The 144,179-nt window shown below is 33.3% G+C and overlaps 12 protein-coding genes across 23 annotated transcripts; 5 read left to right on the top strand and 7 right to left on the bottom strand.

Annotated features, from left to right (window-relative positions):
• Positions 1-816: 816 nt before the first annotated feature.
• Ude (Uracil-DNA degrading factor) lies at positions 817-7,044 on the top strand. Its single transcript, XM_076412567.1, has 2 exons — positions 817-1,065; positions 6,155-7,044. Exons 1-2 carry the CDS (start codon positions 912-914, stop codon positions 6,769-6,771), a joined length of 771 nt encoding a protein of 256 aa, XP_076268682.1. The 5' UTR covers positions 817-911; the 3' UTR covers positions 6,772-7,044.
• Positions 7,045-11,334: 4,290 nt separating this feature from the next.
• alka (glycine receptor subunit alpha alkaliphile) lies at positions 11,335-22,555 on the bottom strand. The gene is made up of 10 exons (XM_076398777.1): positions 22,267-22,555; positions 19,805-19,902; positions 19,639-19,738; positions 18,390-18,544; positions 18,160-18,315; positions 14,291-14,431; positions 14,012-14,241; positions 13,827-13,952; positions 11,538-11,648; positions 11,335-11,485 (listed from the first exon to the last, which is right to left on the bottom strand). Exons 1-10 carry the CDS (start codon positions 22,386-22,388, stop codon positions 11,348-11,350), a joined length of 1,377 nt encoding a protein of 458 aa, XP_076254892.1. The 5' UTR covers positions 22,389-22,555; the 3' UTR covers positions 11,335-11,347.
• A 4,635-nt stretch (positions 22,556-27,190) lies between these two features.
• Positions 27,191-30,339, top strand: LOC143194367 (eclosion hormone). Its single transcript, XM_076401087.1, has 2 exons — positions 27,191-27,280; positions 30,133-30,339. The coding sequence occupies exons 1-2, from the start codon at positions 27,252-27,254 to the stop codon at positions 30,281-30,283; spliced, it is 180 nt and encodes a 59-aa protein (XP_076257202.1). The 5' UTR covers positions 27,191-27,251; the 3' UTR covers positions 30,284-30,339.
• LOC143194360 (uncharacterized) lies at positions 28,957-29,564 on the bottom strand. The gene is made up of 2 exons (XM_076401080.1): positions 29,325-29,564; positions 28,957-29,268 (listed from the first exon to the last, which is right to left on the bottom strand). The coding sequence occupies exons 1-2, from the start codon at positions 29,438-29,440 to the stop codon at positions 29,037-29,039; spliced, it is 348 nt and encodes a 115-aa protein (XP_076257195.1). The 5' UTR covers positions 29,441-29,564; the 3' UTR covers positions 28,957-29,036.
• A 46-nt stretch (positions 30,340-30,385) lies between the features above and the next one.
• Positions 30,386-39,753, bottom strand: LOC143194374 (eclosion hormone-like). Its single transcript, XM_076401099.1, has 3 exons — positions 39,622-39,753; positions 33,236-33,347; positions 30,386-30,633 (listed from the first exon to the last, which is right to left on the bottom strand). The coding sequence occupies exons 2-3, from the start codon at positions 33,315-33,317 to the stop codon at positions 30,470-30,472; spliced, it is 246 nt and encodes an 81-aa protein (XP_076257214.1). The 5' UTR covers positions 33,318-33,347; positions 39,622-39,753; the 3' UTR covers positions 30,386-30,469.
• An 857-nt stretch (positions 39,754-40,610) lies between these two features.
• Positions 40,611-53,688, top strand: Snx27 (Sorting nexin 27). 2 transcript variants are annotated; one of them, XM_076398791.1, is made up of 8 exons: positions 40,611-41,108; positions 47,793-47,895; positions 47,952-48,168; positions 48,812-49,005; positions 51,209-51,359; positions 51,917-52,267; positions 52,319-52,497; positions 52,557-53,688. In XM_076398791.1, exons 1-8 carry the CDS (start codon positions 40,861-40,863, stop codon positions 52,623-52,625), a joined length of 1,512 nt encoding a protein of 503 aa, XP_076254906.1. In that variant the 5' UTR covers positions 40,611-40,860; the 3' UTR covers positions 52,626-53,688. The 2 variants fall into 2 exon arrangements, with proteins under 2 accessions (XP_076254906.1, XP_076254914.1); XM_076398799.1 differs by lacking the exon at positions 40,611-41,108 and adding an exon at positions 44,136-44,276.
• Positions 53,689-55,136: 1,448 nt separating this feature from the next.
• On the bottom strand, positions 55,137-60,301 carry PpV (Protein phosphatase V). 2 transcript variants are annotated; one of them, XM_076398820.1, is made up of 6 exons: positions 60,241-60,301; positions 56,233-56,408; positions 55,893-56,180; positions 55,677-55,831; positions 55,512-55,624; positions 55,137-55,458 (listed from the first exon to the last, which is right to left on the bottom strand). In XM_076398820.1, exons 2-6 carry the CDS (start codon positions 56,398-56,400, stop codon positions 55,268-55,270), a joined length of 915 nt encoding a protein of 304 aa, XP_076254935.1. In that variant the 5' UTR covers positions 56,401-56,408; positions 60,241-60,301; the 3' UTR covers positions 55,137-55,267. The 2 variants fall into 2 exon arrangements, with proteins under 2 accessions (XP_076254935.1, XP_076254927.1); XM_076398812.1 differs by lacking the exon at positions 60,241-60,301 and adding an exon at positions 56,559-56,697.
• LOC143192958 (mitochondrial pyruvate carrier 2) lies at positions 56,606-57,598 on the top strand. Of its 2 annotated transcripts, XM_076398843.1 has the most exons (5): positions 56,606-56,679; positions 56,911-56,978; positions 57,076-57,116; positions 57,172-57,368; positions 57,456-57,598. In XM_076398843.1, exons 1-5 carry the CDS (start codon positions 56,675-56,677, stop codon positions 57,490-57,492), a joined length of 348 nt encoding a protein of 115 aa, XP_076254958.1. In that variant the 5' UTR covers positions 56,606-56,674; the 3' UTR covers positions 57,493-57,598. The 2 variants fall into 2 exon arrangements, with proteins under 2 accessions (XP_076254958.1, XP_076254950.1); XM_076398835.1 differs by lacking the exon at positions 56,606-56,679 and having other exon boundaries at positions 56,768-56,978.
• LOC143192969 (AMMECR1-like protein) lies at positions 57,743-61,788 on the top strand. Its single transcript, XM_076398855.1, has 4 exons — positions 57,743-58,116; positions 60,639-60,955; positions 61,112-61,332; positions 61,648-61,788. The coding sequence occupies exons 1-3, from the start codon at positions 57,896-57,898 to the stop codon at positions 61,276-61,278; spliced, it is 705 nt and encodes a 234-aa protein (XP_076254970.1). The 5' UTR covers positions 57,743-57,895; the 3' UTR covers positions 61,279-61,332; positions 61,648-61,788.
• Positions 61,789-65,420: 3,632 nt separating this feature from the next.
• On the bottom strand, positions 65,421-66,382 carry LOC143192999 (transmembrane protein 126). Of its 2 annotated transcripts, none has more exons than XM_076398923.1 (4): positions 66,161-66,382; positions 65,956-66,107; positions 65,752-65,880; positions 65,421-65,696 (listed from the first exon to the last, which is right to left on the bottom strand). In XM_076398923.1, exons 1-4 carry the CDS (start codon positions 66,277-66,279, stop codon positions 65,644-65,646), a joined length of 453 nt encoding a protein of 150 aa, XP_076255038.1. In that variant the 5' UTR covers positions 66,280-66,382; the 3' UTR covers positions 65,421-65,643. The 2 variants fall into 2 exon arrangements, with proteins under 2 accessions (XP_076255038.1, XP_076255031.1); XM_076398916.1 differs by having other exon boundaries at positions 65,936-66,107; positions 66,161-66,371.
• A 282-nt stretch (positions 66,383-66,664) lies between these two features.
• mal (molybdenum cofactor sulfurase) lies at positions 66,665-91,144 on the bottom strand. 7 transcript variants are annotated; one of them, XR_013004921.1, is made up of 11 exons: positions 90,859-91,144; positions 87,299-87,455; positions 86,950-87,242; positions 86,575-86,896; positions 79,412-79,688; positions 79,236-79,352; positions 76,681-76,878; positions 70,903-71,131; positions 70,625-70,844; positions 67,447-67,661; positions 66,665-67,397 (listed from the first exon to the last, which is right to left on the bottom strand). XR_013004921.1 is itself a non-coding variant. In XM_076398873.1 (11 exons), the coding sequence occupies exons 1-11, from the start codon at positions 90,941-90,943 to the stop codon at positions 67,209-67,211; spliced, it is 2,298 nt and encodes a 765-aa protein (XP_076254988.1). In that variant the 5' UTR covers positions 90,944-91,144; the 3' UTR covers positions 66,665-67,208. The 7 variants fall into 7 exon arrangements, 4 of the variants coding, with proteins under 4 accessions (XP_076254988.1, XP_076254981.1, XP_076254997.1 ...); XR_013004920.1 differs by having other exon boundaries at positions 70,625-70,856; XM_076398873.1 differs by having other exon boundaries at positions 70,629-70,844.
• A 14,232-nt stretch (positions 91,145-105,376) lies between these two features.
• LOC143201474 (uncharacterized) lies at positions 105,377-108,424 on the bottom strand. Of its 2 annotated transcripts, XM_076412589.1 has the most exons (3): positions 108,100-108,424; positions 107,321-107,815; positions 105,377-107,218 (listed from the first exon to the last, which is right to left on the bottom strand). In XM_076412589.1, exons 2-3 carry the CDS (start codon positions 107,337-107,339, stop codon positions 105,729-105,731), a joined length of 1,509 nt encoding a protein of 502 aa, XP_076268704.1. In that variant the 5' UTR covers positions 107,340-107,815; positions 108,100-108,424; the 3' UTR covers positions 105,377-105,728. The 2 variants fall into 2 exon arrangements, with proteins under 2 accessions (XP_076268704.1, XP_076268695.1); XM_076412580.1 differs by having other exon boundaries at positions 105,377-107,815.
• Positions 108,425-144,179: the final 35,755 nt, after the last annotated feature.

Below are 144,179 nucleotides of genomic sequence, written 5' to 3' on the forward strand. Positions count from 1 at the left end.
GAAGTGATTAAAAAATTGAAACTGAGGACTATTTTAAGGCAAAGGACAAATCGTACTATAAAAATGGTATCGAAAAGTTGGAGGGTCGCTATAATCAGTGTATCACCCTTGAAGGGAATTATGTTGAATAAAAAAACTAATTTTGTCAAAAAAATGTGTTTTACTATAGTAGGCCGGGGACTTTTCAATTGCCATTTAACAGAAATTTTCTAAAGTCTAATTTTTGATCAAGATTTGAACGTAATAAATCATAACTTATCTGTTTTACCTTATCAATTTATTTTAAGTTATTCCAAATTATCTAATTGTTTGCAAATTTTTGAACGATAGCGCATACAAAATTCAGTTTCCATAGTTGACAGATTGATTTGAACATTTTATTTATTGTTTAATTTTAATACTAGATTGTTTAGTATTTTTTTATTTAAAATCGCTTTTGAATAACCACTTTGTATGGTTTATACATTAATTTAGACAATAAAAAAAGTGTTCCAAGTTAGTATAACCCTTTATGCCCTGAAAATATTGTTATTAAATTTATTCAAGATTACAAAACAACCTAAAACCTTTACGTGACGAAATTAGTTATTTTCGATCGAATTCCCGGCATGTAGGTCACCGAAAGTGTTGGGACTCTTAAGACGTTCCCGAAAATGACATAATGTTCAACTTTAGATGTTTGGGTCATTCTTCGCATCACCGCGCGGACGGAGCGGCACGCGGAACGACCTCGATCGATCATTGGAAACGGCTCGGACCCGTTGTGCCGCTCGTGCGAAACCGGTGACGGACTACGCCGCCTAGAAAAGAGATTCCCATGGCTAGGTGCGATCCACTGTTGTTGTGACCGGCAACGGGCTAGTTACTTATAACTTAGTAAGGAAAAAAGTTGTTCTTGACGGTTAAGCGAGATGTCCGAATCCAAACCCGATACCGTTCCCGGCTTGGGATTCAAGGACAAGGATAAGGCGTTGGAGACGCTGAAGAATCTGGAAGGAAGGGATCCGGATTACCAAAAACTGGCCATTAAGGGTCTCATCGGTCGAGCTAAGCGCACAATCACCCGTAAGTACCAGTATATTCCCGTTGTTACTCGTTATGTACGTGTTTTTTTTATATTAAATCTATAATAATCCCGGATAAAAATAGCTCGGTTAGTGTGACAGCGCGCAGATCGGTCAGTTGCAATTTGTATTAGCAGAACAAATAAATACGCTATTTTTGGAAGGTCGCCCATATAGACCACCGATTTTATCGTGTGTTTGTTTACTGGTCCAGTGGCGGGGACATATTTTTTATAACCCGACAAATTTAACGATTATTGGAAAAGAACACACACACACTTTTACGCTTTTAGTGGCTAATTTTATTCGAACACGTAATGCTGAGATCATTATTAATTAGTTTTGTACATGTTGAAAGTCGTTCGGATGCTTCATTAAGCGTGTGAAAAAGTAACTCGCTTCTTTATGATTTTCGAAGGTTAATAAAGTATAATTTCCCTAATTTTTCTTACATGCTAGGTTGTTTTAATATTTTCAGCATAATTTCTTGCGACTTTAATACATTCACGTCAACAATCCCGCTATTTATGTGCCCCATCACTGTGGAAGTTTTCAGAAGAAAAGAGACTGCTCACTTGAGATTTCACCATGTTGCCAATTTTTGTAAGTTATAGGTATATTTCAAGAATATAGCTTAAATTCGATTTGGATTATCAGTAGACAATGTTGCCAAATGCCTGGTAAATTCTTTAAAACATTAATGACAGTACGTAGATATTACACTCACACTTCTACGCTGTTAGTGGCTAATTTTATTCGAACATGTAACGTTGAAATCATTATTAATTAGTTTTGTACATGTTGAAAGTCGTTCGAATGCTTCATTAATCGTGTGAAAAAGTAACTCGCTTTTTTATGATTTTCGAAGGTTAATAAAGTATCATTTCCCTAATTTTTCTTACATGCTAGGTTGTTTTAATATTTTCAGCATAATTTCTTGCGACTTTAATACATTCACGTCAACAATCCCGCTATTTATGTGCCCCATCACTGTGGAAGTTTTCAGAAGAAAAGAGACTACTCACTTGAGATTTCACCATGTTGCCAATTTTTGTAAGTTATAGGTATATTTCAAGAATATAGCTTAAATTCGATTTGGATTATCAGTAGACAATGTTGCCAAATGCCTGGTAAATTCTTTAAAACATTAATGACAGTACGTAGATATTACACTCACACTTCTACGCTGTTAGTGGCTAATTTTATTCGAACATGTAACGTTGAAATCATTATTAATTAGTTTCGTACATGTTGAAAGTCGTTCGGATGCTTCATTAAGCGTGTGAAAAAGTAACTCGCTTCTTTATGATTTTCGAAGGTTAATAAAGTATAATTTCCCTAATTTTTCTTACATGCTAGGTTGTTTTAATATTTTCAGCATAATTTCTTGCGACTTTAATACATTCACGTCAACAATCCCCCTATTTATGTGCCCCATCACTGTGGAAGTTTTCAGAAGAAAAGAGTCTACTCATAGGGACACCCGGCATGCGAACTGAAACTTGAGATTTCACCATGTTGCCAATTTTTGTAAATTATAGGTATATTTCAAGAATATAGCTTAAATTCGATTTGGATTATCAGTAGACAATGTTGCCAAATGCCTGGTAAATTCTTTAAAACATTAATGACAGTACGTAGATATTACACTCACACTTCTACGCTGTTAGTGGCTAATTTTATTCGAACATGTAACGTTGAAATCATTATTAATTAGTTTTGTACATGTTGAAAGTCGTTCGAATGCTTCATTAATCGTGTGAAAAAGTAACTCGCTTTTTTATGATTTTCGAAGGTTAATAAAGTATCATTTCCCTAATTTTTCTTACATGCTAGGTTGTTTTAATATTTTCAGCATAATTTCTTGCGACTTTAATACATTCACGTCAACAATCCCCCTATTTATATGTCCCATCACTGTGGAAGTTTTTAGAGAAAAGATTTCATCATGTTGCCAATTTTTGTAAATTATAGGTATATTTCAAGAATATAGCTTAAATTCGACTTGGATTATTAGTAGCCAATGTTGCCAAATGTCTGGTAAATTCTTTAAAACATTAATGACAGTATGTAAATATTACACTCACACTTCTACGCTGTTTGTGGCTAATTTTATTCGAACACGTAACGTTGAAATCATTATTAATTAGTTTCGTACATGTTGAAAGTCGTTTGGATGCTTCATGAAATGTGTGAAAAATTAGGTCGCTTCTTTATGAGTTTTGAATGTTAAAAAAGTATAATTTCCTTAATTTTTCTTATGTGCTAGGTTGATTTAATATTTTTCAGCACAATTTTCTACGACTTTAAACTTATATCAACAATCCCCCTATTTATGTGCCCCGTTACTGTAGGAGTTTCAGAAGATAAGAGTCTACTCACAGGGACGCCTGGCATGTGTACTAAAACTTAAGATTTCACCATGTTGGCAATTTTGTTAAATTATATGTATATTTCAAGAATATAATTTAAATACAATTTGGGTTGATACAATAGACAATGTTGCCAAATGTCTGTTAAATTCTTTAAAACATTAGTGACAGTAATTAGAGATTGACCAGCAAACAAACTCTAAATAGATTCGACAACATTGTGACGTACTAACGTCATAAATACACTGGCTATTTTATTGGAGGGGTTATAAAATATATTTTCTTGGATACTAAAATTAACTTAAAATATCTCTTTAAATTCAAGTTCACATTCTAATAAGTTTATCAATATAAACGTCTTCTAAATTATAAATATACTTTAACTCACTGATATTTAGGATGGATTTTTGATTATTGTGAGAACAAGCGCGTTATGTTGATGGAAAATGACTTTTTCTTCTGCAATCCGGGAATTTTTGCACCAAAGACTAACGGTAATAGTCGTAAGTTTATTATTTAGTAGTTTGAAGGTAATAGGAAAAGACAGTCATCTCTTTGTCACTCGTTTTGATTCGAAATCATGATCTAAGTATCCTTTAATCTTTTTCAAAATCGTATATTGCCAATGCGGGTTATTGTATGAATGTATTGGCTATATTAACTAGAAATTAATAAACAAGTGGATTGTTACATTTTGAATAAGTGGAAGTTTAAATATATTTAAATAGCAAATCTAATTTCATTTATATAGCAAAAAAGCACAATTTACGCAATTTTTGATAAAATTTTCCAAAAATTCCCAAAAATATGGCTTCTCATTAATCATTATTACTCCAGATATATTTATGTGAAATTCCAAAATGAATGGATGAATTTTTTCTCCCGTTATCAATTTACCAAGATTAACTACGTTGTATTTAGATAAGAAGAGACTGAAATATTTCTTTAAGAGGATTTTCCAAGAAAAATATTCTAGAAACATTATGCATATTATTACATAAAAATGTTTATTTTTAATTTATATAAAAATGGTTTGTCTTATCTTTAGCTTTTTTTCTTTTTTTTTTTTTGTCTATAGCTTTCGAATTATCCCTTGTCAAAACACGCAGACTGAAGAAAAGCTTGGTTGAATGTCTTATATACTAAACTGAACTGATCGTAGAAAATAACTTATAAAAATATCATTCAAAGACCGCGGAATTGTTTTTCACTGATATAATATATACTGATGTCATTTAGAGATGATAAAGGGAGATTGTGAGAACAAGCTATCAATGTTGACAATCACATGATGTAAAGTTCACACACACATACATTTTATTCAAAATTCAACAAAATCTTAAAAGTTGCTAAAGCAAACGCTCATTATTTCATATATCGTTTCATATCGCTCATATTTCGTTATATTTATTGCCTCGATGGGTCTATAATGGATAAACCAGAACTTATAATATATCTTGAGAGGAAGTTATTTCTCTTGTAGTTATAAAACACCACTCACTAAGAATGGAGCTCGACTGTCCATGAATGAATTACATTTTCCTCAGCTTGTCTAAGTCTGATCAGTTAAGACACTCAAAAACATCAATATCTAAAATAATGATTTGTTTGATGACCATGGATAGAAACCATTGTTTTGGTGATCATTCAGAATGTGATATATATTTATTTCATCTATCATCGTTTGTCTTTCGTATCTCATAGTTGTTTCTCTTACATTCTTTCTCTAAATTTATTTAGGAATAATCTTTTACCAGTGTTGCCTATTTTCTGACTTAACATATTCTCTATATGGTCATATTCAAAAATATTCTCTTCTATACAGAATATTCGTTTTTGGAATTCCTTTTTTTTAAATATTGTAAAATGTCTTATTAATTATTAACAGCACAATATCTTCTCTACAGTAATTATAACTCAAGAACATCAACTCAAAAATTCATTTAAAAAAATTATAAAGGAAATTAATTTTTAAATAAATTACGTTTGGAACTCCGCCATTTTCCACAATCGTCACGTCACGCACGCTTATAGCTTATTTGTAATAATTGACATCGGGATAAAGATGAGAACATCATTGCCAACCACACAAAAAACAAATGACTGGGTGAGCGAGCACTTTCGGCGGTTAAAACCAAAAATATGGAGGACTTAATTATCGTAATTTAGAATAAAATCTTTGGTACTCTGAATTCATAAAAAATAAATGGACTGTGTAACAAATTAGGACGAAACCACCAAATATCAAATTGAATTTTTAAACTCCTTGGGGGTATCTAATTCACCACCACATAATATACAACTGCTGAAGGTTGGCTCGGTAGTTATCATACTTCGAAATGTAAATCAAACAAAACTATACAATGAAACGCATTTGATGAAGAAAACTGATGACCAATTTGATTCACGCAACGAAACTTAACAGAAAATTCAACGGTGAGGTAAGAATTACCATTACAAGAATGAGCCCAATCCTTGAGTTTTTGTGGTGTTAATCTAGAAAATTCCTTACTCGTTGTTAATTGTACATGACATGTTCAAATGTCATCCGCTTCATTTGTTCTTGTTCTTGATATAAACACGAAAATGTGCTAAATCACAAGATGCTTAACCACTGAAGATAATTATTGAACTTAATACATTTTTGTATTAATTTATTATAATTAAAATATGGAAAAGTCTTAACCAACATTTAAAAGCTTTTTTTTATTTTTTTAGTGACCAAGGACAAAGACAAGCTCAATAACATCAACGAAGCGATGAAAATCTTCGAAGACTGGCTCAAGGACTTCGAGTTCAAGAACCTGTCCAAAGAGAACCGCGCCTACCTGCCCCTGGCCTCCGTGGAGGCCCTGCTACCTCTGAAAGAAAAGTATGGCTTCAAAGACGACCTGTCCGAACGCTTCCTGAAGGCTTACAAGGACAAGGCTAAAGGCGACTACAAGAACCTGAGGACCGTGTCCAGCGGCGAGGACAAACCGACCTGGGACATCGTGAGAAACCAGGAAATCAAGAAGATTTGGAAGGGATTCGAGGAATCCAAACCGGATCTGTGGAACGACGATGATCTTCCCACGGAGGATCACTTGAAACTGATCGTGTGGGCTTACAGTCCAGACGCGAGCAAAATCAAAAAGAACTTGTCCAGTTACGAGGAGAAGCTGGGAAGCTTGAAGCTATCGAGCGACAACGAGAAGGGAAGCGACGAGGAGGAGGAGGCCACGAAGAAGTCGGACGACAAGAAAGCCAGCAAACGAAAGTCGGAAGGTAGCAGCTCCAGCAGCGCGAGCGACAGCGATGAGGAATCTCCCAAGAAGAAAAGCAAGAAGGATTGAACCGCCGTTCCTTGAGTGCCTTTCGAACTGTTCAGTACCTTATCGTCGAGTGATCCGAAATGGCGTCGGCCAGTTAGGAAACGGATCGGATCTTACTTGTTGATCATAAGATTTGTTTTTACTAGTTTATTTTTGTAAATAAAATGTTTATGCAGGATCTTTTCGGTTGTTTTTCTATTACTCAAAATGTGTTTCTGTTTTATACATTGTGAAATAAGATTAATTTTTTATAAACCAAAAATGAACTATATCAATAAAATGGTTTCTATTTTGTATGATTTTTTTCTTTCAACTTGTCATATTACCACTTCAGATCATTAAAATTAGAAAAGAATCAACAAGCCCATCCTGTAAAAAATCTGAAAAACGACGCCTCTATTGAGGATATTCACAAAATAATAAATTATATCTAAATATATTTTTGCATGTTTTATATTTATTTCTGTGATAGATTTTATTATGATATTCTAAGTTAAAATATACTTTTTCGTACTTTATTTTAACGAATATTTAATTAAAAGATACTTTTGGCAGATGTAAGGTTTAAGCAGTGGCATTTTCTTAAATTAAATTGAACTATTGGATGAGTCATCTCATGGTTTCTTTCAAATAATGATATTGAAATTCATGAATATTCTGCAATAATTATTTCTGTATTGCATGGAGCATAGTTTTTGATTATCTATGCACAACAATTAATGTTAAAGGGCCAACGAATTTAGCCCTACATTTTCGTCTATTATCTTAGTTCAATTACCGACATTGTTCATCACCAAATAGTCTGAAATACACCAATTGTTTGCAGAGTGTTGTCATTATATAATGGAGCTATATTATTACACATTAGAAATATATGGAGCAATGAACATTTGCATGTATCCCAACGAAAATCATTAAGATTTATAGAGGAATAAAAATACTAAGAAAAATGGCTGAAAAAAATAAACGGTGAAATAGAGAGTAGAATCAAATAGATATAAAAAGAAACTTAAAATAACAGAAAGTAAAATAGTTGAGGCATGTGAAGCCATTAGAAGAGACTATACTCTGAATAACGACATCTTTATTGAAGATTTTCACAAGACAATTCAACAGAGTAATTCATTAAGATCTACAGCGAGATTGATGATTGTTTATAAGAGATCAATCGAAAAGTCCCCGTCCTACCATATAAAAACACATTTTTTTGGCAAAATTAGTTTTATTTATTCAACATAATTCCCTTCAAGGATGATACACTGATTATAGCGACCCTCGAACTTTTCGATACAATTTTTGTAGAACGACTTGTCCTTTGCTTCAAAATAGGCCTTAGTCTCGGCGACGACTTCTTCATTAGGCGAAAATTTCTTCCCAGCGAGGATTAGTCGCTGGGGGCCAGATGTGGAGAATACGGGGGATGAGGAAACAATTCGAAGCACAATTCATAGATTTTTTCCATCGTTTTCACCGACTTGTGACACGGTGCATTGTCTTGGTGAAGCAGCACTTTCTTTTTCTATAAATGCGGCCGCTTTTCGGTGATTTCATCCTTCAAACGGCCCAATAACGTTATGTTATAGTCGCTGTTGATGGTCCTTCATTTTTCAATGCAGTCAATGAAAATTATTCCATGCGCATCCCAAACTACTGACACCATGACCTTTCCAGCTGACTGTTGCGTTGTCCCACGCTTTGGAGCGGGTTCATCGTGTGCAGTCCACTCGGATGACTGTCGATTGGATTTGTGAGTGAAATAATGGAACCATCATCAAGGTGTGATCCATTGTCATATATCAACTCGAGTTTATTACGCTTGATCATCTTCAAGCACTGCTCCGAATCATCAACTCGTCGTTGTTTTTGGTCAAAAGTGAGTTCGCGCGGCACCCACTTTGCACAGAGTTTTCTCATACCCAAATATTCGTGAATGATATGATGGACACGTTCAGTTGATATCTTTAGAGTGTCTGCTATTTCATTCAATTTCAATTTACAATCGCTCAAAATCAATCTGTGGATTTTTTAATATTTTCGTCGGTAACAGCCTCTTTTGGGCGTCCATTGCGTTCACCGTCTTCGGTGCTCATTTCACCACCTCTAAATTTAGCATACCAATCCTTGATGGGATTTTCCTGGGACAGTGTGGAAGCCAAGTTTTTGCTTCAACTGTATTCTTTCCCTTCAAAAAGCAATATTTTATCAACACGCGAAATTCCTTTTTATCCTTTTTTTTTCACAATAACAAAAGTTGCTTCACTCGAAATACTATAATTCACAAGCTCATGATCCGACAGCTGTCAAACTTATACACGCATCTTTTGAGGGTTAGCGCTAACTAGAAAACATTTAGATTTAATTCTAGTAGCGCCCTCTATGTGTCAGACCGGAGACTTTTTAATTGACCTGTTAACCAGGGCCGTTATTTGATGTATACCAATCAACCTATTTAATACGCGAAAACTAACACTCATTGCGTTTTTATTGATGTATTATATAGTATTTCCTTAACCATTTTCTTTATATTAAAGCGAAAAAATAAATCTAACCAGCAAGTAGTATTTTGTTGTCCCTTCATGGCAGCGAAATACAGTGCATCTTGCAACAATTTATTTTTGATAAGTTTGTTTGCGCCCGATGCGTTACATATGCGTGTAAATCCCTTAAAATTAATTCACAATATCATAAAATAATGGTTAAATAGTCAAATAATAAAATTAGTTTCCAAATAATCGAACTTATTAATCACTTTTAATATTCGAAGCCATAAACATATTTACATATATTAGATTAATTTCTTTATGAACGATATAGTAGATAGATCCTAATAAAAAACGATCAAGCAGTTAAATCAAAAATTCAGTCAAACCGACATCATTTTTCATCATCATCATTTTTTTATTAATTACATCTTACATTAGATATAATTAATAACATCTTAACTTACGAATGAATTCATTACTATTGTTTTATTCTACTGGCATCAATACACTAATAAAACGAGTACTGGAAATACATCAGTATGATTTTTTCTAAATTAAAATAAGATTAAGCTATACGTCTGGTTTGGTTTGCTTCAATCTTCTGATTTCCTGCGCGTTGTCCAGTAGCTGTATTGTTAGCATGTTAATGTATTTTAATAACCTTATTTCATGCTTTAACACGAAATTTTGGATAACTTCATAAATCTATTTCATTCAGTTCTTCATTAGTTACGTAGCGATAAATATTGTTAATTAATCATAGAACTTTGTTTCGACAGCGTTGAATTACTAGTTAGTTTGATGTTCCAGTGCAACCCAATATTTGCACCCCATAAATCCAAATTGACTGATAAACCAATCTGTTTAATTTTAGGCAAAGTTGAGAGTACAAAACCAAGATCATGCACAACAGAAATACCCAATTTCAGATATTTTTAAAGACTTTTAAAGGTATTTCCAAACATACAATTCAAATATTCAATAAATAAAGCATAACGAATATATTCCAGTATAGAAACAACATAATTTATTCTCATTCGGAATAAATAAATACTCAAATTATGTACAATGTTTTTGTTCTTGAATTTAAACTTCGTTAACCTTGCAAACAGCTGTTTGATTCATCAATGTTAAAACTAATGCTAGTAGCACAGGCTACAGTTAGTAAGTCACTGTCGTGTGAAACAAAAAGTTCTGTTCACTTATAATTAATCACTTCTACGTCTACCTTGATGGCACATTTCTCTTTTTGATAATGAAATTCTAATGTCCATACTAACCAGTATGATTTGATATTTTATGAGATTTATTGTTGATAAGTATTACTCAGTACATGACCGATTGAGGAAGGGTCATTGCAACCTGACCCAAAATGTGCTTCTAAAGAACTTATTCTGGTATTTTGAGCAACATTTTAAGCTTACTATGAGAGACATACTGGTTGAATGCAAATTTTTTTGGCTCAAATGTTATAAAATTATATCAATATTTTTGTAGGTTTCCTTCGTATTACTGAATAAACAACAGTAAATGAATGAAATATGTCCATTATGTAATTAAATGTAGCTTCTTTTTAGTATAACTCTGGGTTTTATCAATATCTATAAAATTCTTTTATCACCACAATCTTTGGCCTTGTAATAAAATAAAAAATACTTTTGAAGGTGACCTGTCAACCATCAACGCAGAATTTGCATGTTTATACAATTGGAAGAAAGTGAATCATAAATGTATAACCAGTTTTTTAGAGAAAACCTGAAAAAATACATTTATATACAATTATTCATTGATGCTCTTTGTCGTGGAATAATAGATTATTAATACTCCATAACTATATATACATAGTTACGAAAAGTCGGAAGAATAATTTTTCTATAATGAGATTTGTTTTCACTAGATTATTTTTTATAAATAATATAAATATTTATTGAATGATATATATGCCTACGAGAATATGTAAATAGAATAACAACTAATTAGTTTTCAAGGAATGTCGATGAGATCATCGCCGAAAACATTAACCCAGAAACAGCTCATAACGTTTCGTAACTCAGTAAACATCTTCAGGAGGTCTTATTTGAATTGATTTAAACACAGTATATTTTCGTTTTAAATTAATATTTATTCATGTTTCTGCTGCCTATTATCAAGACAGACCAGTACAAAGCAGCAAATATGAAGAACAAGGCCGGGAAAACTACTCTTGATATCCTGTCGATTTCCATCCACATGATTTTGATCTTTCCTTTATCCTGCAATGAGATAATCTTTATTCCTGTGATGCTGGAGTTTGGTGGTCCTTACCGTTCGCCAGTAGACGGTGATGCAACCCTTCTTCCCCTCTCTGGAGTAAATATTATGACGGCTACGTTTCCTGAGGTTGAAATCATTGGTCCATGGTGTTATAGCAGTTTCCTGGAATGGTTATTTAAAATTTTACATAAGTTCTGACGATGTTATTCCTATCTCATAGTATGAGACATTAGGTGTGTAAAAACGTCTTATGTTATAATTTAAATAGAAAACATCACAAGAATCTTCAAAATCATTTATATTCGGCAAATTAACCTACACTGGAAAGAATTATTGATTTACAAAAAGCAATAATACCGACTTGGTGACGCAATGGTAAAGGCGATGGGACGGTCCTCCTACTGTTGCGATAGCCGAGGGTTCGAATCCTGCTGGGACATGGTCGTAAGTTTATGTTTGTGATTGTTTAAAATTTGTGAATGTTCTAGGCAAGAGTGTAAAATCCGACAAGGAAAATGATCCCAGTCACGCCAGTAACCAGGCTGGTTAAGACCGGATATCTTCTGGGATGATTTCTAAAGTTGGTCACTCGCCAGTCGGTTGGTAGGCTCAATGCTGAGGAGCGTGGTTTGGAGCCCACGTGAAACTTTAGGCCCAGTCCAGATAAACCCATAGTTGGTAAAAGGAGACTTTAAAATATATATTTAAAAAAAGCAATAATAGCTAAATTATGGTAAAAGAAACCATTGGATGATGACAATCTTTCAAGAGCAACCTTTTTTTATTCCCTAGTAAAGAAAATCAAGTATTTCGTACTTAATAATTGTCTAGTGATAATTAGTGTTCTTTTTGGCACTACAAAAATATAATTTCCGTAAATTCAATCATTGTTAAAAGACATCTTGAGCCGAAATTATCTTTACCTTTGTTTGATACCAAAACACACAATCTTATATTAATTACGATTACGAAAAACTGCCGAGTCATCTAGTGAATATCATAGCAGGTATGAATCCAGACTGCAGAAAGCATGCCGAAAATATAGAAAACAGAAAAGTAAAAACTGTCATTTGATCTTTTTATTTTAACTGACTATTTTTTACTATTGACTATTTCAGTCGCTATTTTACTACTTTTCTCCAGTTACTGTTTCAGTCGACTGTTTGCAGTCGCTATTTTCGGTCCGACTGATCTTGTCACTATTTACTATCGACTGTTTCAGTCGTGTCCTTTAATTACTATTTTTGATTCTACTAGTTTCATTCGACTGATTTTTAACGTTCTGGTTCTGTCGTCCTAGCAGCGACCTTGACAAAAATATACCCAATTTATACTTATATATGTAATATATATAGTTTTATAATTTTTTTGGATAGTTTGTTTGTAAATAACAATATGTTGTATATTAATATAGCAGCATTTTGGAACGATATTTTTCAAGATTATTAGTGTAATTGGCAAAAAAAGATTAAAATTGTGAATGATGAATAGTAAAATACTTTTGACTGTTTTTATGGCAATAATAAGTAATATTTCGATAACTCTCTCGATTTTTGTTAAAAAATATTTCCGTTCAATAATAAATAAAGCATTTACTTTATTTAAAAAAGCTCTAGTAGTTATTGTGTAATCATTTTTAATTATGTCATGAATTAGATTTTTTTTTCAAATAATTAGGTATAAGTTTAATTTTTATTTAGTATTTATGGTTATTGTAAATCTTTAGTTTTTAGGTTTTGTTTAAGTTCTATTGTATTGTCTATATTTATTACAGTATATTATTTAAAAATAGCAATTAATTTTCCATTATTCCATTCCATAGAAAAATTCCATTCCTTTTTATAGATCAACAGAACATTCAAATATTAAATTAATTCTACTTCGTTTAAAATGAAATTATTAATTGCATGTTAATAGAATTCAGTAATTATTTTTTTCATTTTCTTATTTTAAGTTAATACGTGAAGGAATTTGTACATTTCCGCCCCACTTATTCTACTCTATTCTAGCCGTTAATTTTTTGACTATCGACTGTTTTGCGACTATCGACTGTTTCGACTGTTTTCAGTCGATAGTTCCTAATGCTAATTATTACACAAATATACATGGAAAATAAAGAATTCAGGGGGAATTACTGAGGAATAAAAATAGTTGAGGTATTTGAAGGCGTTAGAAAGGCCTTGGAAGCGAAATAACAGATTGAATGTTAGGTATGATTTGTTAGAAATAGAAATAGTCGGAAATGCCAGAGAGGAAGTTAATACGTAAAATAAAATCTGAGCTAAGACGACTTCTCGCTTCTTTAAAAGCAGCGATAGCTCACCACTAATTCATCCTTACCATAGCTCGTTCGCTTTCTTTCTGTTTCAGGGCGATGTATTTTCCTTGAAGCACCTTGACTATGACAAACTCTCCCAACGATGCGAAAACGGATATCATACAACCGGCCATCCAAAGATCCAACGCCTAATCAAGAAACAACGCTCTCCAGATAACCATACCACAGCTTCATCCATCCTACTTACCTTGACGTAGGCCACTGCAGGTATATCAGACCTCAAACCAGTGAACATAGTCACCAAAGTCAGTAAACACGTAACCAACAGCGTCACTCGTCCAGGTATGGCGTCCAGATCCAACCAGAAACTGAACCAAGACAGTACCACGACCAATGTGGACGGAGCAAAGGTCTGGATCAAATGATGACCGATTTGGCGTTCGAACATGAACATTACCACCAATCGAGAAAAATTACCTGAAAATGTCTGTTCAGTTCGAAATCAGGACAACGAAGTCGATCTTACCATTCTTCTCTACTGTTACTGAATGTGTCTGCTGAAGCTCCAAAGGTTGCAGTATGTTGTACTGTAACAGCTTCAGTTCCGGACTGATGGTCACCCCATTACCAATCCAACGGAGGATCATTTTTTTATTATCGTAGGAAACTAGATTAGCAATAGTGTGTAAATGGTAGGTGTATGACTTGATTTTGACAGATTTTTTAATATGAAATAAATTTACAGAAAAAATCAGGCCATACGCCTAATAATGAAATGATTAAACTGTCATGAACACAACGTCGATTTTTTAAATGTTTTTTAATGAAAAACTACACTAGAGTAACGTATAGTTTATAATATAGTCCTTCCAAAATAACACTAAAATCAGGTCTTCACAATTTCAAATGTGTTGCCAATTTTGTAAATTTGGTAAAATACGACTCATAATAAAAACAGGTTAATTGTAAAGTCCACGGCCTGACACCTTAATCCCCAAAAGATGCGGTATAGATTTGTCGGATCATTAGTTTGTGAATTATAGCATTTTGTGTGAAGTAACTTTTGTTATTGTGAAAAACTGGATAAAAAGGAATTTCACGTGTTGATAAAATATTGCCTTTTGAAGAGAAAAAATACAGTTGAAACAAAACCTTGGCTTGATGCCGAGTTTCCGGACACTGCCCCAGGAAAATCAACCATCAACGATTTGTTATGCTAAGTTTAAACGTGGTGAAATGAGCACCAAAGACGGTGAACGCAGTGGACGCCCAAAAGAGGTTGTTACCGACGAAAACATTTAAAAAATCGACAAAATGATTTTTAAAACACCAGACACCCGATACCATTAGAGCTAGATATCATTATCAACTGAACGTATACATCATATCATTCACGAATATTTGGGTATGAGAAAGCTCTGTGCAAAGTGGGTGCCGCGCGAGCTCACTTTTGACCAAAAACAACGACGAGTTGATGATTCGGAGCAGTGTTTGACGATGCTCAAGCGTAATAAACCCGAGTTTTTGCGTCGATATGTGACAATAGATGAAACATGGCTCCATCATTTCACTCCGAAGTCCAATCGATAGTCATCCGAGTGGACTGCACACGATGAACCCGCTCCAAAGCATGGGAAAACGCAACAGTCAGCTGGCAAGTTTATGGCGTCTGTATTTTGGGATGCGCATGGAATAATTTTCATTGACTACCTTGAAAAAGGAAGGACCATCAACAGCGACTATTACATAATGTTATTGGACCGTTTGAAGGACAATATCGCCGAAAAGATTGAAGAATTGATTTGAAGAAAAAGAAAGTGCTGCTTCTGGAACGTGCACGTCACAAGTCAATGAAAATGATGGCAAAAATCCATGAATTGGGATTCGAATTGCTTCTTCATCCACCGTATTCTCCGGATCTGGCCCCCAGCGACTATTTCCTGTTCTCAGATCTCAAAAGAATTTTCGCTGGGAGGAAATTTTCGTCGAATGAAGGTGATCGCCGAAACTGAGGCTTATTTTGAAGCAAAGGACAAATCTATACCGGGTCGCTATAATCAGTGTATCACACTTGAAAGGAATTATGTTCATTAAAAACACTAACTTTGCCAAAAAAATGGGTTTTTCTATGGTAGGCCGGGGCCTTTTCAATTGACCAGTTATTATTTTTAAAAAGACATACAATGTTGCCCGATGCCTCCGAAAATGTGTGCAAAATTCTTCAAAACATTAGTGATAATAACTAGAGGCTTTAAATTAGTAAACGTTTTCTTGGCGCTTTGCTTGTTTGAAATCGCTAATTATTATCTGATTGGACATGTCAATTGACTGTTTATTTAGTCCGAAATTGATTGCGTCTGTAATCACCTGCGAACAGAAATAAGATAAAGGGGGACCCCGTTCCATGTAAAATGCTTTATAGTTGCTATTAAATATTAAGGTACTGAGGATTTTTAGCATGTTGCAGCCACACTAAGTATTAGTAAGAGCACTGCGACTCTCAAAAGGTACAGACCAATATAATGTTAGATTCACCAAGAAGTATCCGTCCCCATGCAAAGCGGGCGATGAATCAAGATTATCTTGATGTTAACTTTATTCGGAATAACATATTTCAAAGTTATGCTCTCGATATAATAATAACTTAATATATTTATATCAAAGGAATCTGTTAATCATAAAATTATTCTCAGAAAACTCAGAAATATGCAGCTCTTTGTGTTATGATAATCCTTTCATAACGATTTCTTAAGATAATCCACGAAGAAGGCTGATGGAACTTTCACATATAATTACTTTAATATATAATGATTACTTAATAATTTCACATATAATTTTTACATATCATTAAAATAAGGAATATTCTTATATAATTTCGTAGTCCTAAATGAATCTTGTATATTCCAAAATGAAACATTGGGCTACTCATGGAAAGACGCTAATAAAAGTAGCATAAAGATTACAAAATGTGTTAGAGAGGGCTGAAAGTTACAATAATAGTTGATTAGGATTTGTTAGTTATAATAGTTTATAGTAATTCATTGAAGAAATATCTTTATATTGCTGATATCCTGACAACAAAAGAAGGGTACTTGAAAACATTTGCTGACGACACAGTTATGAAGGCAAAAGTTGTATATCTGTCTAAGGCTATAAAAAAGGTACAAGTAGAGGTCAATAAGATCTACAAATGCACTAAAGACTGAAAAATACAGTTTGGTAGCTGCAAATATGGCCATGTTTATTTTGCCTTGCGACCAATTGACAAAAACTGAATTATATCACTTGATGGATGTCCGATTCCTCAAGCAGAATCAGCTAAATACCCCGGAATATATCTCGATGGTAGGTTAAAGTGGGAATATTATGTGAAACAAAAAGCAGGGCAAATTAGATTCAAAATCAAGCAACTGTACTGGTTAGTCGGAAGATACTCTCAATTTGATCAAAGAGAAAATCAAAGAGATTGTTTTAGCAGACAATCATAAAACCTACTTGGACTTATGGGGTGTAAATATGGGGTTGCACTAAAACATCAAACCAACTAGTAATCTAACGCACCCAAAACAAAGTTCCACGATTAATTTCTAATTTTTAACGCTACGTAACCAACGTAGTATGGTGTAACCAAGAACTACACCATGACCTCAGAATCAAATGGATACACGAAGTGATCGAAGATTTCGCCCTAAAACATGAATCAAGGTTGCTAAATCACAGCAAAGTGGAAGCAATACAGCTACTGGAGAATACGCAGGAAATCAGAAGATTGGAGCGAACCAAACCACACGAACTAGTTTAGTGTATAAGTGTATTTTTAACTTTAGCTTAAGTAGATTAGTTTTATTCTAATTTTGTAAAAACATACTGATGTATTAATGATGTATTATGTTGAAGAAAGATATTTAAAATTGTCATACATGTATTTCAGTAACTTACTTTTTTAAAAACAGGCCTGAAAAAGTATATACTGTATTTAATGCTTTCGAATTGGTAGGACGGGTAGCGTAATTATTATGATGTACATATTGGTCGACGGATATACAGTAAAGAACTTCTGGACTTGTGGAAATAAGCATTGTCTGCAATTACACTTTCGGTTTGGATGGATTAGACCTCCACGGGATACCACTACATAAAAAATGTGTCTAGAATTTTACTTCATAGGTGATGTGGAAAAAGTGTTCAATGTAAATATAATAAAATAATCCTAGAATATAAACTTTTATGACTATGTAGTTAACTGTGGTTTGTGTCCTTGATAATACTAAGAGTTCACTGTTATTTTGGACGGATTATACATTATACAATCATCTAATATTTTTTTCCAGAACAGACTTTTAACCGTTAAACTTTACATCAATTTCAGAGCATCAGATACGTAATATAACTTACAGCTTTCTATGGCGATGGGACAACACTGGGTGTCCATTGGATAGTGATAAAACTCCATCTGACAGGCTACAATGGCATGCATACGTGCTGAATACTTGATGGTCTTATTCCGGAACAACGTTACGGATGAGAACTTATGGGTTAATGTTGCAATCTCTGAAAATCACGATCACAACGATTGGTGGAAGTTAAGTATCACAAAAACCATCTCAAAAATACGTTTTACTCACCAACTACCTTGGAGTTGAGGAAATATAAGTCCGGCTGCCATAGACTGTCGAAATGTTGTGAGGGTAATGTGATGTAGTCATCTCCATACTCGAACATCTCTTCCGGTATTCGAACTCTCGCATCAGTCCACTGGGTCTTCAAGAACATATCTATCCTAAAACAACAACACTACATCATTAAAAATACAAAATATAACATATAGAGGGATAAAGAGCACAAGAATTATAATGAGCAAAAGCTTATTGTTATCTGCTATCTTATAAATAAATTTAAAATATTTTATAAATTACTAAACAAAATTTCTTAACGAGCCAACATTCTTCTCAAAAAATTAACGACATAACAGTCGGGCAATTTAACACTTCCTGCTGAAGAAAACAATCCCTTGGTTGGACGTAGAGTCCAGTCTGTGGATGCTTTAACTTTTACTTTACACTCAGTGCTGAAGTGTTTCTACTCAAGTCTTTAGGATATTCAGGTTGGTATATGGAATAGTTTCCTAAGCTTCAGAACTTGGAGAAGAGCAACTTAATTCCATTTTCAATAATCTGACATCTTAAACTACCCAATTATATTCCACGAATATAAAATTCTAGGAATCAATAGACTGAGAAATATATTCAGTGTATTCATGTTTTGATATTAAAATTTTTCATAGCTAAAGATATTTCAAACAACTTCAGTTCACCTTCGATTTCATGAACTAGGTGAAGCAGCACTTTTTTTCTTGAAATGCGCCCGTTTTTCGGCTATTTCGTTCTTCAAATGGTCCTTTCTTTTTCAAGGTAGTAATAGAAGTAGTAAGTAGAAGTAGAAGTAGAAAATTATTCTATTCGCATTCCAAAATACAGACGCCATAACCTTGCCACCCAACTGTTGCGTTTTTCCACGCTTTGGGGCAATTTCATCGTGGTCAGTCCACTCGGATGATTGTCAATTGGACTTCAGAGTGAAATGATGGATTCATTGTCACATATGGATGCAAAAACTCGGGTTTATTACGCTTGATCATCTTCAAACACTGCTCCGAATCATCAACTCGTCGTTGTTTTCGGTGAAAAGTGAGTTCCCGCTTGGCTTTTGGCTCAATTTATTTTACCAGCTAGTCATTCTTTTTACAAAATACGTTTTTTTTTTTTAGTAAGAAACGCCGAAATCAGAGCTGGGCACTTATACAATCCCTTATAAGAAATTAATTTGTTTTTGAACATTCTTACGCAAGCTCCTGACAGATTCAACATATCTCACCTGAAGTCCATGTCCTCGACGTTGATGGAATTGATGTCCACCACCTTCATGCTAAAGTCCACGACTATCGGTTGGCCTTTCAGTGTAGGCGGTCGTACCTCTGCAACATGAATCCGTTTCATTTAAGGGCGAATAATGATGGTGAAGAGCGGAATGATGATCGAACCTTTGATGTAATCATGGGGGATGATGTTCTTGCTCAGATTGCGGCTATCGGGATTTCTTGGTTTCGGCACCGAACAGCCATATTTTAAATGTAGGTCACTGTAAAACAATATGGAATATAAAAGAATTAGCATCGGCAAAAAAAAACAAATTTTTCTTTTTTAGCTCTAATTTTCTCAGCTCACACTGTAAAATATCTTTGTGTTGTATCTCCTTAACATGGGTAAGCTGGGGTGATTTTACGGGTAATTTAGGAAAGAGGTCAGCTCAAGACATATTAGGTGAATATGGTGGTTTCTCAAAGGTGTTTATTGACATTTTGGTAAGAAAATTGTTTACAGAAGATTATTATTAGAATACGATACTAGCCTTTAAAAATAAAAAATAACAAAAATTTGCTTTCTTAAAACCTTTAAAACTTAAACTATAAAATTTCATCTTACATTAGATATGCTTAGTAAAGTCTTAATTTACAAATTAAACGTATTATTACTGTTCTTTTTTTTAATGTATTTTGAAGTCTCGTTTTACCAACTAAGAGTTTGTCTGGACTGAACTTTATCTAGGACTAGCGACCCGCCCGGCTTCGCACGGGTGCAATGCTGATACTAAATTAAATACACTACAGAAAAAATATGAACGTTGTATATAAAAACATAGCGGCCCGCTCCGACTTTGCACGGGCATAAAATATATATGCCTATGTGACTCAATGAAAACATGATTAAAATCGATCCAGTATTTTTGGTTCATTCATTACTGCCCTTGGCCTGCACGCATTAAATTTGGAGTAAAACAATTCCTCTTCCCCTATACTTACTATGAAGATTTCCTGCTATCTTTGGAATATCTAAATTCATACAATTTTTATTACATTACACATTTTTAAACGCAAATTTTAAATTTGTAATATCTCCGAAAATATTTGTTTAATTTACATGCTGTAAGGAACCATATTGATCTATATTAATTGCACACTGTATTTAAGGTACTTAATTCGATAAGGATTAATGCCGTATTGCTTAAAATAGCTTCGTAAATAAGCCATTTTCTCACGTAAAAAGTAAACAATAAAAATGGTTAATGTGGGTTATCCCTAAAAGATAAACATATACCATCGCGGACTTTTTTGTAGACCTTTTTATGGTGTACAATACTGTAGTACATTAATTTGATCAAACTCGTAGGGTTAGGCAACGTTTTTGCTAATTGCTAAATAAGCCTAAAAAAATAGGTTAATTTACGACATCACGTTAGAAACCTCTAAAACTAGCAATGTTGCCTTAGTATATTATGCATGTATTATACATATAAACCTTCCTCTTGAATCACTCTATCTATTGAAAAAAACCGCATCAAAATCCGTTGCGTAGTTTTAAAGATTTAAGCGCACATAGGGATATAGGGACAGAAAAGGCGACTTTGTTTTATACTATGTAGTGATTATTATTATTTGCCTCTATTCCTTTTTATCTACCTTTAAATTCATATCCAAATTTTCTCTCTGTATAATATTATAATTAAATTGCTTATAAATTGTTGAATAATTACCAATTATTATCGCTACGTAACTAGAGAAAAGCTGCACCATGACCTAGAAATCAAATGGATACACGAAGTGATCCAAGATCCAAGATCTCCAAGATCCACTCGTCTTTGTGTTTGGTTAAAAGTGAGCTCGCGCGGCACCCAGTTTGCACAGAGCTTTCTCATACTCAAATATTCGTGAATCATATGATGTACACGTTCAGTTAATATCTTTAGAATGTCTGCTGTTTCTTTCAATTTCATTTACAACCTCTTTTGGCCGTCCACTGCGTTCACCGTCTTCAGTGCTCATTTCACCACGTCTAAACTTAGCATAGCAATCCTTGATGGTTGATTTTTCTGGGGCAGTGTCCGGAAACTCGCCATCAAGCCAAGTTTTTGCTTCAACTGTATTTTTTCCCTTCAAAAAGCAATATTTTATCAACACGCGAAATTCCTTTTTATCCATTTTTTCACAATAACAAAAGCTGCTTCATTCAAAATGCTATAATTCACAAACTAATGATCCGACAGCTGTTAAATTTATACATGCATCTTTTGACGGTTAGGGCTAACTAAAAACATATGGATTTAATTCTAGTAGCGCCATCTATGTGTCAGGTCGGAAACTTTTCAATTGACCTGTTATTATAAAAAAGAAGATTTCTCGGGTTCAACATACCCAAAACCATAAGGATTAGGTCAAAACATTTAAAAAGCTCTTAGATTGTTTCTCAAGATCTCTTTAATAGTAAAGTACGAAGAGAACGTGAGAAATGGTGACAGAAAAGGAATGCTTTATTTACATCTAACTTCTTAGTGGTACACAAGATGTTTTTAATTGAAATTATTGAAAATTGGGTATAATAAGACTTTCTGTAGCAGTGACAAAATCTATCATATGATTTTATATATTGGAATATATGCAGTACTCACCTAAAAAACACTATAGCGATGGAAAGATAAATAAGAAACTTGCTGGGAATTGTCGCCTCGACAATCATGGTTTCAAAGAAAAACGGAGCGGAGAATATATTTATCCGCCAGTCTATTTGCATAAAACTTTATCGTAAACAATTAGCACCGATCCGGTAACGATATTCAACGATGCATTCGTCACTGTGTTGATATTTCGCGAGATATCAAGAAAAACCTGTCGAACGGACACGCGAAACACTCCCGAAAATAGACCGATACCGTTCTGGGGCTTTCTTCGCGAACTGACATGGGAAACCGCTAATTATATGGCTATTAGAATTAGGAGGATCAAAGTGGATACACCTATTTCGCTATTAGCTATTTGCCAATTTAACGGAATGAAGCGTTTCCGTTTCCAGCCGTTGACTAGGTTCAAACTTAATTTTCGTGTTCCTTACGTGATCTGTTCCGACTGGTCATTATAAACTTCGGCACAAAAAAAAACAAGAGGTGTTGCTTGACACTCTACTATTCTAATGATCGACAGTCATCAACGAAGATGAGTTTTTTCCAGATAAAAATTGGAAATGCAGAAGAGTATTTAGAATATAATTAATTCTGCTATTAGGTGGTTTAAAATATAGAAAAATGTATTGGTTAATTGGAAGAAAATCACAATTATCAGGACATAATAAATTCCTATTATATAAGAAAGTATTGAAACCTATATGGACATACGGAAATGAATCTCTTTGATTTTAGATCAAGTTGCGAGTTTTTTCCGACTAACCGGTATAGTTGTTTTATATTGGTTCTAAAGTGTTTTGTTTTTTGTCTAAAATGATGTTTCCAATTTTATCTACCGTCAAGCCAATGGATGCCAAGATATTTAGCAGATTCTGCTTGAGAAGCCGGGCATCCATTAAGTCATATAATTAAGTTTTTATAATTCGCCGCAATGCAAAATTGGAGCAAACAGATTTGGAGCTATTAAGTTGAATTTTAGAATATTTTGCTCATTTGTAGATTTTGTTAACTACCACTTGTACTTTTTCTACTGCCTTAGGCAAAGATATGTCGTTTACCATATTAATTGTGCCGTTAACAAAGATTCCAAGAAGTGTTTCTTTTATTGTTGGAATGTCGGCAGTGTAGAGCAGATACAGGAGATGTCCTAAGATGCTACCTTGTGGAACTCCAGCCGAAATAGTTTTAAATTTCTAGAACGCCATTTCGTGCGGACTCTAAATTTTCTTCCGAGAAGATATGACTCCAGAAATTGACAATAGTTACGCGGTAACAATTTGCTCATTTTATAGATTAATCCCAAATGCCAAACCCGATCAAAAGCTTGTGAGACATCCAGGAATATTGCAGGGCAGTATCCCTTTTTCTGAAACACTTTTTCAATAACCGCAGTTACCCTATGCATTTGATCGATTGCTGAATGGTGATTCCGAAATCCAAACTGAAAATCTGGTATTATTACAAAATTTTTAACACGTTTAAATATTAGTTTCTCAAATAGATTTGATATTGCAGGTATCATGTAAAATTCGACTTGTTCTGCAGGTTTGTCAAGTTTTTTTGAGCATAATTATTTGTGCCACCTTAAAGCATTCCCGAACATGCTTCAGTCTTAAACAGGCATTAAATATATATGTCAACATAAGTTAGTGTAAAAACAAATTGTAGGTTCGTAGGCAAAGACTAGTAACAAAGTAACAAATAAATTAAAAAAGTTAGGTGGTTGCACGAGCTCTGGAAATTTTTTTACATCAAAAAAACATTTAATGAGAAAAATAGATACACTATATTTTAATAAAAATCTCTTTTCCGTGTTTCTGGCAACATGGCGATACCGTGTCCAAAAAACGCCACATGCATGTCCACTTATACAGCATTTCCAAACTGTTGAGTTTGCTGAGTATGGTAGGAAACTTCAAGCTGTAACCGTGTATCCTTAATATTTAAAATATATTTTACATTTTCTAATGGACTAGAGATTGGAAAATACAGTTTTTGTATGTGTTGCGACGAAATGATTAAAATTAGCCTTGGGAACTGTCAACTGAAAGCGATTATCGACTCTTTAGTAATTGACTACTTTTTACTATCGACTGTTTCAGTCGTGTACTTTTAGTTACTATTTTTGGTTACACTAGTTTCATTCAACTGAGTTTTTACGTTCTAGCTCTATCGTCCTACCTGCGACCTTGACAAAAATGTACCCAATTTATGCTTACATAGATTTATACATAATATATATAGTGTTAGGATTTTTTTGGTAGTTTGCTTGCAAATAACAATATGTTGTATATTAATATAGCAGCGTTTTGGAACGATATTTTTCAGTATTATTAATGTAATAGGGTAAGAAGTTTAAAATAATATGTTAATAATAAATAGTAAAATATTTTGACTGTTGTTATGGCAATAATAGGCAATATTTCGATTACTCTTTCGATTTTTGTTAAAAAATATTTTTTTAATAATAAATAAAGCATTTACTTTATTTAAAAAAGCTCATCATCATCATTTTTAATTATGTTATGGATTAGTTTTTTTTCTATGATTAGGTATATGTTTATTTTTTATTTAGTATTTATGGTTATCGTGTATCTTTAGCTTTTATGTCTTGTTTAAGTTTAAGGTATTGTCTAAATTTATTATAGCATATTATTTAAAAATTGCAATTGGCATAATTAAATATGATAAAATATTTGGGGGATATTATTCCATTCCATAGAAACATTCCATTTCTTTTTACAGATCCTCAGAACGTTCAAATATAAAAGTAATTCTACTTCGTTTAAAATGAAATTATAAATTGCATGTTAATAGTATTCAGTAATTATTTTTTTCCTTTTCTTTTCTAAAGCTAGTACGTGAAGGAATATGTACATCTACATCTCGCTTATACTACCGTTGGAAAAAATAAGCACATATAAAATTAACTACTCCAAGCAACTATATCCGTCCTTTCCACTCTCACAATTTATACAGGAAAGGGTTCGTGCATCTTCGTCTGACATCACGAATTTAAATAAACAGTCGAACCGCGCATTTGACTGAAAATAGTAAACACTAGTTTTTTGACTATCGACTATTTCGACTGTTTTCAGTCGATAGTTTCCAACGCTAATAAGAACCAAATTATGCTAAAAAAAAAACTTAAAATATCTCGATGGTAAGTTAAATTGAAAACATGATGTTAGACAAAAAGGAGAGCAGATTAGGGAGAAGATACTTTGAAATTGACCCAAAATCAAAAAGACTAGTTTATCAGTCAATCATAAAGCCAATTAGGACCTATGTAGTAGGTCTAGTAGTAGTAGCTTAAGATTGTACTAAGGATATGTAATATAAAATGTAATTAATAAATAAAATATATTTGATGTTTTAGTGTAATACCATACTGGAAGAACCCCAGTTCTTTGCCGTTGAGTTTGATCTACTCGATACTATCTACATCGAGATGGATGCTGAGGTATTTCTATGATTCTGATTGAGTGATAATTGATATAATGAGTGATACAATCAGTTCGCCGCAATGCAAAATTAATATGGACCTATTTGGAGCTATTAAGTCGTATTTTTCTGTCTCTAATTAATTTTTGAATCTTTTTGACTACCACTTGTATTTTTTCTAGCGCTCTATGCGGAGATATGTTTATTAACATAATAACTGTGTCTCTTGTTCTTGAGATGTCATCAATGTGAAGTAGATACAGAAATATTCACAAGACTCATTCCAATCAAAGTCAGATTGCAAATTTCTAGTTGAGCTCTTGCTAGTGTTTGTCATATCATCAGCAAAGGTGGCAGCCGTGCTGCATAATGTTACTCGGAGATCACTGATGTAAAGAAGATATAAACACTGGTTCCAGCACATTTCTCTGTGGCACATCAGTCCTTATCTGTCTAGGATCAGAGTACATTCCTACATATTTAACAGGGAAGTATCGATTAATCAAATAAAAAAGCAAAATCTGTCAAAATCCTGCGAAAAATCGAGAAAAACAGCAAAGCACGCATTCTTATTTTCTATAGTTTTTCAGTTACATCTATAATTCGATGTACTTAATATATCGTTGTTTGGGTATTCCTGAAACCAAACTGGTGAGATGGTATCAACTTTCTTTGATCGAGAATAGGATTAAACCTTAATTTTTAAGCGTTGATATCAGCATAACTTCAATACTTTTCCATGCTTCTGACACATAATTTAACGGAACGTAAGCATTAAACAATTTGGTTGATTTAACCAAGTGTTTTCTTGGTAATCTTTTTAGTATCGCTCCCGTCACAAAATCATCATTTGGTGCTTTCTTTTCGTTGTTTTTTTATTATTTTCTACCTGATATCAGCAGCAAAGATATCGTCCCTAACTTCTTTTGAAATTTCTTGCAAATTTTGGTCTCTTATTTCAGTTATTTGTGAAATTCACAGATTACGTTTTCCAATAAGTACCTGTTTTTTTTTTCTGAAAAATAGTATAACCTTTAATTGCTGTTATCACTATTACTTCTATAACCTCATAATACATTTGTTTTGTATTTTTCTAGACTATTTGTTTTTACAACTTTATGAATATTGAGTTGATACTATTTGTTCAGATGCATAATAATAACCATAATACGATGAGAATTAAAGTGGTTCTAGTAAACAATCTAAAATAAAGTTGTTTTTAAGACAATTTCAACTCTTAACATAAACACGATACGATGGTTGGCAAATCGGAGGAGGCGGCGACTCGTTATTTCAGCTTAGAGATTTTTATCGTCCATTTTAATGGCAAAAAGGACAACTTCTCCTGATATATAAGAGAGAAACTGTTGTTTGTCCCTTATTATATACTAGAAATCGGAAATAATGGTAAGAAACATTCTTGGCAGAAATGTGGAGAATAAAAAATGGTTCTTGTTTATTTTCAGGTTAAATTTGCTGGAATATTAGTTTGTCTGTGTGTTTTCAGCTGGCAACAGTCGACTCGATCAGTAATGAGTTCAACTTTAGGAGTTTGTATAACGTGAGTATATGAACTGAATACGTAGGGTTTTCTTATTTTAAAAAAATTGTAACAAAATGTTGAAACTACATGTTATCTTCTTGAAAGAAACGAATTCTAAATCAGAAAAGCTTTTCGTCTTTTGATGTAGAGGTGCAGAAGGCAATTAGCATGGCTTAAGAGGATTTTCTAGTTTTCTAGTCATGAATTTTGTGTATTTTTTTAAGTCAAATAAAAAAATATACCTATATTTTTACTATCCAATTTTTTCTAGATATTTATTAATGTTTTAATTAATGTTTTCTATGAGATATTCTGCAAAAAGTAGACCTACTACAAGAATCAGAAACGCAAAAAGTATTCTTTAATGTATTTACCCTACTGTTTTGATGCCTTATTGAACAAGAGAAAGCCTTTCTTCTTACTTTATTCTAATATAGTTTTATTTGGACAAACAGGTATTAGGGAATATTGAATATGTTATTGTTTTCAGATATTTCAAAGGTTTGATGGTTCTGTCTGATAAATAGCCACACAGAACTTAGCACAAATATAATAAAATGGGGTAATTATTTACAGGAATTATCCTTTTTAACTTTTTAATTTTTTAATGATGAAGTTACAAATTAAAAGAGATCAAACTTGGAATAATACAATTTGAATACTCGCGATAACAACAGTTCAATAAACAGCAATATCAAGCCGTAACAATTTAACTCCTTATTAACATTCAAGATAAAGACCCATTTGATGAGTTTTCGCTTATTTGTAACATCACAAAAAATAACCACTAGCTGGAATGCTGAGAATGTTTTCTACTGACAATGGTTGGGTGAATTTATTCAAACATTACTGTGCAAATAACTTCAACTATACCAAATATAATATGATTGCAAAATAACATTACAATAATTTTATTATATTAATGTATTAAAATTACTAAAACATAGTTGGATATTGCAATTAAAAACTAAACTAAACTAAACCTTTTGAAATTAGTTGGCTTTGAAATCTAAAACAACTGCCCAAATATTAATTGTCATTGAGTATTTATGATGCAACCTTTTTATTTATAATAAAATATATTAATAAAACAATTTCATATAATCTAATAATACTTAAAAATATCTAATTACCAAAAATAATAATAAATCACTATTGTATGTATACTTAACCTTAGATATACTTACTTTTTTGATACAAAATTTGTATTATCATAGAATTTTGATGATTGTTACTAAAAAAATATTATGTCCACTGATGTTGATTTGCTTGATAAAATATTATTTTAATGGAAATTACGATTTCTATATTAACAATAAAAATATGGATTACTTATTCATTGCCCAATAGTAAACACAAACGGTTACATAACCTCAAACGTCAAACTTGAACAATATATTCTACCCTATATTAAGTTAAAAATTACTAAGACAAGATAACAAGAAATATATTGGAATGATACATATTTATACATTAACAAATTTATAATAACTGATCTACAACAATTTTAACGACAAAATACAAAATTGTTTTAATTACAGTACTTTCCTCTCTAATTTAACCCATTATAGATTCCTTTTTCAATATCACAAAACAAATATGATTACATAACCTCAAACGTCAAACTTGACACTTTTAACTCAAAAATTATTAAGACAAGGCATTAGAAAATATATTGGAATGAAAAATCAATATTTAATCATTAACTAATTTATTATATCTTATTTACAACAATTTTAAAAACAAGCAATAAAAAAAACAACAAAATTTTACTTTAAGTACAGCTTTCCTCTCTGTTTTTCTCCATCATAGATTCCTCTTTCAATTTCAACCGTTGAAACGACCTATTCATATTACGAAACTCTTTGCCGATATAATCATCAGCATCATCCCTGGCGGGTTCTTCTTTTCTTCCAAGTATTGGTCTAGGGAACGGCATTTTCGCGCCTAATATAGGTCGCGGACTAGTCGGACTTGTTTGTTGCCTAACCGATCGCCGGGAATATCTGAAAACGCCGTATACGATAGAACGCGTGGAAATAGTGTTTTTCGTTATATTTACCTGGAACATTGCGGTTCCTTCGGTGTGTTCGGCGTGGACGAAGCTGAGGTACCGCGTAATGAGTTTTTCAACGTATTCCTGGACGGAGGCGTAAAAATAGGCGCGTCTGGATCCATTTTTCGATTACACGAAACGAGCACCGCTTTGAACACGAACCAACTGTCACGCAAATTTTAATCTACTGTTTACATTGTTCCTTCAAAGATTGCTACGATTTAGAAACCACAAAAATTTCGTGTTTATTACTTGCCTATACATAACCTCAAGCCCTAGGTAGGTAATTATTAGAAAAAAGTCCTTCATTGTTTGAAATTCGGTGTAAATTATACTTAAAAATAAATATCAGATCAATTGTTGTGGTATAAAATATTTTCACTATATTAAACTTGACTTAAAACATCGATAAAATCACTTTTACGGTAATTATACGAAATGCACTAGTTAGAAACGTCAAACTGACAATTAGATGATATATCGGTAATGTTGACAATTATAGGTTAGAAATAGATTGAAAATTAATATTAGGTTAAAGGACAGTTTTTATTTGAAAATATTATCATTTTAAACGTGAAATGTTGTAAAATATATAAAAAATATTTGTTAATTTTCAAGATTTAAATTATGACTATAACAAAAATACAGTTAAGTGTAACAAACAAGATTCAAATGTATAATTGGTACGTAATATTTTAAGGCATATAAATAATGTAGTTTATTTCAATAGTATTTGATATTGTTTTAATTTTGATTTTGTCAAACGTTATTGGATATAACTATATGATTAAATAAAACTTATTTTTGGTTGTAGAAACTGTGTTCAGTGTAAGCAGATGTATGGACATTATTTTGAGGGGAAAACTTGTGGTGATACCTGCGTTGCAAGTAACGGGATGCTGGTTCCGGATTGTAATAATCCCGGTACTATAGGAAATTACTTAAAACGACTGTACAGGAAATAATAAACTATAAATAATAATAAACGAATAAAGGTTATGTAGTTTTAATAAATAAAAGATCAAGCACTAGTTTAAGTAGTTTTATTTTCGATTTATTAACCTAGTTTTGACATTAAACAATAAAAATATATCACAGAAAAAAAAACTGTCGTTAATATGCGAGATATCATGGAGCTCCAGTTACTGTCTTCAATACTGACTGAATTTACTCAGGAATGGTGCTATGGACGTCAGATCTTCACAGTCGGGGATCATTTTTCCTTTGAATTTGATACAGGCATCAGCGCAAAGTTGACCCTCGAAATAGGGTCCGAACATTTTTTTACACTGAGCACAGTTCCGTATACATACACCTAAAAATAAAACAATCGAAGAAAATGTTTCCAGAAATCTAGTGGGTGGGAAAAACTTTCTCTTGTTTATATAAAAAAAAACAATGTATAGTCTATCCAAACTTAGTTTCTACATACGTCATCAAGATGTTTAATGTATTGCCTGTGGCAATTTGTAAATTTGTTTTAGAATCAGACAATATTTTCCTTCTCATTTTATTCTAGTTAAAAAGAGCCCGCTGTCAAACGTATGTAAAATTCTACAAAACAATAGTGATAAGAGATTATAAACCGGAAAATGTTATTTTAATGCTTTGCTTGTTTTGATACATCTCAAATCGTTGCTTATTATTAGTCTGATTGAAAATTCCGAAGCCAGACAGAACCGATTGCGACTCTAATCAGTTAATGTGAACAAGAACGAGATAATGGAGGCTCTTACTAGTACAGTTCGTTAGAGAGGTAAGCAGTTTTACTGTTAAATATTAATTTGCTGCGATTTTTATTGAAAATATTTTAGCGTGTTACAGCTGCACTGAATATTAGTATGGACACGGCCACTGAAATATCTCAAAAAATAAAAAATATAATCAAAATCAGCTTGATGTTAGCTCTATCAAAGATTAAGTATATGATGTATTAAAACAGAGTACTTTTGCAATACAAATATAATTTAATACAATTATTTCAAAGGATATTGTTCGTCTGAAAAGTATCGAAGAGCTCTAACCGAACTTCCGGATATTGCTTTCAAAAGAACACAATCTTTAAAAGCATATAATAAAATAAATGAAGACTTATTATTTTGATATATGGATTTAGATGAGACATGGATATTTCAGAATGGGGCCAATATACCGAATAGTCTCTTATGGCAAGGTCGTAATAAAAATAGTGTTGTGACAACAAAAGTTGATGGAGAAAGGTAAATGTTGAAATAACAATTGATTAGGTTTATTTATCATAATATTTATTAATAATTCATTGAAGATATATTGTGCTTCATGTTGGAAACAGAAATGGTTAATAACACCTTCGGTTTGGATGAACTTAGACACGTTGAAGAATAAATTGATAAATGGTGAAATTGTGAAAAAACGTTAGATAGTTTGGAAATTAACAACTTACTTATTCACTTGAATGAAACTTTCTGAATAGGATATGATTTAATGCTGCCAACTTCTTGGGCAGGGTGATGAGAATGGAGAAGTAAAGTTGAGTATATAATTATTATATGATAACTGCAGGAAATGTTATTGTAGAGTGTAAAAGACTTATGTGCACAGATATGTGTGTTCATAATATACGCATTTGGTTAAAACTAGCAACTGCAATGCTGATACTAAATTAAATACATTACAGAAAAAATATGAACGTTGTATATAAAAACATAGCGGCCCGCTCCGACTTTGCACGGGCATAAAATATATATGCCTATGTCACTCAATGAAAACATGATTAAAATCGATCCAGTATTTTTGGTTCATTCATTACTGCCCTTGGCCTGCACGCATTAAATTTGGAGTAAAACAATTCCTCTTCCCCTATACTTACTATAAAGATTTTCTGCTATCTTTGGAATATCTAAATTCATACAATTTTTATTACATTACACATTTTTAAACGCAAATTTTAAATCTGTAATATCTCCGAAAATATTTGTTTAATTTAAATGCTGTAAGGAACCATATTGATCTATATTAATTGCACACTGTATTTAAGGTACTTAATTCGATAAGGATTAATGCCGTATTGCTTAAAATAGCTTCGTAAATAAGCCATTTTCTCACGTAAAAAGTAAACAATAAAAATGGTTAATGTGGGTTATCCCTAAAAGATAAACATATACCATCGCGGACTTTTTTGTAGACCTTTTTATGGTGTACAATACTGCAGTACATTAATTTGATCTAACTCGTAGGGTTAGGCAGCGTTTTTGCTAATTGCTAAATAAGCCTAAAAAATAGGTTAATTTACGACATCACGTTAGAAACCTCTAAAATTAGCAATGTTGCCTTAGTATATTATGCATGTATTATACATATAAACCTTCCTCTTGAATCACTCTATCTATTGAAAAAAACCGCATCAAAATCCGTTGCGTAGTTTTAAAGATTTAAGCGCACATAGGGATATAGGGACAGAAAAGGCGACTTTGTTTTATACTATGTAGTGATGTGTAAAAAGAAAGAAAGAACAGTAACTGTTTTGCAGATATAGCAAATGCATAAAGGAGAAAGCAGCGGTTAAATCTAGTTTTATCAAGAAAGGTGTATACAGATATTAACAAAACAAACGAAGGAGAAATACAGTGATATCAAAATGTAATTACAACAATTAAATATAATCAAAAACAGCCCTAACCACAAACTATTATAGCTGTGTACTTAATTGTATTTTTAAGACCTTCGATAATATATGCATTAGATTTACTACAATATTAAAATAAATTATATTAGAGAACAGCATATTTGTTAAATTATTTTATTTAGATTAGAATTTTGTTGTATGTCAAAGCCAAACTGAACTAAAACTCAGAGTTGATGTGACAACATTGCGAGCTTTTAACGTCACAAATTTAAATGACGTACGTACAAAATATCTTTGGATAGACTCTACTCACCAATAGTGTTGGCCTCAACAATCCAAAGATTCACCAATACGATAAATGCAACAGCAAACAAAACGGCGTTCATCTTGGACATCTTCGGTGTGCCGAACAATCAAGAGGGTAGCTGTAGACAAATAAACGAAACAATAAACAATCGCGCAAGGGTCGCGAGATGTTCGGGAAAGGTGGATAATAACTAAAACGGAACATAATCTAAATCAACTTTTTAAATACTATAGAAACAAAGAAATTTTTTTCGAACAGGTGCGTACTAGCCAAGGTGAGTCTGAGAGAAATGTACCAAGACTCCGTCCGATGGTAATTTCCCAATAATCTTTTGGGTTTGGTTGTTGATAATTTATCGATCTAAATATTATTGGCTCATTGTTGTTATGTACTATAACAAGAAGAAATATGAGCGGACTTTTACAAGCAGGCCGGTATTCGCTTAAATTTATTTACGTTAAGTTACTCGATATCTCTTAGAAATTGGCCCATTAATCATTATATACCAGTACGAGTATATTTAAAACAAAGTTTAATGAAAATTAAATTATCTGTTTTATTTTAATTAAAATTTAAAATATAACTTATGTATATATACGTAACAACAACAAAACGTCAATATTTTACATTGCCTCTTAACTTATTATGATTTACTGATGTTAATGATATAAAAGTCTAAACATTTTAATTGAAAGTACATTGTGACGTACTAAATCTTATCTATCTATATCCTAAAAACATAACTTTAATAGTTCAAAATATCTCTTCGATTCTGCTAATTTTACGATATATAGCAAACCACTATTCAAATATATTGTCTTTGGAGTAAATAGTTTACAAAGAATCACAGCAAACTAGATATTTTTTAAACTAGTCAATTATTCATCTGATTTTATGAAACGTTATTATTAGAGTCCGAATCGCGAGGTACGAAATGTTCTTTGATATGTCAGTTTAAATAATACCCCTATATATATAAAGGTAAATAAAAATATAACTTATGTATATATATATGTAACAACAACAAAATGTCAATATTTTTAGGTTAGGAATACCTTAAAAGTCACTAATGTATACATTGTCTCTTAATAAAATTAAAATTATTATGATTTACTGCTGTTAATGAAATAGAAGTCTAAATATTTTAATTGAAAGTACATTGTGGCGTACTAAATCTTATCTATCTATATCCTAAAAACATAACTTTAAGAGTTCAAAATATCTCTTCGATTCTGTTAATTTTACGATATATAGCAAACCACTATTCAAATATATTGTCTTTAGAGTAAATAGTTTACAAAGAATCACAGCAAACTAGATATTTTTTAAACTAGTCAATTATTCATCTGATTTTATGAAACGTTATTATTAGAGTCCGAATCGCGAGGTACGAAATGTTCTTTGATATGTCAGTTTAAATAATACCCCTATATATAAAGGTAAATAAAAATATAACTTATGTATATATATGTAACAACAACAAAATGTCAATATTTTTAGGTTAGGAATTCCTTAAAAGTCACTAATGTATACATTGTCTCTTAATAAAATTAAAATTATTATGATTTACTGCTGTTAATGAAATAAAAGTCTAAATATTTTAATTGAAAGTACATTGAGACGTACTAAATCTTATCAATCTATATCCTAAAATATCTAGTTCAAAATGTCTCTTCGATTCTGCTAATTTTACGATATATAGCAAACCACTTTTTAAATATGTTGTCTTTAGAGTGAATAGTTTACAAATAATCACAGCAAACTAGATAGTTTTTTAAACTAGTCAATTATTCATCTGGTTTTATGAAACGTTATTATTAGAGTCCGAATGGCGAGATACGAAATGTTCTTTGATATGTCAGTTTAAATAATACTCATATATATAAAGGTAAACAACTGCTATTTTAATTTTAACGTTACATGATTTTTTAATTTGAATTACATGGATGACTCGACTAAATATAACACTACTATTCTCATTTTCAAATACAAAAATGTTTGTTCAAAAATATTTGGAGGTATAGCTTATAACCCCCTCCCCTTTTCTACTAAGCATGTCGACCGCAGAGAAAATCGATATCTTTAACATATCGATATTTTTTTAAATATGTATTTCGATATATCGACTAAAAACGTCGAGGCTTATTTTTAACAATATCGAACTATTTCCACGCAAAATTCACTCGATGACTGGGAAATATCCCAGAAAAAAAATTCTGTACTCTCCTTCAAAGTTTCTAATATCGATATATTAATTTGAAGAACAACGGCCCAACACATCGATAACTAGGGATAGAAATTTCGGCGAAATATATCGATATTTTTTCTAAATTCGTTTTTCTAATTTCGATATCTTTTGGATGCTTAATATAAGTTAAAAATAGAATTTCTCGGTATAGGCGACCTTTGGGAAATGTTTTGTTTAGTTCAATCAACGGTAGCGCTGCGATCGCAAATTGTGACTGGCTAGTTTAAATTCCTGGTGCCGCCACTAACATGGAACGTGATTGGTCGATCAAATTGTGTGAAGTCAGCATTTTCTATGGGCGTCCATTTTTAAGTTTGTTGTTTGAAGGTTTTGGTTTTTGTTTAGCTCAAGAAATCTTCGTTTTACGTTGTGCATATTTTCAGTTTTACATTAATTATTATGGAGTAATAATATAAAAATTGATGACAATGCGTCGGTGTAGTAAAAGATGTAGTGTACCGGGGTAAAAATCTACTACGGAAATTAGACATCGTTTCCCAAAGAATGATCTCGCTCCTTTCCAAAAATGGATTGATCAAGTAAATAATAGTAAGTTACCTGAATAAACCACAATGCAAATATATCAACGTCATGGTGTCTGTCACGGACATTTAAGTGAAAAATTTAGAATTACCCTTCCTTCACGAACAGTTAGTTACCTGTGCATACATATCCAACATCGTTTTTGTCAGGTACATATAAAATTATCCATCTACGACATATCTGTTTATATATTGCTTGTTTACAGAAAATCAAAACCTACTTATGAAGATATTAGTAGTAATAAAATTCAATTAATCTATCAAGTTGTTCGTATGCTGTCAGTGTGATGTCTCTACATAAAGAAGTCTTACAAGAAAGTAATAATTAAGATAACTGGATAATTAGTAGTAATAAATACTACTTTTAATTGTAAAATATCCCTAAAATATTTGTAATACTTTAACTTTTTAGAACAATCAGTGTTCAATAATTTTATAGTAGAGCTATTGTATATTTAAATTTTATTGCCTTGTTAAGAAAATATTTATTACGGTGCCATCAATTAAAAATTTAATTGTTACTTTTAGGGGATTTATTACCTTAAAGAAATCTATTTCGTCTAAATTTGCAAATAACTACATTTGTTTAACAAATCTTACCCAAGATTGCTTAAAGAATTTTGTTGGATCTATTACAGGTCGTGGAGGTAGAAACAGCATCCTTTACCTAGTATGTTCGAGAAATCTTTAAAAGGGCCCTTCATCACTTCAATTTCTCCACATCATTGTCCCGGAGAAAATTGTGAAGAAGATGAACATGTTAGATAACTTACATTCTTTTTTAACGGGAGATCTAGTACCACTTGAGGTTGTTAAATCACCAGTTGAGTCTATATTTTCAGTTCCAGACAACTTTACTCTGAGAAAAACAAAAGTCTAATATTGTATTTTAGTCTCATTTCAGGCTATTTTACAAAACTTCTGGAAAACAGATTACATGCAATATTTGTCTACATTCTATATTAAGTAGTTCCACAGATTAAATACTCTAAAATCTAAATATCTTTAAAAAACATAAATTTTTAGTGTTTCAACCGTCCAATCCATAATGATTTTCAAGACTAAATTTTAAAAGTTATTATGAGGTGTGACTGTATTTTTGCTTTAATGAAATTAATGCAATATAAACAGGGAAGGATTTAAAGTTTACCTTCAATATATCAATATAAGTTAGAACTCTTAATAGATCCCATAAAATTGATGGCACTAAACAAATATGGGAAGGCGTTATAGAAGAATTATAGATATTTTAATTTTGCCTCGAATAGAGTTCATAATTCATATTATTTACACTAATGTATATTTGTATAAGATTTTATTTTAATAAATTAATTTTAAAAATTAAATTTGATTTTCATTTAAATACTATTGGCCAATAAATGTGACGTCACAAAGTAATTAGACGAAATAGCAGGCTAATCAAAGCAAACTACTTTCCTTACAGGCTTTCACATAACTATTTTAAACTAACGAATCAAATTCACGTTGTCAGCGCCGCCAATAACTGAACTAAGCAAAACTTTGTCCCACTACTTACCATTGGAGTTGTACACCCCTGGTTGCTAGGATTGACATAATGGAACAACTGAAGTTAAGAAATTATATAAAAAGAAGAAAAATCGTATTTAAATATGAATATAAATCTAACAATATTTATGCTGTCATAATGACAAAACGCTGTCTGATTTGTTCGAACACGTTAACGACTGAGCCTGTCAATGTCGTCCGGTTGTCAAACGTATGCAAAATTTTTGAAAGCAATAGTGATAAGAGATTATAACTCTAACCTATAAACTATTGTGGCTGTATAATTAATTGTAGTTTTTGGATTTACTATAATGTTAAAATAAATTATATTTCATAAAATTTTTGTTTCGTAATTATATTTAGATTAGAATTTTGTTATAGCTCCAAGACAAACCAAACCAAAACTCAGAGTTGATGTGGCAACATTGCAGCGTTACAGCATCATAAATATAACTGATGGTGTCTCTAATGTGTCCGCCATGTAACCAAATCGATTTGTGTTGGTACTGATCGACACCGTTGTCATATGTCAATGTAAATATAACAAAACAACTCTAACCTACAAACTATTGTGACTGTTTAACTAACTATAGTATATGTCCTTTAATAAATATGCATTAGATGTACTGCAATGTTAAAATAAATTATATTTTATAGCGTTATTTTTGTTTAATTAATTTATTTATATTAGAATTTTGTTGTCAGATTAAAAGTAAGCAAAATTTTAGGTTTGATTCGGCAACGTTGCATCATAAATTTTGATGACCTGCATTGGCTGTTTTATTGAAAGCACTATAAATATGAACATAAAACTAACAATAATTTTTCAAAAACAAAATAAAATCCAAATTAAATTATCGTTAATCCCATAGATTTATTACGTTGTTATTTATTATTTTTAATATCTTTTGATGCAATTTTCAGTATTTATTAATTGAAATAAAATAATGAAGATGAAAATAAGGCGACAGATGATTGATGTTAAATTTGACATAGTTAGATCTTACTTGGGTTGTCAGTTGTGGAAAAAACATCGATATTTCGATATATTGATATTTAAAAAAATTATATTTATACTTCGACATACTTATTTTTAACAGTATCAATATTTCTGTACTCCAACCCTGCTTTTCATAACAAAATTCACTTACTGACTGTGGGGCGAGATATATCAAAAGAAAAGTTCGATGCTCTTCTTCAAAAACCCTAGGTTTTCGTATCGAACTTTTTGTACAGCAATCCTACCTTTCAACACAAAAGGGATATGGAATCTCCCCTTTCCTCACTTGATAACAGGGATGGAGAAATCTCAAAACAAAAGTTCAATATTCTAATTCGAAAATCGTAGTCGATATTTTTATTTGCAACTAAAACTTCGATACTATTAAACTACTTTTCCGCAAAATATTTCGAAAAATTGGATTCATTGATATATCGGCAAAAAAACATATTGGCAAAGAGTTTTTTTTTCGAAAAATATTGATATAATAATATATCGATATTAATATTATATCGATATAATAATATATCGATATTCTTCCCCATCCCTAGTAAGCCTGAAGCCTATGCCTGAAGAATGTCGTGCAGAAAACATTTACAATAAATATTATACAAACAGAAAACAAATATAGAATATAGAGCTCATGAAATATGTGTTCGTTTTTTAAAAATGAATTCGAAATAAACCCTCGTATACAAGGAAACGATTTCCGTTCTGGTTTGGACGTTTAAGCGACTACACCTGAATGAAGACAATGTGAGGTAGGACTGGCTGAAAAAAACTGATTGATTTATGCGTACGGATCGCAGAAGACGGCAGAAAATTTCGCGTTTCGGCTGAACTTTATGAAAAAAAGTAATACGTTAGAGTGTTGTCGGCGGGACGAAGGCCAGAAGGAACAAGAAGCGGATGCTGATTCGTATTTTCTGATCGTATTTCCGCAATCTATTCTTATTCGATCCGTTTCCTTATATTGCGATGGCTGTTACGTAAAAAAACTGGAGGTACTACATTATGGTGTCGAAACAGGGCCGGATTCGAACACGACAAAGAACGATAACAACAACAAACTTACTTTCGATGAGAATGGGTGATGACAGACCAAGAAGCTGGAGGAACTGATGCTCCATATCCGACGCGTTCGTCTTTTTATCCATGATATCCATTAGGCATAAGCGGCAGGACATCTGCAATTGTATTAGCCGACATTTCTCTTCGCAGCTACAAAGAAACGATAATTAAATTTCATCGATAAGCGATCTTGTTCGGCTGGACCATTTAGTTTGAAAGAGAAACATGTCGAAATTGTTTATTAGGTAGCAACTATTGCAGTCATTTCGGTTTCATAACAGCCCGAAAAGGTACGTGAAAATTTCCGATCTAGAAACCCACATTACGTATTGTTACTTTCAGGCCCGTATTAACCATTAAATCTTGTAAACATGTCGCACTTTCATCTCCTGTTCCTGCTGTTTCATTTAAAAGAAACCTTTTTTATTAATATTTTCACTAAAAAAAAATATTAATACCAGGAATTACTAAGTTATTTCCATATATTATGGCGCCACCTATTCTTACTCCCATGTAATAAAATTCCTCTTATATATTACTATTTCTATTGACTAGTAGATGGCGCCTCCAGAGAGTGGAGTGGAGGAAAATACAGGTTCTAAATTTATATATAGAAATTAAATATAGAGAAACAATTTATTAATTAGCATTTAATAGACTGCAACATATCAAATTTCAACAGAATTAATTATATGCCAATATTTTAAATCTAAAACATTTTCGGTATGTCTGTGTTTATAATATTTTTTATTATGTTGTCATTTTAACTAGTAACATGATTCTATTCTATAACTATGCAGAATTAATTTATTTTTTATATAATTTGTAAAGCTATGCAACTATTTTTACCGTAAATTATAGTTTTCTATATATTTTTGAATTATATTTTGGGTTAAAAAAATATTGAAATCACCTCCATCTGGTGGTGACAGTGTAGACTATTCGTCTACCGGTTACAGATTTCCGTAAACGCGTTTTAGAACAAGCGAGTGACAGTTATCAGCTGTTCGGGTGCAAACAAGCCGAAGCCAAACGGGTTCATTGACGGTCAATCCGTTGCATTTACGAAAAGGCCGTACGGTTCGGCACAGCCTAAAAAACGCGCAAGGTCAGTAACGGCGGTGGCACCGATTGGACCGTCGCCTAGCAGGAAGGGACATTCCAGTCCTGAAATTGTGTGCATCGTCGGGAAATGTGAACGCGTAACGACGGCTTTTCGCTCGCCTCCTTCCGATATCGAAATATGGCCGACGGAGTCCGTGTCGTCCGAACGCCGAACAACATGAAATTGCCGGTCGGGCCCCGCGTAGTGACCATCAACAAGACAGAAACGGGGTTCGGGTTCAATGTGCGCGGTCAGGTCAGTGAAGGGGGCCAGTTGAGGAGCATCAACGGCGAACTGTACGCCCCCCTGCAGCACGTCAGCGCCGTGCTGGACCACGGTGCCGCCGAACAGGCCGGTATCCGAAAGGGGGACCGCATTCTCGAAGTGTAAGTTCTGGTATTGATTTTTTTATCAGCCGGCAAACACCCCGTGAAACTTCTTGAATCGGCCCGCTGTCGCAGTAAAGCCGTGTTGTCATATGGCTAACATAAATCGCGGTTTGTTTTATCTGTATATTAGATTCCAGTTCGCAAACACATTTATTGTCATGTGGCTGCGTTTACCATTGTTTCGACGTTTTCAGTTACATCGATCGAAACCAAGAGTCGCATCGTTTCTGCGAATGCGGTTCTTCGGTACCATGAAACATTTTTAAATAGGAGGTTCTAGATTTAAAGAATTTGTGACCGTGAACTTGATTATTATGACATATCTGTCCTTTCGTCTCGTAGTCGATAATCTCCAGTGTTTGAGTAACTGTTATTTATATTATCAGTCACAAGTCACACAAGTATGTGATTGGAATTGTACAAATAATGTAAATATTTTTTTGAATGTCAATACAAGGAACATTATATTTAACCTTTAGTATCCTGGATTGGATGCTTACCTACGAAACTCTAGGAAAAAGTTTTTTTTTAATTATTTATATTGTATATTATATATGTGTATTTTGTTTAAAACATCGACTGTTGCATATTTTCTATGATCACCGTATATTTCGTAGAACTAGAAACGTTCTATAGTAAGAACGTTCAAGTATTAATTGTGTCTTTTCTATTATATACACTTAACTACAGTACAGTACTACTACTCCAGTGTTGTCCAAGGGTTACAATATTTCGGTATCAGAGTAACGTATCTTCTAATGGCCTATTACGATTTTTCTTGATTTCCTGAATGATAGTAGTTACCTGATAATTTACGGCATTTCTCAAAGTCTTTGAGGATGAAAATGGAAATGGATGATTCTGGAAAACTGGCATTTTATTTATATTACTGTAGATTTTACAACTTATTTTTAATTGCGATTTCTTTCTGATTAAACAACATATTTTCCATTTCAATGTAGTGCTTTTTTATGTGATCATTCTTGGGATGAGTTTTAGATCAAAATTCACCCCAATATACTTGGTTTCTTCAGTTTGATTATATGTCTGAGTCTTCTCCGCAATTATGACTGTATAAACTGTCGCTATATTTTATGTTTACATGTGAGATGTAAGGGTTTAATAATTCATTACGTTGCTTTGTTAACAGTTTCTGAAGCTGGTGGATGAGTTTTTCATGCTAAACCTTTGCAAAAGTTTGAGCTACGTCTAAGAATGTCGTTATGCGGACTTTCTTCTCGGGATTCAAGGAATTCCGGATCACTATAATTTCAGCCATCTTCAGAACATCTGCGACATGTTTTAACGTTGATTTCTTCGATCCTTTCTTGAACACGCAAAGTAGATTTTTAATTTATTTTAAATATGACCCGTTTTAGTAGGACTCTTAAAAGGATTTTCTTCCTTTCATCTTCATGAATGATCTCGATCAAAAAAAAAACTGACGCCAAGATGTGCAGTCGAAATCAAGATGAATTATAGATGCAAGCATTCACAAATAACTTACGAGAAATGAAAATGATCGGTGTATTTCATCAAAACAAAGCACCTAATCCAAAACACTATCACCAAAAATCAGCAAATGAAAGTACGAATTGTTTCGGCATCCATCTTATTCGCCAGATTCAATTTCCTCCGACTTCTGGCTGTTCACACTTCAAAAAGTATCTTCGTTTATTTAAGATTTCTTAGCTGTCATAGAGGGATATTTTAAACATAAATGATATATATTAGAGGATTGTTTGAATAATTGAATTATAGTTCTGGCAATTATCGCAAAAAATAACGCTGATTTAAATATCTATTTTGACGAACAAATACGAAAAACATGTAGAGTTAAAAACTAGACGAGACAATTAAATGAGTAAATTCCTCGATGACATAATAATGAGCCAATATTTAAAAAATGCGAAATTATTTTGAAGAAACTCGTTATATTGTATGTCTTTAAAAACGTGGATTACTTTTTCATTCATATAATATTTAGCTATATTTATTGACTATAAAAACCGAATTATTATTAAATTCAATTTGCTACTAATTTTACGAATTCACGTTAAGTTACAGAAATAAAACAAGTAATATTTTTGTTACTGTTTATTTTACGGTACGTTTATTATTATGTTATTTGGACCAGAATGCTATGAGAATTTATTGATTTATGTTCGCTGCAGACTTATTTATACATTCCGGGTCCAACTAATGACTTTAAACAGCTCCTAATCGACAAAACAAGTATTTTTTGTTTCATTCTAAATAATACGTTCCCAAAAGTAAGCAAAGAAATAAATGTACTTTTTTTCGTGCTACAGTTTTATATTTTAATACTATTATGAAATGTTGAATTGTTGATCTTGTTTTTGCAATGTGATGACTTAATTACCGACATTACTATTGCTTGATTAAAATTCGACGAAATGTCCATGGGATTTTTGTTTTAGAAATAGTTCTTTGGAATTAGAATTGCCTAAACGTGTACGATTTGTCAAAGAAGTACTTAATAATTCCTAAAAGCAACGATTTTCAGTGTTAAAACATTGTTGCAAGTATTTCAAGAGAGACAATTGTCAAGTCATAATTTTTTGACATTTAGGTTAAAATACCTTAATTTGTATGTAATATTGTTGAAAAGTAATAAGTATATTAAATTTCTATATAGATTGTGTAAATAATTTTATATTTTTTCTTTTTATTTTGTATGTTTCACAAAATATTAACTATTTTTAAGTATTTTAATAAATTATGATACAAGGGAGGCAGCTAACTAGATGGAATCGAATAAAAAAATCTCTATCCAGTAAAGAAATTGTGTGTTATCAGCACGGTATCAAGTGCAAAATATGTCCTAAATCGAGAGCTTAATTGACCTTTTGATTGTTTTTCTTGCGATTTATCAAGGAAACTTGTTGTGTGAGGTTGTTATCTCACCAACGAGCCGGCCGATTACGGGGAGAAAGTTTTAATTAATACTTAATATTATACGAATTGCTGTTTTGTAATGAATTGGGCAGGATATCTTGTCAGTTGTCGCTGTGATTTCGTATAGAATGAACTGTGTTTGTTTTACCTATCGATAATTGTCATATACTACGTCGTTTTAAGATAGTATTGGTGTTACCAGGAAATGTTGAGTTGTCATTTGTACCCGGGAAGTAATGCTGCAGGGTAATATTCTTCATAAAGATATATGATATAAAATACAGGTTATTCGTTTAATTTTTTCCTTATGGATGAAAATTGGATATATTTTGAATCAAAACTGGTGTGAACTCAGTACTTGGGTCTAGCAATTGTTGTTTTTCTCCTAATTTGCTTCCTATATTACCTCTAAATTAGTAAAGGAGTAAATTAAAATTGCAGTAGGAAATAAAATTGAGCGTTTGTAGTAAAAACCAATATGACCACAAATGATTGTTAATAATTAATGTTTGTTATAACAAGTCAGTTGAAAAGCCCCCGGTCTAGCATAGTAAAACATATTTTTTGGCAAAATCAGTTATTTTTATTCAACATAATTCCCTTTAAGGGTGATACAGACACAAAATATACAAAATGTGATACAAAATACAGACGCCAGAGAACAGGAAATAGTCGCTGGGGGCCCGATCTGGAGAATACGATGGATGAGGAAGCAATTCGAAGCCCAATTCATGGATCTTTGACACGGTGCATTGTCTTGGTGAAGCAGCACTTTCTTTTTCTTCAAATGCGGCCGTTTTTCGTTCTTCAAACAATCCAATAACAGTATGTAATAGTCGTTGTTGATGGTCCTTCCTTTTTCAAGATAGTCAAATGAAAAATTTTAATGCGCATCCCAAAATACCGACGCCATAACCTTGCAAGCCGACTGTTACGTTTTGCCACGTTTTGGAGCGGGTTCATCGTGTGCAGTCCACTCTTCGAAGTGAAATGATAGCCATGTTTCATCCATTGTCACATATCGACGCAAAAACTCGGGTTTATTACGCTTGATCATCTTCAAGCACTGCTCCGAATCATTATCTCGTCGTTGTTTTTGGTCTAAAGTGAGCTCGCGCGGCATTCATTTTACACAGAGCTTTCTCATACCCAAATGTTCGTGAATGATATGATGTACACATTCAGTTGATATCTTTAGAGTGTCTGCTATTTCATTCAATTTCAATTTACGGTTATTCAAAATAATTTTGTGGATTTTTTTTATGTTTTCGTCGGTAACAACCCCTTTTGGGCGTCCACTGTGTTTACCGTCTTCGGTGCTCATTTCACCATGTCTAAACATAGTACACCAATCCTTGATGTATTTTTTCCCTTCAAAAAGCAATATTTTATCCATTTTTGCACAATAATAAAAATTGCTTCACTCAAAATGCTATAATTCACAAACTAATGATCCTACAGCTGTCATATTTATACACGCATCTTTTGGGGATTAGGGCTAACTAAAAAACATTTTATTCTAGTAGCGCCACCTATGTGTCAGGCTGGGGACTTTTCAATCAACCTATTACACTATAGATTAAAGTTTTGAAGAATAAATTACATTCTGAATTGTTAAAAGCACCTAGCAGGCGGTTAGATCTGGAAAGGATTAATTGATGGCTCATGACATGGCTGTTTTTTTGGGTTTTCTCCTAATGCTGATATTATTCCATTGTTGTAACTTTGATCCTAGCTATTAAGATCTCGAATGGGAGTGAATCGATTTCTAGTGGTTCAATCTATTGGCATAATATTCTTCAAAGCCATGGTCGTGCGAAGTTGATGTTTTCTACTTCATTCTTATACATTTGGGCTGCAGAAGGAAGGGTAAAGTGCCTGAAGTTGGAATATATAGGTCGAATATCATATGCAACATATGATTTTTTATCAACAATCCTTTCACAATACACTTTTATAGCCATCAAGCAAAATAGAAGTAATCTATTTTGATTTGTATATCCTCGCAAAATCATAGGTTCAGCAAGAGTCACTGGTAGCATTTTTTAGCCATAATGAACAAGTTTTTACCTTCATATTAATTTAAGACCAGTGGTCAGTCGTCACAAAAGGAAAATTTTATTTCCCAGACATGTCGTCGCAACAAATTTTATTCTTTAAAATAGGAATTCTATACCAATTGCAATAATAAAAGTGTAATGAAATTCACCGTTATAGCAATAGTATTATCATTTTACGCGACTCTACAGTTAACACTGTCAATGTCAAAAACAGAATTTCTCATAAACTGAAAATGTAGATAATAGAAGACATTTTCGATGTTTAGCGGTGTTATTATTTCCACCTTTTTGAGCACGTGGAACGCAAGGTTTATAAAAATGCATCCTTTCGCTCTACTAAAAGACCATAATGAATATTGTTGTAACCTCCATCATATCGACCAGATCTAACCTTTTTATTTCTATCAGATGTATAATCAGTGTTGGAGCTCTATATCTACATTCTTCCATTTTCACTTTAGTGAAGTTTACCAGTTTACTACAAGTTTAATTATTTATAATACATTTTTCTGTCCTCGTAAAACTTAATGAATAACCTAATAAATATGATGTTGATGATGTTATATTGTTTCGTAAATTGGTTACTTGATTGTGAAGTTCTTCTACCGAAATTTAAACTTCATTCATAACATTCATCCCGATTCAAAAAAGTATAATCTTTCTTTTGAGACAACTTGTATACACATTTTTGCGAAAATTATTTATATTTAGCTTGTACATTCTGGGTGAATGTAATTTATACTATACATTTTGTAAAAAAACAAATTAATATACAATTTATGATATTTTAATTATTATCATTATCAGCTTATATTGTTGATTTAATACATGTATAATACAAATGATATAATCAACAAAATACTTTAAAAGTGGATATTGATTTATATACGTATATAAGATTAGATTTAATAACTGTATGAATTCGTATCACATTTTGCACTTGACAATTAGGTTATTTACCGAATGAAATATTTTTTTAGATTATATCTCCTAGAACGTCAACAATCTGTCCGTGAGCAATAAGTATTATTATATGATTTCAGTTATATAATATAACTATCCTGACATGTAGTAGATCACTTCAGTAAGTGATCTACTATACAACTTATAATGTAAATCTTATTCTAGATACTATTCTAGCTTATTTTAAACTCTATCCAGCTCATTCTACAAACTATTTTAACTTATTCTAGAGATTATTAAATCTCACTCTATGTATCTGTCTATTAATCGGTTTATATGGCAATTTGCGTTTGAGCCTACTCACTTCACTATCATCGTGCACATTTAACTGTTTGGCGACTGCATTGGGATGCACTAATAGTCTTTCAGAGTACTTCACACTAACAGTTCAAATCACATTCATGTGTTCTATGGGGGATATCACGCTGACTCAGCTTGTTGGACACGTAATATGGGGATGACTCGCAACACTTCATTCTGGAACCTCTCGAGGATATCTATGTTACGCGACCATAAAATAGACATAATAGTAATAATAGCATATTTCTTTTTCTCTTTGTGTTGTTTGTGTCACTCTGGTTTTCGCGAAATGAATATAAGCAGTCCTAGTTCACAAGAAAATTGAAATGTCAAACCCTCCCACCACCCCGCTTAATGTGATCTTTTCCAGTGAAGACCTTGTATAATAATTTTAACGTTTTTATGTAAATATCGCCATTTAAAAGGATAATCTTTCTAGGAATGGCGTGAACGTCGAAGGATCAACCCATAAACAGGTAGTGGACCTCATCAAATCCGGGGGCGACGTCTTGAAGCTCACGGTGATTTCGGTCACCCAGCAGGTTGGTTTCGTCTGATCATTTAATTAAGGACACTTTTGGAAAATCGTTTCTTCCAGGAAGCGGAACGGCTAGAACCTTCAGAAGACAACCAGGTGTATTATGACTATAGCGAGAAGCGATCTCTACCCATCAGCATACCTGACTATCACTACAATGAACGGGGAGGCGAAAGATACGTGGCGTTCAACATTTACATGGCGGGAAGGCATCTCTGTTCCAGGAGGTACCGGGAGTTCGCCAAACTCCATAATGACCTTAAGAAAGAATTTATTGGTAAGAATAAAAGTGCCCTTTCGTTTTTATAGTTTTCAACCTTTCGATTTTCAAAGACTCACCAATACAAGAACTAATTTGCCAGGTTAAGAGTTAATTTTTTAATAGTGAGTCAGTTTCTAGCTTCAAACAAAAACTTTTGTTCAACTGAAGTTAGAAACGTCAAGTTTCAATGTAAATAAGTTTTAACATCACAAATGATAATATGATAGAAGGGAATTATGTTAAATAAAAATTAATTTTGCCAAAAAATGTGTTTTACTATGGTAGGCCGGGGACTTTTCAATTGATCGAACTATACGAAGCCGCTAACTTAGTGCAGTACCACGTTGCTTCACAAGGAGACTGGCAAATATTCTGTAGTATTTTAATTGAGTCACTTAATTTGCATTGTCTTGCGGTGTAGGATGTAAACAAGTAATGTTTATTGTACCACACGCCACTTATACACTCATAAATTTATACTTAACATGCAATATAAATTATTTTGATGCTTTGAGTCTTAATATTTATGGTTTATTTACATAGACGTGACGTCACATGGCACTGGCGAACATATTGGCGCGATTTTGAATAGAATGTTTTTCCGGAAACATGCATTCACTGCAGGAACAATATATTCTTATCATGTATTTTCTTTTAGGCTACAATTTCCCAAAATTGCCGGGCAAATGGCCGTTCACTCTGAGCGAACAGCAACTGGACACTAGAAGACGAGGATTAGAACAGTACCTGGAGAGGATATGCGCGGTACGGGTGATAGCTGAATCGGAAATCATGCAGGAGTTCCTTACGGATCATGACGACGAGAACAACAGCAGTCCTGTGGATCTCAAGGTAATCGTTTTCGGTCAGGGGTTAAAGCAGTTCAAGTGGATTAATTGATGCTGATTGGTTTTTGCATAATCGATTTTAGTATCAGCTCTGATCGCATAATGTATTTCTAATCTATCGGATTTTTTTTCTAGAGGATATGCTAGGATTTTCCAAAGCACACATTAACTTTTAACAGTTGAAAAATGTTTGCATAGCTTGTCAAAAGAATAAATAAATAAATTATCCACACATTTCCAAAAAAACTAACTATATAAATAATTGAACAAAAATATTATCGAAGGACTTAAAAGTACTATTAAGAACACAGGTACAATATTTTGAACAATTACAATCATATCTGTGCCCACAAATCTTTCACGCCTTACGATACCAGTTATATTCAATTAATTATGTGCATACCTTTAGTTGTTTCCACTCTCATCACTCTGTGTTAGGAATTTCCAGCATTGCACATCATTATCACATATCCTGAAAGTTTCCTTCAGACACTTTCACTTTACGACTCACTGTCCAAGTCAATCACTAAACTGTTAATTTCTAATCTGTCCAAAACATGTTTAAGATTCCACCATTTATCAATTACTTCCTTTGTATATCTTATTGAGTTCATCCAAACCGAAGGTTAACAATGCTTCCCTCCACATATCCAAACAGTTTTTGATGGAATATCCTTCTCGACCAGCAATAGATCTGCAATTAACTATTAATAAATATAATGACCAATAAAACCCAATTTAATGCTATTGAAACTTTTACCTTTTTCCCTCAATTTTTATTGTCTTTACACTTTTTTTGTTACTGTCTTGCCAAGAGTGCCACAATGAACCATTTTGAAATATTCAAGTTTCTTATATTATTTTATGCATTTAATTGAATTCTTTTTAAGGTAATGTCTGAAAGTTCCATTAAACCTCTCAGAGGGTTATCTTTACACTATTTAAACCCTATGCCCTGTAAGAGTGCATGAAAGAATGTCTTACATCCTTCAACAAGCTACATGTCCCTAATTCTTTTATGTATACTTTCCAAAGAGACAATTTTCTCTAAAATAATTTTATTAAATTATGTTTATATCCATAAAATAGTTTGTGTACTTACTGTTCTTATACATTTCATATATTTGGTCTCAAATAGAGCCAATATCAAGATGGTCAAGATTCGTTACCCACTTTGTAGGTAGACGGGTTTTCTTGGGTGAATCTAACGTATTAATCTTCATTTTGTAAGCGATGTTATTCATAGTACCCACAGTAATATTTAGCACGGCAGCGACCCCCTAAAAACATTATCAATAAAATTGTAGGGACTTACATTATTTAATATCATCAATAATTACCTCTCTAACGGAATTTACCGGCAAAAGGCTGAATATGTATTGTTTTCGGCATTTTCAAACAAAGTAATAAGATATATTACGGAGCCATTTAATATTTACCAAAATAAAAGGCTAAAATAATATTTGCCGGTTTATAACCTGTAATAATTATAACCATTATTTTTTCTATGATTATAACTAATTTTTTAAATAATTAACCTACATTTGACAACCGGACGGCGACCAGCTGTCAGACGTATGCAAAATTCTTGAAAGCAATAGTGATAAAAGGTTTCAACTCTTACCTATAAATTATTGTGGCTGTATAATTAACTGTAGTTTTTAGATATAATATAATGTTAAAATAAATTATATTTGGTAATATTTTTGTTCAAATATTTTATTTAGATTAGAATTTTTTGTATGTCAAAGTCAAACTGAATTAAAACTCAGAGTTAATGCGGCAACATTGTAATGTTTCCACGTCACAAATATCCACGGCGCATTACTAAAAAAACTTTAAATAACTAACTAACTTAATTTAACTTGTGGTATTTGTGAATATAAAACTTTTAAAGACTCTGGCAAATTACGAAGAAAAACTGAAATCCTGCGACTGTCTTGGTCATGCCTATTCTTAAATATATTTGGTATTTTACTAAATTTACTGAATAACATAATGCCATATAATATTAGAGTTTAAATGTGATGAGAAACACTTAATCTACGCCTAATATTCATGTTTTGATGTGGCAACTCCAAATCAACAATCACAAGAATCACACAAAACTAACTCGTTTTAGCAAAACAATCAAAGCTAATCCCAGGACATCTTTTTTTCTTTAATGCAATCTTGGCATGGGTGTTGATATAAATTGTTCATTTCAGGTTCTACTTCCTGATAGAGACGTTGTGACGGTAACTTTGAAGAGGAGCGCGAATGCGGACGATGTCTACGACGCGATAGTGAAGAAAATCGGGATGAGCAAAAAGATCTCCAAGTATTTTTATCTGTTTGAAATTGTAGAATATAATTTTGGTAAGTGCGGACAGAATTTAACTGATCTGTAGGTAATAAATTTACTAAAAAATATCTAAAAACATTTGAAACTAACCCTGTATCTTTTCATTAAATATAATACTTTTTAATATTCATTAGTGGCCGATGAAAAAATTGAAAGATAGGTGACATTTTCTCAAAAAAAAAATCATCTATATAGAAAATTTTCGTTATGCTCTCAGACCATTTAAACAACAAAAAGAAAAAGTCTAAATAAATCCAAAAAGTCAAGTAAGAAACAAAAGAATTTCCTTCAATAAATTATCTCTTCATTAAGAATTCGTGCGCAAAGACCCAATTTGCGGAAAAAAAACACTCTCCTGCTTAACGCTGCACAAAGAACCCATTGCTAAAGCAATAAATTAAAGTGCGAATTTTTTCAACGTCCACCTTCACTCGTCAGATTTAGGTCTTTGTGATTTATGTCTCTGAAAAATAGAGTTGTATGTTATCCTTCAAGTATATAGTGTTGTATTAACTTTTTAATTATCATTTCTACTTCTAGGTAAGTAAATGTTTTATTATTTTATTTACAGAAAGGAAACTACAACCTACCGAATATCCGCACAACTTGTATATCCAAAATTATAGTACCGCAACTAGCACGTGTCTCTCGGTGAGGAAATGGCTGTTTTCCATCCAGAAAGAGCTGACTCTGATGAACGACGCCCAGGCTACGTCCTACATCTTCTGGCAAGCGGTGGATGAAGTGAATCGGGGCTACATCAACGCGGGCGAACGCTTGTATCAACTGAAAGCGTTGCAGGACAACACCAGGGCGACGGAGTACCTCAAACTGGCCAGGGAACTACCCGGATACGGCGAGGTGGTGTTTCCACATTGTGCCTGTGACTCGCGAAAGGAAGGTCACGTCGTGCTGTCCATAGGTAAGAGTGTAACAAACCAAATCCATCTGTTTGTAAAAAGGATAATTCCAGGGAATGCTGGCATCAAATTACATGCGTGCCAGGAAGATGGGTCTTTGGAGAGTCAAGTTGTGATTCTGGAATGGGACACCATCAGACAATGGGAGGTGGATGAAGAAGGTATCGCGTTCTGCTTGAAGTACAACCGGCAGGACAAAACACCGCGTTGGTTGAAGATTTTCACCCCTTATGTAAGTACCATATTAAAAAGCTGGTATTGTCAATGTAGGGTAATTCATTTTTTCCTCAGTACTTTTATTTGATGGACTGCTTTGAACGAATCATAGAGGAGGGTAAATGGTTGGAAACAGGCGACTGATCACCTCCATCCCATCATTCCACTAGCTAAAGTTATCAACCACCACAAACAGGATACTATAAGAATTCCCGCTGTCACTTACGAAGGGGTCTTGTTTGTCAACACGGAAACTTGTCAAATAGGACCTCTGCATTTAAAGATTCATCTTAACAACAGGAGCTGACAGGAGGAAGAATAACATAGTCAATTCTGCACTATCGAGAGTGTCTTTGATATTATCGAAACCGTTCCGTTTCTTATTTGTTTTTCCGTTCATAGCCTAGATAGATGAATAATTGTTAGATGTACATTTTTCTCTTATAGTGAATCGATAGGGTACATAGTGAAACATTTTTGACAACTCTGATACGGAGACGTGTTGCCATTAGGAGGACTCTCTCTCTCTATTATTTCTTTTAATGGGCACCCCTCATATTTATCCATTTCCTATAACGTGTAATGTATATATCGTGATATCAATATTTATTTCTATTATGTTTTGTGTTCGTTGAATTGCACACAGATAAGTCTAAGTTTTAGTTGTGATATAGAGATTTCCGTGATATAGCATCATTGTATCACAGTCGCCGTACAAGATGACGCGTCATCTTGAACTCGTCCTCTACTCAGAAATATTGTTCCGGCCTAACCGAAGCTCCTGGGACTAACGGAGGCAATGAATCGGTCTGAAGTCGCGAATTATCCTGTTAAATAATCTAAACTCTTTTCTTGTTAAGTGTTTTTATATATTTTATATCCCTGTGTTGAACGAGTGAAGAAAAAGTTAAATCAAAATAAACCATCCGATCGGTGTGGTGAACTACTATTATTCGTCAGAGTATTAATTCTCCAATCATCATCAATCTGCGTAGGTTAGATCCGGCATACATTATCGTTTTTCATTCATAATGTAACTAGTATTAATTTTGTATTTACCAGATTCTCTATAGTTGTAATGTTTTCTTTTTATATACTTAAATTTTAGTACAGAAGAAGATATCTCTATAAGCAGTTAAATAGTGTATCACTTTAATGATAGTTCCAATGAAATATTTGGCAGTTAAATACAAAAATATCTAATTTATGTTGTTTTTTTCTTTAATATCACACACACCCTTAAGTCAATTCGATTAATATTTTATTAAGTTTGGGAATTCGGAAAGGCAATCCACGTTTTCTGCGATTAAATATTGTTGAATTAAAATATTTTTATATTGTTAGAACCGATTTGTTGAAGGTGTTTGGGCTATTAAAACACTGGATTCAACTGAGTCACTCTCTATTTATTTCGACAAACACCTCGGTCCCAACACAGAATGAATCAAGATGGCGGGATCTTCATCCTGACCGGATGGCATTAGTACGAGCATGCGCCGAAGCGTTCATTATAATTTACAGGAAACTACTTTAATATCGGCTATGCAACCATATATGCACGTGGCGTATACACCCAATTATTTAAATATCCAACAATATACAGAAATTAAATTGTTGGAAAATACAGGGTCTGTTTCAATAGTCTTTTTAATTTTGTAGCCAATGTTACACTTAAATTTCGTTCGCTAATTGTTAATGTTTAATAGAATGGAAATTGGATGCTCTGAAAATCTAATTTCTTCGAGATGGGGAATTTTTAAAATACCCTTTCGTCCCTTTCACTTGAGCGTCTTATCTGGATTACTTTAAGTTTACAGATATCATACTGTAAGAGTGCGTAAGTCACGGGATGATATAGAAACATTTTTGAAATAACTTAAAGAGTCTGATTTTAATTTTTATTGTAAAATTTGTCCTTTTCCTCACGCACCAGCTTGGAAAAATGAAAGGCCCAGCAGTTTATTGTAAATGTCTAGTATTACCTCCGATACTCATACTAAACAACAGCTTCTTCCAAATTGGGCAATAACTTTCCATCTATCCCTAATTTTAATTTTTGATACATAATTAATAAGTTTTGCTTGTTTTTAATCTTCCACCATCTGCATACAGGTTAAGCTGGTGGACATACTTTAGTTGTGCAAAAGCGAGGACCATATAGACATCATTTCTTATTAGAACACTTGTAGAATTAAGCTTAAACCATACCTATGCTCCACAAAGACCAATACATATCAATACTTTATTTTGTATCTATAAGTTATACCACCTGACAAATTCAGTACAAAATCAAGTAGGCCATCAACATCTATGCAAAATTGCTATATATGCCGATAATATATATATATATATATATATATATATATATATATATATATATTATATATATATTATTATGTTTAATCATTACAGCATCCAAATCTTAATGTATATGAACATTAGCTGAACTGGGCCATGCTTTATTGTGCCTAACTTTAATTATTATTTTCATCTAAATATTGCAGAAAACAATAAAATGATGGGTTCAAAGTCTCTTCTGGTTTTGTAAACATAAATGTATATAAAATGATGTTACATGTTACTAAATATAAAAGTTTGATCATATTTATGTTGGTTTAATAAGCTAGTTAGAAATGTTTAATAAGTTTTCAAATATTTTATTGGAAAAAAACTATATTGATATATTTTAAAGGCTATTACAATACAATAAAATATACAAGGCAATGTTATGGTTTGGTATGTCTTTAGCTATCGAATGATAACAATAAAATAATAAAAGATGACAGTTACAAAAAATATGGAGTAACATTCCTACTTGGTATCACCCTCTCTGAGTCTGGAACAGCACTAAATAGTTTTGGCTCAATTTTTTCTGTAGAGGAACATTCTAATATGCTGGCAATATTTCCACATCTATAACAGTAATTTGGGGCTGACCAAACAGTCACTAGTTTTTCGTCAAACATGTACTTATATCCTATATCAAAAGAATATTTTAATAAATATATTTACTTAAAATTAACTTCCCACCTTCATGAACTAGTTGATGTGCTCTACAAATTAATGTGAGTGCATTAATGTGAATAAAATCATGAGTTACTTTGGCACCAAAGAGATATCCAGCTCCTCTAGGACTTGTAGCCCTAAAATGTATATATTGGTATTTTTCATTACATCTACATAATAGGGTCTTACCATGTATCCACTTCATCAGGATCGGACCATACTAGATCACAAAAAGCACCTTTGTGTGGGATTTCTTGATTTCTTTCCAGTTTTCTAATTTGATCTAACGTTCTTATATCAGGGCTTAAACCCCCATGTACACAAAGGATTTTCTCATCTATTATCTAACAAAAATATATGAAGAATCTATAAAGCACCGCTTATATTCATAAATTAAACCCTTACAGCAGCAACTGTTAAAAGATCGAAGACACTGCAACAATATTTCCAAGCATTGACGTTTCCATATTTAGTCATGCATTCGTCATAGAAACCGTAAACCTGGGTAATTTGTCTGCTCTCGTGATTTCCTCTCAACAAGGTTATTCTATTGGGATACTTTGCTTTCAAAGTTAGTAACCTTGTGAAAGTTTCTAAACTGTAATAACCTCTATCAACAAAATCTCCTAGAAAGATGTAGTTTGTATCCGGAACTTGGCCGCCCTTTCTAAATAATTCTTCTAAATCATAAAACTAAAACATATCTGCATAAAATACGGAGAAAATATATACAACAAAAAGGCACCTGTCCATGTATATCCCCGCATACAGTTACGGGCGTAGAGACCGGTTGAACATTGGATTCTTCGATTAGAATACTGCTAACAATATCACATAGTTTTTTTAGGTCGCTTTCTGGTAGATATTTGCATTGTTGAGCAACTTCTATCCAATTATCTATTTCCATAGACATGTTTAATACTGAAACAAAAATTATTTACATGTCACACTGACGGATAAACGTCAAATTCGCCGTGACAATGTCAATTATATCATCGAGGTAAAAACAGGAATGGACGGATTAAAATATCTATTGAAATAAACAATGAGCCTTAATTCGTCAATATTTACATTTTTAATATTGATCTTTAATTGCAAATTATCAGGATCATGTTTTTATATCATGTCTGAAGATTTAAGTAAATTATGCCTGAAGCTGATAGGATAGGTTCATAACCTCACTTTCAATGATGTAAGAAATTACTACAATGTGGTGCTTTCTAAATTATGTTATTTAAGTAGCATGTGTTATCTACGCAGTTTTTGATTTTTTTCATCCCCACTTACTGCTGATTATTTTAATGTTTTCGAGGTCGCTTGTGTAACCTTTTTCTTTATAATTTTTTGTGTTTAGACACAGATAAGTTGTAATATAGTAGCAGTAGGTCCTCTTACTTTAGGTAAAAATGTCTTTAATTTATAGAAATGCTATTGCTGCTGCTGATAAACTAGTACCAGCGAAACTTCAACCTTTATGGCAACATCCAGCAGGTAATGAAGTCTTCAATTCATTTGTTTTGCTTCCTAATAATTTGTGTTAGCGAAATTATATCAAATAGCCTGGATTTTATTGACATTTAATTTTCAGGTCCCAAAACAATTTTTTTTTGGGCTCCGGCATTTAAGTGGGTAAGTTTCTTTCAGCAAAGAATATATAGAGTTTATTTAATGATACATATTGTAGGGGCTTGTTATTGCTGGTCTTGCAGACTTACAAAGACCAGTAGAAAAAATTAGTCCTTTCCAGACAGTTGCCTTAGCAGCAACAGGAGTTATTTGGTCCAGATATTCTTTAGTTATTATACCCAAAAATTATAGTTTATTTAGTGTTAATGTTTTTGTTGCTATTACTCAACTTTATCAACTATACAGGGCCGTAGAGTAAGTAATTTGCTACCTAAAAATAGCACGCTATTTTCATGTGATTTTGTTTATTAATAATTATATATTATCTTACTGTTTTTTTAGTTATCAGATGAAACAGAAGAAAGTCCAAGCTGTCTAAAACAAGTAAACGTGCCTGCTCATTTTGTAAACTCAATCAAAAATATATATTTTTATATAGTTATATTGTTACATGTTATATAAATAAATTATTTTTCTGAAGTATATATTATTGACTTAATTAAATCAATTGTAAACGAATGGATGCGCTATCTAGCGGGTGTCGTCCAAAATATTTTTCGACAAATATTACAGAAATCTACGTGGGAGCTCCAAAATGTTAACCTCTATCTGGTTTATGTTAGTCCACGTGCGAGACAAGGAAGTGTCGTGATCGTGCTCGAAGCAGGTTAATTCGTTTCTCCACAAAAACATATGTGCGATTTTTCCGTTCCCACGGATCCAGTGACAGGCCATCGCATCAGCTGTTTCGGTCGTGGTTTTGTTTTTGTAGGTTCGGTGAAATGGCTGCGGGATGTTGTGGTACCAAAAAGCAGAAACTGAACAATTCGTCGACGGTGCCGACTACTAATGGTACCACACCAACCCCAACCAATGGCCTGATTAGTAACGGCATCGGGATGGTGGCCTTGCCTGAAATGTGCTTCTTTTGTTTCGACGTCCTCTATTGCCATTTGTATAACTTGGCACCCCCCAAGACACCTTCATTCAGCAACGATGCATAGTAAGTACCCAAATGATTCCATTCATCTATTGATACATTGAAAAAATAACGATACCGAGATTTGACAGACGGTCATTCAACTGATTCTTTCATGTTTACTATAATCCGTTCTTTGTTAATGAAAACAAAAGAGAAACGCCAACGTTACAACAAGCGTCAATATTTTTCAGGTAGGATGTTTATTTTATGATAATATTTACATAAATAGCAGCTTGGGTGACCTACAAGCAACCAACACAACATTTTGTTTAAGACCTTATTTTTGATAATGTAATTGTTTGTCTGGTATTAAAATCTAATTTTGTATGCGTTAAAATGTTTCACGGACAAAATGTATAATTAGGAGATATATTAAAGTTATATTCAATGTCAACCATGATCTAGGCTATTACAATGTCTTACCATTTGAAAAAATGCCAGGCGAACATTTTTAGGTTATTAAACACATTCACATCTTTGGATATTAAAAATAAACAAGTGCTTGAATTTTGAGAGTTTTCATTGCCAACTTTGTCTTGAATGAAAGTAGTAAAATATGACAGTATATGACGGAGAGTCAGGTTTTAATTCCAATTAATTATACTTAATTGTTTATTAATGAAAAAAGGAATGTCACTGAACCAGGGTGACTTGGATTTATTTTTCAATTATGTTAATTGTGTTATAATTATATTCTAAGCGATTCAAAACATTTGTTTTATTGATTATCATATAATTTAATTGTTTATATAGTTATATTAAATGTCAATTATGAAGTAGACCATTACATTGTTTTTTAATTTTCTAAAAATATTCCAGTAATTTTAAGCTAATTTTCACAACATTTATGGACAAAAATGGAAAAAGATGACAGTATATGACGAAGATGTTGGCTTTTAATTTTATTGGACTCAATTTTTTAATAACAAATGTCATCAAACAAGGGTGATTTGGTTATTTTTTAAATTTTGTTATTAGATGTTATAATAGCCTAGATGACTAATAAAGAATTATAAAAATGTTGATTTTTAATAATATAGTCCAGAGAAATCATTAAAAATACACTTATTTTAAAATTAAAAGTGGGATTACAAAGATATTACCAGAAATAAAAATAGAAAATTTCAAAATTCACCATGTTAAGTCAAAAGGGTACGAAACACTGACGTCACACCGTTTCCTAACCATAATTCCCGCAGTCGAACATTTGAACCCTTTAGCTTGCTTCGATTTTATTTATTATTCATTTTATACTTCACAGTTAAAAACATTTTAAAAAAGGGAAAGAAAAGCTAAACGAATGACGTGAACTTATATATTCAAATAATTTAAATTTGCCCACAATCGATTCGTTTATAATGACTGTACTGTGTGACTGTAACTGAAATAATAATTTTAAAAAGAATAATAGAACTTTTACAGAATTGAAGTGAGTTAGTATTCCAGGCACACTAACCATGAAATGTGATAGAATATTGAAGAACATTATGTAAACATACAATCAGTGTAACACTTGGCAAGAAAATTAAGAAATGCTGTTAATAACTCTGAAAAGACAAGCCAAAATTTTTCAGTGGCAAACCTACTGAAAAATTTTATGACGATAATTTGAAGATCATTTACATGTTGTAATATTTGAATAAATAAATTGCACAAATTGTAATTTTGAAGTTCATTTTAATAATAGCCTAACAATCTTATAAGCATGTGCAACTATGATACTTCATCTAGTATTTTACAAAATCTGTGTTTAGACATGCTTTAACATATCAAGTTGTCCTATGAATTCTTTAATTAGGTATCTGCTTAGTTGCTTTTACTTTACTTGACATCAGTGACAACATTTAGTTCATACAGTGTCTGTATATAATTAATGTCAGAAATGTTGAACGGTGAATGTTCAATGAGTTCAGTTATTACCCTTATTTTGTCTTGTTCACATATGAATCTAGCAGATATCATGTATACTTGTACAACTCAACCAGTCACATTATATTATACACAATAAACAAAATTATTTATATATACAATAAACAAAACAAATGAAGCCTAACCTCAAATGTTATCAACAGTTTTATTTGCCTCGTTATTACGTTAATGATACTATAGACATAATTAAAGGTACTTAATATAGTAAATACTTACATTGGAATGATATTACTGCTGCGAATAAATTACAGTATAGTTTAAACTATACTGTTTCCCGCCTTGCAATATTTTTCTGCCTTTGAACGAAAATCACAACTTGTTTGGAATTTTTAACGATGCATGATTATATTAGGGGCCCTGACACCATCAATACTCAATAGAATCTCTAATTGTGACACAAAATTATTAATTAAGACCTGTACCCATACAAACCGTTCAATATGACTAAAATAACTACGTCACGCGCAGATTTGGTGCAATTTCTTTGAAAAATAGTCTAGCCTATCGTATTGTAAGTGGTTCAAAGTATTTATTTTTAATGACTATCAGATTAGTATGTTTTTTTCTCGAACAACAGCATTATTTGTTTTTGCTTATGGGTAATTCTGTTTCAGTCCGTTGTTTGTCACTTGGAAAATAGGCAAAGATAAGCGACTTCGGGGCTGTATAGGGACCTTCAATGCCATGAACCTTCAGTCCGGTTTGAGGGAGTACGCCATTACTAGCGCCTTCAAAGATTCTCGGTTCAGTCCGATTACCAGGGACGAATTTCCCAAACTGAGTGTATCGGTCTCCATTCTGCGACATTTCGAGGATGGCGACGACTACTTGGACTGGGAAGTAGGCGTGCATGGGATACGGATCGAGTTCACCAATGAGAAAGGCAATAAACGTACCGCCACGTACCTACCCGAGGTTGCTTCCGAGCAAGGTATCATCCAGGCATCTAAAACATTAAAGCTTACCTTAACTAATAGTAATGCAAATAAACTTTGTCTAATTTTATCGAAAGCGTCATTTTTAAATGTATTAATTATTTGATCATCGGACCTGTGATGCCGTTATTAATGTGTGACTTTTTACTTAGGCTGGGACCAGCTTCAAACGATCGACTCCCTGTTACGAAAGGGAGGCTACAAATCGACAATTTCCGGCGAGGTGAGGCGGGCGATCAAGCTCACCCGCTACCAGAGCGAGAAGATCACAGTTACTTACCAAGACTACATGAACCATTGGAACAGTCAGCGTTGCTAGCAGCTAGTGTGGGGGCGTCAAGCGCCCCCACCGATGTCCGCCGCCTATTCCCACGTAAGAGTTAATCGTCGAGCTTTTTATACTAATTTGTATCATGGCTATGTTAACACATAATGCTTCCAATAGAACACCCAGCGTACGTCATAGATGTACAGATTTGTAAACATTTGATTTGATAGGTGCCTGAATTTTTCGCTAAAGAAACTAAGGGCTTATTTATTTTCATGGTGATTTTTGTTGGAGAAAGTTGCACGACAACGTTGTGGCTATAAGATCCAACTGATAAGAATTCCTGTGCCAGACACAGGCACCTAATATTTTAATAAAGACCGCGGGCTTAACCAAAGGATGATGTTTTGTACATTTCAGCCTCCCGCGCCTTACGCCAGCTCAATGCCGCCTCCGCCGCCCACATTCGTCGTCGTCCAGCCGCCCATACAACCGTTCGGCGCCCCCACCATGTCGCAGTACGTCCTACCCGCCCCCATGACACTCTGGTGGCACGAACAGTACCCCCCGTCCGGAGCGCACTCCCGCCTCGACTACGAGCCCCCCGACAGGACCCCAACGGTCGAGTCTCCATACTGTGAGGGCGGGGGACCGCTCTTCCCCAAACACAAGTGACCCATGCGTTGCCTCATGCGGTTGTGCTATTGTTCCAAGTTATAGCGACACCTCAGACATTCGGCGTGCGGTAGTAGTGGTGGTGGTTGTTGTTATTGTCTTTGTCAATCCGCTTTGCCGTCACCGCCGTCTTGTTGGAACAGTAGGGACCGTCAGGATTCGCGCACGTGCCTCAATCCGCACGCCGCATCCACTGACTCGTTCGTTTAAATCGTGTCGTACTTCAGCGCCATCTGTGATATGGGTAAGAAGATCGCGATCGTCTTTACCAGACAAACAATTTGATGAATTTATTCAATAGACAATTATAATTTTTTTGTAATTGTTAATATTAATATGATACAAAACTATCCTTGTACTTGTCTTTTAATAAGTGCACCATATCTCACTTTATACGTTTAACTCGATATTTTTACATGATTCAGCCAATGAGGAAAGAGGTTCTGAAATACATTCATATTAGGCTTCTTTTTACCTCTAGGGGATAATTGAAATAATTCGAAAGTATGGACCTTATAGTCTTTGTAAGATATTTTTCATATTGATATAATTTATAACACAATAAATATAGTATTTTATAGAGAAAATTTACTGTTCTTTTTTATTTTTAAATCAGATTAGAAACTCGGTTTATTTGTTTTGTGTTATACAGGAAAATCTTGCGTAATTTTAATTTTTATTGTTTTTACTACAAAACAAAGCTTCAAATATATAAATTTCAATATAAAAATGCAAAATGGGATCTGAATTAGCTTGGAAGGTAAATCAATGGAGTATGTGCATCTCCCATTAAGTTCTTGCTAAAGGGAATTGCTTTGGCTCAAAAGGGCATACATAATTAACAGTATATTATAGTGACACCAGCACTACAAGCAAGAGACATCAGTAATAGAGATCTACAACTACATAAACAGTGTTTTATCAAAATAAAAATAGTTTTATAATTTTTACTAACACCAGTTAGTTTCATAGCTAAACTTTCAGAAGTTCTGTCTATAGAAAAGAGATAACAATTGAAAACGTGGTTGGGAAAAAATCGGTTTGTAAAATGTTATTTGTGATCATAATTAATTTTTGACAATAATATTGCTTTTTAAAAGAAAACTATATTTTCTATACAAAACATTACATTTATCATTTAAGTGTAAATTACTTTGAAATAATTACTATTCTAAAGTACTGTAAAGGGAATCTTCCAATATTATACGTACACATGAATATCTCCTAGAAGCTGAATATGGATAAATTTGAGAAAATCACTTGTCCTTGTTTATTTCACGTAAATTGCTCCATTTACTAAACTCGAATTTAGATTTAATTTAGGTATAGTACAAGGATGTGTTTGTATGATTTTAAAACTGGCGAATATTGATGCAATAAAGGCCTTTACATTCACTCCACGAACAATAGGCATTGTAAAAACCGCAACATGACCAACAAAACATAACAGAAATATCAAATATTAACGTGCTTGTCAGCGCGAAGACGTTTTCAATACTTAAAAAAAAGTCACTGCCACCAACGCCCTCTGTACCGAGCGGCGTTAGATAGGGTTTTTTGTATAGTGAAACAGTAGTCGTGATTACCGAGATCCTGGACGGTTTTTTTTATTTTGTTTGTTGATTGTTCTCGCGTCTTCAGGGTCTCCGTCGATCTCACATTGTGAATAATCAAGTTAGTGTGAATCAGTAGTTGCGTTCACTCATCACGATTTCCCCGATGTCCGCTTTGACTATTTGTACAAAGGTGTATATAAAATCGCGTCAATGATTCAATCATGTATCGTCCTTATACCAAACTTTTCCCAGATGACGGGAAGAATACGTCGCCAAGCCGCATGATTGACAAAACGTCAGTGTCAGATTAACATTTTAATTTATGTAATTTTTGCATGGAGTAACACATTTTATTTTATAAAAGAGTAGTCATTTTTAGTATATATAGTGTATTAGTACAATTATAATTAAAATGTTTTTGAATCCATACAATTAAAATTATATGGATTTATTGATATATGCTATTTCTCACTTGTAATTTGACTAATTTCAAACAGTTTATTATGTGTCTACTTATTTTATGTCATTGTCACATTTTAAGTTCTTTATTAAATTTTTGTTGATATTACCTGTGAGGTGGCTTGATTTTTCTTAATTGTTAGATTTTGCTGATTACAGATCATACGGTTAGACTGGCTTGTATTTCCCGTCTATTTTTTTTCTGGGTATAAGCACGATGCGTACGGGTGTCGGATTTATATTTCCCCGTTCATTTTAGCGGAAAACAGATACAACACAAAAATCTCAGGGATCTAAATCTGGAGAGTTTGGCGAACACAGACGTCCCATTGTTTCTAGTAGGAGTTTAGCGCCGAGGTTCGGAGCCTTCGGCGTCTTGTTCACTAGCCTTAGTGTCCACTTGTTTTTAATCGTAACGAATTGATTGTATTTCGACAGGGTAACCTCCCTATATAGTTTTATTTTGCCTCCAGATGGAGTTATACCGGTTTGGAACACCCTGCACGAAAATAAAGTGTTTTTTCTTCTAAGCAGAGAGCAAATGGTCATTTGCACTTATCGTTAAAATAAAAAAAAATGGACAAGGAATTTAGGATATAAGTACAATATAAATGTTTTGCATTACGTTTAATTTTTTAAGAGTACTAATACTTAGTTTATGTTCTTAATAAGATAGTTGTTTTTTTAGTGTTTATATATCTATATCAGATAATGTAAGAACTTAATTTTTGGGGTGCAAAAGTTTGTGTAAAAAAATCATGTATCAATTCTGTTTGTAATTCCCTTTTCGTTTTATTTTTGCTAATAAACAATAAATTCGTAAAATCAGGTTACCATTTTTATCTTTCTTACCATTATGATTACATTAATTCCTAAACATATGCAAAATTCTATTGTGTTTATGATTTCCTAAAAATGACCTAACGTCACTTCTACGTAAATAAATGGTAAGCATCAGGAATCCAAGCATCAAAATTGTCCACTTGGAATGTTAATTATGGATCCTAAAGGGCACTGAAAATTAACTGTACAGATTTTGACTTTCAACTTTTAAATTATGTTTTTTAAGTTTTCTAAGTAAAATTATAAAAAATATTATTTTACAAATATTCATATAATGTATTTATTTAATACTACTTTGTTTATTACCGGAAAATTTCAAGCTGATTATATATGGTAGGTTACATTCTTGAAACATAGATATAACTGACAAGAACCGGCAACATTGCAAATCTATATTTCAACGTTTTGAATTTTTGTTAAATCGCATTACATTCTTGTGAAATAATTAAATCATCAACATGAGGCGACAAATTTATACATTAGCTAATTGGCCAAGCAAAATATAACCGTATTCTGGGTTATGCTAAAGAAACATATCATTATTGAGCAGGAATGATCATATTAGGAAAAAAATGAATTGTTTGATTAAATGAGCTCTGGAATTTGACAAAAAAAAATGGTGAAGGCAAAATTGTACATCTATTATTAAAATACAACACGTTATAATAAATAAAATTTATTAACAACTACAAGACTAGTCATAACAGTTTATACATTCAACTCAGTTTCTTCAGATTGGCCAAATAATTCTTTGTCTATCAACATCACTGATCTCATTTCAAGATAAGTAACTGCACTACCACAAAATGCTTGAGCTAGGAACAAATACCACAATTTTGTGCGAAAGGGTTTGAACATCTTTCCAAATTCAGTAAATACCACCTTAGGCTCTTTGAGTATGTTTGGTATGTTGTAGGTGCCAAAATATTGGGACAACTACAAATTATATAGATATACAATTATATTTTATGATTACTATGGATATAGTTACCGAGGCACATCCCATTGGTGCCAATATTGCAGGAAATACAGTTCCTGTAAATGTCTGAAAAGCTGCAGATCGGAGCTCTAAACATGTTGGGCAAACATTTTTTCGTAATACCACATCTCTTAAAACGAACTAAAAAAAAAAACAATGGCTGTTAAGTATAATTATTAGAGGACACTACTTATACCTCAGAATGAAAAAATATACCGGTAGTAGCAGGTATAATTGTAATAGGAATGAGAGACATAAATTTGCCGTAGTTATAAAGCAAGAACTTCTTCCTGAAATGTCTGGTTATGATTATTCCCGATATCATTGTCGCCCCATATAAAAAATACATTCCATATCTAACAGCAAATCTACAATTACAATGTATAAAGTAACTCTTGATACTGAATGGAATAATGCATACGTATCAGACTTATTGGGCCATCGTTGAATTAAGTCGGTTTGAAATTGTAATGCCTCATTTTCACCTATTATCTTTGCGCCTTTTGGTATTTCATTATATTTCGCTCTATTTACAGCCATTTCAATTGTTTAATACATTTAAAAGACTTGTAACCTATATACACAGAAATATATAAAATCTGTGGTTACATTTTAGGTTATGATAAATATATTTTTATTGCTATGTTAGTTTTTTTCTGAATATTATTTAAGACAAACCAAAGACGACAAACATCCGTTTTTAGTCTAACAAAATCATTCTATATTAAAATTTATAAAAGAATTATTATAGATTTTGAATTCGTGATAGAAAACTGTAATACATAATTAATCATCCGGCGTTAGATGGCAGCACCAATACATATAAGAAATATATTTCTGTTATTTTCTATAATTGAAAAATAGTAAGACTTGCTAGCGTAAACTTTTGTAATAAGACCTACATACGTTTAGTGAAAGGAAAGAATATTTAAATATAGTTTATTTTCAAGTTTATTAAGGAGTGATAGTCAAGTGTATAATATAAATGTTTAGGTTTACTTTTAAAGGTGGTAGGTATTTAGGTATTTTCACTAATATAACAGAAATATATATTTTAATTAAATTGTTTAATTGATTTTAAAAAATAGTGACTTATTATATTCAATTACTGGATATCTAAATACAAAACATAATTAAATAGATTATTGCTAATATTTGTAATGTTTAAAGTGGCATTTAATACATTGTTTTAATATATCAGTATTAGATGGCGCCAGTAATGTCTTTATTTTTTGATAAAATTGCCTAATTAATTTCAAAAACAGTAATGACCAGTTAGCGTAAACTTCTTGAATTAGATCTATAATTTGACTGAAAGGCAAAAAATATTTTTTTGAATAATTTATTTAAATTATCTGTGAACTTTTTGTAGTGACATTTAATAAAAAGTCATTGTTGAGTTTAAATAAGAGAAATTGAAAGATGACAATTCTTCGAATGTAAATTGAATCGTTTAAACAAGAGGAACATTACAAATAGCCTGTAACGAGTCGTTTTGTGTTAACGCGAGCGCTCTGCGAGATTTTGTGACTTAAATAAACTCCGAAGCATATATTCCCTTCCAGTTCTTTGGATAGCGTCTGCAGAGGTTCCTTGGATATCGTTCCGGTCTCCTGATCTATGCAAATCATCTGGCATCTGGTACATTTGCCTGAAAACTGGAGAGAAAATAAAAGTTATCGGGCCCGATGAGATTAAAAGGATTACTTTAAAGGGCACGTTGCCGAGATGGATCTCGTTCAGGGAATTTTCCACAAATGGCTTATCGAACTCAACAAGGAAATTCGCTCTAAAACGATTTATAAGCGATGAGAGGGGAAGATTACAATCGCTCGGTGTTTTATCTTTCAACCAACGGATGCTGGCGAGGTTTATGAGTAAATATTGGGCCTGATTGGCTAAGGAGAGGGCCGCTGATGTACCTGTGGATACAATAAAGTTTAATGTGATTAAATGATTAGGTTGGCAAGTAAGTGATTTCGTTTTATTTTCGCGTTTCGGCACCCATAGATGGCGTTGTTATTGTTTCGAAATGTTAGCTGATATTAGGTGTGTGAGAAAGATGTGATAGGTATGTATTTGTATTTGTCACTTATGGGCCTTTGTAATTATTAATTATCAATTTGGAAATATTTTTAAATGATTGTTCCTAACTATCCTAAATCCACTACCATATAAAATTGCATTGATTTTCCAAAATTCTCTGGATAGAAGGCCAGTGCTTTAAGTTTATTATATAGAAATGAATTTATTTCATATTAACTCAAAAATATTTTTTTGCGAGCTCATTTGTTAATTCCTAGATATTGCACCTTTTACAGCAACTAGTGATTACCCGAAATTCGACCACAATTTATAAAGTTAATCTTATTTCTTTAGTTTGAAGATAACTTAAAAATAATATGTTAAAATTACTAAAATCTGATTTGACAATATTTTTAATGTAAAATCAAAAATATATTTGATATTTAACATTAATTACAGTAACAAATGTCTGTCAATCAATCACTCATTAACTTTTTTTTAGATGGGCGTTTAATCAAATATAATTTCTATAATCTATTCAAAGTTTATTTGTATATGCGTCATCAAGATATTTAATGTATTGCCTGTCGCAATTTGTAAATTCGTTTTAGAATCAGACAATATTTTCCTTCTCATTTTATTCTAGTTAAAAAAAGACACAATGCTGTCTGATTAGTTGGATCACGTAAACGAATGAGCCTGTCAAAGTCATCTGGTTGTCAGACCTATGCAAAATTCTTGAAAGCAATAGTGACAAAAAGTTATAACTCTAACCTATAAACTATTGTGACTATATAATTAAATGTAGTTTTTTCGTGTACTACAACGTTAAAATAAATTAAATTTGATAACATTTTTGTTCAATTATTTTATTTAGATTAGAATTTTGTTGTATGTTAAAGCCAAACTGAACTAAAACTCAGAGTTGATGCGGCAACATTGCGATGCTTTGACGTCAGAAATTTCGATAACGTATATACAAACTTTCAATAGACTATATAAAGTGTTAATAATCAACAAAGTATTAATACATTTATCATGATTAAAAAAACAACAACTTCAGAGCATTAAATACAAATATGTATAGCCTATTCAAAGTTTTCTTGTATATACGTCCTCAAGATTTTTAATATATTACCTGCCTCAATTTGTAAATTCGTTTTAGAATCAGACAATATTATCCTTCTCATTTCATTCTAGTTAAAAAGAGACCCAATGTTGTCTGATTAGTTCGAATACGCAAACAAATGAACTTGTCAAAGTCGTCGGGTTGTCAGACGTATGCAACATTCTTGAAAGCAATAATGATAAGAGGTTATTATTCTAACCTATAAAGTATTGTGGTTGTATAATTAACTGTAGTTTTTAGATATACTATAATGTTAAAATAAATTATATCTGATAACATTTTTGTTTAATTACTTTATTTAGGTTAGAATTTTGTTGTACGTTAAAGTCATATTGAACTAAAACTCAGAGTCGATGCGGCAACATTGCGACGTTTTGATGTCACAAATTTAATTGACTAAGTATACTTGTTTTTTATTTACATTTATGTTATAATCATAAACATGGAATATAAAATCAAGTAAAATAATAGATAAGAGGTTCAAAGACTAAATTATAAAGCTACATATAATTATTTTATTGCATATATCACTATACGTTTTCATATTTATCAGCTGCTTAAAATATTTACCTAATCATTCATAATTTCTTCTATTTGTTCCATTTAGGCAAATTATGTAGTCAGTTTCACATTGTCTACATATATTCATTACTTCATTTATGTATTAATATGATTTTTATCCTTTAAACAATACAATAAATTGAATAAAAAAACAGACTTATTTGATAAAAAAATAATTTCTTTTCCTATATTTTTAAATAAAATTGCATCGTCCTTTACTTTTTTATTCCACTATTCAATCTTTAAAACAATAGTAGTTTAAAACAGTTTAAAGCAGTAGTAGTTTAAGTTATCATTTTATATAATCGAATATAGAAAAATGTATTGGCTAATTGGAAGAAAATCACAATTATCATTACATAATAAATTGCTATTATATAAGCAAATACTGAAACCTATATGGACACACGGAGTTCAATTATGGGGATGTTCTGCAAGGAGTAACATAAACAAAATACACATTTTTCAGTCCAAATGAGAGGTATTGTGGGCACACCCAAATACTACAGGACTGACTACCTATATCGAGGCCTTCAGATACCCACAGTTAGTCAAGAAATCAAGAGAATTGCAAGGGGACATGTGGAAGACTCCATCCTCATGAGAATATTGAAATATTGCAGCTTTTGGATACCGCTAGAATAGGATACAGACTCAAAAGAATCAAACCCTCTGATCTTGTGTAGTGTTGTGTAGTGAAGTGCATATAATAACATATGAACAGTGATATGCATAAATATTATTTCGCCAGAGACTGAGATAGGGCCGATGGGCACTCCTAGTTATATACCTAGATTTAAGTTAGCATAAAGACAAATTGTAGGTAAGTCGGAAACGACTAGTAACAATGTAATAATTAAATAAAAAAAGTGTAATATTCTGGATTCACCATTACAGACAGCTCATCTTTAATTTGCCTTCCTTGGTTTTCGTTAATGTACCGCTCTCTGCTTTGCCTTGTGTCCCACATCAGGATTAAAATCTCACCAACACATGAGAAAATAAAACATTCATTTTAACTATTGATGAACACATAAAATTCACATAATTGTCAAGTTATGGCATGATCAAGGTAAATACGAATTTATTTATAGAATATATAGATGTACTCGCAATAATTTGCTTTTTTGCCAACCCAAAGGTTAATCATTAAGCAACTTCTTACCTTACCTACCTTTTTGAGACGTCCTTCCTGTTATATCTTCACTGAAGTCGCACTGACGAAGCAGTCGCAGACCCGGTTTGTTCAAAGTTTCTGACAACCAGTCCGCTACCTCGTCTCCACAGTCGTAACCTCGAACTTTGGACCCGCAAATCTTGCTGTTGCAGAAGGAACCGTCCTTGATTTCGTCCTCCATTATTTCGAGCGGTAGAGATATTTGTCTGACACCTGTTGGAGTTGCTATAAAAGTATTGTCAACTGACGGGGTATAGCGACGGATTGTCACCTTTGAAGGTTAAAAGCATTCGGTTCTGTCTGAGTTTCAGGATCGGTCTGATCAAACACAACTGCTTGATTTGCTTCTGGGACATGCAAGCTCCCGCTGCGTTCACGATCATCCATCGCCTGTCGTATTTCAAGCCAGTCTCTGTTAACTCCCAGGAGGTCTGGGGGCTGTAGGAACCGCAGGATTTCACTGGGTATAAGAAAATGTTTCTTAATGATCCCGAGATGACCTAAAATAATGGTATTAAAGAACAGCTAGGTTAGTCTCGCTGAAACTCGAGAACGATGGAACGGATGAAATTGCGAGGAAAATAGTAAAAATAAGTATTTTGTTTTCCCGTACAAAGTGTCTGTTACTGGTATCAATCTGTCACTGACCTTTTTATAACTTTACCACTATTGATATATCGTACAAATGTAGATATTTTTTAATAGGAACACAAATGGCAACAAAATGAACCTGAAAATAAAAATATTAAAAAAAATATTACCCAAAGGCCGAAAAGTTAAATACTGGAAATTAAATACAAATCCATAAATAACTATTTGTAAAATTTAACAGGTGACAAGGAAACATATATAAAACGATTATGTCCACCCATAATAGACGTTGAAATTGGGCATGTAACAAATCATCTAGAAAAAACCCTCAAATCAAAGGGGAGTGATATTCAATATAATTTGTCGGACATGGAATGTGAAAATTCGACGATTCAGTTAGTCACGCCGAAAGAAATAATCAAAAATTATCACAGTTGATATTAATCCAAATAAGTCAACAGGCTATTACTTAGTAACAGGATAATAGCTACAACCACTAACAAGAAAAAGAATTACAAGATTCACCCATATGTCCCACAGAAAATATATAAAATGAAATAAAAGCCTATAGAATCACTGGTACTATCACTGCTAAAACCGATTATAGGGAGAAAAACCTATACATTAGTTTGGATTTGTTAACAAACATTTAACGATTGGCTAGGTGTATAATATAACAGATCTAATTGTAAAAGCCTATGAAGGTAATAACATATGTTCATAAATATTCTTAGATATAGCACAGGTTTCCGATAAGGTTTGGCATGGAGGCCTTGTTCATAAGATACTGAAAATATTACCAAAACGAAACAATGAATGAAGCAGGTGTACCACAAGGAAGTGTACTGGGACCAATGCTTTATCTACTCTACACTTGTGATATACTACAAATGGAAAATATCATGATGGTTACATTTGCTGATTATTGATGCTTTATCTACTCTACACTTGTGATATACTACAAATGGAAAATATCATGATGGTTACATTTGCTGATTATACTGCATGACCTGCGGTCGCCAACAATAACGAAGAAATCACACGAAAGTTACAACAGACAAGTAACAATATAAATAATCGGGCACAAACCTGGAAAACAAATATTAACGAAATTAAATCAATGTGTATGTACAGTTCACGTATAATCAGACCGATAACAATAACAATAGGCACCAATAACAATAAATAATATTATCATTCCATATAGCAACAACGAAAAGAAACATGTAAAAAGGGAACAGAAAGAACCAGTGACTATAGGAAAATGTATTGGATAATGGGAACAAAATCACAATTACTAGTACATAATAAATTGCTATTATACAAGCAAGTATTAAAATCTACATATTTTGCGACAAGTAATATAAATACAATACAAGTTTTTCGGAACAGTACATAAGTACCCAGAAGTATTGTAGGTGCACCCTGATACTAGAATACTGATTACTTACATCGATACTTTTAGATACTGTCACTCACTTTTTAGACTCCACTCAAGACAAAGACACTATACTCAATATCGAAGTATTACAACTCTTGAATAACACCAGACCAGAATACAGATTCAAAAGAATCAAACCATTCATTCTTGTGTAGTGTAGTGTAGTGTAGTGAAGTGCATTTGATAAAACAAAACAGCAGTATTAATACATAAGCATTAATATATCATAGACTAAGATAGGGTCGATGGGTCCTCCTAGATATATATCAAGATATAAGTTATCGTAAAGTCAAATAGTAGGTAAGTCAGCAACGATGTAATGTAATAAATAAATCACCAACAACAAAAGAAATAGTATTTGGAACCTTTACCGATAACTCAGTTATCATGGCGTATTTGTATCTCTGTCTAAGGCTGAGCAAAAAGTACAAATAGTGCTAAACAAGATCTAGAAATAGACTAGAGACTGGAAAATACAGCTTAATAACTCCAAATCTGTCCATGTTAAATAATAAAAATTATATCACTTGATGGATGGCCGATTCGTCAAGCAGAATCAGCCAAATATGTCGAAATATTTCTCGATGGTAAAGCGAACTGGAAAAATCAGGGCCGTTTAGAGTGAAATTGAAACAACTGTACTGGTTAATCGGAAAATATTCTCAATTAGACCTAATATCAAAGAGATTGGTTTATCAATCACTCATAAAGCTAATCTGGACCTATGAGTATCTATATCCATACGTAATCAACGAAGAGCTGTTCGATGACCTCGAAATCAAATAGATACACGAAGTGATTCAAGATTTCGCCTTAAAAATAAGGTTGCTAAATCACAGCAACGTGGAAGCAATCGAACCAAATCACACGAATTCGTTCAGTGTATTATTAAGCAACTTGTTGCCTTACTTACCTTTTCGAGACGTCGACGACGAAGATTGTACTAAGCATATCTAATGTAAAATGTAATTAACAAAAAATAAATAAATAAATTTTAAAAAATAGTGGCTATTTATGATAATACATATTCTGTAAATATATTTTATATTTGTTATTGTTTAGTTAAAGATTTAGAGTGCGCAAAAACTTTATCTGCAATTATTTATTATCAACAATGTCAAGGCGAAGGCAACTTGACTTAGATCGTCGAATTCAATCAAATATACAACTAGCTACCTTACGTAATAACTGCATTGATGACCAGCTAAAGGCAGAAAAAGGGTAATAGTCATATTGTTATGCCACAATTGCATTAAAGTGTGACTGGAAGCTTAAAAGCAGTGGATAGGCTTAGAATTCCTATCTACGATTCCTATTACTATTGTTATTGTCGGAGAAAATTTGTAAAATGATGTAGACAATACCAAGTTCACCGGGTCACCTAGTCTAGATATACGAACCCCATTCTCTGAAAAGATCCAACCCGGTCTGAAGTCGGTGCGAACACCTGAACGTCGTCGACCGGCGGAACAAGTGGCGATTTACTCGGCCCACTGGATAAAAGGTTAATACCGTGGAAAGCGTTTAACGTTGTTGTGGCACTCTATTTCATTTCGCCGGCGGGTTTGCCGAAGATGTTTTGCTTTACCTCCGAGTTTAACAAGTTTATCGATCCCGTCGTCCTTTTATACTAACGAATCTCGTGTTATTGAGCGGTTGGGTTCGGATCTTTCTTTTCGAATCAAACAAAATAACTGGGATTTAAGCTCATTCACCTGTTCATTTAGTTCTCATTCACTTGTTTGTTGCTTTACGCTGTTATTGAAACTATATATCTAAATACTGGATGTGTAAATAAGTTTTCAGGATTTTTTTTCAATTTATGTCTCAATTGGATTTATATTTTAATACATATTTTAATGTAGATTTTCACGAATTTTGCACGATATGACCAAAAGTTCAACAATGTTCAACAAAAAATGGTCAACTAATGTTAGGGTTCAATAAATTCATGCTTATTGGATAAATACACAGAGGTATTATGAAAAAGTGCCAAATATTAAGTGGGCTCTATCAAAACTTATAAATTGTAATTGTAATAATAAAAGGTGAATCATATCACTACAAATTGTGCAGAATATTTGATTTTAATGTTTAACATTTTCCATGCTATACAGTTAAAAATTAACTTCGAAATAGTTTGATACATATCAGTCCTTGAATACTAGTCTTCCTAGATAGATGAAGTGATCCTATCAAGAAAATTAAAAACTAACGAAATTAAATTTTGAATAAAAAATTATCTGCTTAATATTTCCTGAATTATCCCTGAGTTACCTAAAAAAATGCGGATACCATTAGGACCGATAAATAATTGTGTCGCGTACAAAATTCGAAAAATTGCCGGTTCTAATTTATATTACGCGATAAATAAAATTAATTGAATAATGTTTGGCTTGTAGGCTGTGGGGGCTCGGGCTTTATTCGGATAGTTCGCCGGTGCTGACCGTTCGTTTCGCGCCAGCTCGTATGATTCATTTGCATTAGCGACGTAAATATCACGCCGGGCAAAAATGGTTTTAGGGTAAATTCCGACGTAACGCAACTTTTCACGTGACCATGTTTTTTGGTCGTGATTTATGGTGGTTTTAGCAGGAGTTTATTGATTTGTGATGTGCGGGGTTGAGCCAACTGTTGGATTATTCTTGGTGATGTTATTAGAACTACAATTCTAAATATTGTATCTTGGAAGAAATTCGTAGCGTTTTTTAGTAAAATTTAATTCACCATTTTTTATACTTATTTAAATTGCATGTGCTCTATTGTTTTGGGCACAGTCACATGGCATAATAAATACTTACAATCAATTACCAATGCTTATCGCTACGTAACTAATGAAGAAATACACGATGACCTCGAAATCAAATGGATTTACGAAGTTATTCAAGATTTCGCCTTAAAACTTGTAATAAGGTTACTAAATCATAGCAAGGTGGAAGAAATACCGCTACTGCTGAACACACACGAAATCAGAATCAGATTGTAGTAAACCAAACAACATGGACTAGTATATTGTATGAGTGTATATATAACTCGTCGTGTTTGGCAACAGTACAATAGTAACAAATTCATTTTGAAAATTACGATTATACTAAGCATGTCCATTGTAAGATTTATTAAAAAAATATGGACAATGTTTCGTGGATAGAGCTATAATACTATCGCTAAGAACTTGGTTTTTGTTTAAAATACTGACTAAAGTACTTTTACAGGCTTTATTTCAAAATAGCTTAATTTTATTGATAGAGATCTGCTGATATTAGAAGAAGTTATGGTCATTAAATTGGAATACATTAAAAAGATAAGTTAATTGAAAGAAAATCCCAATTATTCGTACATAATAAGTTGCTGTTGTGTAAGCAAATTCTAATAGTAAGTTCTAATAGTAAGAGTAATCGAATCTTACCGAAAGTAATCTAAGAGGTATCGAAGATACACCCAGATACTATGGGATTAATTACCTATACCGATAGCTTCCTTAAGTCCAAAGTACAGCAACTCTTGGATAACGCTCCAGCAGGACGCAGATTTAAAAGCATCAAGCATAAATAAATTTGATCTAGTAGTGCAGTGAAGTATATTTAACAAAAAAACAGCACTGATAATATATAAACATTATTACCACAGAGACTAATTTATTGTAAAAACGAATGGTAGGTTATTTGTTGGTGTTATATGTTAGAGAAGTGCTAAAGTTATACGGTCTGTAGATAAGCATTAATAAACTAACATATATATTGAAATATATAAGGCATCTCAAAGTATTTTCGATGACATTGGAAGCTGAAGAAATTTCATTAATAATTGCTATCAATATTTTATATTCAACCTGGTCATATATGAACCTGACACGATCTGTTGGAATTGATGAAAGAGGTATATCTACAAAAAATGAAGAACCCCAGAATTCAATATAATTACAGTACAAAGAAAGATATTAGTTCAAATATACAGTTACATTTCCATTTCCCTAAATCAATCTTAATGTAATGAATAATAAATCAAAAGAAATCTCACCTGTTCGATTTCTGTATTTTCCTTGATGGCTCTTATTCCTCGACTGATGGTTGTTCCATGGTCCACGAAACACTTTCGTATCATCTCTAAGAACTTGTCAGCATCTTCGTAAGTCGACATGTAACCGAACGATACTCTGACAGAGCCCGTGGGATAGTCGTCGACCAGGTCGTGTTGATCTCCACATACATGTCCTGCCTAAAATGTTTTTTGGTTGACAATAATATTATATCGTAAGGATTTGTATGTAGTATTGTAATTCTATATTAATTAAATAACACGAACATTCAAGAGGTGTTTATATAATACATTTGGGTTACAATTTATGAGAAAACAAGGTAAGGGAGGAGTAAGGTAAGGATAAGTGAACAGGATTAAGTATATGATTGGAGTATGTTGTGCAAACGTATTACGATAATCTACACTGGTTATGTTTACTACTTGTTAATTAAAAAGTTTTGTTTTCGATTATTTGTTAATTTCTTATGTATGGTTGCGAAAATTTGTTGAAATTTATAAAAAAATAACAAAATACATTTTTTTAATTCGTAATCAAGGAAATTAATACATTAGAACGAAGCTCAGATGACTCAGATTAATTCCAATAAGTACCTATTTGTATACCATTTATTACTTACTTAATAATAATATTACTTAGTAATAATATAATAATTTAAAAAAAAATTAAGCGCGCTTGTACCGAACTATTTGACTGTACAGTATATCATTTGATTCCCTGTGGTGAACTATTTCTCATATAACTGTCGATGATTAATTAAACAATAAGCAAGTATACAATACCGATTTCAAAACCGGTTAATAGGAGGAAAAAGGAGATAAGAAAAATCCGAACCGCGATAATTCGCCCGGACACCTCCCCTCTCCCGCACCCCCGGCTAATAAATGCCAACCGATCCGAAATCCAATCGTTCAAAACGAAATAGAATTCCAAACTTCCAATTTGGAGAATCGGAAAAAATACGAAGTTGTGATTAAGGTCGTGTGGGGGGTAGCTGGTGAGGGTGAGGCGGGAGGTGGCGGCGGCGGTACGAATGGAGTCGGCGGAAGTTTTGTTGAGAGTAAGCGCAAAAGTTTTCTCCGTCACTCGAACCGACCCTCCCTCCCCCCGCCGGAGCGCCTCCTTTTTCTGACGGATAAAAAGGTGAAGTCGTCAGCGTTGGAGAGCGATGGCGGAGTGAAAGTTTTAATGATAATGGACCGACTGCGCGCCATGTATGGACGATTTTGGGGAAAAGTTGCGGAGGTTGAGGAGGGGGTTTTAGGGGAGCGGGACGGCCGAGAAACGGCAAAAGGAAAACACAAAAAGGAAGCGACGCTTCAATCAGCTTGAATTATAGATGGTGAAATGGGAAAAAGTTGGCCCGAGGTGACGGGACGAGATCTGGCCGTTGAGGCCGTCGTTCGTCTCCCCGGTAAAAAATTCAGCAGGAGTCGGCCGGCAGCGATCTGATATCGTTCCTTTGTGAGAGAGCACCGGGAAGGATCGGGTCTTAACAGGTTTACAAACGGGAATGATTATGTTCTCTTTGATACTGTTGCAAGGAATGGCAGTGATCGCTTTTACGATGTATAGGGTGGGGCAAGAGTCCTGCTAACATGTTGATTGCGTGCCATCTTGGTTATGTGATGTTTAACTCACTTTCGCTTTAACTATTATGTTGCGTAGACGTCCAAATTTTATTATGGATAAATATACGCCACAAGAACGAGCAGAAATAGTGTCTGAAGGCTGTCTGGTGAAAGAAGTCCATTTTCTTCTCAGTGGCCATGTCAATAAACAGATCAGTCGGTTTTGGGGAACAAAGAATCTTCAATTAATACATGAAACATCATTGTATCCACTAAAACAAATATGGTGTTCTATTCATGCTGGTAACATCATTGGTCCCTATTTTTTTTTGAAAGTGACCAAGGTGTTACTGTTACTGTTACTGCTGAACGGTACCAAGACATTATAAAATTTTCTTGTGCCTGAAATGGAAGAGAACGGCTAGAGGACCTGTGGTTTCAGCAAGATGGGGACACAACATATACAGCTTGTTCAAGAATTCGATTATTGAATGACGTTTTTCTACGAAGACTAATTTCGCGAAGTGCGAATGGAATCTCGAAAAGAAAAACAATATAATTTTGTATCCATCGAAAAGAAAGTGTCTATATACTTTGATGTTAATTTTATTCAAGGTTACATTTATGAAGAATATAAAAATGGTGAGAAGTTTTTTTAATATAAACATAATTTAATACAATTATTTCAGGGAAAATTGTTGGTTTAGAGTGTAACCATAGAAAAATTTTCTAATAATTCATTGCTTATATAATGTTCCTCACACTAGGAACAGGAATCCAACAAAAATATCCAATCAACAAGTGGTCGGCAAATGCTCTAATTATAGATTGGTTTGCAAAACACTAATTAAACGTTGAAGATATCATGTTAAAGTGTGAAGCATTTTAAATTATTACTTGGTTACCCTACTAAACCCGAATAAAGTCGAATGTAATCTACGACGTGACAAATCTGGTACGCTTACATCAAAGTGTTTCCTAACGTCGTCGACAGTGAGATTTAAAAATCTCTGACAGGCCCCTGGATTACAGAAACAGCCGGTCCTCAACTGGATCCCGTATAGATTGGCGATGTGGAGAACCTAAATTATCGTCGGATAACAATGAGATTTGATGCAAATTATTCATTGTTATGTCTTACCTCTGCGTACCCGACGAACCTTCGATCTGATCGACGCAAATTGAAATTCACTATGGCGCCCTGCACCTCGAAGTCCTGGAAATTGTTGTCGTGGTAGAGTACCGCCACTGGCGCGTTGTTGGAATGTCTCAGGGAAGCCAGACCGTCAAATACGTACTTGGCCAGGTTGAAGGTATGTCGGGAAATCAGATCCATACTCAAACCTAAACGTTTCAACGTATCCAGACCGTGTTTAATAGCCATAATTGACAGGAAGGGTAAAGTGCCATCCTCAAACCTAAAAATATGGGTTATAACCTTTACAATGTTCACTGCAACATTACTGCATCTATGAGAAAAATAATTTGCGTTTACATTGTGTCTAGTAGAAAAATATGGGCTTAAAATTAAGATATAACTGTAGAAACGTATATATATCATATATTATGTACGGGTGCAATGCTGATACTAAATTAAATACACTACAGAAAAAATATGAACGTTGTATATAAAAACATAGCGGCCCGCTCCGACTTTGCACGGGCATAAAATATATATGCCTATGTCACTCAATGAAAACATGATTAAAATCGATCCAGTATTTTTGGTTCATTCATTACTGCCCTTGGCCTGCACGCATTAAATTTGGAGTAAAACAATTCCTCTTCCCCTATACTTACTATGAAGATTTCCTGCTATCTTTGGAATATCTAAATTCATACAATTTTTATTACATTACACATTTTTAAACGCAAATTTTAAATTTGTAATATCTCCGAAAATATTTGTTTAATTTACATGCTGTAAGGAACTATATTGATCTATATTAATTGCACACTGTATTTAAGGTACTTAATTCGATAAGAATTAATGCCGTATTGCTTAAAATAGCTTCGTAAATAAGCCATTTTCTCACGTAAAAAGTAAACAATAAAAATGGTTAATGTGGGATATCCCTAAAAGATAAACATATACCATCGCGGACTTTTTTGTAGACCTTTTTATGGTGTACAATACTGTAGTACATTAATTTGATCTAACTCGTAGGGTTAGGCAGCGTTTTTGCTAATTGCTAAATAAGCCTAAAAAATTAGGTTAATTTACGACATCACGTTAGAAACCTCTAAAATTAGCAATGTTGCCTTAGTATATTATGCATGTATTATACATATAAACCTTCCTCTTGAATCACTCTATCTATTGAAAAAAACCGCATCAAAATCCGTTGCGTAGTTTTAAAGATTTAAGCGCACATAGGGATATAGGGACAGAAAAGGCGACTTTGTTTTATACTATGTAGTGATATTATCAACGTATATTTTATCACAATTTATTAAGTTAATGATGTTTCTCTTATAATATAGTAAAGGGAGTAATTTAAAAATGATATGTTGTTAAAACTTGTTTACACAGTATTTTCATTATAAGGTATTTGTGTATAAATGTATTTGATGTATAACAACAATTAAAATAATAAATATCTGTATATTAAAAAATAAGCATCTCAGCAACTAACACTCACTAAGATTTTTTAAATTACATTTAATTAAATCTAATTTCCATTAAGTTCCAGTTATCAACAAAGAATTGAAGTTTAAATTACTGAACTACTGAACATTATAACAAAGTATCATAAGAAATGGGGGGGGTATATGAATAAGACAATTTTGAAATTGATATTTGAACAAACAAAAAAGAACCCATCTAGCAAGTAAAGGGCATGGTATAGCTCGAAATACAAGAATCCACATGATTATATTTCTTGAATACATCCGTATGTACAAATAAATGCGTGATAAATTATATTTCTTTTCTATCAGTAAATAAACTCTGGCGAACATCTGCGTAACTTCAGAAATATATACGCACGCATTTTTGTGTAATTTAATGTTAATTTGTCATAACCAATAAAGCCACCATATTATTATAGCTTCTTAAATCCATCTAACTAGCACTTTAGTTTTGAATCAGACACCATCTTATAACATAATATAATGCATCGTAGAACACGATTTATGTAAAATTAAATTTTTTATATATCGTTTCAAATCATCATTCTTCTCTTTCTTTAATTCTAACACAGTAAACGCAGATTATTTTTTTTATAGAATTAATAGTTAACATTAAAATTATTCAGATACTATACTTTATTAATTAATAAACTTTGTATATATGCCACGACTTCATATTATTTTTAACACGCCCTGTAGTTTAAGGATCATTAATTTATGAATTATAGCATTTTGAGTGAAGCAACTTTTGTTATTGTGAAAAAAATGGATAAAAAGGAATTTCGCGTGTTGATAAAATATTGCTTTTGAAGGAAAAAATTACAGTTGAAGTAAAAACTTGGCTTGATGCCGAATGTCCGGATACTGCTCCAGGAAAATCAACCATCAAGGATTAGTATGCTAAGTTCAGACGTGGTGAAATGGGTATCGAAGACGGTGAACGCAGTGGACGCCCAAAAGAGGTTGTTACCGACGAAAATATTAAAGAAATCTACAAAATGATTTTGAATGACCATAAATTGAAATTGAACGAAATAGCAGACACTCTAAATATATCAACTGAAGGTGTAGATTATATCATTCACGAATATTTGGGTATGAGAAAGCTCTGTGCAAAGTGGGTACCGCGCGAGCTCACTTTTGACCAAAAACAACGACGAGTTGATGATTCGGAGTAGCGTTTGAAGTTGATAAAGCGTAATTAACCCTAGTTTTTGTATCGATATGTGGCAATGGATGAAACATGGTTCCATTATTTCACTCCGAAGTCCAATCGCTCTCTAACTCGCTCCAATGCGTGGGAAAACGCAACAGTCGGCTGGCATGGTTATGGCGTCTGTATTTTGGGATGCGCATGGATAATTTTCATTGACAACCTTGAAAAAGGAAGGACCATCCACAACGACTATTACATAGCGTTATTGGACCGTGTGAAGGACGAAATCGCCGAAAAACGGCCACATTTGAAAAAAAAGAAAGTGCTGCTTCACCAAGACAATGCACCGTGTCACAAGTCAGTAAAAACGATGGCAAAAATTCATGAATTAGGCTTCAAATTCTCCGAATGCTCACTGGGAAGAACTTTTTGAATGAAGAGGTGATCGACGAAAATGCAAAAAACTAATTTTACCAAAAGAATGTGTTTTACTATGGTAAGCGGGGGACTTTTCAATTGATCTGTTATAACTTAATAAAACTCAGATTAGGCGGCATGGTTAGAGCAGTGGTTAAGACGACAGGATGGTCCTCCTGCTGCTGCGGTAGTCGCGGATTCCAATCCCAGCAGAACATGGTTGTATTTTATGTTTGTGATTATAATTGTAAATGTCTTTATAGACAACAGTGGAAAATTCGACAAGGAATAACCGTCTCTGTCACGTCAGTAACCAGGCTGGCTAAGACCGGACGGGATGGTCTTTAATTTTGTCACGGTCTAGTCGGTAGGCCTATTGCCGAGGTCCATGGTTCGAAGCCCACGTTAAACATTAGGTCCTGTCCAGATAAATCCTCTTTGATAAAAAGGAGAAACTAAAGTATAACAAAAATAAAACGCGGATTACTTTTCCACGTACCTACTAATATTATGTTACGTACAAATTAAGGGAAAACGGCACTTTAATAATACGAACGACGTCAAGAGCTGTAAAAAACCCAAAACCAAACCTTTCGGCCTCGACAAAGTTGTTAAAAATAAAAGGCTGTAAACTGTGTTTTTTGTTAACGGCTGCGAGCAGAATTATTTTTATGGTAAATAAAAGTACGAAATCCGTGTTTCTTTGACGAATGCCGGAATTGCGAGATACCGCCGGCCGAATTACGATACGAAATGAGTTAAAAGACGACGACAGCAAATAACAGACAGTATATATACATAAAAGAAAACAGAACGGACTCTGAGTAAAATTCTTCATTAGATGGATCTTGCGATATCAACATTATTTGAGAAACTCCTGTTAAAAGGTATTCAACTATTTATAGAAATACCAGATGTCTAGTTTGGATTTCGAAATCACCATTCGACAATAGACCAGGTGCACAGAGTAACAGCAGTTGTTGAAAAGGCATTCGAAGAAAATAAATACTTAATTTATAAAATGAGCAAATTACTACCGCAGAATTACTGTATTTTATAGAAATACCAGATATCCAGTTTGGAATTCGAAATCACCATTCGACAATAGACCAGGTGCACAAAGTAACAGCAGTTGTTGAAAAGCCATTCGAAGAAAATAAATACTTAATCTATAAAATGAGCAAATTACTACCGCAGAATTACTGTCTAGCAGTCGACAGTAATTCTGAATCACATCTTTTAGAACGTAAATTTAAAGTCTAACGTGAAGAGGCATTCTCAATACTTAAACCTATTTCAGCTGGAGTTCCACAAGGTAGTACATTGGGACTAGTTCTGTATCTGGTGACGGAGTTATCATCTCAAAAGATATATCTCTGCCTAAGGCTGCAGAAAACGTATAAGTAGCAGTCAACGACATTTAGAAATGGACTAGAGATAAGAAAATACAGCTAAATTTATCCTAATCTGTCCTCGTTAATTTTGCGTTGCTGCGAAATGACACTTTATAATTATATCACTATCTGGATGCCCGATTTCTCAACCAGAATCAGCTACATACCTCGGCATACATCTAGATGGTACATTAAATACGAAACATCATAAACCTTTTTATATATTTACAATATTGTTTTAACTACTACCAACTGATGAATTTGAAGTCGGTGCCGAGCTCAAACAATACAAAAATAATAATATAATCTGTTGCTCGTACCGACACCAAACTGTTCAGTTGGTGGTAGATAAAATAGTAGTCAGTTTAGGGAGGTATTAAGCTAAATTGTGTGTATATAGTAGAATATAAATACGTGTAGTAGATATGTTAATTAAGGTTCCTGTTTATTTTTATTTAGTTATTACAACGATTATTATGTACATATTTTATTTTAAAATATTTTTTTTGTGTGTGTGAAAAATCTAATTTTTTATTTTTTAGCGATTTATTTTTTGAATCTGTTCAATTTTTTTAAAAATATTCGACGTTCTCTATGACGTGCATTGGCTGTTTTATTGGAAGGACTATAATAAGCATTTTGAGTCTGCCTTCATACTCATATATCATCGAAACAACGACTGATAATCAAATAGTACAAAAACAAAATAATTAATAATGGATGGAAACCGTCATGGAAATTTGAACCTTATCGACGGAGTAGCGGGCCGCAGTTTAATACCACAAAGCCACTGTGCATTTGCCAACTAACAAACAGAATATGAAATCAACATTCGAAACGGGATTTTTAAACGTATTTTGGGCCGCGAGTTTTTTCAGCGCGCTCAGATCTCCACCTGGTTAGTGGAAATTGGCAAAAATTAGAATCGCAAAATAAACACGACGATACATTTATTAGTTTATTTTGGCAAAAATGTGCATGATGATTTGTTTATGTTTTTTTTTGTTGATATGATTTATAACGGATATACCGTTAAGAGATTTCATTCTAAATCGGGAAATTAATTATCAATTTCCATGATGAAGATATTCTGATCTAGCATTTTGAAATATTGCTTATTACTATGCTGATATAATATATAGTCTATTCAAAGTTTTTTTAGTAATGCGTCATGGATATTTGTGACGTCGAAACATTGCAATGTTGCCGTATCTACTCTGAGTTTTATGTCAGTTTGGCTTTGACATACAACAAAGTTCTAATATAAATAAAATAACTGAACAAAAATGTTATCAAATATAATTTATTTTAACATTATGGTACATCTGAAAATTACTTCTGCTCTTTTCTGAAGCACATTTACAACAAAATTATTTAATGGATACTGTTTTATATATTTGTGAAGTAACATCTTCTTGCAATACTAATTCCAAGTATATCCTTGCTTCCTTTCTGTCCAAGTTTTGCGGAAAGGACATTACCTCTACTTTTATTAGTTAGAAACGTTCAGTAATGTTATGGCTGATTTAACTCAATTCATAACTTCCTCAATTGTGTAAAACCTTGGTGACTTGCAACAACTATCACAACAAAAATTGCATCATTCCCACCCTTACCATAAAATTTGATTAGTGCAAGCTTGAAAAGAAAATGGGATTTTTTTACCTTTTTTATAGAAAACTAAAAAAACTAAATCTTTAGTGACATATGCAACATTAAAGATTGTTACACAGTTCAAAAGACAACCTTTCGGGACGCTATATTTGTATAGTTGGTCCGTGTTTTCCATTTATAATATGTCTGTGTTCTATCTATCTGTAATAGGAAAATGACTCGTTTTTATATATAGCTCCAACCAGGCGTGGCCACAACTTCCTATACATTGAAAGAAGACATTGTCCACTCTTTTTTACTGAAAAGTGATACAAAGGTTTTGGAGACATGGTTGGCATTAATTGATACCTGATTTTACTTGTTGCTAATTTTACTTTATTGCAATAAATCACAAGCAATAGAAATAAATATACGATGTGAAATCTAAAACATTTGCTTTCAATTACAGAATTATTCAAGAGTGGACGGAAAATAACAATACTCTGGAACCACTGCATTATCTGTTTTAAATATTCTTGAAATATTGTTGACATTGCTAGTACGATAAGTTAAAGAAAATGGCAAAACATCGGGTATATATTAGACCCCAGCAAGGCAGTTTAGCAAGATAAGATAAGAAAAATCATAACCTATATATTTACAAGAAATCTTATGTAATATGCTAATAGTTTTGCCATTATCTTTCTTTATTTTTGTTATTGTTTAAAAGAGAAGATTGCTAAAGTGTAGAATGAAATGTTTATGTCATTGTTGATTGTGCAAACATTGTGTAAATCTATTTTAGGAATAAATATAATACATAAAATTAGTGTAAAGTTAAATATTTAGCTTTATTTGAGTACTCATGATAATGTGAGTGATATGGATAATGAATAAAAGCAACATGGGAGTCATGATGATGGGAGAGCTAGAAGTAGCCTCGTAGAAAAAATAAATGAAATTTCCACATGGAGATAGGGAAAATACAATGCACATAAAACACTTAAACTATTATGTGGTAAAAAGTCTCCTTTAACATCTATAAATTAAGAGCTAACTCTATATAGATAATTCTATCCCTTTATATACAGCCAAAGAAATACTGACACCTACCTTTCAGTAAAACTAGGCCTCGGTATCATGACATTTTCCGATGACAAGGCCATGAGTACTGTACCACCTCCTAAATATCGCTTCTGGAGCATTTCCTCACTATCCTTCCTCACCAACAAAGCGCCCAATCCCGTGGGATACCCGAAGATCTTATAAAAAGAAATGGCAACGAAATCTGGTTGGATTTCATGCAAGTTCAGATCGTTTGTAGCCGCAAAACAGGCGGCATCTAGCAGGACGAACCATTTGTGGTTTTTATTGATCAATCGGTTGAGATTATTCCGTTTTATAGATTCAATCCAGTCAAGGGGATACTTAGTTCCTAAAATAGAGGGATCCGGTTTTTGTATTGTGTTATTTGACGAATATAAGAACCTGCGAAGTTGCTCTCTGCTGGATAAACGAATAAACTATTTCCTGAGGTTTTGTCTTCGTTGTATTTGATGGAGTTTTCAGTTAGAAATCGTTCAGCTTCGTGTATCTTTACCTCTCTGGAGTCTCGGATTATTTGCCTCATTCCCAACACCGACGTGTGATTATCCTCGAGGAAACACAGCATACCACCGTCAAAATCGAATGTTTCCGCGACTAGTTTCAAGGCTTGCGTGGCGCCGGACGTAAAAACAAGCGAATATTCATCGGGAGACACGTGGAGCAGGTTCAGGATCCTGAAAAAATCAAATCCTGCAGTAGGCCGATGGGAAATTCGATTTCCAACTTTTACTGGTATCGAACGATATCCACGGCGTCTTGTGCCGACTGGCTGGTGGTATTGCGAGCGTGCGGATTACCATAAATATTCGAGGACAAGTCGGAAAATACGTTATCCAGTTGGGTCTCGGAATACAGAGTGGCTCCGGCGTGATCCAGGTAATATACATCTAAAAGAGATGAAAAATTGACGAGAACGTAATAAATAAATCACAAATGTTAAATAGAAATTGATTTAAAAATTAATAAGTCATTTATATGGTACATAGGGAACACAAAATTTAAACATAACCCATCCTGATGGGATGTTAAATAGCTAATTAAAATGTATTGCAAAATTGATAAGTTAATGCTACAGAGTGATGCTAATATTGATTTAAATTGATTTAAAATTTAAAATTCTACATAATCTTTTATTAATTTATTAATTTTATTAAAATTAATTGCCGTTTGTTAGACTTACTAAAATTCGAGAATGTCTAAACCGATTTGGTTGATTTTAGTTCTTAAATATTTGTGGAAGTCCTGAGAAGGTTTATAGGTTGAGAAAATATGGAACAATTACTAGGAAAATAGTAAAAATAAAAATTATATTTTAATTATAATTATATTTATACTCTACGCCTGTGATATAACACAAATGGAGAATATTACAATGGCTACATTTGCTCATGATACTGCGATTATGGCTGTTGGAGACAACAGTGAAGAAGCCACACGAAAATTACAACAGGCAAGTGACAACATTAATAATTGGACACAAGCATTGAAAACAAAAATTAACGAAAGTAAACCTGTACATGTTCAGTTCACCTACAATCAGACCGTACAAGTACCAATCACATTAAATAATACTATCATTCCGTATAGGAATTAATCTTGATGCAAAACTTCGCTGGAAGGAACATATAAAGAAGAAAAGAAAAGAACTGGAATTGAAATGTAGAAAAATGTACTGGCTAATTGGAAGAAAATCACAATTATCAGTACATAATAAATTGCTATTATATAAGCTAATACTGAAACCTATATGGACATACGAAGTTCAATTATGGAGATGAAAAAAGTAACATAAACAAAATATTCATTTTTCAGATCAAAGTCCCGAGAGGTATTGCGGGCGCACCCAAATACTATAGGATTGATTACCTACATCACCTTCAGTACCTTGATTGATACCTTCAGATACCCACAGTCAGCCAAGAAATCAAGAGAATTGCAAGGGGGCATGAGGAAAGACTCCATTCTTATGAGAATACTGAAGTATTGCAACTTTTGGATACCACCAGAACAGTACACAGACTCAAAAGAATTAAACCATCTGATTTTGTATAGTGTTGTGCATATAATAAAAAATACAGCGGTGACTTGTATAAACATTATTTCACCAGAGACTGAGATAGGGCCGATGGGTCCTCCTAGTTATATACCTAGATTTACGTTATTATTAAGACAAATTGTAGGTTAGTCGGAAACGACTAATAACAATGTAACAATTAAATAATAAAAAAATATAATAAACATTGGAGAAGAATACTTTACCACGATTTATATTCTATGCAAATATAGGTATTTCTTGATACATCGATTTTATAAAGTGAGAATCAAGTGAAAAATAGTAACATATATGTCAAATATGACATAAATATATGCTAATGGTATTTTAGAATCGCATTCTAATTATGGACGTAAGTAAATATTTACCAGTAATAAAGTTGAAATATATAGTTTGTAAATGTGTTTTACACTTGTTGTTATTTTGTCATAAAATAGTGTGCAAGCTAACAACAGGCTAATCTAACTGTTAAATTTTATAGTTTTGATATTTCTCTACATAAAACTAGAGTTTTCCGTCTAGTTTTATTGAGTTATTTGGAATACTCGGAATTGTGTTTTCGAAGTTTATTTTCAGAAAGAAGAGATCTATTGCCGAGCCCCATGAAACACTGCTGGGCTTATTAAACACTGAGCGATAACTCAGTTCAAAATTTCAAAGAATGTTCAGGTAGTTTAGGAGTAAATTAATTAACAAGAATAAGAAGAAAGCAAACTAACAAATTGAACAAAATGTTATTGTAAAAAGGACTAGTAATAGGTAGTTCATCAACATCGTTCTTTTAACAGAATATGACCATGTCATCAAGAAAAGCTGTGGAAAAAAGCAAAAGATATTGATTAATATATAATGTAGTACTTTCTCCCAAAAAATGACTTTTTAAAGTACCAATACATTTACTCCTAATTTCATGATTTTTTTCTGTTGTTAAAGAATGAATTTGAAACCAGGTATTGTGCTAATAGTAAACCAGTAAATACTATGAATAATTTTAATAAAGAACAACTTTATAATTAAAATTAATTAACCAAATATAAGTAACTTGCATAATAAATGAGTTTGCGATTTAAATAAGCATTTATGACGGTCAAAATGTTGCTGAAATGATTGAAACAGATTTATGTTTTGTTTAGAAAAATGAAATCTGCAGGTTCTAAATTTTAAGTTACATTTACACATATAAAAACACAATGTTTAAAAATACCGTTAATGTTATTAGATACAATTTATGGAACTCTATGAAAATATCATTTCTTAGCTAAGATTGGGATTATGAGCTTCTTTTCTGCAGAATTTTTCTGTCATCAGATTTTATCACATTCTTCTGATTATAGAATAATATTTCTAACAGAATATGTGATAATTACACATAAATCATTGCCAATATTCTCTGGTAATGGAAATCACTTTTCTTCATATTTAAGATTTTATATTTACGGTTGTTTTGTATTCGGGTTTTCTTCATCTGAATCTGTTTTATGTTTCTTATTCAATTTTTTTTTTTTCCTTTATTGTGAATTATTTAAAAATATATATTTGGATTAATTTACAAAATAAGAAGCTATGAATATAAAACAAGAACTTATACTCCAACAATTCATTCTAACATTTTCTGAGGAAATACAGTTGACGCTCGACTACGTGAACAATCAATAATGAAAACATTGTGTTAATGTAAACAGAGGACTCTATGAGAAGCTGTTTTAAATTTGCATGTGGTCTGGAATATTCTTATTCAAGAAAATATTTAAAAATGTTGGAACATTCTCTTTTGTACCAATGATGAAGACTATTTTCCCAGAAGTGTAAATAAGGAATGGTTGCCATCGAATGTATGTATATTTAACATTGCTTGAATGTTGTTTGTATTTTTATTTCAGCTGATATTAATTCATGAAATGAAGATAAGTAGATGAAGGTTAATCAGGAGGAAGATATAGAGAGTGAGGACGATGATGTCTTTCCCATCGATGTTAGAAATCTAGTGACAGGCTTTAAATTATACTACATTTAGATTATTTAATTATATATCGCTCATATCTATATTTTATTCATAATAATATAGTCATAATAGTAAACTTAATAAACAATTAAGACATTTTTTATGCTTGTTTAAGGCTTGTTGGAATACGTATCCAGCTGATAGGCAACACAATATTCAACCACAGCTTTCTTCGTTAATGAACTGGAATCGCGCAGATTCCAACGCCAGATTTGATTGTTTTGTCATGACATACCGTTCAAACGCCGAAATTCCTGCGCTATCTTCTGTTTTTGCCTCGCACTGTATACTTCCACTTTAGATTCGTGATTCTGATCCATTATCGAGCCTTCGCGCTGAATTTTCGAAAAGAAGCCGTCATTAAAAAATCGAACGCCACTTACAGATAACCGGTAAAAATCTCGATACGTTTCGACGACGCTCGGGGAACATTGACCGTGACTGTGAGTACTATCAATGGGATGCAACAGTTCGTGATAAACGTTTATTAACGATGTTATTGTAAAGTTGATGTTGCGATAAGGAGTGTTTGTTTTTAGGTTGACTGGATCTTTCGAAATGCGTAATTGCGTAAAAATTAAGCCGCAATCAAGCCGTTCAAATCCTCATATTTAATGATTAGCAATTACATCACAATATTTACCAATTAGATATATTTTTATCGAGTTTCATTGATATTGCGTTTTTAAATCAACGTATCGTATTATTAACTTGATGGTTAATGTTCGTATAAAGATGTTGTTTGGCCGGCTTGGTTGGCGCAGTGGTAAAGGCGACAGGACGGTCCTCCTACTTTTGCGATAGTCGCGAGTTCGAACCCTGTTGTAAATTTATGTTTGTGATTGCTCTTAGGCCATAGTGCAAAATTCGATAAGGGAAATGATCCCAGTCACGCCAGTAACCTGGCTGGGTAAGACCGGATGTCTTCTGGGATGATTTCTAAGATGGTCACTCGCCAGTCGGTAGGCTTAATGCCGAGGACCGTGGTTCGGAGTCCACGTTAAACTGTAGGTCCAGTCTAAATAAAACCTCGTTGGTAGTAATTTACCTACCATAGTAAAACACATCTCTTGGCAATTTTTTTTATTCAACATAATTCCCTTCAAGGGTGATATTACATGATTACATGATAGATATTTTAATGTACACACATCTTTTTATTTTTTGTTAATTAATATTACGTATTAAATTCATTTCTGATCTTACATATCACTACATAGTATAAAACAAAGTCGCCTTTTCTGTCCCTATATCCCTATGTGCGCTTAAATCTTTAAAACTACGCAACGGATTTTGATGCGGTTTTTTTCAATAGATAGAGTGATTCAAGAGGAAGGTTTATATGTATAATACGTGCATAATATACTAAGGCAACATTGCTAATTTTAGAGGTTTCTAACGTGATGTCGTAAATTAACCTATTTTTTTAGGCTTATTTAGCAATTAGCAAAAACGCTGCCTAACCCTACGAGTTAGATCAAATTAATGTACTACAGTATTGTACACCATAAAAAGGTCTACAAAAAAGTCCGCGATGGTATATGTTTATCTTTTAGGGATAACCCACATTAACCATTTTTATTGTTTACTTTTTACGTGAGAAAATGGCTTATTTACGAAGCTATTTTAAGCAATACGGCATTAATCCTTATCGAATTAAGTACCTTAAATACAGTGTGCAATTAATATAGATCAATATGGTTCCTTACAGCATGTAAATTAAACAAATATTTTCGGAGATATTACAAATTAAAAATTTGCGTTTAAAAATGTGTAATGTAATAAAAATTGTATGAATTTAGATATTCCAAAGATAGCAGGAAATCTTCATAGTAAGTATAGGGGAAGAGGAATTGTTTTACTCCAAATTTAATGCGTGCAGGCCAAGGGCAGTAATGAATGAACCAAAAATACTGGATCGATTTTAATCATGTTTTCATTGAGTGACATAGGCATATATATTTTATACCCGTGCAAAGTCGGAGCGGGCCGCTATGTTTTTATATACAACGTTCATATTTTTTCTGTAGTGTATTTAATTTAGTATCAGCATTGCACCCGTGCGAAGCCGGGGCGGTTCGCTAGTTGTGAATATACTATAAAATATATATACTGTGAAAACAAGTTTAAGTAACAGATGACTCAATATTACGAGAAACATGAATAATTTAATAAATTGTGATCGAATTTCGACCACAGGGGCCACACCACTAGTTCATATAAAATCATATTATTCGATCATACTATAGAATAAGTGCATAGGCTTTGAAATAAGATAAATCTACCCTCACTATTTGTTTCTTTTTCTTTATATGTGGATATATTTTAGACCCTTGTTAAAGTGTGGCATATAGAGTTCCATTTTAAATCAAAGAAACTTCTTCCTCGTTAGTATATAAAGTTCCAATAACGATACCAAGGAATCTCCAAACAAACCTAAGTTACCGCTTTTTTATACTTCCGTGAATGAATTCTGTTAATGTGTTAATGTAAATTTATCTATAAAATATAAATATAGGAACTGTCTTTCTGTATTTCTGTCTTTTTGTTTTCTTGTACTGAAAGCAAACTTTGAGTCTTTCCCTGTTAAAATTCTGTTTTTTCATATTTCGAACTCTTGATAAAGTGTGGCAAGTTTCAGTTATCATTAGATTTAGAATACAATATTTTAGACAGGAAATCACGTTAACGAAGTGATTCATTCATTGGCAGATTGTCGAACCTCTAACGGTAATAATAAAAAACATATTTTCGTAATGTGCTGTGAAGCGTTTATATAAATTATCTATATCATAACTTCAAGAAGTACCGTATTTTTCTCGTCAGAGTGAAGGCATAGCAGGCGACGGGAGCTTTGTCGCGTCGCTGTCCTAGGGGTTGTTTTATGTCCCGAGAAAACCTACGACATAAATAAAACACTAATTAGTCCACCCGAGGCGTTTTCATCATATTTTATTAGTTCGGAACGTTTTAGTTCGGTTTTTGACGGAACGGCGTTGTTAATTAGCGAGATTAAATTTTGTATGTCGCTTGTCCGGCGTGTCTGCTATGAAAAAAAAAATTGCACGAAGAACGTTTGATGTTGTTCAAATTAAATGTCGACATTCGTTACGAACGATCGACGGAACGAACGTGTGTGTATTAAATTTAATCAGCACTAATTTTCGCCTCACCAGGTGTCTTGCAATCCAGGAAAATTGCCTATTATTTATTTAGAATATGTCGATGACGATTAAGATGTCAACTTTTTTCCGGTGATGACAGGTTCACAGGTTTTCAGGTTTAATTACTTCTGTTCAAAATACTTGTGTATCTATATATAGAGATGGATAAGCATTCGAAAATCGAAAAAAATCGAAAAATTAAAAATTGCATAATTTTTTTCAAGAGAAATATAAGTTATTATAGGTAAAAGGTTTAAAAAACAATAAATTTTTATTCTATTTTAAAAACTATTTTGTTTTACTGAAACAGATGATGGCTAGTTGAACGGCGATATAAAATGACACTGAGAAATTTAAATTTATTCTAACATAGACCAAACCCCTATCCATAAACGCCTCATTCTTCGCCACCATTCAGACTTGGTGGAAATCCGTGGTCGTTGTCCCATCTGGACAGATATCAGATATATGATCTATCATTAAAGTTGTAATAAAATTATGTTTGAGTGTCACCTGTACCTTCGTTCGCTAGTTTGTCTAGGATGATATTCTGAATAGCATTTTTTATCCAAATTTCAATTGTATATCTTGTATAGAAAGGTTTTTCAAATTCCAATAGTCTATGGCTGAGAAAGTGAGCCACTGTAATTAGGTTTTTGTGGTAGTACATCTGAACAAACATTTCTTCTAAATCTAGTTACTATGTTAGTTCACATGAACATGTTTTTTAATTGGAATCGTTTGTAGTAAGGGGTTTTTAACCACTTTTAATCCCAGTAATACTTCTGTAGCGACTGCTACAACCCTTCAGGCCACCACGCATTCACCTACATCAAAGTCAAAGGATGGCAACGCTGGTGGTTTGGTACCATGCGGTTCACGGCTAAAAAAACCACCACGACGACGTCTCGCTCTCTTTTCTTTTCTCTGCCCCCTTGTAACAGTACCACATCCACAGCTCTACCGTACTTCCTTTACCTAACCTAATATCCTGTCCATTCCTGTCCCGTCGACATCATGTATCATTTAATGTCGCAATAACCAATTTTTTATTCAACCAGTACTTTCAGATCCCGTGCGAATTTCTTCCATAAAATAGTAGTGAGTATTCAGAGAAACAATTACATTGACGAACATTCCTACACTTCTAATGACTGCGAAACATCAACCTATCTTCCATTCCTGATAATTAACTTGATTCTGTTTAATTGAATGGATTCAAAAGAGAACAGCTTTATAATCTTCCGGAAATCCTACTGACTACGCCAGTTGTTATGTGAAACGTTTAAAACGCATACTATTGTTGTTCTACCATAAAAGATATTTTGTTTTAAGGAACACTAAGGGCTTAAATTTAATTGAATATCTTATTCAACTATTACTCCTTAGGCCTGATTAACAAAACAACAAGAAATACCACTCAATTTTGAAAGAAATCAACTTTATTGTTTTTTCTGCCTCTTATTCAAGAGTGATACATTCAGTTAGGTGTTATTTTTTACAAAATATTAATAATATATTTCAAAAATTTGTTTCCCTGCAAGTGTTAATTATTTCTGTTACTACTTGGTCCATTCAAGGGCTTTTACCAATACGTTAAAGATTATATCGCTAGTCGTAATTCGTCATCAGCTAATGAAGATTCTGGAGTTGGTTAATAGTGGAGTTGCAAATTCCTGTAGATTTAGTCCCAGTAGACTTACTTCAATATCCTAAATGTTTGGTATTACATCCGATATACATTCTTCCAAATTATTTGCTATACCATTTCAGTAGGTCCCTGTTTCTAATTTTTTGCATAACATATTGATTTAATTTGTTATATATCTCGAAATCAATGACTATTACTTTTTTTATCAGATAAATGAATTAAGAGAAGCAGTGAAACAGAAAAGGGGAATCATATGCTAACTGATTATGAACCCGGAAAAAATAATAACAACGATTCCGAAATTAATCGAAACACTTGTTAAGACGATCCATTCAGGTTCGTGAACGACGATCGCGTCAGTACGGAAGCCGGGACCCAGCCTCCATCCTCGCCCACCTTCACATCGCCGCGACGATCTTCCGTTTCCTGCCACGCGACAATCTTCATAAATTATCCGCCTAATGAAATTTCGCGAGAAAATTAGGTTTCCACGGCGCTGGGAAATAACGAAAATTTAATTGCGGCTCAAAAAAGAAACGGGACATCGAAGTTGATAATGGTTTTGAATGGCTGGCGACAACGTCGAGGGGGCTAATTAAAAAAGCCGCGCTCGCTGGAATGTAATCATTCCCGGCTCCCCCGAAACCCGGCGGCTCCTCCCTGCCCCTCGGCGCCCGTCTAATTAACGTAAATTGACGGGGAGCGGAAGGTGTCCGTGTTGTCGAGAGGCGAAGGGGGGGGGGCAGTTTGTAGGTTGATGGTTTTGAAATGCTGCAGCTAATCGCACGTTTTCGCCCTCCCCTGCTCCGGGTACTTTTGACGTAGATCCCATTTAACTCTTGTCTTTCGTGCGTCTTTGGAATTCCCATTCTGGACTCCCTTAAGCCATTAAATGCTTTAAAAATATTTTGCGTTTTCCGCATTTAATGCAGAAGCCTTGATGTTCGGTGTATAGATGTTGTCGCACTGCCCCATATTCGCACACGAAGAACCGCGAGTTGGCAGTGCGTATGTATGCGTTGGAATTATAAAGACAACCAGAGTTGGCCAAGTTATAGCCTCTTCAATGAAAGAGTGAACCGACGTCAACTGAATTCGCTTGTACGACGTTTGTAAGTTAGAGTTGTGTTTTCTTTATATTTACATTGAACTTTTTTCCACGTCACCTATGAGATAGAGTTTTAGGCGCTTTTTTTGTGTAATTGTATCCCCTGGAGACTTAATCCATCTAATTAACAATTGTATATCCATGTAATATATCTTACTTTTATTAGATAGCATAGTTACTTTTTACGCTTATAGTCCTTTTAATACCACTGCATTTATCCTTAGTTTGTTCTGTTACAACTACTGTATTTTTATACGTACATTTATTTTTATTTATTTGTTATAAACATATTTATACATATACATACATACATATTTCTTGATAAAACTAGATTTAATTACTGCATGCTTCCCAAGGCATTTGCAATATATGTAAAACAGTTATTTCCCTCCTTGCACATTTCAACCGAAGATGTTTAACCATTCCTGTTTCCAGCCCGAATAACAGTATATCCGCAATGAATTATTAATAAATGTTAGGACTAATAAAATCCAATAGATTTTTATTCCAACATTTTCCTTTTTCATTCCTTCAACTTTTGTTGTCTTTTATTAACGCTATTTTTATTATCATCTTGTTAACAACTATGTGTGACTATGGTGTATATTGGTCCCATTTTGAAATATTAATATCCTAAATACACAAATATAAATAATAAGTCTTCTTTTATTTTATAATATGCTTTTAAAAATTGCACTTTTTAAAAACAACATCTGTAAGTTATAGTCGTGAGTTCTCTTTACACTATTTAAATTCTGTATTATCCAATGATGAGCTGATGGTGAGGTTACCTCAAAAAGTTGCATATCTATAAGCTTTCTACGGATACCATAATAACGGTTTCCTCTTAAATAATTGTATTAAATTATATTTATATTGTAAAAACTACTCACTCACTCACTGTTTTTATACATTTCCTATATGTGATATCTGATAAAGCTAACATCAAGTTGATCTAGATTTTTCACCCACTTCGAATGAAGGCGGTTCATTTCGATTATATTTTTCATTTTTATATAATTTAGTGACCGTGCCCATACTAGCGTTCAGTGAAATTGCAGCAGGCTAAATATTTTTAATAAAAATCGCAGCAACTCAATATAACAAAAGTGCTTACCTCTCCAACGAATTTTACTGGCAAGGGGTCTCCATTATCTCGTTCTTCTTTAGAAGTAACTGATTTGAGACCCAATAATCTGTTCTGTCTGGCTTTGTCAATTTGAATCAGAGTAATAATAAGCAGCGATTTGATATGTATCAAAAGAAGCAAAGTGTTAAAACAACGTTTTCCGGTTTATAACATCTAGTTATTGTAATTGATATATTGAAGAATTTTGGCGTTTTACGATTATATGTTCCAACGTATCAGATAACACTGTAGAAAGTGATAAAGAGAGAAATAAAGGAGATAACAGGACATACTGATCACGGGTTATTTTATAAGCTAACAAACGCATCAATAACTGCTGTACTTGTAATTTTAAGTTTAAGCATAGTTGAGTGGAAAGTATATAACAGGTCAATTGAAAAGTCCCCGGCCTGATACATAGATGGCGCTACTAAAATTAAATTCATATGTTTTTTAATTATCCCTGCGTTATTTTGAAAAATATGGATAAAAAGGAGTTACGCGTGTTGATAAAATATTGCTTTTTGAAGGGAAAAATACAGTTTACGCAACAACAAAACTTGGCTTGATGCCGAGTTTTTGGACACTGCCGACATACCGAAGATGGTGAAAGCAGTGGACGCCCAAAAGAGGTTGTTACCGAAGAAAACATTTAAAAAATCCACAAAAGAAAATTGAAACTGAATGAAATAGCAGACACTCTAAGATATCAACCGAACGTGTACATCATATCATTCACGAATATTTCGGTATGAGAAAGCTCTGTGCAAAGTGGGTGCCGCGCGAGCTCACTTTTGACCAAAAACAACGACGAGTTGATGATTTGGAGCGGTGTTTGAAGATGATCTGGCGTAATAAATCCGAGTTTTTGCGTCGATATGTGACAACGGATGAAATATGGCTCCATCATTTCAGCCGGAATTCCAATCGACTGCACATGATGAATCCGTTTCAAAGCGTGGGAAAACTCCACAGTAGACTGGCAAGATTATGGCGTCTGTATTTTGAGATGCGCATGGAATAATTTTCATTGACTACCTTGAAAAGCAAGTATCATCAATAGCGACTATTATATATTTAGTGTTATTATACCATTTGAAAGACGAAATCGCTGAAAAACGGCCGCATTTGAAAAGAAAGAAAGTGCTGCTTCACCAAGGAAATGAACTCAGTCACAAGTGAGTGAAAACGATGGCAAAAATCCATACATTAGGCTCCGAATTGCTTCCTCATCCACCATATTTTGTAGGTCTGGCCCCCAGCGGCTATTTCCTGTTCTAAGATCTCAAAAGAATGTTCGGTGGGAAGAAATTTTCGTCGAACAAAGAAGTGATCGCCGAAACTGAGGCCTATTTTGGAGGAAAGGACATATCATAATATACAAATGGTATCGAGAAGTTGGAGGCTCGCTATAATCAGTGTATCATCCTTGAAGGGAGTTATGTTGAATAAAAAAAACTAATTTTGTCAAAAAATGTGTTTTACTATGTTACTCAATTGACACGTTATAATATTTCAGGAAAATAAAAGATCTCGTTTGAAATGTTAATAAGAAGATAGCTTTGCAGTTTCATTTAGTTTATCTCTCTTACTTCTAAACACTTCGGAAGTTCTTTTCCTATGTAACAGATATACATTGGTACACCACTGACGTTTTGACTTATATTTCGTAACTAGCGACCCGCCCAGGCTTCGCACGGGTGCAATGCTGATACTAAATTAAATACACTACAGAAAAAATATGAACGTTGTATATAAAAACATAGCGGCCCGCTCCGACTTTGCACGGGCATAAAATATATATGCCTATGTCACTCAATGAAAACATGATTAAAATCGATCCAGTATTTTTGGTTCATTCATTACTGCCCTTGGCCTGCACGCATTAAATTTGGAGTAAAACAATTCCTCTTCCCCTATACTTACTATGAAGATTTCCTGCTATCTTTGGAATATCTAAATTCATACAATTTTTATTACATTACACATTTTTAAACGCAAATTTTAAATTTGTAATATCTCCGAAAATATTTGTTTAACTTACATGCTGTAAGGAACCATATTGATCTATATTAATTGCACACTGTATTTAAGGTACTTAATTCGATAAGGATTAATGCCGTATTGCTTAAAATAGCTTCGTAAATAAGCCATTTTCTCACATAAAAAGTAAACAATAAAAATGGTTAATGTGGGTTATCCCTAAAAGATAAACATATACCATCGCGGACTTTTTTGTAGACCTTTTTATGGTGTACAATACTGTAGTACATTAATTTGATCTAACTCGTAGGGTTAGGCAGCGTTTTTGCTAATTGCTAAATAAGCCTAAAAAAATAGGTTAATTTACGACATCACGTTACAAACCTCTAAAATTAGCAATGTTGCCTTAGTATATTATGCATGTATTATACATATAAACCTTCCTCTTGAATCACTCTATCTATTGAAAAAAACCGCATCAAAATCCGTTGCATAGTTTTAAAGATTTAAGCGCACATAGGGATATAGGGACAGAAAAGGCGACTTTGTATTATTCTATGTAGTGATATAAATACATAACCCCGGAAGGGTCGATTCCAGGATCCACCCGCCATATTCGTCTGCTGCTGACAGCTAAATTGTTACTTTTACAGCCCATCCTCCCATTCACCGTTAAAGCGAACAACCACCGTACCGCCGCCTCGTCGTCATCACCGCCACCGCGTATTCTTTCGGGAGGACGATTTTTCCTGCTACGGCGTCGTCGACCGGTTCCTTTTTGCCTGGCGCAATCCGCCTAAACTATTTTAACAAGGAAATATCTCGGCGGGAATGTCTCGGCTAACGCGCCGTTTCATTAAAACGACGTAAGAAGGGACGCGGCGCCGTCGAGATCTTTCTTCCTGAGTAATTATTGCGCGAATCCGAAGCGGCAGGAATCTGGAGCTTGCCAAAAGTAGGACGGACCGTTGTGAGGTTGGCATCAAGGTCGGCCGGTTTGGGCGATGTAAATTGATTGTATCCTTGTTCGGAGAGGATTGTAGATTAATTCGCCTGGAATTTATCTGGAAATTTAAGGTTTTTTAAGTAATGGCTGCAACGCTGGTTTATTGTTTAGTCATTTAAGGCTCGGTCTATTTTAGAAAATATATTTTTTCCAAAAAATAATATTCCAAAAATATAATATATAGAGAGTTTTAAGTAATGTTGCTTTAAGCCTTGTTCACCATGCGACAGCACCCAGTTAACTCAGTTCGCCAGTCTATAGTTAGTTTCACTACCTGTTTTTTCGCCGGGTCCTCGTGCCCAACAACGGCTGCCCGGTTGGCGGGTGCCATATCCCCAAATTTAGTGTGAAAATACTGCAGTGACATGTATTAACATTATTTTACCGAGATAGGGCCGATGGATCCTCTTAGTTGTATACATAGAGTTAAGTTATCATAAAGACAAATTGTAGGTTAGGGAGAAACGACTAGTAACAATGTAATAATTAAATAATAAACAAAAAGTTGCTGCTCTACGAGAAGATAGTTTTGCGGATGTTTTGCGATTAGTAATATTAACATAATATAGGTATTTCTACCTAATGGGTAAAAAGTATTTGATGATATTTATGATATACAATGACATGTAGAATATCGCTTCAGTAAGTGATCCGCTGTACAAACTTATAATCTAAATCTTATTCCAGAGACTATTCTAACTTATGCTAAAGTGTATCCTAATTTATTTTAAAGACAATTCCAATTTTTTCTAGAGATTATTATATTTCACTCTATCTATTAATCAGTTCGTATATTAGTACGAGTTTGAGCCTATTCGCTTCACTGTCATCGCGCACATTTAACTCTTTGGCGAGTACATTGGGTTCACTAACAGTCTTTTAGAATTCTTTGAATCTCATTCGTTATGGGTTCCAAGGGGATATCGCGCTGAATTAGTTTGTTGGAGACGTAATATGGGGCGTCGACGATGGCTCGCAACTATTTATTCTGGAACCTCTAAAGGATAGCTATGTTCGATTTGCTAGTAGTACCTCACGGTTCAATAGCATTAATCCAAATAGGCTTAACTATTTAGTTATATAGGAGGATTTTATTATGTAACAGTAATTTAAGTGTATCCTAATTTATTTTAAAGACAATTCCAATTTTTTCTAGAGATTATTATATTTCACTCTATGTATCTATTAATCAGTTCGTATATTAGTATGAGTTTGAGCCTATTCGCTTCACTACTATCGCGCACATTTAACTCTTTGGCGAGTACATTGGGATACACTAACAGTCTTTTAGAATTCTTTGAATCTCATTCGCTATAGGTTCCAAGTGAATATCGTGCTGAATTAGTTTGTTGGAGACGTAATATGGGGCGTCGACGATGGCTCGCAACTATTTATTCTGGAACCTCTAAAGGATAGCTATGTTCGATTTGCTAGTAGTACCTCACGGTTCAATAGCATTAATCCAAATGGGCTTAACTATTTAGTTATATAGGAGGATTTTATTATGTAACAGTAATTTAGATTTACACTCTTTCAGCCAATACCTTTGGTTTAGTTTAAGCCCAAGCTGTTTGTGTTCTATTACTATATGTTTTTTCCATGTTAAACGTCGATAAAAATTCCCAGATATTTAACATTGTTTGCTCGCCGGATCTCATAATTATTCATTTTTACTGGGGGACAAGTCCTTCTACAAAGGGTGAATGTTACATGGATAGATTTTGTCCCATTTGTTTTGATACGCCATATTTTCAATCAAAATTCGACGACTCGAAATTGGAGGTTATTTGAGTGTGATAATATATTAATGAATAAAAAAATACTATAAATTTTGGAATTTAAACGTTGCCTCTGATGACTGTGCAATGTTATATATATTCATGTATTTGCCTACAATATATCCATTCTTATCCGTTCTCTATTTGCCCTTTACCGTATTGGATCAGAATAAAATTATAAAGAGAACGAGGGAGGACGGAAAAAATGATTTGTCAAAGATTCCACATAAACGAACGCAAGACGTTACAGAGCTTTGGGCGGTCCCCCGAAAAAAAGATTTCCTTTCCCGATATTCAACGAGATATATAAGGAATAAAACAAACACAATTTATAAAGCTATAAATATTTGCCCGTTACACATCGCCCTCAAAAGAAATTCACTCACATGCGCGACGGGAAAAATAGGGGACGAACAAATACGGGGGGCACTAGCGGGGTTTGTTGTTTGTAGCGCAGCGGAGAGGAAACATATTTATCCTTGTTCCCGGTAGCTGGGAGCTTTTCGGGAACTGTTTCTGTTGTTTCGAGAGGAAATTATCAAACGCCACCCCCTACTTAGCTTTAGTAAAACAAATAATCTCGCGCTGGCAAAACAAACGGTTTCGTTTTCGATTAGGACGATTTGTCAGCGTGTTTATTCTTCATGTGGGCGGTTGTAGTTCCAGGGTTTATAAAACCAGGCGGTGGAAGCCCTGGAGTGACAAGTTGGACCGGGTTATGTGGGACTGCCTCTGGGCGCTAACCCGCTGATCGGGCAGCATTGATTCGCGAACCTGAGTTAACACACAACTGGATACTGTTGTACGGGGGCAAAAGTTATAACTGTAGCGATGGATGAGGTCGTTTCAGCCTGGAAAAGAAGCTCCCAGCATGTTGAGCATGAGCTGAGTTGTTGTTTGTGGAATGATTGAGATATGTGCTTGATTTCTGGAGTGTCAGTTTCTCTATGAATTTGATTATTTCTGACAAACCATGGAGCGTTTAATATTCTCCTGAGGAGCCTATTTTGGAAAACCTTGAAGCCGTTTGACCTGGTTGGGTGTAACAAACCTGAAGTAGACATTAGATCCGTAGAGGAGTACTGACCGAATGAACATCTTGTAAAATAAGCATTTGATGGAGATGGGAAGTCTGCTAGAAGGGCAGATCAGAGAAGATAGCAGGTTTGCTATCCCCGAGCCTCTCTGGATTGCTTTCTGGATTTAGGAATGCCAACCGAACCGCCGGTCGAAGTGAAGACCTAGGTACGTGACGTTATCCAGCCATGGAATTATTGCGGTGTCGATCTTAAGTTGCGAGATATGTTGGAACTAGTGACTCGAAAGAGTGTTAATAAAACTTCATCTCTTGTCGATATTGGAAAACTTGGAGAGCTCCCGTAGTAAACTGCCTTTGGAACTCTTTTAATTTTTGTTTTGTTACCACCAGCGATTCACAGACGTTCAATTTACATTGACTGCTCATAGCTAGACTTAGACGTAAATAATAAAAGCACTCACTGTACTTACTACGAATTTATCAACTATTTACACTGAAGAGTACGGCCGCATTTTTACATTTACATTTTGCGTTTTTACATTTAACACGACATTAATCAATCCACTATGAATATTCTGGTGTTATAGAACAGCTAAGAAAAATTACAGCTAAGAACTGATAATAATTGGTATGGTTCATATATATCGTTGTAGACAAATTTTTTGGTATTAACTACTAACGTATTTCAGTTTTCATTAGTAAATATATTAGTACTAGCTGACCCGACAGACTTCGTCCTGTCAAAAAGATTTGTAATGTGGCAGTTTTTGTGCCTACGTATTTTAAAAAATTCTCCTGAACAGAACCATCACCCTGGTGATAGGGCGTTGTGAATAAAAAATAATTAAATAAAACATATATAAGGATTGAAAAGTAAGTAATCGCTTTATTGTTAATCATGTGAATCATAATTATTATTATTATTATCATTATATTGCTTTGTGGTATACGATGTTTTTTGTTTGATTACCTGGCGCATAGATAAACAAATCTGATGGTTTTCCAACACGGGAACAGGCAACATACAATTGACCATGTGAGAAACATGGGTTTTCTAGATTAATACCACAAACACTTAATGATTGCCCCTGGGACTTGTTTATAGTCATAGCAAAAGCAAGCCGTCAACATGTCTATAGGAAATTTGCCATTACCAATGTCAATGAGTTGTTTAGAGAATATGTTTCCAGATTGGTCATTTTGCAACTCGACACGCATATTCTTGCTTAAATGAAGTACTTTAACATGTTTCCACAAATTGGAGGACTTTAGACATGCATTGAGTTCATCAGCTGGCGTTGATCGTGGAATCACTGGCAATGTTTGACGAAAATCTCCTGCTAATAAAATCATTGCACCACCAAATCGGTTATTATTGCTACGTAGATCTTTTAAGGTTCTGTCTAAAGCCTCCAAAGATTTTTTATGTGCCATCGTGCATTCATCCCAAACAATCAATTTACATTGCTGCAAAACCTTTGCCATTGCAGAGTTCTTCGAAACGTTGCAGGTTGGAGTTTCATTGCTTTGCATATTTAATGGCAATTTTAGTGCTGAATGGGCTGTTCGACCACCTTCAAGCAAAGTTGCTGCGATTCCCGACGAAGCGAGTGCAAGTGCAATTTTATTTTGTGAGCGAATTGTTGTTAATATTAATGAAATAAAAAAAGTTTTTCCTGTACCACCAGGTGCATCTAAGAAATAAATCCCTCCAGTTTCATCATTTGTTACTTTCATAAGAGTTTCAAATACATACTTCTGTTGTTCATTTAACAGTGGAAGATTTGTTTGAATTTATTCTTTCAAAGCGTTGAGATCATACAGTCTTTCTCGATGCAACTCTTGGTTAAAAGCGTCATGCATTGGACGATTGGGCGCGGTCAGGCCTAATTGAATTAATAGTTTGTTTGACATTATCAAGCACATGTCCTCAATTGAAATCAATGCTTCATTGTAAATTTCTTCACTGATTTGTATATTTGGATTTCCCATTCTATTCCGTATTTGATACAAAATATCATCACACATATAATATTTGTACTTCATCCACAAATCAATTGGGTTTGATGGGAAGCATGTAGATATGATTATAGAAAACAATGTTCGTATTTGATGAGTGTGTGATGATATTACAGCATCATTGAGAGTTTGATCCCAATGAGCGTCATTTTCAAGCAATTGCAAACGTTGACAGGCTTCTCTGTAGGATCCACACAATTCACCATCAACAGTTCGTAACTGTTGGAATCATGTTGGGCCACGTACATTGACTAATAGCAGTCGTAAATAAAAACATTCATCATTGCTTGGATGTACTGAATAAATCCGGCCAATCGCATCGGTGGAATATACATCTGTATATCCTGGAACTGGTTTTCCTTGTTTCCGTCGTATAAATCTCCTTGAGGATTGATTCCAGGTATAATATTTTGGCATTTCAGAATATAGCAATGTTTGTGCGAAATCATCGTTTTGGCATGTCTCAAAAAAACTGGTTAATGTAGTAGATGGTGGCTGAGCAGCTCTTTGTACTGCGTTCTGTGCTGTAAAATACACTCTTTGTCCATTTTCTAAATGCACAGCTAAGTGAACAACAGAAGGGTGTCTCTCATGAATAGGAAAAGAAAATATTCGCCAAACTGCTTCATTACTACTGACATAGCGGCCCATTTGGTATTGGGTAACTTCATCATTAGAATTCTCTGCACCAATTCCAATCACAGCCATATCACTCCCTTTGGTTACATATTTGCAAATGTATTTAATCGATTTCACTGAATGGCAAGATTCAACGTTGATGTGTGCTTTGAATGTCTTTGATAAAATGGGTGAATATGGAACAATCCAACGATTATCTATTTCAATATCTTGTTGATTTAATTTGACAATTGTTGATTTTCCATTGTCTGCTGTCGATCTGCGACGATACAATGGATAACCGTCATTACCAGTAATTGTTTCCGATATTAATGTCCGTGGATATCGTTTTGAACATTTACCATCCATCATACACGGTGAATTTTGATTAAGAGTTCCACAGGGACCATGTATCATGTTTTTGATAACTACCTCATGCAATCCAGGATCTACTTGTACATTAGGGATTTCAGCTGATATCACTGCATCAACTTCATTTGGCCTTATCTTTTCAACCAACCAAATCAAAATGTGTGCATGTGGCAATCCTCGTTTCTGCCACTCCACAGAATACATCCAGCAGCGTGTCTCACCAAACACATTATGTTTTACGATGAAATTCATTAAAGATTTCAACTTTTGTCTAAAGACTCTGGCTGTAATATCATGACGATCAATGGATGATTTCCCAGGTAATAACTCCTGCTTAATTTGTATCCATTGCGGATTGCATGTAAATGTGATGAACAAATCTGCTGTACCATAATGACGAACATACGACATGGCATCTTGAGCATATTCGTGCATATGCCGAGGGCTTCCGATGTATGTTGCTGGAAGAATAGTCATCCGACCGACATTCTGTGCATTTCCATCAGTATTAATCGCATCTCGAAGGTGAATATACTCTTCAGATCGGAGTTTGGTTTGATTCAACCTGATGAATGTTAATCTCTCCGTTTCAATTTTAACATACATGTCATCAACATATTTGTGATATAATCGCCGACATTTCAATATGTGATTATCTGCATTTTCCCGAATCATTAGGCGGTATGAATAATAGTTCATTGAACTGACTTTTTTGTTGGTTTCAGAACCTGTAAACAGATTTTGTTTTAATAACATTCAAATATAAAATTAAAATACATAATATAGTGACTGAGATATTATCGCCATAGCTAAACTAATATTTTAGTTACCTGTAATGGGATTTATCATTTTTATTGATAAATCGTAGCCATCTTCACCTTGCCAAAATATAATGGGATATTGCAGTGCATCATATGAGCGGTGTGTTTCCTTTATAGGTTGTAATTGAAAATTCCGACGATGTAAAAAATATCACGGGATTCCAAGTTTTCTCCAACTACAACGATAGCAACTTCATCAATAGTTGGTGCATTAAAACGTCTTGTATGTTGACCTGCAGGTGTTTTATCAGCTCTGATTACAATTTTGTGATTATCGGATGGCATCAGATCCAGGGCAGTTTTAAACAATATAATCAATTGATTGTGTTGATGAAATAAAGTTTGTAATTGTTCTACAATAGACCTTTTTACTAAATTGTTATGTGCACAACGCAGATCAATTTCTTGTGGTGAATTGCCCATAAAATAAATTTGCAGGAATTTGTTGTCGCTATCTGACACTGGTAACAGTGAACCTGCTCTGTGATATATTTGCCCTTGTATCTGTAAATAAAAAAAATATTATGGTGTGGTATAAATTAATGGATTGTCAATGATCAAACTTAAATAATATTTGATCTTAAAAAGTATATATTTAGTTTTAACTAATATCTATCAAATATAAAATATAATAAAAGTGTCACTGAAACTGAATCACCATATAATATGATGACTAAGTGATATATTTCGTAATGATTAAGAAATTGAAGATTAGTAACACATCTTAACTTTGGTGACAGAAAATTTTGTTCGCTAAAATAATTATGAGTAACTGCTATAATACATACCTTGAAAGTTGGCATAAAATTTTCCCGAACTGCATTTGTTGCCCCAAATGAAGTCATTTGAAAGCAATTGTTATATTGTTGAATATGTGTCAAAAAGTGTATAGAATCTGTTCCTATTCCTGAAACCAATGAGTACAATGGTTCTGGTGGTGGATCCAATTGTATCAATTTCACTTTACCATTTGCGCAACACAATCCATTGGCTTCGTTTTTGTATTTTAATGCCTTACAGTGTGAGCAAACCAAGTTCATAGAACCAATAACAACACATTGGTAGTTACTGTAGTCAATTGACACATCGTAACTGAAAGCAGCTGGATTCAAACTTGCGCGATTATTAGTTGAATGTCGCGCTCGCGCTTCACGCGTTTGTGATATCCGAATTCTTTCACGTTCATTTCCGTCGTCACGTTCTTGTGCAGTACGATTAGATCGGTAATTAGCTTGGTTTATAGCATTTCTGGTTCTTCTACCTAAATTGCGTCGTCTTATAGGAGGCATATCAAATATAAATTATTTTTTCACTAATCACGAACTAAACAAACACTAACTAACTAAACACTCTGCACAAAACACGATATACGAATTTGTTTCGTGTATCACTTGACAATTCATCTGTCATCTGTCAAAAGTCATCTGTAACAGACAACTTTTTTTTTTAAATTTGATATGACTTGAACTCAAATCCTTTTAAGCCGTACGAATTGTTTTATTTATTTAAAATTTGAATTAAATTTTAAACAAATAAAAAATTTTAAATAAATAAAACAATTCGTACGGATTAAAAGGATTTGAGTTCAAGTCATATCAAATTTAAAAAAAAAAAGTTGTCTGTTACAGATGACTTTTGACAGATGACAGATGAATTGTCAACTGATACACGAAACAAATTCAAACAAAAAGGGCTATTTTTAGAGTTTTTCCAGCAATAATTCTAATTTTTCTCGCCGTAAAAACCATCCCTGAACTTCAACGAACATTTTAAAAAAAGATTTGGCCAAATTGGTCCAGGCGTTGTTGAGTTATGCGCTTAGGAACATATTTTGCGATTCATTTTTATATATAAGATTTGTGCATTAATAGTTAAAATGAGTATTGTAAAGAATATTAACAATTATAAAATAACTCATTTCTTAGTGAGTGGTGAGTCACCATATTGGGCAGAAGATGAAGTAAAAAGAAGTATAGTCAATTCAAAACAGTAGTGACCAGCAGTGTGTCAATATGTGTCTGTCTAAAGTTGTAAATTCGTTTTACAATCGGAAAATATTCTCCATCTTTTATTCTATTTAAAATGAGATAGAATGCTGTTAAAGAAGTTCGATCATGTAACCGAAAGAGCCTGCAAAGTTGTCCGTTTGTCTAACGTTTGCAAAATTCACCAAAATATTATAATTACGGGTTATAAAACGGCAAACGTTGTTTTAACGCTTTGTTTTAATAAATTGCAAATAGCCGAGGTTTTTATTGAAAATATTTTTGCGCGTTGCAGCTGCACTGAATATTAGTACGGATGCGGTCACTAAAATATCTCAAAAAATAAAAAATAATATAACCTTAAATTCACCAAAAAGAAACTGTGAAGCAGATGACGAATCAAGATTAGCTTGTTGTTAGCTGTGTCAGAGATCAAATATACGAACTGTAAAAAACAGTATGTTGTTTTATCAATCGAAATATTATTTAATACAATTATTTCAGAGAAAATTCAGAGAGTCTGGAAAGTATCCATAAAAAGCCAAAACATATACAGCTATATGAGGGATGTAGAACATCCCTTCATACACTGTTGGGTAATATAGGATTTAAGCAGTGTAAAGATAAACCCAAGGATTTTATGGAACTTCCAGAGATTGCTTTTAAAGGAATACAATCTTTAAAATCATATAACAAAATCAAGGAAGAATCATTTTATCAATTTATATATTTAAATGAGACATAAATATTTCAGAATGGTACATTGGGTCGCTCATGGCAAAATGATAATAAATGTTGTGTATAGACAACAAATGTTGATGGAAAAAGGTAAACGTTGGAATAACTATCGATTAGGTTTTGTTAGTCATAACATTTATTAATAATTCATTGAATACATATAGTTCTTCATACTGGAAACAGGAATGCTTATATTCCTGGTGCAGAATTAGTATTTTCCTCTAAGTCCAAGGGTGACTACCATGGAGAAATGAGACCTAACTTGTTTTTGTGGTAGTTTGAACATCAGCTTTTAAAGAACTTGGAGGAACCATCAGTTATTGTGATGTACAAGGCACCATATCTACCATATATATAGTACACTGGTAGGGAAAATCCCAAGAAGTGTATCAACAAAAGCTGCAATTAAGGAATGGCTTAAAGTACATAAAATAAGTTTCCAGGAAATCATGTTAAAGAACGAAATATTTCAAATTGTTCTTCCTACTTTCAAAACTGCAAAAAAAATCCATAAAAATGTAATACATTTTTTCGTTATTTTAATATGTTGTAACATACAATCTTACTTTAATTTACGTTTATAAAAGAAGTTTTAGTAAGATATTATTTTTAAATTATGCTCTTTACTCTGTTATGAGATCAGCATGATTAATTTAATAAATTGTGGACGAATTTCGATCAGTGGTCGATTATGAGTTAAAACAAAAATTCTAAATACGTCTAAGGACCAATAATTCTTATAATTTGCTTTTTTCCTGGCAAAATATGTTTCAGTTACCAAGTACGATGGCATTTTGTATCTCAAATTTATATAAAAATATGTTTTTACGCTTGATTTTTGAATTATCTGATTTTTTAAGGCAACATATATATTAAAATTAAATCCAAGCAGACTGTGATTTAATAAAAATAAAGTATCTCTGGCATTTCTCATTAAAATAGCATTTCGGATAATCCATAGCGTCATATACGGTACGTTTGTTTTCAGCTTCGATGGATATTCCGCCCTTCTCGATGCATCTCGCTATTGTTATCGTGTGCCGTGTTCCATGCACACCCAGAAAATAAAAAAGACTTTATCTAGAACTCGTAGACGTTAATGATCTGCGAAATTCCTCCATAAACAGAACCTAGTGAGAGATAACAGGTCTCTTCCATTCGTGTCGTCGAGTATATAGAACAAGCAACTCTATTCAAATGCTTTCTTTTCTTTTATTTATTATGTGTTCATCTACCTTGTAACTTACGAACATCCTGCCGAAATACATATATTAAAAAAAATCTACTCCTACTACTACGTTTTGAGTATTTTTTGAAATTTGAGCAAAATTATTAGTTTTGGAATTAATTAATCCAAAATAGAGTAGGAAGTACAGCATAATGTACTTCCTTTATAAAGTTTATTCGTCAGAAGAAAATAATTATAATTTATCCATTATCAAGTATGTTAAATAGGATTATTTTTTTGGAATCCTTTCCCTACTCTACACATGTGATATATTACAATAGCAAAAACCACACGAAAATTACAACAGGAAAATGACATTATAAATAATTGGACCCAAACATGGAAAACAAAAATTAACAAAAGTAAATCTGTGCATGTGCAATTCACGTAGTCACACGACATAAGCACTAATAAAAATAAATAATACTATCAGTCCCTGTACCAACGACACTGAGTATCTCAGAATGAATCTTGTTGCAAAACTTCGCTGGAAAGAACATATTAAAAAGAAAAGAAAAAACTGCACTTAAAATATAGAAAATTTATTGATTAATTGGAAGAAAATCATAAATATCAGTACATAATATATTGCTATTTAACAAGCAAGTATTGCCCACATATGGACAGACGGAATTGAAAAGTATGGGGATCTTCAGCGAAAACTAATATAAATTGAATACTGTTTTTTCAGAACAAAGTTCTGAGTAGTATTGTAGGCGCATCGATATACTACAGGGCTAATTACTTACATCGATACCTTCAGTGAGCGACTGCCACTCAAGAAAAACTTTACATTTTCATGCCAATATTGAAGTAATACAACTCTTGAATAACACCAAAACAGAACACTTGCTCAAAAGAATCAAACCATTTGATCTTGTGTAGTGTATGTTATTGCAGTGAGGTGTATTTAATAGAAAAACAGTTGTTTTAATATATAAACATTATTACACTAGAGACTAAGATAGGGCCGATGGGTCGTCCTAGATATATACCTAGATTTAAGTTACTGTGAAGAAAATTTGTAGGTAGTGGGCGACAACTAAATCCACCTTTGGTAAAGAAGATACGGCAAGAATGTCTAAAAAATAGACAAAAAGACTTTAGAGATTATAGAAGACGATCTGAATTATAGGAGATATATAACACTTCTTTTACATTTATACTACTAAAAAAAGCCGTAGTATTTCTAACGAACCGGTTGCAAAACGATGTTGAGTGAAAGGAAACTGCAACAATTAATTTTTTAATAACCCCGCCGTCAGTTGCAGGACGACTTTTCCGCCTAGGCTCGACCGTAAAGTATCGATTTCATCGGCTCGCTGCACTCTCCCGCAAAACAGGAATCCACCGACACGTTCGCCGAACTTTTATCTTATTAAACGACTTCGCGAATGACTATGTTAAATTACTCGGCGGATGCGACGGCGGAAAAAATACCCACCTCTGCCGCCACCCTAGGCCCCCGCACCGGCGCTAACTTTGCGCCATCCGCGACGGGGTCCCCTGGAGGCCGACTTTACGGAGTCCCAGTGTTGCTCCGAAAAGTTTCCTCCCGACTGTAATGTCTTGAGTTGATTTTTTTCGATTAATGTTTGATGAGGGTGGGACGAGCACGCGGGGGGAGGATGTCCGGGACGATGGCACGGTTGTATCGGCGGATCGATTTATTAAATCAGGACAAATATGTCGGACGTGATGTATTCACGGCCATGCTCGAGGGAAATTTATATTCGTATGTACCTAATTTCACGTTTTGACGTATGGCAGTAAATGACGCATTTCCAGTAGCATTAGTTATGGGGGTCATGCCAATATGGATATTTGTTAATGTTTCTTTAACTATAATACAGGTCCGCAATAAAAAGCTGTGTGGATATTTGCAACCAATTTCTATGTATCTCGAATAAACAAGCTTTTGATCGGGTTGGCATTTGGGATTAATCTGTAAGATGAGCAAATTGTTACCTCGTAACTATTGTCAATTGCTGGAGTCATATTTATTCGGAAGAAAATTTAGAGTATCGCACGAAATGGCGTTCTCGACATTTAAAAATATCTCGGCTGGAGTTCCACAAGGTAGCGTCTTAGGACCTCTCCTGTATCTGCTCTACACTGCTGACATTCCAACAACAAAAGAAACACTTCTTGGAACCTTTGCTGACGATACAATTATTATGGCAAAAGATATATCTCTGCCTAGGGCAATAGAAAAAGTGCAAGTGGCAGTCAACAAAATCTACAAATGGACGAAAGATTGGAAAATTCAACTTAACAGCTCCAAATCTGTCCACGTTAATTTTGCATTAAGGCGAAATAATAAAAACTTAATTATATCACTCAATGGATGCCCGATTCCTCAAGCAGAATCAGCAAAATACCTTGGAATCCATCTTGACGGTAGATTAAATTGGAAGCATCACGTTAGACAAAAAGCAAAACACATTAGAACCAAAATAAAACAACTATACTGGTTAGTCGGAAGATACTCTCAACTTGATCTAAAATCAAAGAGGTTGATCTATAATACAATTATAAAGCCAATTTGGACCTATGGGGTGCAAATATGGGGTTGCACTAAAAATTCAAATCAGTTAGTCATACAGCGCTGTCAAAACAAGGTTCTTCGATTGATTACCAATGCCTATCGCTAGGTAACCAATCAAGAACTGCACGATGACCTGGAAATCAAATGGATTTGCAAAGTTGTGCAGGATTTCGCCTTGAAACACGAAAGAAGATTACTAAATCATACTAACGTGGAAGCAATACAACTGCTGGACAGCGCGCAGGATGTCAGGAGATTGAAACGAACAAAACCATACGAACTTGTGTGAACATTTAGTGTGTACTATTAGTGTAAACTATAGCTATAAGTTAATAATTAATAAGTAATTATAATTTTATAATTGAGGAATACATACTGATGTATTTTCTCGCACTCGTCTTGCTTGTTAATTAATCCAAGTACATAGGAAAAGTAGCAATAAATTAATTGTAAATTAAGATTGTACTACGCGTATCTAATAAAGATGTTATAAAAAAAAATCTCGAATAAACGAAAATAATATGGAAAAAATTCCAGGGCTTCAGGATTTCTTGGATTCTTTTCTGGTGGTCTTTAGGCTTCCATTCCTATAGGCATTTCCGAACAATTCAAAGAAACCTACAAGAATTTGGAATTGGTTCCTCGCAAATTAAAATATAAAGATCATGACTGGTAGGTGTCCGGCGAATTCAAAATGTTGTGTATCTTGATTGCTTCATATTTCCTCCTAAAATTTGGGATCTTGAAGTTGGTGAAAAGAACGTCCTCCAAGTAACACTTCTACATAAAATTATGCATAAAAACGCTGCACATAAAGATGGAATTGACGAATCAATTTGTAAAATCACTCTCCAAAGGTGGATATTGTTTGAAATGTATGGTGTCAAAGTTTCCAGGTCTCACAAAAGCAAAGGTAAAGGAAAATTTTTGGTCCGACCAGACATTAGACGATTTATGATTAACTTTCATCACGATCATGGCGGTTCCTCAAAAATAATAGTCGATTATCTTTAAGGAGATTACAGAGAAATTGTTAGGTATTCCTGAAACTCTAGCAAACTAAAAGCACTTCAAGCTTTAGATCAACTATCTTCTCGATAATTTGAAAAATATGGAGAGTAAAGTAAACGATTCCACCAGGATATTAAAAAGATGAGAAAAGATATCAAGAAAAATTGAGTATCACAGTGATTACAGACTACTCTGTTGGACTCTTTAAAGGGACCTTTTAGATTATTCCTACAGGCAAAATGTACAAAGAGGACCTCAATGAGAAAAATGAAAGGTTTCAGTGTGTGCTAGCGAACGTGTATTAGATAAAGAAATAACAGGTGGGGCAAAAGCCTCGCTACCATTTTGATTGCATACCATTTTGGTTTGGTGACATTTTGCTCAGTTTTGGCTTAACCATTGTGTTGTGTAGACGTCCAAATTTTATTATGGATAAATATACGCTAGAAGAACGAGCAGAAATAGTGATCATATTTATTGAAACTAATCGTTTCATTATTGCCACTCAGCGTCAAAAATATCCTAATCGTCCAGTGCTTCACAAAACCACAATTTATGGTTTATATGCGGATTTTCGACAGTATGGTACGACAGCAGACAGGTCTCGTTCTGGAAAACAACGGACTTCTCTTAACACTGAAAATGTGACTCTGGTGCGCGATAGTGTTGCATAGTCTCCACATCTATTCGGAGACGTGGTTCCCAGTTACATATTTCTGCACGCAGTTTAAGGTGAATTTTGAAAACTGATTTGAAAATTGCTACCGAGAAATCCTGATCAACGAATTGAGTACAGTAATGAAATCTTAAGACTGTCCAGTGAAATTGAAGATTTTTCGTCTAAATTAATACTGAGCGATGAAGCCCATTTTTTTCTTAGTGGCCACGTCAATAAACAGAACAGTCGGTTTTAGAAAACACAGAATCCTCAATTAATTCATGAAACATCATACACTAAAAAAGAAAAGAAACTGTATGGTGTGGTATTCATGCTGGAAACATCATTGGTCTCTATTTTTTTTTTAAATGACCAAGGTGCTGAGGTTACTGTTACTGCTGAACGGTACCAAGAAATGATTCGAAATTTTCTTGTGCCTGAAATGGAAGAGCAAGGACTAGAAGACATGTGGTTTCAGCAAGATGGGGCCTCAGCACACACAACTCTTTCAACAATTCAATTATTAAATGACATTTTTCCGCGAATACTAAATTCGCAATGTGGCGATTTAGCATGGCCAGCCAGATCTCCGGATTTAACAGCAACAGACATTTTCTTATGAGTTTTTTTAAGATCAAAATTTGATGTGAATAAGCCTCATACGATTGAACATATTAAAGACAATATTCGTCACGAAATTGAAAAAATTCAGCCTCAGATGTGATCACCAATAGCCATATAGTTTTTCAATCATAACAAAACAAAAAACAATGTAAAGACCAAATAAACTTTTTATGAAAACCAAACTTACATATCTTTATTTTGAGTAAAGTTGTATAGTACATGAGGCCTCACATAAATTGTACAATGTATTTTATTGGAAGTACCTCCTAAGTTTTTGAGGTGATATAGAGAACATTTTCGTTAAACGCAAAAACATTTTTATTATCTAATACTACTAAACTTGAAATCTACTGAAAAATACTGATATAACTCAAGATATCTAAATAAACTATTCAACGAGACCTAGATTATAAAATGGTGATAATTAGTTATTATTATAAGTTATATTATAAGTTATTTCTCTAGTCAAAATTTGACGGTTATTGTTTCAACAATTTAAAAGTACTAATTTTATATTCGAAGATATTGAATTATAAGACTTACCGCACTAGAACCTAAATCAATGTCTCATATAATTTGGAGATAGATTTGCAGTTCATTAATAAAAAGTAGATAAAGAAAAATAAAGCGCGTTATAAATGGGTTATCATACTCTTAAGAATTATGAATGTACTCTTGTAGATTATATATTTTTAGCCCTGAAATTTGAAGATACAGTGATAGAATAAGTGAATTTTAGTTATAGATTCTCATTTATTCAACTGAATTTTATAAATCAACTGGATCTATATACTTCCATAAATATATTCTGTTCTCTCTCTTTTATTTACATATTCAACCTGTGGAAGAAAATATTAATTAAAATAATCCTATTTATTACAAAATGCAATATTTTTTATTAAAATTATTATACTGAAACTATTACATTATACTATTACATTTAAGAATTACAGTGAACTTTTAATAAAATTAATTTTTTCATTTATCTATATTATTGTTTGTTAGTCATATTTACCAACGAGGTTTTATCTGGACTTGACCTACTGTTTAAAGTCAGCTTCGAACCACGGTCCTCCGTATTAAGCCTACCGACTGGCCAGTGACCAACTCAGAGACCATTCCAGAAGACATCCAGTCTTACCCAGCCTGGTTACTGGTATGACTGGGATGGTTATTCCTTGCCAGATTTTCCATTGTTGACTATTTACAATTACAATCACAAACACGACTATCGCAACAGTAGGAGGACTGTCTTATCGCCTTGGTCACTACGCAAAGGAAACCGGCTCCTGGTAAGTTAGTATCTATTAATTGAAAATAAATTAGATTGAGCAACCATAAAATGTTGTATTGATACACAACAAATACAGGAGCTTGTTGACTAGTTGAGCCTGTCCATTTACTTATTCATTTATCTCAATCTTCGCTATTTAGGAAGTCTGTTTCAGTATCATATGATAGTCAGATAGGTAGTCAGATGGTGCGAAGTCTTCTGAAGCTCTAGTTGCTCAAGAACTTTCCTTTCCAATTTAAGTATACACTTGCTAGAAATAAATTGTTTAAAAAACGTTGGTAGAGCTTATGGTTTATTCTATATTAGTTTAACTTGTTGTCTGTTTTTTTCCTAGCTTTATCAAGGTTATTTTTTTTATCTGTTTCAACTAATATTGTCGCTTATCGCCAATAGGTGACATTGCTAACAATTAACTTCTTCTTCTAATCTCTCTTCCTAATACATTCAATCGCTGAAACTTACTGATTAATCGTATTTCAAACTAAAACCAAGGAACTATTTCCTTGTGACCGATCTTTCAATACAAAACCTCTTCCACCTCCTTTTGTCCATTTCATCCCCTAACCCCCACCCCGACCCCGGATTGTTTAAAGCCCTTCCTGGGTTGTCGTCGTCGAAAAAGGCAATATGTAATATTTCACAGATGCAGCTTGAATTTTTATTTTCCCTAGCCCGACGACCTGCCTTATAAATCATTCTCTATGTAGTGCTCGACGATGCATACAATCCGAGGGTGGGAATAAAGCAAAAAAGAAAGAATTATTTCGGTTATTTTTTCGATCCTGACGCGGCCGTACCGATGGTAGTTTAAGATATAGAGGTATGAAGGAGATTTACTCGTCCTGCTGGCCTGTGCGAAAAAAATAATGAATCGGCTATGGTGGAAAGCATCTGGAAAAGGTAAGCTTGTGTTTTAATTTCTTGTCTATTTGTCTACAGTGTATAGGTTTTGAAAAACAAGGGCAGGATGAAAATAATAATCAGATGCTTGTAGAACACAAATTAAAGCAAATTTGGCAAAGAATGTTTTAGGTATAACTCATAAGTTATATCGCGCGGTTTTACGTCATTAAAGACATATAGTCTAATCAGAATAATTTATAGGTAAGAGTTAAAACTTTTTAGCACTATTGCTTTCAAGAATTTTGCATACGTCTGACAGCTGTCCGGTTGTCAGATGTACGCTAAATTATTCAAAATATTAGTTCTAATTATTACAGGTTATAAATAAATATTATTTCCGGTCGAGAAGCATATTCCATCAAGAACTGTTTGGATATGTGGAAGTTGTTTTGTCGACCATAACATCTTCGATTTGGATGAACTCGATAAGACATACAGAGGAACTAATTGATAAATGGTGGATCATGAACATGTTTTAGACAGATTGGAAATTAAAATTTAGTGATTGACTTGACGGCGACTCGGAAAATGAAAGTGACTAAAGGAAACTTTCTGGATATGTGATAATGCTGGAAATTCCTGAGACAGAGTGATTAGAGTGGAAACAACTATAGGTATGCACATAATTAAGAGAATATAACTGTAGAAAATGGAATCGTAGGGCGTGAAAGATTTGTGTGTCCAGATTTGTTTGTAATTGTTCAGAATTAAGCATGAGCATTAAGTTACAATATATTACTTAGAATTTAGTGATTAATTTTATCAAGAATGATGTACAGATGTAGATATCAAGATGACTTGACAAGTAAACACACCATCGAAGGAAACAATTCATAACTGAATTCAATATTACTAAATAGGTTTAAGAACTAATTCGTACAGCAATACCTTGTTATGTAATGATTGGAGTTAGATTTGTATTTGATGAGCTAATAAATATAATGTAGTTTAAGTATAAGTTGTTGTATAAGTAATTGAGCGTCGGTCTAAATGCGCGATAAGAGATTTAGCATTCTCTGCCTTGTAGAGTAACAATTATTGATATATTCACTGGTGGGCTACATTCTTTTATGTAGTTTAAAAGTTACTGATAGATTTGTTTAGATTTGCCATGTTTTCATTCACAGTATATTATTGAGACGTATTTTGAGATTTTTTGGTGCTGTTATTAGATCTTTGTCTGATATGTTTCGTGTGCAAATTTTGCTGCAGTAATGATTTTTCTGGTCGGCATTCAGCTGTATATAAAAGATATAATAATGGACCCAGTACACTGACTTGTGGAACTCCTGAATATACTGGAAGTAATTCATTGTATTCACCCCTTAATGCTGGTTTGTAAGCTAATATTTTAGTAAGTTAATATGAGGATGAGGAGAAGTTTCCTTAATTTAACCAACAATCCTGTAGGTCATATTTTATCAAGGGCTGGAGATATATAAAGATATACAGGCGAACAATATATTTTGGCATTTAAGTCTAGATTTATTTCGTCTACCAATCAAAATCCAAATTGATGTTCTGCAATAACATGTAATTTCTTTCTTAATTTCTTAAAAACACATTATCGATAATAAACTTATAGGCCGGTAGGAGGTGACATCTGGTTTTGCTTGCGTTTGAGAATCATGTTTATTTTATCTATTTTCCAAATGCTAAAAAATAATTTATTTATTATCCTGCGATATATGTGAACCTTGCTGCCTCCTGTATGTTTACTGCTATTTCTTGTATAACAATATTTGTTTTTAAATAATTTAACATTAGAGAATTGATTCTGCCTAACTTGTCTCCAACTAGTGGCCAATAACAAAACTATTATTATACAGAGGATTCATCGATTATAATTTTTAAAAACTCACATTTGTAACATAATCAATATTTTGTTTTCATATATGTGTGTTGGTCATACAAATGGATTATGTAAACGATTAACTCTTGTTTAATATTACAATTGCATTCGTTTTGGACTCAGTCTTAACAATCCTGACTTCCTGGTAATGTTTTGATCTAGTGTTCATGTGATTTATCATACCAAAATATTTTATTATTATCCTCGTTATTTTCGGATACTCTTCTTCCTCCATTTCATTTTGTTTATTTTTTTAAATAACTTTTGAATGTAGTTTCAAATTTCAAATGCAATCATTGCAACCATGTCTCTTGGTCACGGGTTGTAAAAAGATTAATTTCGTTTTCCCTTGTAATTTTGAGAGTGAATTTTGGTCGAGATTTTTAGCCAATAAGCTATATGTAGTGATTTTCTAATTTTGAAGTCTCTTTTGAAGACATCGTTATATAATTAATAGAGCTTTGCAGAGATCGCAGTAAGTGAAAGCTGAACGTGGCAGGTCCAGGTTATATCTTATAACCAGTCCATGAAAACTTGTCCTGAGCCAATATCCCCCTATTTTTGACGACTTGTTAATACTTTTAACAAATTTATAGTCATTAAAAGATTGAAATGATTCAAAGGATCAATATATTTATTATAGTATAATGGTTTTCTTATTTCCTTTTTCATCTTTTATTACATATTATTATTTTGCAGTTTCTAATCCTTGTTTACGGATATAGGTTTTTTTGTTATGGGGTATAATGGATATTTGCTCATTTTTCTAGCTATAAGTTAAAAATAAAGACGACGGGTAAACCACAAGCTGGCAAATCGTCCTGCAAGAGGCAGCAAAAGAATATCTCTCGATTTCCGGATATTGCGGGATATTTACGTGTGGTCCAACGTGTCGCGATATCCTGTCGAACGGCAAAAACGGACTATTTGCCGAGTTGCTTTTCTGAGATCGTCGTCTACGGGAAATGTAGAAATGGAGACGACAAGTGTCTGCCGCTATATTCTATTACAACGAGAATTTCTCACACTATTACGTGTTCCAAATAAAACCCGACCTTATCGCGAAATATATTCACCATGTAGTTCATAGACATCGATATATATATATATATATATATATATATATATATATATATATATATATATATATATATCTTTCTTTTGATTGGGCGTCTTTTGATTGGGTGAGTTGATTAATATTCACTGGTGGACATGTTCTTCTTCAACCACAGTTGTATTTGCTCCATATATATATATATATATATGTTTCCATAGTAGTTATTTTTATGGTGCGTAGATCGGCTTTATATAGGAATATATATCATCTTTATATATAACCAGTACTAATTGGACTCAGTACTTGATATTAAAGTAATTTTTATTATTAAAATAAAGCATTAACTTTTGTTACTCCAAGATAATTATAGAAATATAATAATCACCTTTAACAATTATTTATTGATATATAAATAAAAATTTGATTTACTTTGATAAGTTGGTTATTCAGAAAAGCAATATTTAATTATAACCTGTTGGTATAGGTCAGAATTATCATCAGTTTATACAAACGTAACAGGTATTGCTGTGACATTTCAATATGATAGTGAAAGCCATCATACAAAAGGTATTTAAAAAAGTCCTGCTTTTCCTGCTGCAAACTTCTTCACTGATCCATATTAGGTAATACAGATTTTGAGGCTTTGATTCATGACATAGTTCAAATTGTAAATGCATATAGTTTGAGAATATGTAGGTTGAGAGCGACGCTTATTTTTTAATTCCTCGGTATTTATTCAAGACTTAGATACTGCCACAAACTCACAAGCGTAGAATTAAAGATTTTTAATGCATTAATTAAAGTCCTGCAACACTAACAGCACTGTGCTTGGTTTGTATAATACTTGTTTATTTCGATTTAAATCAATACATGTGATTCACGGGAGAATGGACAGGATATTAAGTTAAGGTAAAGGAAGTACGGTAGCCCCGTGGAAGTGGTACTGTTACAAAGAAGTGGAGAAAAGAAAAGAGAGCGAGTCGTCGTCGTGGTGGTCTTTTATAGCTGGGAACCGCATGGTATTAATCCATCAGTGTTACCAACCTTTGACTTTGATGTAGGTGAATGCATGGTGGCCTAAAGGGTTGTAGCGGTTGCTTCAAGTGCAAAATCCGATAAGGAAAATGATCCCAGTCACATCAGTAACAAGGCTGGGCAAGACCGGATGTCTTCTGAGATGATCTTCAAAGTTGGTCACTGGTCAGTTGAAGGGTTTAATGCCGAGGATCGTGGTTCGGAGTCCACGTTAAATAGTAGGTCCAGTGCAGATAAACTATAGTAGGGGTGAAAAAGAGATTTTAAAATGTAAAAAAAAACAAATCAAACGCGCTATAGCATATATTAAGTGAATCAGTATTTCTACATATATGAAAAATTAAGGATTTTTATTAGAAAAAGCCAACTTTATGATTTGTCGTCCCATTATAACGACGTGCATTTATTTATCGACAGGTCATTTGTTACCGAACTATCGATCGGAACCGAGGATAACTCGATAAAAGTACCCGGAGCATAAAAATAAAACTGGCAAATATCCAACCAGAAATCTCCGAGTTTTTCTTGGGGAAAATAGGGAAAATATTACGGGTCATCTATTATTTCGAATGGATGTTACGATGGGACGTTCCGAAAATGATTTTATACGTCGTTCGATGGCGTGCCGATGCAAACTCGAACAATAAAATTTCGGTTGTTTGCTTTTTTTCCTGCCGGTTAATACGATCGCGTCGCCATAAAATCCGAAATAGTATTTTAAGCCGATCTCTTGCGTTGGCATTACCAGTAAACAAACAATGGTCGGGTTTGTAATCACGAAATATAAAAAACAATTTTTATACATAATATTTTATTGGAATTATAAGTTGATACGTTGATACCCTGCACAAATAAGTATGGGGTAGGAATTTCAATTTTGACCGGTAAATACAAATTATATTTTCAGACAACAAGATCAGATGATTTAGCATCATAAACAAAGAAAATGTGGGCTGGAGATTTTTGAACAACTGGCCAGGTTTAACCTCATTAATAGGAAACAAAACTGAAGGATCAAGTTCAATTCACGCAGGACTTGCTGAAGCGCTATAATAAATTATGATTCGTTAAACCAGATTTCTTTGCCCCTTTCATCTGGACTACTAAATGGTACAAACAGGACTTCTTACTTCCTACCTTAGATCGGCGAGGTTCCTCTTTTAAACTATCATGATGAACATACAGCAAAAGTAGCGACTAGGTATTATTAGGTTAATTTTATGATTATTCTTCAATTAGTTGTTTATGTAATTAATTATTACTTACTAGAGAAAATTAGCAGGAGACAATATGTTTACGATTTTAATTTATACTAGTGATCATCACCCAGTGGTCGAAATTCGACCACTATTAAGTTAACCATATTTTTTCATAGTGGAGTAAGATTATTTAAAAATCATATGTTATGTTACTAAAATTTATTTTGAAAATATTTTCAATGTATAGTCTATTCAAAGTTTTTTTAGTAATGCGTCATGGATCTTTAGTCTATATATAGGACGTAAAAGATTTGTGTGCACAGATATGATTGTAATTGTTCAAAATTAAACATGAGCATTAAGTTAGAACGTATGAGGAGATAATGGATACTAACTAGAATTCAGTTTTTACTTTAACATTTATATTAGAACACAAATAGCCAATTTATTTTTTATAATCTAGAAATTAATAGTGAGTGAACATATTTACAATGAATAAATACACTACTGTATTTTATAATCTCAGTTATCTAAAGTAAGTAATGAAAATAATTGTCGCATAGTTGCATATTTTATTGAATTAATCCTTATTAATTTCTTCTATTAGTCCTATGTGCTCTATCTATGCAAATTATGCAGTTAATTTCATTTAACACCACATTTTCGTTACTTCATGTATCTAATTGTATAATCTTTATCTTTTATCCATATTTCTCGCATAAAGTGTACTATTATACATAGCATAAATACACCAGACTTATTTGATAAAAAATTATTTCTCTACCTAAGTTTTTAAATAAAATTGCAATATATTTCCTTCTTTATTCCACTTCTTGATCTTTAAAAGGGTAGCCGTCATTTTTTCCTCTAAAATTTACTGAATTTATTCATTTCAATCAATATTTCATGTAATATTATGGAATCTCACCCATGCAGGTAAATCATTTTTAATATCTATGGCTTGGAATTAAAATCCTATGAAGCTATTTTATAATTATCAATATTCTTAACAACCTTCATTTTAGCTTTTACTCAAATTAATATATTTATGACTTAAATATTCAGTTAGAGCTTTGCTACGAAATAAATTTACTAAAAAATGGATGAGAGATGGAAATGGATTAAAACTTAATACCACTTAAGTTTGCAGAAAAATAATTGAACCACCAAAATTTATCGAGTCATTTCAAAGTCTTTTAAGGCCTGATGAAGAGCTTCCAATGTGCATTTGTGCGCCACTGTCACTGCCACTGCCACTGCACAATTGCAGAGCGTTTTGCAATGTTCCATGTCGCTTGTTTGCCAGTTTGAAGATTCAATGGCAATTTTAACGCTGAATTAGCCGTACGGCATCCTTCTAACAACGTGGCCGCTATTCCAGAAAAAGCAGTTACTATCGCAATTTCGATCGCGGTGCTTTTCTCATGAAATTTGGCGTTATACATCAGTTAATAGATTTGCAATGTTCCGTAGCCTAATTACATTACGGCTTCGTTGGAAAATATTACATCTTTTTGGTCGCGGCATTGTTAATAATAATAATTCATAATGATAGTCATACAAAGCAATTCTCAAAACAAATCACAGACATCATTCGCGACGTAAAAGTGAGACCAATCGGTTTGATAGTTGCCATTTTGAAACAACATTTTTCAACGGAAAATGTTCTTTCATTTTCGATAATTATTCTGCTATTCGGGACCGAGACAAATCCAAAAAATCAAAAAAACTGATCCAGCCGCTCTGTTGCAAAACTCGACTTTGTTTTATATATTAAGAAGAAGCAGAAGAAGAAGATAAACGTTAAATAACTTTAAGTTTTTAATATTAATCTATATATATATGTAATATTAATATTTTTTATCTTAAAAATCATAGGGGAACTTACAACATACACACATAAAACACATGACGATTTTAGTAGAACATTAGTGATTTGACCAAGTAAAACGAGCATTTAAAAAAGTCTTACTCTTTTCCATATCGCACGAACAACCACGTCATTTCCGAACGTATACACGGGGATTTTGCAATTGAAATTCTGCAAGGTTTTATTTAACGTATCGACCTGGGGATTCGGCAAGGATGACAGGTAATATGCGGCGACGCCTTTCGCCGACACGTTTTCCATTGCCGCTCTTGTTCTCGATTACCAACAAACCGTTTTGCATAAAGGGCGACATATATCCGCTCTCGCCGTCACCCACCGCTTCGCCAAGCTCCAGCCACGTCTTCCAGAGGAAATTTACACGATTTTTCATCGCAGACACGTCCGGTTAGTGCACTAGGTCAGCACCAGGCCATCGTTGCCGGCGGCGTTACGATAAAACCGAAATGTTGGCACCACTTATCAATCGTGGTGATATGCGGACGATTGAATATTGTTAATAAATAATGTTTGGGACTTGATAAAGCAATACTTGTGTTCCTTTTGGTGGTTTTGTTTTATATCTCGACATATTTTTTTAAACATTTATTTATTACAATGTTACTAGTGGCTGCCGACTAACCTATAATTTGTATTTACATTAAGGAGGACCCATCGGCTCTATATTAATCTCTGGCGTAATAAAGTTATGTATTAATACTACTGTTTTTCTATTAAATGGTCCTCATTACATTACACTACATAAAATCAAATGGTTAGGTTCTCTTGAGTCTGCGACATATTTAGTATTATCCAAGAGTTGTATTACTTCAATATTGATATGAAAATGATATGTGTGGCTTCGCTATTGTGTCCCATAGCAATAATAGCAGTATCATCACCAAATGAGCACCATGGTGATTTTTATTGTGAGTGAGCTTCCTCGTGTTTTAACAGCTCTGTGTATTAATTTGGTAACAATTTTTGTAGCTTATATATAAGGCCATACCTTATGCCATATTTTATCGAACGCTTGTGCCAAATTTAAGAATATAGTTGAACATACCTTTCTAATTTCATAAGCTTTTTCAATTACATCTCTTATTCTATGCACCCAAACTAGCGTGTAGAAACCAAAAATAATTGTTTATTGGATGTACAAATAAATGTTAAGGATCCTTTATAATACTAAAGTTATATTATTATCTATTCTACATATTTCAAGCAATATATGAATTGTACATTGACAATATTTCTTATTTTTGATGGCGATCTAATAGTCGACCTAATATTGGATACGAGGAAGTTTGTTGCTCGGCCATGCCATGAGTCATTAATGAGAACAAGTGGTAGGTAGGGTCTCAATTTAATTATTTCCTAGGTAGACTTTTACGAAATTTGCTAAATATGGCCGAAAGTTCTCATGTTGAAATATTATTTGATGGAATTATTACTTCTGTATCACCAGTTTTGTCATAGTTGAGCCAGCTCTAGAGATTAATAATTATACATTGTATGCAAAAGAAAAGAAAACAGTGTTAATGCTGATTGATGTTGCCCTTACGAACATCAACTTATTCACAAGATACAATATGAAAATTTGTAAATACCTTTAAAATTACTTATTAAATTAAAAAAAAGTTTAAAAGAAAAATTAAAAAAGTAAACTATGATATCCGCACTGTACTAGTTGTTTTATTAACAACAGGTGTACAATCTAAAAACACTTTCAACATAAGTGAGTCGTCGAAGACCTACAATGCATTTAGATGCAAAAGAGCTTAATCCTTCTCATATTTATAACATCTAGGATAAGTTAATGTATCCCTACGAGGGAGTGAGAATGGCTTTTGGCTAAATCTATAATAATAATATTATAATATGAGTATTAAAATATATTTTATTTCAGTGTAGTTACTAATTGATTTTCCATTAGTACATTGTTAGCTTATACATATCTTTACTTATATATAACACAACACAATACATCTGAAATACTACTAACACTTGAGTGAAATATTTTCAAGATACATGAAAATACCTAGTCTATCTATTTTACATTAATATTAGTTATCATTCTATTTCAACAAATATGATGAATGTTTCATTATCATAAATAAAATTTATAAGTGACACAAAACAATACCACAGATTATCAAGTTGGTTTGGAAGCCGCAGTAGTCGAGGCGTGCAGGTTCGAATCCTTTAAGGCACGGATTCACTGCAATTACGCCAGTAGATAAGACAGGATGTCATCTGTATTGTTTTTAAGTAGATTACTGGCCAGTCGGTAGATTTCATGCTCAGGATCTTGGTTCGCAGCCCATGTTAATCAGTAGAGCTTAATCCAGGTTAATACAAAAACACTTTAAAATATTATATTTGTCTTTACTAGATGTTTAAAGATTCATTTCTTGTAGATAACGTAAACAAAATAACTGTTAATTAATTATTTTGGTAATTGTTATCGTCAACAGATAAAATATTCGGGAAAAAATTGATTTTAAAATCGAAACTTACAAAAATCAGTGTGGGCCACATCGTAAAAATAAGATACATTAAAAATCATCGTGGTCCGGTACATTGAATATACTGCGCTGGCGCGTGTGTCCCCACTGTTAGAAATATTTGAATATTCTCAGTATTGCTTGGGACGTCGTGGGTGACTCTGTATCTTAATTATCACCAAACTTCTGTTATCGGCATAATATTAGTCTTCAGAACGTAAAATATCCTCTGTGTTATTTTATAAATTAAATGGTAATGTTTATAAGTTTTATATTAACAATACACGTGTATATATAGTAAAAATGACCTTTAAAAAACAGTAAGATGACATTAATTAATAAAACATTTTATAGGTTGTAAAAAGAAAAATACAGCATAATATTAAATTTTTAATTATAAATTAAAATATATAAAACAACGAACCTTAACTATATCATAACAATTTATTAAATTACCACATATTTGGATAATACAAATATGTTATATATAAATACAATTTTATAAGAACTTGTAGTTATATTTCTTTATACTTCTCGCACTATTTACTAATTAATTACAATACAATAAAAGTAGCAAAAATGTTTTACATTTTTTTAAATAAAGCAAGGTTAATATATTTAATGGAAAAAGGGTTTACCCACTAAAAACCACCACCATATTTAATGAAAAGAAGACGCAAGTACCTAAGAACACAATGATGTTAATATTTCGTGTTTTTTTAGTAGTATACCTTTCAAGTATTTTCTTTTATTTCTTATTAGATCTATTTTTCTCCTGTAGCAAGTACAATAATTTTCCAAATAACTACCTTTTCAGGATTAATGGTACACAATCTTTTCCTGTACTCCTGCAATGCCTATAAATTAATTTATATTACTTAAATATATAATTCTCTATTATCTTGTGAAAGTTCAATGACGAGAGAGATTCTGAGATTCATATTAGCTGCTTGTTTCAATATTGGGTCTTATAGCATTCTTAAGAAAAGAAAAACTTATATAGGCAAACTCAAATTAATTTTTTGCCCATAACTCTTCTTTCCTTATCGTAGTCTACCTAAAATTCATTTGTAAGGTAATAATCACATCAATACTTTTATGGAAATTTCTACCTAGACAATTACCCCTTATACAGTTGAACGAGTATATTAAGCTTATTGACTTCTTGTTCTCTGAAAAATTCTTTAAGCAATAATTTTTTTTATTGTCCTTTGCCTCCCTACTTTCAAAGTCTTACAAATTCTTAAAATAAAGATTAGATTGTTTAACATCTATATTATGGATCCGACAAAGATGCTGCCGAAATTCAATGTGTATGGATACTAAATCATTAAGTTGACGACACAGAGAAGGCAGATGATCCTTTTTGTTATCAGCTTTAGTTGTGCAGCAAGCTCATGGTGAAATGCATTTGTCTGTTTCTTTCTCTTGCTACTAAATATGTCTTATTAAATATTTGACATATTAATTTACTAACACTACAAAATTGAAGTCATTTAATTAATTTGTCTTATTTGTAACAACTGAAACTAAACTTACCTTTACCATTTTTGTATTCCTATTAAAATGCTAAAATGTTAAAGTAAAAGGCCTTATTTTTAAGTAAACTTTTAAAACTTTATAAAAAGCCATATCAAACGCTTTAATAATTAAACAAATAAATGCCCAACGTTCAATCAGAACAATACAGTAAATCGCCATTTCTTTTGAGGGGCGTTGGATTGGAATACCATGCAGTGTTGCCATATTGAAAGGCAAGAACTATATATTGTTAAATTCTAAAAAAACGTTTCTAGTCTATTATTATTTTTTCTTTCAAAATAAATTAAAAAAGTTATTGTCAGAAAGTCTTCTCAAATATATTATTTTTCTAAAATAAAATACATTCATAAAGCAAATAACCTAGTTGTAAATTTGGCAACATCGACTTTTAGCATTTCGACTTGCGGCGAGTAGATTGCGCCGACAAATATACGAATAGTTCCGAAAGTAGCCGAATCTCCGGACCACGGTGGTTTTTAATGTATACTCGTAAAAATGCTTTAGCTAAAACATAATTCTTAAATCAATCATTGTGATCAATAGTTCTGAAGATGATTATGAGCAAACTTTCTGCCGAAAATATCCGAATGTATCTGATAACATTCAATGTTGCCAAGGCTCTAAATATATATAGTGTCCTTCATTCTTTCTGTCCGCCTCACCCTGTCCTCATTTTCCCAGACCGTGTGCTCTTCTTTTTAGTGAAAAATTTCGACCATTGTATATCCGATTTTATGATATTATGCTAAGAATACGACGCCGCGTCTGCAAATCCCGACAAAACCATTTAATAAGCCGAAAAGAAACGAGCAGGACGGACGACAACTTAATTCTATAGCGAGAAAAATTACTAAAGAACGGGCGTTTAATCAGTGTCTGTGACGGTATTAATCTTTCTCTTTTCGCCGTTTCCCCTCGCCACCAGTTAAAACTGTCTTTTCGTGCTGTTTTTTAATCAAAAAAATTTCAACAAGAACGTAGTGGGTGTTGTTCTTTATGTTGTGTCGCTCGTTAAGAATTCATAAAAGTTTACAATAGAGGGTTTCAGGTGACGGTATTACGGGTGGACGAAGATCGGGAGTTTACTTTTACAAAATACGAGAACATATTTTAGAGTTCGTCTATTTAGTTTTTGTAACTAGGCAGTCTAACAATATTAGTTATAAATAGGAGAAAACTAAACCTTGGGCTCACGTTCAGTATTATTTTATGACAGACATATCACCTACGTCGTCGGTGGCCTAAAGGGTCGTAGCGACGACCCTTTAAGCCACCACTCATTCACCTACAGCAATGAAGCAAAATAAGTTATTCTAAGCAGCGAATGTTGTCTGGTGTGATGCTGGTTCGCGATTACGTGGTTCATTCTCGACGGTTTCGCGGCCACCCTTGAATGCTTTGGTCCATTTAAACACGGCAGCCCTACTGAGGCACTTACTACCGAACTGATTTCGTAAACGCAGAAAAATTTCCGTTTTTTCAACTTCCTAAACTAAAAAACGAATGACAATACGTTGCGTTAGGGTGGTTGGCACTTGAAGTCGGTTGACACTCATGGTACGTAGCACGTCCAAAACATACATGCGCGCCATACAGTGTTTGTCTCCATTATATTTGAACCATCCTCGCATATATATATATATATATATATATATATATATATATATATATATATATATATATATATCCCATTGGGATTGCGAGCCGATCAAATGGAAACCGTAACCGAAAAACGCCTTCCAGTTTATTTGTATTTAATGTAAACGGTAGTCGTGGAGGCCGTATGCGGCCGATTCCGGTTATCTTAACGTGGAAAATATGGAAAGGCGAACCCGCATCGGGCCGAGGTAAAGGGCGAGGCGGGGCGCGGCGCGCGGCGGAGGGCGAAGGTTGGAAAATGAAGAAACAAAGCTATTTCCGCGCGAGGCCGACCGGCCCAACTCGGCAACGGGCAGAGGACCATTCATCTTTCCAGAATAAATTTTTAGCAAAGCAATTTCCTCGCCATTTAAAATTCCACCGACATGCGTTATCATTTATTTGGCTGTCTGTCGACGAGCACCAGAGGGCTCCGCCATGGAGCAGCCGAAAGGAGATCGAGAGCTCCGACGGACCGCCGCGCCTCTCCTGCCCCCCTCAACGTCGCTTTTTTTGCGTCATGATTGTTTTGCGTCTAGACAAATACATCTCGAAAAAAAAAGAGTGGGGCGGGAGATCGGAGAGATCGGCAAAAACTGAACTCGGATGGTATAAATTATCCTTATAAAGTTCGAGATATCCGAGAAGTTTTATCATAAATAGAGACCAAATGTTTGTCCAGCGTCCTTGTCAAAGAACACTAGTCGACGTGGAAATAGGGCCTCGTTTAGAACGCTAGCTTTCAAAGAAGAGAACAAAAAATGAATAAATAACAAGACTGAAGCAAAAAATCCAATATATAATTGTAAACAACCTTTTTCTTCACATGGACCTGTATAATAATTAATTTTTTTATCAATTGTTAGTAAAACGATATGGAAACTGTTTAATGTTATGCCAATTAAACAAAAATATGATTAATACAATATTCAGTATAAAATCAATTTATATTATAATACACCTTCATACACTCTTACAGGGCATATGATTTAAATGGTGTAAAGATAATGTTTGAAGAGGTCTAACGGAACTTCCAGACAGATTGCTTTAGAAAGAATGAAATTTTTAAAGGTGTACAATAAGGTCAAGGATAAATTATTTGAATTTGAATTATTTGACTTGAGGAAACTTGGATATTTCAAAATAGTTCATTGGGGCACTCTTGGCAAGACAGTAACAAAAGTGTAAAGACAACAAAAATTGATGGAAAAGGGTAAAAGGTATAATAACACTCGATTAGGTTTTGTTGGTCATTATATTTATAAATAATTAATTGCAGATATATTATATACTTTTTTTTATAAATAAGCCCGAAAAAAGACATATAGTAGATCAGATGGCCGAGCAATATGGTCACATGGTATTACGACTTCCTCCCTATCACTGTATATTCAATACAATCGAGTTGATATGGGGGGTACCAAAGACTTATTATAATAGACATGCTGGTCGAGAAGGATATTCCATCAAGAACTGTTTGGGTATATGGAAAGAAGCATAACACCTTCGGTTTGGATGAACTCGATAAATGGTGGAATCGTGAACATGTTTTAGACAGATCAGAAATTAACAGTTTAGTGGTTGCATTGGACAGTGAGTCGGAAAGTGAAAGTGACTAAAGGAAACTTTCAGGATATATGATAATGCCGTGCATTGCTGGAAATTCCTGAGACAGAGTGATGAGAGTGGAAACAACTAAAGGTATGCAGCTAATTATTAGAATATTACTGTAGAAAATGGTATTGTAGGGCGTGAAAGATTTGTAAGTTCAGATATGATACTAATGTTTCAGAATTAGTTTAAAATGTATGACGATAGGACGAGTACTAATTGTTTTGTAGATATGTTAAATGCATTAGACAAAATTCAGTGATTAATTTTATCAAGAATAGTATTCACAGAGAGTAGCAGAAGAACTAAGATATACAGTGATACCAAGATGACTCGACAAGTAAAGACACCATCGAAGGAAACAAGAACTAAAAGTAAAATGGTAAATATGCTCTCGAATGAAAGTAAAATACATTATTTTGATATATAATGGTTAATTAGATGGATTAGGCCTCCAGGGGGATACCACTACATAAAAAACGCTCCTAGAAACTCTACCTCATGGGTGGTATGGAAAAGAGTTCAATGTAAATAAAACAACTCTAACCTACAAACTGTTATACCTGTGTTCTTGATTGTAGTTTTAAGTCCTTCGATAATGTGTGTATTAGATGTACTATAATGTTAAAATAAATTATATTTGATAACATTTTTGTTCAATTATTTTATTTAGATTATAATTTTCTTCCCTGTCAAAACCAAACTGAACTAATACTCAGAGTTGATGCGGCAACATTGCGACGTTTTGACGTCACAAATTTCGATGACGCATCACTACATAGTATAAAACAAAGTCGCCTTTTCTGTCCCTATATCCCTATGTGCGCTTAAATCTTTAAAACTACGCAACGGATTTTGATGCGGTTTTTTTCAATAGATAGAGTGATTCAAGAGGAAGGTTTATATGTATAATGAATGCATAATATACTAAGGCAACATTGCTAATTTTAGAGGTTTCTAACATGATGTCGTAAATTAACCTATTTTTTTAGGCTTATTTAGCAATTAGCAAAAACGCTGCCTAACCCTACGAGTTAGATCAAATTAATGTACTACAGTATTGTACACCATAAAAAGGTCTACAAAAAAGTCCGCGATGGTATATGTTTATCTTTTAGGGATAACCCACATTAACCATTTTTATTGTTTACTTTTTACGTGAGAAAATGGCTTATTTACGAAGCTATTTTAAGCAATACGGCATTAATCCTTATCGAATTAAGTACCTTAAATACAGTGTGCAATTAATATAGATCAATATGGTTCCTTACAGCATGTAAATTAAACAAATATTTTCGGAGATATTACAAATTTAAAATTTGCTTTTAAAAATGTGTAATGTAATAAAAATTGTATGAATTTAGATATTCCAAAGATAGCAGGAAATCTTCATAGTAAGTATAGGGGAAGAGGAATTGTTTTACTCCAAATTTAATGCGTCCAGGCCAAGGGCAGTAATGAATGAACCAAAAATACTGGATCGATTTTAATCATGTTTTCATTGAGTGACATAGGCATATATATTTTATGCCCGTGCAAAGTCGGAGCGGGCCGCTATGTTTTTATATACAACGTTCATATTTTTTCTGTAGTGTATTTAATTTAGTATCAGCATTGCACCCGTGCGAAGCCGGGGCGGGTCGCTGGTATATAAATAAACTTTAAATAAACTATATATGTATTTTACAAAACTACAAAAATAAAACAACTGCTGGTTCATGCACAAGTTTTTTGTTCTATAAATGTATTACTTTTCCAACATTTTAAGCATTCAGCGTATCCTCTTTTTCCACATTAAACGATATAAAATCAGTTAAACCAGAAAGGAGCCGTTATTCTCCTCTCTCCCTCGCCGTGACGTATACATCCATTGAAAAAGCGGTACACTCTAAAACATGCGCTCGCGAAACGGCCAGGAAACGGGGGGCGAGAGGGGTTGGTCGGGGGCGCGGAAGCGGAAGGCTTTTTCCCCCCGCTCGACGGGCCGAGACAACACACGCGAAACACCACATTTTTCGTGCGGCTTTCAACCGCAATGGAAATTTATCGGAATAAATTCTCGCCGATGCAGACGGAAGAAAGTGCAAAGAATATAAATTGGCGGCGGGAGCGGTCTGCACCGGGCTCTGTTCGGGAATTACGAGGGCCAGGGGGGCGAATTTCTTGACCTGGACGGCGACCCGCCAGTGAAAAATCACGTAAATTTCCGACCGCTCTCTCGGATTCAGTTATTTTGCTGCTGGTAGTTCATATTAGGGCTGAACATTGATTCTTTTTATCACAAGGATTTTTTTCTCACTATTTTTTACTATTTTCCAAAATTTTGCTCTATAGTCATTCTAAATACACAGTTAGTAATTAAAACCAAATTTCATATTAGACATAAGACGTACTATATTTTGACTAAAAACTGTAAGTAACAAAATAATAAAGCATATGAAACAAAGTGAACATCATTAAACATCTATAAATAACAAGAAATTTACACATTTATGTATACCAGTGATCGTCCTCTGGTCGAAATTCAACCACAATTTATAAAGTTAGTCAAGTTTCTTTCATAACATAATAAAGGGAAAAATTTATAAGTGATATGTTACTAAATCTTGTTTTTACTGTATTTTCGAGGTAATATCAAATATTCATTTGATAATACAATTAAGGAAAACAATAAATATCTATATACTAAAGCACACTAAAATTTTTATCTCAAGAATTAATACTGACTAAACTTTTTAAAATGGCATTTAATGAAATCTAATTTTCATTAAGTTTAAATAATCAACACAGTATTCATAAGTTTAAATAACTACTCCATTGAACATTATGACAAATTATAACAAGTAAGATTATTTTTAGAATTGCAACAAATTCAAAGTATCTGATATGCATATGCACTATCTTCCTTTACTTTCATGTCTCAAACATAAATATGGAACAATAAATACAGTAATACATGTTTGTACTGTATGAAAACAAATAATATATGAATAAGACAATTTTGTAATTGACATTTGACTGTAACACACATTATTGAAATATATTAACACTCCTTAAATTAACTATTGATTTTTAAAAACTACAACATGAGGCAAAAGTCCCGCTACCATTTTGATTGGTTTTGTTTTCATAAAAAGTTTATTTGGTCTTTCCTTATTTATTTGGTATTTCTTATATTTGGTTATGATTGAAAAATTATATTGGCTAAATTTCGACGGCGACTGGCTATGAAACTTTGGTCTATTTTTAAGGCATTTTTCACGACATTAAAATGTTAAATAGTTTGGGACATATTCACATAAACTTTTGATTTTAAAAACTCCATAAGAAAAAGTCTGGTGCTGTTAAATCTAGAGATGTGGCTGGCCATGCTAAATAGGGACCATCAAAAAAATAGGGACCAATGATGTTTCCAGCATGAATACGACACCATACAGTTGTTTTTAGTAGATGCAATGATGTGCTTTGAATTAATTGAGGATTTTGTGTTCCCCAAAACCATGTGTTCATCAAAAATCTTCAATTTCCCCCGATAGCCTTAGGATTGCATTACTGTACTCAACTCGTTGATCAGGACTTCTTGGTAATAATTTTTGGACTAATTGAATTTTGTACGGGAATATTTTGAAATCAGTTTTCAAAATTTGTCTTAAACTGCATGCAGAAATGAATAACTGAGAACTAAGTTTGTGAATTGATGTTTCTGGAGACTATGCAACACTATCGCGCACCATAGTTACATTTTCAGCGTTAAGAGACGCCCGTTGTGTTTCAGAACGAGGCTTGTCTGCTGTCGTACCGAACTATCAACAATTCGTATGTAAACGTTAAATTGTGGTTTTGTGAGGCACTGGACGATTAGGTTATTTTTGACGCAATTTCCGCTGAGTGGTAATAATGGAAAGATTATTTTCAATAAATATTGTCACTATTTCAGCTCGTTTCAGCAACTAAATGTCAGCCAAAATGGTAGCAGGACTTTTGCCCCACTTGTTAATGAAGTAAATAATCAAAATAATTGATGCAAAATTCAAAGAATAAAACGTCATATAGTCACATGTCTCGTAACATTAACATTCATATCACTACTATTAATTCAATATTTCTTAGTTGTCTCTTTTCACCAGACATCAGCTTCGAAATATTAAATATCTTGTAAACAATGATGACAGACGATTCTTGTTATTCTTGTAATTTTAATATGTACTTTGTTATATTTGTTGCTAATTGAAACTAGTCCCTTTAAATTTAAATGCCAATCTGACAGAAAATACATCTAGAGCTACTGTACGATTATACATTCTTAAGGAATTTCTTAAGCACTGTCAAAATAATCGTAGTCCAAGATTCTTGTAAAGAAATTCACCAAATTTTAATAAATCTATCAACTATGGTACTTACCTGATATAGTTCTCCGTGATTTTTGTTTGATGAAGTGATTTGAAGTTGACATTGTCAGCTAGAGGTAGGCGTTTTGTCTCCATGGATATCATAGAAGATAAAGTGACAAAGAGTATTGATTGATTGATGTCTTAAACAGTTTACATATGATTCAATAATTTACCATAAGTTTTACAATATCATAATAAATAATAAGCATTTTTTTATAAATATAAATATTTAATGGAGTAAGGTTTGAATGAGCATTTTACTTTACTCACAAATATTTCCAAGATGTTGAATAAAATAAAATATTTTTTATGTCTAATTAAGACGTTAGTACGAGACTGAATGAAAATGACTCATTTCCAACGTAAATAGCCTATTTTTGTCGTAGCTCCTTTAAGAGATTTTAAAATACCTTTTTCCCGATCATTTCGTGAAAAAAAATCCCCCGAATTGCCCAATAAAAACAGAAAAAAAACGAATTTAACACGAAACATCGGTGCTAATATTAAAATCGGTAGCATTTATTTTTTTAAGGTGTTCTTTCTCATCTCTGACGGATATTTCAGAAAATAAGGTTCGGAACGACTTATAAATGACTTAGCCGACAGACAGAACGAGATTAAATTAATTTCGCTGGGTTTTTATTTCCCTCTTGCTTTCTACTCTTGACACCGACCAAATTTAAAATCGCCATCGCCGGTATCACGGAGAGAAAAAAACGCTCCTCTTTTTGCTCCCGCCTCTCTTTCTTCTTCTTCTTCGTCGGCAACGTCGTCATCATCTGCGCTAAAAAGTCACGTTCATTCGAAATTAAGAACTTCCCTCTTTCACCGAACGATCGTTTTTAATTTGTCTTGCGTCAGCAACCGACTGCATGCTGTCTGCTGGACCAAATTGCTGTCCGGTTTTAATTCGGAATTATATCTTATGTCTTTGGAAAGCATCACCGTAATAAAGGCTTATTAAAAGACCTTATTCCTACAGATTTCTTCTTATAATTTAGAAATCTGCTTAGAAATAACGAAAAACTGTTTGCAACCCTGTTGAAAATTATGGAAAATCACTGAGGAGTGACTTCACTGGAAAATAAGTTTGTTCTGAGTCTCCTTCATCTTATTTTTGCAGATTACAGTATTTCTGGTCTTTGTTTTAATAAATACGTTACCAATCTTGGCCTATGGGTTTGCTACTGTGCTTTCTATTTATATTTATATAGTACTAGCTGACCTGACAGACTTCGTCCTGTCAAAAAGATTTGTAATGTGGCAGTTTTTGTGCCTACGTATTTTAAAAAATTCTCCTGAACAGAACCATCACCCTGGTGATAGGGCGTTGTGAATAAAAAATAATTAAATAAAACATATATAAGGATTTAAAAGTAAGTAATCGCTTTATTGTTAATCATGTGAATCATAATTATTATTATTATTATCATTGTAGTGCTTTGTGGTATACGATGTTTTTTGTTTGATTACCTGGCGCATAGATAAACAAATCTGATGGTTTTCCAACACGGGAACAGGCAACATACAATTGACCATGTGAGAAACATGGGTTTTCTAGATTAATACCACAAACACTTAACGATTGCCCCTGGGACTTGTTTATAGTCATAGCAAAAGCAAGCCGCACTGGAAACTGTAGTCGTTTAAACTCAAATGGCACATCAGTCGGAATCATTGGGATGCGCGGTATGAGAACATCTTCTCCTTTATACTTTCCTTTGAGTATAGTTGCTTCTATCACATTGTTTAGTAATTTTTTTATCGCTAACCGTGTACCGTTGCAAAGACGCGGTTGGTTGATATTTCGCAACATTATAACCACCGATCCAACCTTTAATTGAAGATTGTGAGGTGGCAATCCTGGCAAATCCAGCGAGTTTAAAAATTCCGGTGGATAGTTGACTACATCATCTTGATTAGTAGCCGAATCAACTGATTTATATATCCTCAATTCGCCTGTAATTTGTTCTTGAATTTTGAAATTTAATTCATTTACATCTATGTTTTTTGCAGCCAGTATAGCTCGTTCGCTCAACCAATCATGGTTTCTGTAATTTTGAGAAACATCTGGAAACACCTTCTGAATAAGTTCATCTTTTGATCGAGTTAACTGACAAAAACTTTGAGGAAAGTTAATGCAGCCAGTCAACATGTCTATAGGAAATTTGCCATTACCAATGTCAATGAGTTGTTTAGAGAATATGTTTCCAGATTGGTCATTTTGCAACTCGACACGCATATTCTTGCTTAAATGAAGTACTTTGATATGTTTCCACAAATTGCAGGACTTTAGACATGCATTCAGTTCATCAGCTGGCGTTGATCGTGGAATCACTGGCAATGTTTGACGAAAATCTCCTGCTAATAAAATCATTGCACCACCAAATCGGTTATTATTGCTACCTAGATCTTTTAAGGTTCTGTCTAAAGCCTCCAAAGATTTTTTATGTGCCATCGTGCATTCATCCCAAACAATCAATTTATATTGCTAAAAAATCTTTGCCATTGCAGAGTTCTTCGAAACATTGCATTGTTGCTAATATTAATGAAATCAAAAAAGTTTATCCTGTACCACCAGGTGCATCTAAGAAGTAAATCCCTCCAGTTTCATCATTTGTTACTTTCATAAGAGTTTCAAATACATACTTCTGTTGTTCATTTAACAGTGGAAGATTTGTTTGAATTAATTCTTTCCAAGCGTTGAGATCATACAGTCTTTCTCGATGCAACTCTTGGTTAAAAGCGTCATGCATTGGACGATTGGGCGCGGTCAGGCCTAATTGAATTAATAGTTTGTTTGACATTATCAAGCACATGTCCTCAATTGAAATCAATGCTTCATTGTAAATTTCTTCACTGATTTGTATATTTGGATTTCCCATTCTATTCCGTATTTGATACAAAATATCATCACACATATAATCTTTGTACTTGATCCACAAATCAATTGGGTTTGATGGGAAGCATGTAGATATGATTATAGAAAACAATGTTCGTATTTGATGAGCGTGTGATGATATTACAGCATCATTGAGAGTTTGATCCCAATGAGCGTCATTTTCAAGCAATTGCAAACGTTGACAGGCTTCTCTGTAGGATCCACACAATTCACCATCAACAGTTCGTAACTGTTGGAATGATGTTGGTCCACGTACATTGACTAATAGCAGTCGTATATAAAAACATTCATCATTGCTTGGATGTACGGAATAATTCGGGCCAATCGCATCGGTGGAATATACATCTGTATATCCTGGAACTGGTTTTCCTTGTTTCCGTCGTATAAATCTCCTTGAGGATTGATTCCAGGTATAATATTTTGGCATTTCAGAATATGGCAATGTTTGTGCGAAATCATCGTTTTGGCATGTCTCAAAAAAACTGGTTAATGTAGTAGACTAGTCTTGCAGCATTATTAGCAGGTCACTTGAAAAGTTCCTGGTCTACCATAGTAAAACACATTTTTTTGGCAAAATTATTTTTTTTATTCAACATAATTCCCTTCAAGGGTAATACACTGATTATAGCGACCCTCCAACTTTTCGATACCATCTTTGGAATACGATTTGTCCTTCGCTTCAAAATTGGCCTCATCACCTCTTCATTCGATGAATATGTCTTCCCAGCGAGTTTTATTTTAAGATCTGAGCACAAGAGATAGTCGCTGAGGGCAATATCTGGAGAATACGGTGGATGAGGAAGCAATTGGAAGCCCAATTCATGGATTTTTGCCATTGTTTTCACTGACTTGTGACACGGTGCATTGTCTTGGTGAAGCGGCACTTCCTTTTTGTTCAAATGCGGCCGTTTTTCGGCGATTTCGTCCTTCAAACGGTCCAATAACGCTATGTAATAGTCGGTGTTGAGGGTCCTTCCTTTTTCAAGGTAGTCAATGAAAATTATTACATGCCCATCCCAAAATATAGACGCCATAATCGTTTTCCCACGCTTTGGAGCGGATTCATCGGGTGCACTCCACTCAGATGACTGTCAATTGGACTTCGGAGTGAAATGATGGACCCATGTTTTATCCATTGTCACAAATCGACGAAAAATCTCGGGTTTATTACGCTTGATCATTTTCAAACACTGCTCCGAATCATCAACTCGTCGTTGTTTTTGGTCAAAAGTGAGGTCGCGCTGCACAAAACTTTATCATACCCAAATATTCGTGAATCATATGATGTACACATTCAGTTGATATCTTTAGAGTGTCTGCTATTTCATTCAATTTCAATTTATGGCCATTTAAAATAATTTTGTATATTTTTTTAATGTTTTCGTCGGTAAAAACCTCTTTTGGGCGTCCACTGCGTTCACTGTCTTCGCTGCTCATTTCACCATGTTTAAACTTAGCATACCAATCCTTGATGGTTGGTTTTTCTGGGGCAGTGTCCGGAAACTCGGCATCAAGCCAAGTTTTTGCTTCAACTGTATTTTCTCCCTTCAAAAAACAATATTTTATCAATACGCGAAATTCCTTTTTATCCATTTTTTCACAATAACAAAAGTTGTTTCATTCAAAATGCTATAATTTGCAAACTAATGATCCGACAATTGTCAAATTCATACACGCATCTTTTGAGGGTTATGGCTAACTAAGAATCATATGGATTTAGTTCTAGTAGCGCCATCTATGTGCCAGGCCGGGGACTTTTCATATGACATGTTACTAATATCTCAACACTGATTCACTGAAAGCTATTTTAGTTGTAGTTATTTGTTAGTTAAATAAAGAATTGGGAACAATCTAGTATTAAAAATTAAAACACCAATTAGTATAGATGTAACATTTTTATTATTAGTTTTTTTTAATTATGTACATATAAAAAATTCCAACATTTCTTTAATCACTAACGTATTGTGTCTAAACTGAAAATTAATCGTTATTAATTTCTTATTTGTTACCTTAAACGAGTATTGGGGATTTCAAGGGTCTTTCTGTTACTTGTGTTAGTTAGTCCTATGTTTTCCTCGTGTTGTTCTTCTCTTTAACTATATTTTCGTTATAACGCAAACAAGGTCGGTGCTGCCATTTACTACGTAAAAGTGATGGATAAAATAATTCCTCGCGTTATTCGCGTGATGGCTTAATAATACGCCCAGTGTAATCAAACGGGATTTGAGAGCTTCGCAAAAAACGTAGAAGAGGATTATGATGGATCTTATCCGGACTATATTTGAAATTGAACTCTTCGGTTCCGTATGGAAGTATACAAGCGTATTGTGTTACACCGCCTTCCCCTGCTTAGTGTCTGAGATTATGACATCGTCAGGGGTGGTTGGTGTAAAAACATACCAAAATCATACATAATAAAATATGTAAGAAGACTTGGTATTACAGTTTTATTTAGTAATCGTTTTAATGCTTTTATAAGTTTTTTTTTACATTTTTTTTGTTCTTATTCTTTGAGATGTTAAGAAATATTTAAATTTAATAATCGTTTTTATTATTTTGGGATTTTTGGTAGAGTCACATCATCCATCTTCCTTGTTGTTTTAATTATACCAGTATAACTTCTTCATGTTTCTTACAACAGCTAATATCTCATATTTGTGTGAAAGGCCAAGTGTGTTGGTTTGAGTGATGTTTTTCAAACCATTAATTAAGTATTTTAAGCTCCACTGGAGTAGTGTTTTGGCGAGAATTCAGCTAGATATTGTATTGATATTTAGTCTGAATGGCATCATCCTGTCTAGTTTTGGAAACTTGTTACTTTCTACGTTAATTTTGCTGTCCTTAGATGCATCACAAATTTTTTATTGGATTATCTAAATCCGCGTTTGTCTTTTTTAAAGTTTTTTTTAGTTGTGGTATAAGTAATAGTGTTTATAGACTCACATAATGCGAACATCTGTAGAAAGCAGACAGGGTTCTACTAAAATGTTGTCAAAACCTAACGATGGCTCAGATTAAAGAGAATATATTTAATAATGGTAAGACCCTTAATTCTTCTAGATATTGGACGTACTCCCTTAGAAGGGAAATCTATAGGTTTGAGCCGGTGATTCATTGAATTATCATTATCGAGACAACTTTAGGTTTGAGGGGTAAGGCGGTAAGATAGAACCAAAAATGTTTTTTAAACCAAAAATATTAGTAGTATATATTATATACCAACTTAATTGAATATATTTAATGTGTTTAATTCTCTATAATATTCAAGACCAGTATATAAAAACAGAAATAAATCTATATAAAGGGAGAAACTATAAATCCGAATAATGAAAATTTGTAAGGTTGCTGAAACACTATTGGTGTCAAGAAAACTATCTATAGTATAACGTTTCTTCGAAAAGCTTTTCTTGATTAAATGCTATTATTTATGTGATCATTTAGGGAAATACGTTTGTAGCTTGACTAAGCGTGAGCTTACTGAAAGACTAATGAAGTTAGTATGTGATAAAAATAGTGAGAAGTCCAATCATTATTCATATATGTTCAGTAGGGGTGAAATTTAACTTGTTAGAGCACATATTTAAGTTTTTTAAAAAACAAATTTGTTAGAGAAAAAGCGATTTTTGATTTTAATTTCTGTCTAGATATTTACGAAAAATTAATGACGAAAGTACATGCAGTAAATGTTTTTTTTGTTGGCAATGCCACACAAGTTCATTTTAAGTAGTTGCTTAAGGTTCATGTCATGCCATAAGATGTGATAATTGGAACCAAGGCTGACAGAGTGCAAAAATGAAGACTGTTTTAAACTAAACTTACAAGAATAATTTTGAATTTAACATCATCGATGTGGGACCCATATGAAAACTATTTTATAAATTAAGTACTGTATCATATAGTGTGTTCGAAATTCTCGGTTGATTTAATATTTCATGAGTATTTCCTATATTTTCTCCTCTTAGACGCCTTGGCAATTTTCCAGGTTAATTTCCTAGTCCAATGCTACGAAGCCTACCCATATGGATATCATATGCAAAAAATAGATCACTTGCCAGTGATAATTTAAGGTGTTATGTTCGGTATATCCAAAGTTATCAAAATAAAGTACTTCGTAGTACTGTTAACGCCTCAAGGTATGTTTGAAATATGGACATCCACAAAGATCTAATGGTACTAACGGTTAGCGAAGTTAAATGGTTTTTGAAAAAGCGAAAAATGAGAATGTGTGAACATAAAAATGTCAAAGTATTACAGTGCTACAACTGAACCAAAATAGTT

This window comes from Rhynchophorus ferrugineus, unplaced genomic scaffold (genome assembly GCF_030347505.1).
Source record: "Rhynchophorus ferrugineus isolate W39M unplaced genomic scaffold, kcgeb_rfMv2 rfM1, whole genome shotgun sequence".
NCBI classification, from domain to species: Eukaryota; Metazoa; Arthropoda; class Insecta; order Coleoptera; family Curculionidae; genus Rhynchophorus; species Rhynchophorus ferrugineus.

What these genes read in the sequence shown, in the direction of transcription:
- Ude (XM_076412567.1), top strand. Translation starts at nt 912, where the DNA reads ATGTCCGAATCCAAACCCGATACCGTTCCCGGCTTGGGATTCAAGGAC. An exon ending in AGCTAAGCGCACAATCACCC is followed by an intron (nt 1,066 to 6,154) that starts GTAAGTACCAGT and finishes TTATTTTTTTAG; the next exon opens with TGACCAAGGACAAAGACAAG.
- alka (XM_076398777.1), bottom strand. Translation starts at nt 22,388, where the DNA reads ATGCAAATAGACTGGCGGATAAATATATTCTCCGCTCCGTTTTTCTTT. An exon ending in CCCCCATGATTACATCAAAG is followed by an intron (nt 19,739 to 19,804) that starts GTTCGATCATCA and finishes TTCATGTTGCAG; the next exon opens with AGGTACGACCGCCTACACTG. An exon ending in AAGAAAGCGAACGAGCTATG is followed by an intron (nt 11,649 to 13,826) that starts GTAAGGATGAAT and finishes TAACCATTCCAG; the next exon opens with GAAACTGCTATAACACCATG.
- LOC143194367 (XM_076401087.1), top strand. Translation starts at nt 27,252, where the DNA reads ATGAGTTCAACTTTAGGAGTTTGTATAAC. An exon ending in ACTTTAGGAGTTTGTATAAC is followed by an intron (nt 27,281 to 30,132) that starts GTGAGTATATGA and finishes TTTTGGTTGTAG; the next exon opens with AAACTGTGTTCAGTGTAAGC.
- LOC143194360 (XM_076401080.1), bottom strand. Translation starts at nt 29,440, where the DNA reads ATGGATCCAGACGCGCCTATTTTTACGCCTCCGTCCAGGAATACGTTG. An exon ending in AAGGAACCGCAATGTTCCAG is followed by an intron (nt 29,269 to 29,324) that starts GTAAATATAACG and finishes CGGCGTTTTCAG; the next exon opens with ATATTCCCGGCGATCGGTTA.
- LOC143194374 (XM_076401099.1), bottom strand. Translation starts at nt 33,317, where the DNA reads ATGTCCAAGATGAACGCCGTTTTGTTTGCTGTTGCATTTATCGTATTG. An exon ending in TGTTGAGGCCAACACTATTG is followed by an intron (nt 30,634 to 33,235) that starts GTGAGTAGAGTC and finishes TTTTATTTTTAG; the next exon opens with GTGTATGTATACGGAACTGT.
- Snx27 (XM_076398791.1), top strand. Translation starts at nt 40,861, where the DNA reads ATGGCCGACGGAGTCCGTGTCGTCCGAACGCCGAACAACATGAAATTG. An exon ending in AATTGTAGAATATAATTTTG is followed by an intron (nt 51,360 to 51,916) that starts GTAAGTGCGGAC and finishes TTTTATTTACAG; the next exon opens with AAAGGAAACTACAACCTACC. An exon ending in TGAAGATTTTCACCCCTTAT is followed by an intron (nt 52,498 to 52,556) that starts GTAAGTACCATA and finishes TTTTTTCCTCAG; the next exon opens with TACTTTTATTTGATGGACTG.
- PpV (XM_076398820.1), bottom strand. Translation starts at nt 56,400, where the DNA reads ATGTCTATGGAAATAGATAATTGGATAGAAGTTGCTCAACAATGCAAA. An exon ending in ATCTTTTAACAGTTGCTGCT is followed by an intron (nt 55,832 to 55,892) that starts GTAAGGGTTTAA and finishes TATTTTTGTTAG; the next exon opens with ATAATAGATGAGAAAATCCT. An exon ending in CCTGATGAAGTGGATACATG is followed by an intron (nt 55,625 to 55,676) that starts GTAAGACCCTAT and finishes TATACATTTTAG; the next exon opens with GGCTACAAGTCCTAGAGGAG.
- LOC143192958 (XM_076398835.1), top strand. Translation starts at nt 56,894, where the DNA reads ATGTCTTTAATTTATAGAAATGCTATTGCTGCTGCTGATAAACTAGTA. An exon ending in TTTATGGCAACATCCAGCAG is followed by an intron (nt 56,979 to 57,075) that starts GTAATGAAGTCT and finishes TTTAATTTTCAG; the next exon opens with GTCCCAAAACAATTTTTTTT. An exon ending in GGGCTCCGGCATTTAAGTGG is followed by an intron (nt 57,117 to 57,171) that starts GTAAGTTTCTTT and finishes TACATATTGTAG; the next exon opens with GGGCTTGTTATTGCTGGTCT.
- LOC143192969 (XM_076398855.1), top strand. Translation starts at nt 57,896, where the DNA reads ATGGCTGCGGGATGTTGTGGTACCAAAAAGCAGAAACTGAACAATTCG. An exon ending in TCATTCAGCAACGATGCATA is followed by an intron (nt 58,117 to 60,638) that starts GTAAGTACCCAA and finishes ATTCTGTTTCAG; the next exon opens with TCCGTTGTTTGTCACTTGGA. An exon ending in CGAGGTTGCTTCCGAGCAAG is followed by an intron (nt 60,956 to 61,111) that starts GTATCATCCAGG and finishes CTTTTTACTTAG; the next exon opens with GCTGGGACCAGCTTCAAACG.
- LOC143192999 (XM_076398916.1), bottom strand. Translation starts at nt 66,279, where the DNA reads ATGGCTGTAAATAGAGCGAAATATAATGAAATACCAAAAGGCGCAAAG. An exon ending in TGGCCCAATAAGTCTGATAC is followed by an intron (nt 66,108 to 66,160) that starts GTATGCATTATT and finishes TTGTAATTGTAG; the next exon opens with ATTTGCTGTTAGATATGGAA. An exon ending in CACCAATGGGATGTGCCTCG is followed by an intron (nt 65,697 to 65,751) that starts GTAACTATATCC and finishes TATAATTTGTAG; the next exon opens with TTGTCCCAATATTTTGGCAC.
- mal (XM_076398866.1), bottom strand. Translation starts at nt 90,943, where the DNA reads ATGGATCAGAATCACGAATCTAAAGTGGAAGTATACAGTGCGAGGCAA. An exon ending in GTGGATATCGTTCGATACCA is followed by an intron (nt 87,243 to 87,298) that starts GTAAAAGTTGGA and finishes TGATTTTTTCAG; the next exon opens with GATCCTGAACCTGCTCCACG. An exon ending in GGTTCGTCGGGTACGCAGAG is followed by an intron (nt 79,353 to 79,411) that starts GTAAGACATAAC and finishes ACGATAATTTAG; the next exon opens with GTTCTCCACATCGCCAATCT.
- LOC143201474 (XM_076412580.1), bottom strand. Translation starts at nt 107,246, where the DNA reads ATGTTATTAAAACAAAATCTGTTTACAGGTTCTGAAACCAACAAAAAA.